The 143,043-nt window shown below is 40.9% G+C and overlaps 4 protein-coding genes across 12 annotated transcripts in view; all 4 read left to right on the plus strand.

The window, feature by feature from the left end:
• The first annotated feature begins 6,952 nt into the window (after positions 1-6,952).
• PHLDB2 (pleckstrin homology like domain family B member 2) lies at positions 6,953-87,944 on the plus strand. 9 transcript variants are annotated; one of them, XM_027901245.1, is made up of 21 exons: positions 21,474-21,520; positions 30,181-30,290; positions 33,585-34,220; positions 34,710-34,933; positions 43,898-44,281; positions 46,704-46,847; positions 47,714-47,851; positions 58,133-58,261; positions 62,503-62,658; positions 63,125-63,235; positions 64,001-64,090; positions 67,281-67,424; positions 68,263-68,436; positions 69,115-69,255; positions 69,773-69,872; positions 76,585-76,792; positions 78,656-78,746; positions 79,168-79,314; positions 81,782-82,001; positions 85,124-85,209; positions 85,978-87,944. In XM_027901245.1, exons 2-21 carry the CDS (start codon positions 30,242-30,244, stop codon positions 86,116-86,118), a joined length of 3,513 nt encoding a protein of 1,170 aa, XP_027757046.1. In that variant the 5' UTR covers positions 21,474-21,520; positions 30,181-30,241; the 3' UTR covers positions 86,119-87,944. The 9 variants fall into 9 exon arrangements, with proteins under 9 accessions (XP_027757041.1, XP_027757046.1, XP_027757040.1 ...); XM_027901240.1 differs by lacking the exon at positions 21,474-21,520 and adding an exon at positions 6,953-7,014 and having other exon boundaries at positions 33,585-34,933; XM_027901239.1 differs by having other exon boundaries at positions 33,585-34,933.
• A 1,725-nt stretch (positions 87,945-89,669) lies between these two features.
• Positions 89,670-96,528, plus strand: ABHD10 (abhydrolase domain containing 10). The gene is made up of 5 exons (XM_027901258.1): positions 89,670-89,773; positions 92,258-92,441; positions 93,197-93,308; positions 94,243-94,380; positions 95,457-96,528. The coding sequence occupies exons 1-5, from the start codon at positions 89,677-89,679 to the stop codon at positions 95,796-95,798; spliced, it is 873 nt and encodes a 290-aa protein (XP_027757059.1). The 5' UTR covers positions 89,670-89,676; the 3' UTR covers positions 95,799-96,528.
• Positions 96,529-104,905: 8,377 nt separating this feature from the next.
• Positions 104,906-115,977, plus strand: TAGLN3 (transgelin 3). The gene is made up of 5 exons (XM_027901248.1): positions 104,906-105,291; positions 105,718-105,899; positions 106,750-106,924; positions 111,430-111,532; positions 115,392-115,977. The coding sequence occupies exons 2-5, from the start codon at positions 105,720-105,722 to the stop codon at positions 115,531-115,533; spliced, it is 600 nt and encodes a 199-aa protein (XP_027757049.1). The 5' UTR covers positions 104,906-105,291; positions 105,718-105,719; the 3' UTR covers positions 115,534-115,977.
• A 17,765-nt stretch (positions 115,978-133,742) lies between these two features.
• TMPRSS7 (transmembrane serine protease 7) overlaps positions 133,743-143,043 on the plus strand; it is a 29,525-nt gene continuing 20,224 nt past the window's right edge. The window contains 7 exon segments of the mRNA XM_027901249.1: positions 133,743-133,844; positions 133,846-133,953; positions 136,204-136,396; positions 137,123-137,253; positions 138,815-138,882; positions 139,967-140,160; positions 141,034-141,072. Coding sequence (XP_027757050.1) covers positions 133,743-133,844; positions 133,846-133,953; positions 136,204-136,396; positions 137,123-137,253; positions 138,815-138,882; positions 139,967-140,160; positions 141,034-141,072 — 835 coding nt within the window.

Raw genomic sequence — 143,043 nt, forward strand, 5'->3', positions numbered from 1 at the left:
TTTCCATGGTTTGCTTTTCTTTCAAGTAGCATCCATTCAAAGTCCATCCAGAGGAGCACACAAGCATTTTGTTGGTTCTTGTGCCCCTTTGTATTTGCTCTGAAATGGTTTACCAAATTTGATCTGAATTTTTACTTCTAGTTCAAATAAGTTTGTCACTGCATTATGTTAATACTTATTTCTCTTGCTAATACTGAGTAAGAAAAGAATTTTATTTGTGCATCAAACTTCATGAAGCAGGAGCATAGAGCTTGCTCTGGGATTAAATCATTAAATGTAGTGTATAATACAAGTGACAGAATTAGCAGAGTAAAGCAGCTTATGTATGGTATTTATTGTATATTAAACAAGATAAATACTTCAGTCATTATTAATACAGCAGAGAATAAAATCAGGAATCAGAGAAAAAAGGGACACAAGACTAGTTTTTTTAAATGTTAGTTTAAGTTAATGATTAAAAAAACTCCAAATATCTGTGGAATAGGTCATGATGGGAAAAGAAATGACGTAATGACAAGTCAGTGGCTGGTGTACTCTTAATATGACCTATGGCTCCTTGGGCCCCAAAACTCATCTTTGGAAGGGACAAGCAAAGCTTTCCAGTGAATTTGTGCTGGTTTGACAGGGTCCTACTGGCCTGAGAGCTTCTGGAAATGTTTCCTGTCTTGGTGCCATTTGGGTGCCTGTTACTCATGATTAGGTTTACAGACCACTTTGGTGTTTTGGAGAAATCTGAGGATAAAAAACAACTATCTCATATTTTGGTTTTTTCACTTGAAATGTTTGAAAAGAGCCTGCTTTTCAGTTTTAGTTATGGAAGAAGATGGACTTTTCTGAGGGACAAAATTGGATGGCGTGAGAAATGGCATGTTTTAGTACTTGTGTGTTTTACACCAGATGAAGATTGCAGATATCACTCTTTTCACTTAGAAGCCTCCTTCAGTTAGAGCCACCCTTTTTTCAGTGTGGCCTTTACCTATATGGAGCAAGTTACTGTGTGAAATTAATTAATTTAAAACATACTGTTTACATTAAGGCCACACATAACAGGTTTTAATCTAAATCTTCAAAAAGTCTTTGACCTGAGCAATCGGTCTCTTTCTTGTCCTTCATATTCAATCCAGTTTTCATTCCATTCACCTCACTGCCTCATGCAGATACTAAACACACACTAATCTTGTTTACCTTTGGCTGCAATTTCTGTATCTCTGTGGGGTTTTTCCCCCCACCCAGCCAGGAAACAAAAGCAGGGTGTGCTTTTAAAGGCAGGAAAGTAGCTTTAAATATCCTGTTGGAAGAACTATGACATTTTTTTTGCTTTGCTTTAAAAAAGGCATCATTTTCTTGAAGACTCTCAAAATTTGTGGCTTTGTGAGATATTTATTTTAGAGTCTCTTCCTGAGTCGAGCAGTGAAGCTTCTTCTAACCACATAAGTAGGACTTCCTTTTCTCCTCTCATCCCCCTGCCTTCCTGGGGCCTTACAAATAGCATTTTTCCTGTAGAATAAATAACTTCACCGAAATAGATGTATAAACCCACGGTAAAACTCAGTCTGTTTATAGTTGAAATGCAACTGTTATTCTGCAGCTGGTCTCTGTAGTTCATGTTTATGCTCACAGAAGGTTGTTAACTTCTCTGAGATCTTTGTTTGACACATTAGTTCCTTTTAAAGGAGAAATCGACCTTGTTCCTGACCTTTCTTAATGATAATTTCTACAAGCAATAGGTACAGGAAGGCTCAATAAAAATAACTGGGGGATTGTGAATATTTACAAACTGTTCAGCACATAGACTTTCCAAATGGGGAAGTTGCACCAGAGGCAGGAGCTGGTGTCAGGGCTGGATGCAGCTCTGGCAGTCACCGAGGCAAGGAGAGGAAGGCGATGTGACCGTGTGCTGAGATAATACAGACCAAGAAAAAGCTCCACGTAATTACCATTATTCCTGCTCTACTAAACTATGATGCTTTGCTTTTTCAGTTTTTGAGGTAGGGGAAGAGAGACAGAGAAAAGGTTTATGAATTAATCTGCCTTGTGTGGGTGAGTTCAGGAGAGAGCTTCATTTTGTAATAAACTGTAACTTCTAAGCCATAGGTCATGGTCATAAAAGGTTCATGATCCCGGGGGTGATGTTATGTGCCTAGAAGCACGAATAAGAAATGTATTTACAAAGCAAAAATTTTGGGAAGCAGCCCTCTCTTTTTGTCAGAGCTACTTTTAGGTTCTGACCACAAGAAAGCAAAGTGTGGAGACAACTGGAAAATTATGTTGCTGTTCCAGTTCAGGTGGTGGTGTCAGAATATGCAAGACCTAACAAGATTAGAGCAGTTTTGCCCTTTAATTTGAACAGATGCAAGTTGAAGTCACTAGTAGATTTACATCATAACTCTGGTTCAACCCTGAGTCATGGGTTTATTTCATTCTGCTATACTCATTCTCGATGAACCACTTTACTCCTTTTTTTTTTTTTTTTTTGTGAGGGTGGGTTAAACAAATGCTAATTCCTCAGAGAAAAATTTCTCCCTTGTTGAAACTTGAATAGGGATATTTTACAGAGTGCAAGATCAGAAACCACCCTTCACGCAATAGCTGTGCCAGAAATGGTTTACCAAGAAAGCAGATTGCCGAGGGGTGAGTAACATTAATGAAATGGACAAGGCCGGGGGGGGAAGCTTTTTAAGGAGTACTTTTATTTTGATGTTTTTCTTGTCTTGTGACATTAATCTAATTTTTTTTTTTTTTTTTTTACTGAAGCAAGTTGGATGTCACACATTTCTTTTATCTGAGTTGTTAAAATTCCCAGCTCTTGCTCAAGCACAGTCATTTCTGCTTTTCATTAAGGTTGCTTGACTATTTCGTGCCGTAGAAAAAGAGGTTATTCAGATCACAGCTTTGCTAGCTGTGAGCACCAGATGGGACCATATCTACTTGACTGCTACAGCAAGTCCAGCACCAGGTAGTGACTCTGGATTTGGATAGGAACCCACATGTTCAGCTGCTGACAAGGGGAAATGGGCAGGAGTGCAGAACCATAGGATCTACCTCACCCCAGCTGAAGAGGAGGCCCAGGCCATTCGCAAAGGGTGGGTCACCTCTGCAGCTCCAAATTGCAGCATCATAGGGAAGCACTAAACTGGAGCTTAAAAAGAATGTGAAAGGGCAAACTCAGTGTAGAAAGAAACTGCAGGCTAGCTGAAGGATGCAGAGAAGATTTTAAGAGAGACCTGTAATATTTTCTTGTAATTCTTACCCTATAATGAATAGAAGCATTTGTCCCAGGATGGAGAATAAGATAGAGCTGTGTATATAGTCAGACTACACTTGAACTGTGGATTTTATCTTTCAAGGCACTCTACACCAGAGTTTAAAGTATTAAGAAAAGAGATCATTAGTGCCCAATACTGATTTTTCCCTGTGCATTTTACCTATGTTTAAATCTGTCGTGCTTTATCTCCTAGAAATTAAATACTCCCCAAAGCAGACTATGTAGCTATAGGAGCAAGACTGCACTGCTCTTGGAAAATTCTGCATGCCTTCGTGCTTACATTTCCTTGCTTTTGCGTCTGAGCTGAGCCCCTGACAACTGAAAATATTTAAAGAAGAAAAACTAAAACCTAATGAATGTGAAAGGCATCTGCACAAAAGCACAAGCCTTCTTCCCTCTGTCTCCACTGAAATACCCTAAAAGGCTTGTATAGGCTATACAAATAAACACAGCTACTCATTCCCTCTGTGCTCTTGTGTGCCAGTTGCTCTGTCCTTTTTCTTTACCCTAATAAAGATCCCTAAGTAAAATTTCTGCCTGTGTAAAAGCTCAGCAGCTACGTGGTCACATCTTTTCCGTATCATTTTTCCTGTGAACTTTCCGTTCCTTCTTCTTTACTTGGAATAAAATCAAGCACTCTGTTAATGGCCAGAAGCCTGCAGCGGGAGGGCCACACCACAGCTCTTCTGGGCCTGTGGATGCAATAGGTGAAATGCTATCAGTCTACTGGAACGGTGATTAGTATCTTTAAAGTCACTTTCCTATAATAGAAACTTAGTTTAAGAACACAAAAAGCACGGGGCTGCTCCACGACTTCTCAAGACCTGCTTTCACCATGTAAAGTCAATTGGCTGTAAGTTGTGGGCCCAGCTTGGCTTCCCAGTGCGCCTGGCTCTTCATTCACAAACTAAATGCTCTAGAGAGCTGCCAAATTGGGGAGATTATTCCGTCTCATTTTCTGGCAAGCTGCGACTGCGTGTACCACTTAATTTATATGCTAATTGAGGCCAAGCCTCCAAATACACTCCATACAATATCAGTGTGACTTGGCTTTGACTCTATGGTTATTCTGCCTTCCAGCAGCCTCGGTGTGTGTGCTCCGAGCCCGACAGGGTTTAGTATGTCTTCATCAATGAAGTCCTGTGTCCTGACCCCGGCTTTTGGAAAGCAACAACTGAACCTGAGGAGTGCGGGTCATTCACACTGAGGATCTGCTCTGTCGCTGTGAAGGTAAGCTCGTGCCATTTCTCGACTGGGGCTCTACACATGTCAGGTCTGAGGAAATGCTGGTGTTTCTTAGGTCAGCTGGCCTAATAAGAGGTTGCAGAGGGCACAGCTAATTATGGGGACAGCGTGTTGCCAAGCCAGCTAAGTCGAACAGCTGGTTTTGTTACCTCTTCTCCTCTGCCAGCTCATGCATGACTGAATGGCAAAAGCTCACTCTCTCTTAGACTGACCACTTTAAAAGTGTAGCATAGTAAGGATCGATGCTTTGTCAGCCATTCCCTAAGGAGCACTGTATTGTTACAAAAAGAGCAGATACGAATATATGCGTTCAGGGCTACTTTACAAATATACTCATTAAGGGTTCTATTTGACAGTTTAGGATGCTGTGAATTCCAAAAGTCAAGGATGAACTATCCAGTAAATGGACACATGCCTCATGCTGAATATAGAAAGTTTCACCAAAGGCTTCTTAAACTCAGGTTGGGAAATGTCACCTTTTCAGAGAGGTGTATTAGTACCTCATGCTTTAAGGCAGGTATGTGACATTGGCTCTCTCGTGTACTTTACCATTAACCTCACAGATCAGAGTTTCTATGTGATATTATTTCCACGCTTTTTTAAACTTTCTTTTAGAAACAAGGTGTGTTTTTAAATCTTGTTGAAAGATAACTGCTTGAAAGTTAGAAAACTCCCAGCTGTCAGTCACCTTGTGGATCTTTTGTGGGTCTGTATGGCAGTAGCACATGTCATTTTGGACAACAGCAGCATGGTAACGTAGATTTGCAACATGCCTAACTTTTAAAAAGCAAGGGCTCACACTGCGATTCCAAGTCCTGGTCCAAGGGTTCAAAATGGGGCTTACTAGCCATTGCATATGAGAGAGAGAGCAAAAAGCCATGGAAAGGGTTTTGACAGGAACAAAAACGTGCCAAAAAATTCCTGTGCTCTCCCAAGCTGAATGTATGCTTACAGGTTTGGAACCAGGATTCATGGTTTGAGCTCAGGCACCTGTATTGTGTCTTTATATATGGGGGATTTGCTGTTTTCTTCTGAGTTGTGTCAGTGCCCACCTCTTGGCCCAGAAGCAGGGATATCAGTTCAGCATGAGTCCTTTCCTGAGGTAGCACAAATTTACACCTCCTGTGAGGGATAATTGGCTTATCCAGTTAAAGAATTGACACAAGAGGCTCTCCACCTCACACGTGGATGTGAAGTGATGAACTGGTCAGAAAAGGAAGGAAAGACTCATCAAGCCACAGAGTAAAAAGCAAGAGGCAGCATGACTGCTCTGCCTAGTGATGAGGCAATTTCCTGGGATGGAGCAGTTATGGGATTTGGTACTTCCCAGAAGTATTTAAGCATTTTTGCAATCTGCTCGTCATTCATCAGGTAGAAGTTTCGTGGGATTTCCAAAGCCTGCCCGTGCATTCAGTTTCCTTTGTTCCTGTGAACAGCTTGTGCCTGTTCTCAGCAGCGTGTTGCCTCTGGGTAATGACCTGTTGGTTGGCAAAAACAGGTGCCAGGTGAGGTACCTGCCAGGGCATGACCGCCAGGCTGAAGAATCCCCAGGAAGTGGCTCATTTATTTCCATGACACTGTGCTCCTTTGTGTGCTTTGTGCGGCAGGGCTTGGCAAGCGGCACTGAAGCAAGTCTCTCTGTTTAAAGTGGAAAAGCTCCAAAGCTGATAAATTTCCTCTGTCAAGTGGGTCAGAGAAAGGACATCCCTGTTCCAGGCAAGGCTGGTGTCATTAGGTAAACAGGGATTGTTCCTCAGCCTTGGAGCTGGCCCAGCCTAGAGCTGAGCATTCAGAAGCTGTGCTAAAGGAGGTGATTGCAAAGGGCAGGATCAGGGTGGGGGATCAGCTGCACCACAGGGAGGAGAGCTTGCTGCTGTGCTCAGAGCACCATCCTGTGCTTTGTGAAGCTCTGCAAGGGGCAGTAGTCCTTGTTCCATTACACATCAGCTTTTGCCTAGGAAGCAAAGGAAGTGAAAAAACTGAACAAGCTGTGGAGTGCCAAGGGGGCTCCTAGGAGACTCGTATCTGAAGAACCACTCAAAAGTCTGAAAAAACCCTGTGAACAGTGGAACCTTAAAGGTGTCTGCCCAAACTCCATTGCTGCTAGTGCTGTGGTTCTGTTACTGCTGGTGTGCGATGTTTGGTCCTTAGCAGTGTCAGAGGCTTGAAGTTTATTTATTCCCTGATGGAGTGAAAGGAGAACTGCTTGAAATGTCCCTCTTTTTTACATATATATTTCTCCTGTTAACTCAGTTTGTTAATGTTTGCTTTTTGATGCTAGTGGATGCTTTAATTCATGAACGTTTTCTTTTGTGGTATCAGGCACTGACCTGACACAGGAACCCACTTAAAAGTTCTGCTCAAGTTGGAGCAGAGGTTTTTACTCCACACCTGCTCAGATGAATATAGCAGGAATTTGAATGTGGGTGTCTCATTGTCAAGAGCTTTCCAGAGTATGAAACAAGCTTCTACTCATTGCCAAAAATGCCAGCTTTGACTAAAAGGTAAAAATGTCTTTATTCCCCAAGATACTCTGGCTACTCTGTCTTACCACATTAAGGCTAGCTGACAGTATGGGTTAATTTTGAAATGTGTAGAGTTGTGTTTCACAAAGGTATGAATCTATGGTTAAGGCAAAATCCAGATTTTTCAGCAAATAGAACAGCCTGTTGGCATATTTAACTGGAAAATGGAATTTGCTGGGGAGAGGAGAATGATTTAAAGAGCAGGATGAAGAGTGGAACTGGCTATTTTCCTGTAGTATTCAGATTCTACCTTTGTCAAGGAAAAGGGAGCTGCTGCATTTAAATACAGAGCTTCTTTAATTTCGGAATATAGGGGAAGATGGTCTGGAGCTCTAGAAGTTTCATGGGAAGCGATCTGTGTGTCTGAGAAAACTTACCAGTCAGTAGTTGGTGTCCTGTCAAGCAGTTCTGAGGCACATAAACAAAATGGCTTGCCTGGGTACTAAAAATGCACATCTTGTGACGCTGGCAGTTGCTGATGGTAGTGGGTGTAACAACCACCTTTCATTTAAGTCAACTGCAAAGTGCAATTAGGCCTTAGGGAATAGATAGCTGAAACAATAGGAGCCACCACCCCAAAAATGAGGGTATGTACAAAGCTGTTTAAGAACGTGTTGTGTAGGTGGAGGGTTTGATCACAGGCCGAGTTAACGTGCAGGTGGCTGAATATTGTTCATGTGTAAGAGAAACCAGAAAGGCATCAGTGCAGCATGCAGAGAAGGCATCAGGAAAGTCACCGCCAAATAAATACTTTCTGCCTGACTGAATAAAAGCTGAGTTTTCAGAAGTCAGGCACCTGGAGCTCCAAGCAACCAAGGTGTTATCTGCTCTGAATTGTACTGATTTGAGACCTTGTGTTCAAGGAGTTGCTCTGAAATCAGAAGGCTTTGTATCAGAAAAATGCAGTATCAGTTTCCAACATCTCTCTATCTGCAAGAGAGAAATGATACAAAAGTACTGAACAGCCAGAACGTGGCAATGCGCTAATGGATCTCCTCATTATTGCAGTGGCAAAGAAGGAGGGATCTCTGCTTCTAACTGTAGTTAAGCAAGTTTATCCTATGTAGAATGAAACTTCAGATTTCAGTGTGGAAAATATAAATGAACATCAATTAGAAGGGATAGGCCAGATCAGAATAAAACTCCAACTAGGCCCACCTGGCCTAAGTCAATTCTACTGGAGCATTCTACATAGGAATATTTACTTGCTGCAGAGTTGAACTTGTCAAAGTGAGACTGACACTTGGCTTTGGAGGTTTGCTTATTCTCCCTATTATACAGACAGTTTGCTCACAGTTCACCTTTAATTTTTGATTCTTACAACGTCCCACATGCTCTCTCCACTGAATGAGCTTTACTTGGTTGTTCACCTATCTTATTGCTTAGAAGACATCAGGTTTTTAGCACAATATTTGCTTTGCTGACTACATTTAGCATGTAAACAGGTTGTCTGGCTGCAACAGAAACGTTGTCCCTTATGTCTTTATTTAAAAAAAAACCAAACAAACTTTTGACAGTCTGTTTATAAGCTTGACCTTAAGGGATTTCTAACATTATGAGTTTGGGCTGCAACTGAGACAAAGTTCAAGACCATCCAGACTGTCCCTTGCACAGATATATGCCCTGGTTTGAAAGTGTCTACAGGCTCCACATAATTACCCATGCAACTGAGTACTGAGTCTGACTTTTATTAAAGCACTGTCTGCATCTGACTTTCATTAGTTCCACAGATGATCACTAAGTGTAGATTTAGATTCTTCTTATACTTACATTGCAGAAAATGAAAAGCAAATGGGTTCAAGGCAAAACTGAAGCAAGGCTGTACGTAATTCTGCTGCATTCTTCTGAACCCCAGCTAGCTATCTGGTGATGCACTGGCCAGACTACTGGCTTTTCTGAGCTTTCCAAAATGCATTACCTAGAGTTCAACCTCCAGACATTCTTTCATTTTATTAAAGAAGTTTTTTGTCAACTTTCAAAGTGGGTATATAATCAGTGCAACAATTTATTTCTCATAAAATAGGGAGCAGTGTGAGGTATCACACAGTCTTCATGGAATAAGCCATCAAGGTCATCCAATCCAGTGCCTCCCAAGAGCAGAGGTAATAGTTGGTTAGACCCAAAAGGTCTACACATCACCCATTCTGCATACACCACAAGCCACAAAACACTCCCCAGTGCTCTATAAGAGCTTTAAGAGGTACAGTACAACCCATTCGAAGCCACAGGCTGTTGTTTGCCACAGTCAGGCTGTCACAATCATGGCAATCTAGCATTTCTTATCACATACCACAAGAGGATAGCAAAGAAATCCAAGGCATTTTCAACACCCTGAGCACCAAACACCTTGAGGGCCTCTAAATGAGAATGCACAAAGCAATTATCCCACCCCACTCTATAGACAGACTTCAGCACCCTGCTAGTGTTACATACCCTCAGTACAGGATGCACACCTTGCACCTGCACATGCATGCACATGAACACAGTACCTGCTGAGGTTTCAGAAACTGCTTTTCTGCCCTCATGGCACCTTTCTGTTGTGTCTTCTAACATCTCCAGAGCCAGAGAAGAGAGGTGGCACCTTTGTCCTTCCCAAGCACTTCCAAAACCTGTCAGTAAAGCAACCTGAAGGTTCAGCAGCCTTGGCCATGACCCAGTCCAGAGGCTCAAGGTTTATTGGTCTCTTCGGTCACCGGAAAAAGACAAAAAGTTCTGCTCTGTGTTTGAGGGGAAGCAAGTTTTGGGTCCCAACCGTCTGAGCAGACACACATCCTGGGACTTTCACTGCTCAGATGCAGAGCTTTTTTTCCTCCCATGTCCTGCTGGTGACTTTTATTTCCACGAATAATTAGGTGTGAATTGCCAGGGATATTTCTCCTCTCATGCAAAACCACCTTCTGTAATTTCAGAAACAGCTGTGTGTGTTAAATATCACCATATCTGGATGCTTCTAGCAGAGTTGCTGTGCCCTGCTGTCTGTACATGTGCAGAAGAGATATGGACTATTTTAATATGCTTTTCTCCCCCTCTCAGAGCAAAATATCAAATACAGTAATCAAAAAAATATGTGCTCTGCAGGACCCTATAGAAAGTAGGTGTGCTTTCAAAAAGATGTTTGGTTTTAATTTTGAGATTTAGTCCAGTTTAGGTCTTCACTTGCCCAAAACAGCTGAATCCATCCTAATTTAATAAATGAAAATAGCAGCTCTACTAGGGACCTAAAGGTAGTTCCAAATGAAATCTGAGGAAAAAAAAAAAGGGAAGAAAATCTGAGAGCAGTACCATTCTGATAGCAGGTAGATGAGAGCTTTGCTTTAGATGGAAGATAGGCTTGGACTATTGGCATCCAGGCAGAGCAGCAATGTGACATTTGTTTCTCACGGGAAAATCCTTTCCCTAGGGTAGAGACAGGATATCCAAAATGAGAGGAGGTAAATACCAAAGGACCACTGAGGAAAGGGGAGGAGAAAGAGCAGAAAGCACCGTGTTCACTTGTGTCCACTAAGGAAAGGCTCAGGAAAGAAAACTGCATGAGAAATAAGTGCTTATTTTGATATTATATGAAGTGCTGTGATTGCAGGATGAACCACTTCTGTGCTGTGAAGCTGTAGTGCAGATTGTTGTGCCACTCAGTGAAGTCCTTATTTACTGTGTTCTTTATTTCCTAAAAAAAAATCATTGAATTCCTTTTGGGGGAAAAAAAAAAATCAAAATTCACCTTATTCAACTAATGCATGAAACCCTTTAGTTTGTTCAGAGCAGTTGTTTTTCTGACTGCTGACCGCTGTTAAATAGTAGCTTCTGTGAAGTCCTTGACTCTTTTGTGTTAGAAATTTTGGGGCAAACCCCATGATCCAGCAGCGGGTGAGGATTACAGCGGCAAATGTATTTAACTGGGGGCCTTTTGCCGACCGTATCTCTTCTGGGATAGCACAGCCTTCTCAGGCTGCTTTCCTCTGAGCACAGGATGCTACGCTTCAGATGTGATGAGGGGTGGGAGGGACAGGAGCCACCCCACTGAGCCTTGCAATGGCTCCTTGAACCCACTGATGGGAGCTTCGTTTGGGACGGATGCTGTCACATCAGCCTCCTCCAGAGCTCAGCACACCAATGTCGGGCAGACACAGGTGGGTAACAAGAGCTAATTACTTCAGCGTGAAGGAACAAGGTAAGGATAATTCACCTTGTAAGGAAGGGCCACGCAAGGCTCTGCTGTGTGGTGCTGTTGAGGTGTTCCGTGACAGGGAGACTGTGAAACAGGGACTCTGAAAAGGACATTCTTCACACTGCGTTTGCTGACTTGAGGTTTTTGTCAGCTGGATCTTTGGGCTTCTTGCCAGCCCAGAAAAAGCTAACAAAGGCCGTTTCTACTGTTGCATATGATCAGGGAAGAAGTAAAGGAGGAAGAAAAGAAATGAGGGACTGTAATACTTTTAAAAGAGAAATGGTTTTTTTTCCGGAGAAGTAAAAATGTCTTCTTTATATAGACACTCAGCCTTTGGTTACTGTGAGCCTCAGCATAATTCTTAAATCTTTGCAAAGTGGCACAGACCATACTGCGTTAACATTCTTCATATGCCATTTGGTACTATGTGGAAAGTTAGGACAGCCTGGAAACTGGAGCTACAATCCTACTGGGGTCAAAAATTAAAAAAGATACAACATTAAGACTCAGAGGGAATTGTTTAAACTGCATTTGTTAATTAAAGGCAAATTTATTTTAAGTGTTATTTTCACTTCTCACTCAACTTTTTTTCACTCCGTTTCATATGTTCTTTGGAGTGTTTGTGCTGCCTTAAGACAATGTTTACCACGGTGGTGTGATTTCTGTGCTTTCCACTAAAAAATTAGATAGGGTACTCACATATCCCTGTTTTTCAAAGCTCCCATTTCAGTTTTTCAGCCATTTAAAAGTTGTCCAACTGAGCTCAGTGATTTCATGGTGCTCATAGCCCCTGGCCATGGCATATTTGATGAAAGTTGAGCTCTTAGATAGCATTTCCCGGACAAATTCCAGTACAGCTACATTTTGACATTCTCTTCCTGAGCTGCGACCAGATACAAGTGGCACCATTTCATTGCCAAATTCTAAAAAAAAAAAAAAAAAAAAAAAAAAAAAAAAAAAAAAAAAAAAGAGGGGTGAAAACAACATTTTTAATAGTGAAGTATAACAAACTGTTGCTGTCCCTTCTCTGTATAAACTGTTATCAAGACTTTGAAGTTCTGCCAGCTTGTTTCCATTACAAGGAAAACCTGATACCAGCTGGAATTTTTGGAGTACAGAGGGTGCAATGGCAATGGTCCTGCTGACTTAAAAACTGTGCTTAGTGTCCTGAGGTTTAGGAACACTGGAAACAATTTTCTTTTTAGAGGTCTTTGCTTTTGCAAGACCCCTAAGAAGCTTCATCAGTTAAAACTTCTTCCTAATGTGATATCAATAGGAACTCTTCTCATTCTCTCACTTGTTTTCAAGGCTGTCATTTCTTGTCTCTCCTGCCCATAAGTACTTCAGGCTATCAAATATTCCAGCCCTGTGCTTATCTGCCCCACGAGAAGCTTGCCGGCTCACACAGCGTAGCTTCTACTTCATGTTTTGGGTGTTAGCTTCTGGGATTTTTCAGACATCACTACCCCCTGAGCGTCTTCCAGTTTGCTTAATACAAGCCTGGGACCGATGAAAAGGGTGATTAACACTTTCAGTCTAACAGCTGGCTGCAGCTAGTGACATAAAAACCAGCTGCCGTGTTCTGTTGATTGCACGCATCAGCGGGCAGGTAAAGCTTTACAATCGAGATAATCTGCGGTAAGGGTGCTTCCTTGGATACTCAGTATGCACAAATAAGCTACAGCCCTGCTTCATCTCCAAAACAGTGTTCAGTTTCAGCATGTGTACCGTAGTAAGCTTTCTTTGCATCAATGTAAAAAAAAATCTTCTGCAATATGTCGTGATTTGAGCCATATGGTGTGTGAGAAACAGGTGGAGCAAAGGCTGAGCAACAAGCTTAGAAAGAAAAAACCAACTATTATTTTACTAGTCAAGATGAAGGACTATATTTGTGGCCATCACCCTCCAAACAATTATTATCAGAATAAATAGTAAAGGCCTTCCTAATAAAGAGCTTATCTAGGGAATGGAGGATAAGAGGTTATCCACTGGTGTGCTGCGTGGCTGAGAGAGGTGCTGCTGACAGTTCTGTGGTTTATGTTGTCTGTGGTTGTAAACTGCTATAGGACTGCTGTCTCTGACTTATATTTTGAGTGTTCACAATATGCTCCTTTTGTTATGATTTTTTTTTCATCTCCATCAAGGAGATTTATTTCAATGTCCCAATTGTGCGATTCTCAAACCCACTAATACTCTTTTCAAAGTGGTCACTGGAGCACTTCCCAAGTAAATATTTGTTGAACTGCTTATTAGCAAGATGATTTCCTTGCATATTTTTGTTTCCATAAACATTCTTATTAGAAATGCTAACAGAAATGAGAGGTAATTTGCAAAATTTGTTGATATTTCTAGCATAGTTGAATAGGATGGTTTAATCAGGGTATTTACAATTGCAAGCCTCCGTATTATTTTGCCTTTTGCTTGACATCTGTTTTCTTTTTATAACAAAAAAATAGTACGCAGTTGTATGTTCCTATGGCGAGTAAAAGCCAAAGCAGTCATCCAGCTGCTAAAATTAGTGTTAAATCTGAATTTTCTATGGATTTCCCACTGCACGGCAGGAAATCAGCTTTCATTGCTGCTTCCCCCTCCTCCCCATCCAGCCTCCTATTAGATTAATACCAGAAGCATGAAGTAACGTTTAACAGAAAGTTGTTGCTTTTAGCTCTGGGAAAACTTGGCAGCCTCTCCAGAAATGAAGGGGGAGGGGGAACCTGAAACCTCCGTTAACTAAAGACGAGATCCGAAGCAGAAAGAAACATTTATCTTCCGTTAAAATTCTGAGGTTTAAAAAAAACATGCTAACGACAAACTGTTCCTAAGTCTAATGAAGATCTGCTGTCAGCCCTTCTCTCTCTCTATGCACTAATCTCCTGGCTCCTACGGGCTACTTCTGTGTCCCTATTTCAAGTTGCTCAGTAATTTATGTTCTGTTAGCAAAGTGTATCACTGAGTGCATTTCTCTTCTTGGTTAGAATGAGATTCTAGTTTACAGGATGGCTTGGCGAGCCTGTAACCAAAATGAAGGTTGTTGCTCACCAGCACTAGGATGCCTCCCCCTGAGTGCTGTGAGGTTTCAGTAGTACAAAGAAAAAAAAAAAAAAAAAACAAACAAAAGCAACGTGCAAACAAGGCATTATGAAAAAGAAGCCAGACTACCCCCAGCTTCCTATCTCAGATTTCACAGTGGTCTTTAAACTACAGTACCAAATTATAATTTATTAAAACAATATGTTAAATATTGTCATATGTTAATTTCCTGTGATACTGTGGGATCAGCAAGCATATTTTATTGCTTCCTGTGGGCCTAATCCTACATCAGTCAGTGGAAATTTCATGGGAAGCGTGTGGTGTCATGGCCACACCAGTGCAGGCCCAGAGCAAAGAGCACATATAGGGCTTTGTGGCAAACAGGCTACCCAGGGTGCCAGGAGCAGCACTGCGGGGTGGGGACAGATGCTCTCCGCTGAGCAGCGTAGGCAAGGACATGTGCATAAGTCAGCAGACTTCTCATGGTCCAGCTCCTGTAAAATAGCATTTCCAAACTACTCTTCTTCCAAAAATCTCTGTGTTTATTTGCTTCTCAGTTTACCTTGTACTGTTACCTGGGTGCTGCCCTGTAAATCTTTAGCTTCTGGTTAAAGTGCAGGATTCCCAGCCACCTCAGGCTGGGCAGGTGGAGAGGTGCGGAGCTTTGAATCTTAAGTACCCAAGTGCTTTACTTTCTGGACACGAAGATCATGGTGCTAAAAGCTCTTCCAGCAGTTTGCAGCCTGCACAGAGGCTGAGGTCATCTGGAGCCCTCCCAGTTTCATCCCCTGCCCTGCCTGCCGGAGCCCAATCCTGTTACTAGCATGACGACAGACTCTGCAAGGAAGGTGGCACATCCAAGAGCAGGCAAAGAGTGTTACCAGTAGGATGGTGGGACATGGTCCCCCATTAGTCCCCAGGGTAACCCAAAGTGGGGCTGACAGATGGAGGAAAGGGAAGGACAGGTTAGGGATTAGTCTACCACAGGGCATATATGAAGGGTATGTGCCATATCCTGTCTTACAGTGCCTTGCACACCAACAAGCTCTCTGGTACAGAAGCCGTCCTGCAGAAAGATTTCTACAGCACCCGTCAGTTAAAAATCTGTGGGGAGATGCTGGACTACTTTCCCCTGCGTATTCTGAAGGGAGATTTGCTCTTCCTTTATGCTGACTGCCCAGCCCAGAGTATGACTGTATTCCATTCTGTGACATTCTCTACTACCCTGTTATACTTTTAGGATTTTGTGTAAGGGGGTGCAAGTGCAGTGAGGAAGCTAGATGATGGGTTGTCACTCGATTTCTCTTTTGGTTTAGGTTGATTTTGCCTTGGGTATTAGTGCATCTTCAGGATGTCTATAGTTGGGTTTAGTACATTTTGTCTAAGCATTTAAGGCAATTTTAAGTAGAGGCTTTGTAGGGAGAGAATGGTTATAATTTACATTTTTCAGATGCTTTTAATCCTTCCTCTATTAGGAGGAAAAAGAAACAGAAATCTGAGGCTAAAATATATCTCTGCATCTTACTCTGACTGCCCCTACTAGTGTGAGAAAGTAGTAGTAATACTATGTCATCCTTTGTGCTGTTAATGGGACATAATTCCACATTTGGGGGCCATCTGCTGAGAAGAAAATCTCTACAACCCTTCTCAATGCACATATAAAAACTTGCCAGCAAAGGCAGCTTCATGAATCAGTTGTGAGAATATATTTTATCTCAACTTTGTTAGGCAAAGCTTTTTACTTTACAAAAGACCAAATGACTCTTAACAGAATGACGTAAGTTTTGACAACCATCTTTCCTTTTGGTACAAATACACTGTTTTACCTCTTTTGACTGTACTAATTAATTTAATTCCACTTGAAGGTGAGGAACACTTTTTGCAGGAGGAAGAAACCAAATGAGAATTTATTTCAACACAGAGAGATCTATCTTTACAAAGATTAATTGTGAAATTAAAGCAGTAAGGCTGGTTCTTTTGTTCCACACTTTGCCCCCACTGAGATTTTTCGTGTAACCTTGGGCAGGCAAACGGCTTAAATTCTTTTAGATTTCTTCTCACTTCCTACTGACTTGACCCACAATATTGTTATATATGCATGCAAATTTGATAAACAGAGACCAAAGGAGAACAGGAAACTTCCCTGGCTTGGCATCAAAAGCAAATAATAAGGCCCCACACAAAGGTACATGTAGGAACTTTTGTCCTGTGCAAGGGTTAAGATTTGGACTCAATGACCCTTGAGGGTCCCTTCCTCAGGATATTCTGTGATTCTATGAGTAACCTTACTGCTTGCTGGAAAAAAGACTAGAGGGGACAATTGTAAAGTGAAGGTACCCATGTTTCCAACCACTCAGTACAAAATGATTAGCTGCCCTAATCTGTGACTATAATTGTAAGCCAGTGTAGCTACAGAATTTGCACTATGTCTTCTGCCAACTGTTTTCCTACTGTTTTGGCATCTATGAGGAGCACTGACCAAGGTTTTGCCTGTAGACCTAGTGCTTGCAGTTTTCAATATGTTTTCTCACAGATCATATATCAAAAATGTGCTTGTGTACAGGAAAAAACACTTTAGTACCACTGTAGAGATCTTAGCTGCTGTAGCAGCTAATGAAGCCCTAAGCCACCCCCACTCACCAACACACCCTAATTCTAGGAAAGGGAAGCAATTAATCAGCTGTGAAGACAGAGAGCCATACACAAGCTAACAGGGGGAATGCTCCTGTGAGTTGAAGCAATGTCTGTCCTGTGCTAGCAAAAGTTCTTTTGATCGCTAAAATGCTCTATTTAAAGAAGAAGTAGCCTGATCTTTTCTTGCACTAAATGGTGTAGTTGCTTAACGAAAATGCTTACCTCTCCAACAAATCTTGTCTTGTTTATATCTTTAGGCCATTATGGCTACAACACTGCTGCTACTTAAATGAGTCATTATGAGTTGTGCAATTATTGACAGAGAGATTTTTTTAAGGTAACTACTTGTTATTAACAGAAAATTAACTGCCTAAATTAGTCTCACTTTAATGGCAGTTCTGCAACACAGTCATACTCTGGGTTAGGCAGTCAGCACAAAGGAAGAGCAAATCTCACAACTGCACTGCAACTAGGCAAAGCCTCACAGAACTGCAACAAAACCCACCTACCAGACCTGCCCCTCAAGCTCTGAATTCAGCTGCAAAAGCAGCCAGTGCCCGATGATTCAGAGAAATGCAAGACCTAACTGCTTTCTTGCCTTGCAATTACAATCTAGTTAATTGTGTACAACTGTGCAAAGGAAGAGAGTGAGGAAATTCCTTTCTTGACCCTTCCAGCAATTGACTTGCGCCCTGGAGCATGAGATTTGATTACTCATGTAACTTATTTTCCCCGGGCAGTTTCTTCTTGATAGCTCTTGTGTGACAACTTAGGTTTCAGGCCGAGTCATAAGAACACTCCACTGGTTGAACACCAACTTTCATTATTATATTATTGTTTGATATACATCCCCTACTGTGTGCTGCATTTACAGATTTTTAGATTTTTAACTAGAATGACCCGTGTAACTATTTGTTTAGTGTAATTTTTTAAAAACTGGAATGGTACTGATGAATGCAGTCACGCTTCATGTTGCCTTTTCATTTTGCAGAGATCCCCAACGAGCCATAAAAATCAAGTTTCTTTCAATACCTACCATCCACTCTTCTACATTGCCTCAAAATGTCTTTGAGGAAGTTACAGCGGAAGAATCGCTGCTTGCTTTGAAGTTTCACCAGAAGTCCTGGTTCTGACAATTGTTATTATTTTCAAGCTATAAACAATTGTGTATTTTTATTCTGCAATGGCGAACAACAGCTGGTTTTTTTCACAGTGGTTCAAAATGCTCTGGTTAAATGATGGAAAGCGCTGAACCTTATGATTTCATTTGTTGTGACATGTTTGTTCAAAAAGGGTGCAATTTGATAATCTTTTAGTGTGTTGGTGATGCCAGTTCAAGAAGCAGAGGTTTGGTCTCAAGCACAGTGGCTCAGATCTATTAGTTTCTCTTCTCATCAATCACCCTAATGCAAGTACTATTTGGAAATTTGTCGGAAGGGGTGAAGGTGCAGGGAAGGAAGAGGTTTCCCCTGGATTATTTTCTTGGTCTGGTTTTCACAAACAACTGCATCAACCCTCCAAGGAAGGTCACAAACCATAATTCAGGAACGCAAACTAATAGTTAAGGCAGGAAAGGGAAGAAACCAGACCAGTTTTGCCACCAAAGAAAAGACTGGGTGTAACAGCACCCAGTCATCAATGGGTAGCTTTATCTCAACCAATTTTGTCAGGCTCTCCTCCTGCAGGTAACACAAAGCCTGAACCAGCTCTGCCTCATTTGACAGAAATGCAGTCATGTCCACACCTGATGTGGATAAAATCTGTAAAGGTAAGGGACCAGGTTGTAATTGTAGGTGCCTGCTCAGAGGTGACTTCAGTTCTGAAGCAGCTGATCTCTCCTTCCCTCTTACAGGAACATGACATTGAAATATGGTAATAAAATGGTATTTTATTACCATTTTCAATGCTCCTGATTAAAGCATGATTTTTGCAAACATTCCAACATTTGATTTCTACTTATATGAATTACCATGGAAACTAAACTTTTATTGGGCGTGCTTGCATGCTGAGGGGTGGAGAATTTTAAAAGCTCTATAATATGCAGCACAGTTGTTGTAGCTGTGCAATTGCCATGAAAACAGTTTATACTAGCTAGGTGGATTGTTGAACCTATCTATGGCTTGTAGCTCCTGCGCCAGTTTCCATACACTTTTTCCTGACTTTCTTTAATAGTAACATTATTGCTTTTATTTAAGCAAGAATTTTCAGCTCTTTAGTTTTTGGAGTTTCACTTGTTTGTTAATTTTTAAGTCTTTCCCACTCATAAAAATTCCAAGACAGGGTTTTTTTTGTTGTTGTTTTAAATTGTCAGAGTCTTGCCTGTTAGACATTACAACCTACCAAGTTATTTTAGGGGCTCAGCTATGGCTGCTTTTAAGTACCTCTTATTGTCTAGAGAGAAGTCCTATTCCTTACTTTTATTTCCTTTGCTGCCAAGAAACAGATGACACTTATTGAGATAGAATTGTCCCATCATACAGGTGTCAGGGGAAGCACATGGTCTGCTTTCTCCAGGTGTTGATAGGAACTCATGTGTTGAGTAGGAACTAACTGAAGGTGTGTTTCAGCTGGCATATCGAAAGTCCTTCAGAGTAACAGTTTAACAGCAAGAGCAAAGTTACAGTTTTTATTAGGCTTCGTTTTCGCTAGGGAGATTTTTTCAGGCTGTTATCTAGAGTTTTCCCACTTAAAAGGAAAAGGAAGATTATGTGAGATGAAGGGATGGCTGGCTGCTTTTGGTTCTGGCTGTGGCAGGGTTACGAGTCATTCTCACCTCTACCAGCTGTGAGCATGTTCTTAACTCTGCATTAATTACATGCCTCTGCCTTTATTTTTCTTAACTGTGTGTACTCCTTCTTTCCTGTTCAGTGAACAAAACAGAAAAGCCAGGTTCAGTGCTAGTGATAAATGAAGCATTTGGTATGTTTGTGGAGGCATCACAGAAGAGCCCATCCAGGTTCTGGCCTATTAGAGTAAGTGGTCTCAAAGTGTGGGTTTTTATATGTAAACTGCAGGAGACATCAGAATAGCCAAGGGTGTTGTTTTTTGGTTTTGTTTTTTTTGGTGGGGTTTTGTTTGTTTTTGTTTTGTTTTCTGTTTGGTTTTATATATATATATATATATATATATATATTCTCCGGTATTTTGGGTGTTACTATACAGATTCCAGTTACTACAACATTTATATTGTGATAAAGTAACTGTTCTAGCCAAGTAAAATATCCTCTGGAATATGCTAGGCGGGAACTGGATCACAAGGGCCCCCATTTCCTCGTGGCACATGGGAACAGTCAGCAATCACGGCAATGGTTTACCTGGCCGAGGGACGTGTGAGCTTTGACTCATCCCACAGGACCCCTGCACGGCAGGTATGTGCAGCAATGCCCGAATTTCCTCTTTGAGAAACAAACGGGAAAAGGTAGAGTGACGAGGCCACACAGCACAAAACAAGATCGCTATGCAGGGTACTCTGGCTCACTGCCCTGAGCACAGCCCTCCGGGCTGGCTCGCATCTCTCATCGCCGGGCTTTGCCATAGCAAGCTGAGCGCTTGGAAAGCCAGGGTTGCTTATACGCCCTGGGCTCCCAGCACCCAGCGAACCCAGGGATGGCATGACACATCTCTGGAGGCTTTGCCCTCTTTCCCTTGCAACAGCTGCAACCCAGCAGTCAGCCTCGCTGCCTCTGTCACTGAGCAGCCTCCTGAGCCAGGAACCCTGAAGGGTCCAGACTGGCATCCCCAGGCACTTGCCAAACACGGGATGGGTGAGATGTGCTGATCTGGCAGACATGCTTTGCCGAGCCGATGCTGGTTCGTAGGCTTGCTTTGGTGTGAAAACCCTTCCAGCAAGGGCCAGACGGGTTCACCGGCCCATTGCCCACTTTGGGACAGCGAAATGCTGGTGGTGGCAGCTGCCACCTGCGTGCATCCTTCGCTGATGCATGGGGCCTGGATGGGGGTCCTTTGGGACCCCCGTGTGTGTTTACACACACGTGTGTCTGTGTGCGCTAACATACATTCACAGGTGTATTTTTCTCAGGTAAGACTGAATCGGGGGACGCCTCTGGCAGGTGGCAGCAGGGTGTGACCCCGGGCTGGGTGAGCGGCAGGGACACCCCAACCAGGGCAAGGAGGCAACCCCGCTCCGCTCCGGAGTCAGGAGGGCGGAGGGCAGCCCCTTCTGTAAAACTGCTTCACCGGAGACGATGAAGAGAGGAAGATGAGGCGGCGGGCGAGCGCAGGTAAACGCAGCCACAGCCCTGGGCACGGAAAATCGGGCCCGCGCCCTGCCAGCGCCGCCCTGTTTGCTCAGCTAATCTCGCGGGCAGGAAATTGCCTGGCGACTCATATTTATGGATCGTGAAGAGCCCGCGGTGGCCCCTCCGGGGACATCCCTGTGCTGGCTTTTTCCCCCTTTTCACCCGTCTAACCCCTCCCCGAGCACACCCCCACCCCGGCTGCCCTTCGGCCGCCCCGCTCCCGCGACCCCGGCCTGAGGGGAGCGAACCATTCCGCCCGCGGGGGTGCCCCGGCCGCGCCGGGGGGCGGGCGCTGCGGCGGGGGGCGGCTCCCGGGGGCGGCGGCGGCGGCGCTCCCAGAGCCGGGCGGGCAGCGGGGACCGGGATGCGCGGGGAGCGGCGGCGGCCGGAGCCGGCGGTGAGTGCGGGGGAAGCGCCGTCCCGCGGGGTGGATGAAGCCCACCCGGGCAGCGGCGGCGCCGCTCGTGGCGGAGCCCCGCGGGCGTGGGGAGAGGGTCCCTCCCGCGCGCGCGGAGCCCGGGCTGACGCCGGCTCAGCCACTCGCAGTCGTCCCCTGTTTTTGGCTACTTTTAGGGGAGTTTGTGCCACCTCCTCGCCTCCGGCCCCCTCGCACGTCTGACGGGTGGGGGCGGCGGGGTCCCCCGCTTGCCGCCCGTCTCGGCAGGGACCCCGCAGCTAAAAGAGACGGGGCTCCCCCCGTTGTCCCATTCGTCGCCGGACGCTTCTCCCTCCCTCTTCGTCCGGGTGTTCCCCCCGGTTCTGTCGCGTCCCCGCCGATGAACAAAGCCTCTGACCCGGGCGGTGGCGGGGGCATCTGTCCCCGCGCGTCCGTGGTCCGAGAAGGCAAGGGAGGAACAGCAGGGCTGGCTTGGCTTGGCTTGGTTTGGTTTGGTTTTCCATCGTCGGTGGTCTACCTGATAGAAGGGAAGACGTGGGACAGGGCTCTTTGTCCGCTCTCCTTTGTTCGGCGGGTGGCTTTTAAAGGCTCCTGCGGCTGTGCGAGGGCTGCCGTGCCCGGCGGGGATGGGTTCCCGGGGCTGAGCCGGGGATGGATGCAGTCTCGGCATCAGTGGAGTTTAGCAACAGGAACCCGGCGCTACGGCTGATCGCTTTGCGAACGGAAATCGAGGGGTTTGGGCTCGGTCTCCCCTGACAGATTTAGAGCTCGTAAGTCCCCCCTCGTGTAGCCCTGTCAGCAGCCAGGGTGGGATTCCGTGGCGCTGGGAGCCGGGCGCTCGGCGGTGAATTCAGCTTGGAGATCCGAGCTTTCTCGGAAAGATACCTGCTGCCCACCAGCAAAAGGAGGAACGGGATGAAAACTACAGCCCCCACTCCTTCTCCTCCTGCTCCGAAGCTGCCTGAGGAATTTCCCCCTGTGCAGAAGTGTAAATAGACTGACTGTGCTTACATAGAGGCTCAAGAGATGGGCTTTCTGCTCCTGCCACAGTGCTTGCGTGATCTCGAACACATGGCTTTTGTCACCAGTTCCTTTTCCCCCAAATGCTCATCTTGTCAGCCTGTCATCTTGTCTCTGAGCCTTGACTCCGCACGTGTCCGAATTCTCTGTGCCTGCATCTCCAGGGCATCTGCGTGAACATTTTGCCAGTCAGAACATGGTGAATATTTCATCTTTGTGCCACATATTCCCCCTCTTTTGGGGGAAGAGGGACGCAGGAGTGGCCCTTTGTGCAAGTTTTCATGTTGATGAACTTCTCAGTTTTTTTCTTTCGCTATAGTCTCATGGATAATGTCACCAAAGATAAGGTATTAACATGGGAGGAGGTAAGGCATGATAGTACCAACTGGAATTTCGAAGGATGAGGATGGGATTGCTTTCCCACAGCAGAAGGAAGGAATGTAGGAATGACAGAAGATGAAGTAATCAGAAGATGGGAGAGTGCCTACCTTTGCTGTCATGGGGAGGGGTCGTCTGAACTGAGAGGATAAAAGAGAAAGAGATTCTTTTTGGGCTGTCAAATAGTTATACTCTGTCATTTCTAGATAGTTCATTTTACACACTTCCTTTTGCAAACCAGCAATTTGTCTCCCTTCCATTTTGACAAATGCTAAATGGACTCACTTGTGTGTCAAGGTTTTTACTGAGGGAATGGAAATATTTGCCAGCAAGCAGGAGGGGAAGAGTAGCAATTTTTTTCCGTATCAGTTATTGTCTACGCTTATCAGATGCAGTTATCAACCAGCTCCTTGAAAGTAGGCAAAGGCACCAGTAGACCATTGTTGGGAAGGAACAAAGCCCATCGTGAAAAATTTGAAGTATTTTGTTTGTAGATAGGAAGCTGAGAATGGGTGAGGTAAAGATTGCAGAACCATCTTGAGGCTGGAGTTGGATCAGAGGGACTAAAGGGGTTTGGATAGAAAGATTTTTTTTGTCTTTTTCACTTGAAGATCCAGAGAAAAGCTGAAATAAGCAAAGTGGGTGGGGAGAGTGCTGGTGACTTAATGCTGTGTTCACTGCACATGGAGTGTATTCTTTCCGTTTTAATTTGTTAAAACAGTTGATTCTGATGTGTAGCAGCTGTCAGGGTAGGAAGCAATGTTTCCCATTGAATTAAATGACTACCTATAAGATGATGCCCTGCTCTGGCTGTTCAGAGCAGGTGCTGTTCATTTAGGTTTTGTTTGAGACCGGTAGAGCACATCTAAGATGCCACAGAAATCCAAGGGGAGTTTTCTCCTGTTCAAAGGAGGTCTTCCAGAGACTGTTTTGTAGAGTGAACTCCATAAGTGTGACCAAGCTTGGTTTTTCTTTACTTAGACTCATGCAGATGGGGTCAGTTTTTAAGTGAACCATTTTATTTAACTTCCTTAGTTATAGTAAATGATGTAACTGCAGGTGTAGTACCCATATTCTTTGCTCAAGGGAACACAGCCCTGGGACTTGCTGGTAAATGCTGTCTTGTGTGCAAGAAGACCCATGGCTTGGTAGCACAGCAGCCACAGCGGGTGTCACTTGAGCTATCACTGTCATGATGGGGTTTGCCAAGCAAGTGTGATGAGAAGTATTTATTCTGGGGGCATGCTTGCTGCCCTGAGAGTGCTGGAAAATGAAGAAGCCTTAAAGAGCTGGAGGGGACGTTTGGAAATATGGGGCAAGCATTTTGGAAAGGAGACAAATTGAGGAGAAATGGAAGAATGAAGCGAGAGACAGAAACTGTCAGAATAAGTGGGCACTGGAGAGAACTGATTATCGAAAGGAAGTGACAGGCACAAAGTGGCAGTGAAAGAAATCAGCACAGAGGAAAGCAGATCGTGGGGAAAATTTGCCCAAAAGAGTGGGAAAATGCAATAGATGGGGCAAAATGGTAAGGACATCCAAGAAAGAAGGAAAAAAGAGTAGATGATCCTTGAAGCTGTTCTAATTAGTTTTTCTAACTGCTTAAATTTTCTAGGCCTTATTTACCTGCTTACCTTAATTACCTATAGCAAGCTCTCATTAAATTTGTTAGGGGTGTTCCAGAGTCAAGTTGATCCTGTCAAGTAGGATGGGAAAAAGGAGGAACTTTTCTTTAAGGTCTTCATGCTCTTGTACAGTGACAATTTCTGTTCCTTTATGGTGTGAATTTGGGTACGTAATTATTTCGCACTCCATCCCCTTCATGAAATTTTAGATGTAGAAAGTCTGTATTTCTTGGGCTTCAGGAGTGAGGATTATATTGATCGAGATATTACTACACCAGCTATGTTGTTTGGTTTGTTAGTGGTGGTTTTGTTTGTTAGTCTGCACAATGAGATGTCAGCAGTCACAGCCCACCAGCCACCAGCAGAGCTTTCTATTTGCCACTCTGTGTGAAATTTTAGTCTCAGCTTGGAAATCTTTTGAGCATGCCCACCATTTCAGTAGGAAAGGAGTTAATGAAATAGCACGAGAATGATACCAGGGAGCTTGTCATTACTGTCATGAGATGAACCAGTCATTGGTCAGACTCTTTAGCTTAACTACCAGAAGGGTACCAAGATGGAAAAGAGGCATATGACTGGCGTTAGGCTTGTCCTCTGCCAACCCTGTTTTTCTGTGTGAAGAAAGGAGTTAATTGTTTTAACAGAGATCTCTTGTAGTATGTTTCTGCCTGTTGGTAGCTTTTGTTTGGGCAGAAAAGAATTAACTCTCCTTCTTCCTTTAACTTCTCTTGATGAACTAGTCCTGATGAAACAGTGGTTTGTGTGACTGTAAGATGAGGAGGCAGTGATGTCTACTAAAATAATATGGTATGAGTAGGTGGTCTAGTCTCTTGTCCTACCAAATGCATAGGAATGAGGTTAAATTCATTGAAATGTGTACTTCCACAATTTCAGTTTCAGGTAAGAGTACCTATTATGGACCAAAAGTTATAAAGCTTCAACTTTTCCCCTGTCAGTTTTATTTGGACACACTCAGCAGTTGGTGTCTCTTATACCAATGGCTGAAATCTCAATTTGTAGTCACCAAACCATAACATTTACATGGTAATGAATGTTTTCATTTTCGATGTGCATTTAAAATTGTCAGCTGTCGTGACCTGATTAAAATGATTACATCTGTCTACTGGAAAGAGCAATTGATGTGACAATGCCTACAACATCAATCCTTATCAGAGAGAACCATGCTTTAACAGTAAGACAGAATGGTTAAAAATGTCATATTTAGGTGCAGGTTTTGGAGTTGCTGGTGTGGTTATTTCACGAAAATAGATGCGGTTTATGAGGGGAGTAAAGATATCTAGGGTGTTTTCTGTTGTATTGTTTTATTTCTGCTCCTTCTCCAATATCCAACACGATAATTTCTCAGAGGAAGAGGTAAGCCATAAGAGCGACTTCCTGTGCCACTCCCTTTTCCACATCGGAAACCTGCAGGATTGCAAGAGAGTGACTTAGTCAAATCTGATTCACAGATACTTGATTTTTAACTTATTTAGTGTTGCTGAAGGTGCCAAACTGAGTTTTAGGAACTAAAACACCCTTTGCCTGTAACCAGACCTTGTGCTCACTTGCATGAAGGAACCTGTGTGTTGCAGGGCTTACATTGTGAAAAGTCAGGGACCGAGCAGATTTCAGGGCTCTGCTGGCAGGAAACTAGCTGTGGTTTTTGGGGTTTAATGTACTGTGTTGTGGGGGAGGTGGAAATGAAGAAGGATATTTAAGGTGACCCTTAGATAACAGCTTTGCTGAGTTGTTCAGTTTTTGGCAGGGATGGCTTTGCTCTCTCTTAAGGATGTGTCCATTCAGTAGTTCGTGGGTACAGAATCTCACCAAATTATGCAGATGCCCTTCTGTGAATATATTGTTTTAGTTTGACAGGGGGCTTCAAGGGGTTGGGGAAAGATGGATTTACACCTAAGTGTTTTGGAGGTAAACAGTAGATCCCAGTGGGTTTTAGTTTGCCATCAGATTGAGCCTATCAAGACTTTTGTTTGTAAATAAGCAAAGTAAATCATGAGGGGGGAAACAGACTTGATTTAATCAGGAGCAAGTACATTGTCCTCAAATTATGCAGGAAAAAGGTAAATCAGCTTGGTAATGGAACAGTCTGTTCATGCACGGAGGTGTGCTATACTGTAGGAAAACAAAATCTCTGGATACTGAATTTTGTTGAAGGTATGAAAAATCTATGGACTAACTGCTGTGTAAGAGCTGTACCTGTAGCTTGGTTGAGCTGCAGCTTTAGGCTCCTAAGCCACAGTGTCCTGATTTTGGCTGGTATTTCTTCCTAGTAGCTGTTACAGCATTGTGTTTTGGGTTTAGTATGAGAATAATGTTGATAACACACCAATGTTTTTAGTTTTTGCTAAGCAGTGTTTCTTTTAAGTCAAGGACTTTTCAATTTCTTATGCCACGCCAGTGAGAAGGCTGGGGGGCACAAGAAGTTTGGAGGGAATGCAGCTCTGACAGGCTTACCCAAGGGATATCCCACATCACATGGCATCGTGCTCAGCATATAAAGCTGGGGAAAGAATGAAAAAGGGGGTGCAGCATTCAGAATGATGGTGTTTGTGTTCCCAAGTCACTGTTACGTGTGATGGAACCCTACTTTCCTGGGGATTTAATTCCTTAGTTTGCTTTGCCTTTTGTGTCACTTTTGTTTTACCCATTAAACAGTCTTTAACTCAATCCACGAATTGTCTTTCTATTGCTCTTCCGATTCTTTCCCCTATCCTGAGAGTCAGCCACTGGTGGGGCTGAGTTGCCAGCTGGGGTTAAACCACTGCACAAGGGAAAGGAGATTTTACTGTAGAGCCACCTGGTGTTATAATGTCTTAAAATTGGAATCCTTTGTTAGACTTGCTGCCTGTTTGAGTCGTGAATCACTGTTTCTTCTGGTCGTTAGTGGAACAAAACTTAATTTGGCCTGGGCTCTGTAGAGATGAAACATGATTGGTAATGCTGTATACATTCACTTCAGATGACTTTATAAATCCCAGATGAAATAATTTTGCTTTGTTCCAGACAAGGCAGAGTGTGGCATGTGCTCTGTAATGAGAGACAGCCTTGCTGGAGGCCTTGTTGGAGGCTCTGTATAACCTCATCTGAAAGCATATGATTTCATGAGAGCAGATATACTGTGGATTTTGAGCTGTTTGTTATCTTAGTTCATTAATTCATTAATTGTTTCTTTTTTTGCTAGCAGTGGAGAGTTTTTAGAAAGTTCTCCCCTCCCCCCCCAATTCAATTATTACTAGGTGATGACTTCTCTGATCTCTCATCTCTTAGAAAAGAGATGTGTAATGAGTTCTCAAACTCAAACTGAAACCATATAAATATTTAACCTTAAAAAAGACATTTTTCCTTTTAGTTATTAGCAAACCCAGGTGTTCACCAAACTGAATTGAAGATTGAATTTTCAGTTGCATAGAAACCCTTCCCTTCCAGCTGTGCTCTTCTTAATGTTTGTCACATTGATTAAGTGATAGTTGTCATCTCACGAGATAAATTTGGTGATCTGAATATAAAGCAGCAATGTTAGAGATTCAGGAAATGCAATTATATCTTCCCTTCTTTTTGACTGACCCTTTCTTCTGTCTTTTTATTCCAAGTTGCCCATATTTTGTTTTTTCCTGTTCAGTGACACAGTGACACTTTCTTTTGCAGAACAGGGTGAAATGTTGAGAGTCACTAGTTCTCTGCGTCAACTTGAACGGGTTCTAGAAAAGTTAAAATTCTGATTGTTTTCTGGGGAGCTCTGGGCTTGAAGTGCAATATTTTTAATAGAGATTACCCAAGCAATATGCCAAGATGGCAATGAATTGGCAGTATTAACTGGATTTGCATCCCAGTGCTTCACGTTTGGAAGGCAGATGAAATGCAGAGGCAAGTGGGAGAACCTCTGTTACCTCTTGCTGGGGTCAGCTGCCTGTTGCCACAGCCCTGCCAGGGGTCCCTGGGCAGTCTCCCAGACCTGCTCTAGCAAAGTTAGGCTCCTGGAATGCTAGCCAAGTTTTGAGTTTGGAGGAGCTGAGGCGAACTGGGATGAATTAGAGGAGTCTGTCTGTGGGGTAGAAGACCCAGTGAGGTAAAAAGGATGGTAGATGTTTCATGTTAATAAAATAACCTGTTGAATATGAAACTTGGGATGAAAAGCTCTCTGCTGTCCAGGTTCTTTTCCCCCATCTGCTTTGGAAAAATTTCAACTCTGTGATAGTGGAGAGAGTGGACATGGTTGGTGAGTCCCCTCAGGAAGTGTGGTGCTCCAGGGATCTCTTTTCTTATTCTGGTTCCTTGAAGAGCAGTGCTGTTTTTGGGGAATGGTCGATTGGGTGATCTTGGAGGAAGGCCACTTCTCACTGTGAGGGGGAGGAGGTGCCTGGTGGGGTGCAGACTCCCCTTAGGACTAAGAAGTGACCTCTGCACAGAAAGAAAAAGCACTGCAAAATGAGACCAGCACAGAGGGATTCCTGGGAGAAGAGAGCAAAAGGACAGGGACTGGCTTCCCTTTGGGAGAGCAGCTTGTGAGGAGCAGATGAGGGAAAAGCCAGAGGTCACAATAAAGGAGCCTCCCTCTGCAAGGATCAGCAGTCAGCTCCCTTCTCCCAGGGCTGTCATCCCAGGAGACTAATATGAAAAAGCATGGCACAGAAAGTCTGTGCACCAGAAACCTGGAACCTTGGGGCTGTGATGACTGCGGTTAATTAAATAGGTGGCTTGTCTCTAGACAACCCCAGACATCTGTCTCCATTCTTCACTTGTTTTACTGATGCATTTCTATTTGCTTGTCCAGAGTTAAAGCCCAGAGGACCTACAGATGGTCACCATTAATTTTGTCACTTGATGCAATTTAAATGGTTTTTTGCCGACCATTTAAAAACAGATGTGTGTATAAAAAAAAAATCTTTTAATAGATCAACTCACTAGAGATCTTCTATTTGGATTTAGATTTAATTTTAGTCTTTAGTGGCTGGAATTTAATTTTTTGGCATTTCTTTTAAGCCAAGTTTCTCCTGTAGCCATATAATTTTTGTTGTTGTTGTTGTTTGAAGTTTTTTTAAACAAACTTTAAAGAATCTCTTTGCATTCCCAGTCTGACTTCTTTGGAAACTCAGAAATCATTTTATGCCAAAACATTTTCTGTGTTTTGGATCACACACCTGGTTCTGCATAGGTTTGTTCATGATTGCAGGATGCTGGCGTTGCATCGGCTGAAACTAGGCCATGGGCTTTCAAAAATAAAGTCTTCAGAAACAAAGTCCAACCTTGTTAATGATTTCTTAAGGAAGCCACAGGATCAGAGACAAAACTCGGGAGCTGTGACTAGTAACTGCCTGTAGAGAGTGAGGATCATAGATAATAGCTGATTATCAAATCAAATTATATGTACTTTTAAACTGATAAACCAGTTGCAGACAGGTGTTTGTTTTGGTGTTTTTTTTTTCCCCACAATCTCCACATTAAGCACAAAGAGTCCCTTCCAAATATCTTTTTAACTCTTTTTTTTTTTTTTGAGTTGTCTTATGAAATTTCACCTTAAGAAAAGCCAATTGTTGTCTATATTATATGCTTCAAAAATGTTCTCAGAATGCACTTAACACAATGTTTGTTTGTTTGTTTTCTTTTGTTACTTATTTGCAGATCATAATTTATCTGGTTCACTCTAATTAGTGTTGTTTTAACCGTCCTGTAGAAGACGAATATGATGCCGAACAGAAGTAACCTCTCCTCCTTTCAGAATGCTGGATCAGGTAATAAATTAAAATGAAGTTTGTTTGTAAATGTACTGAGATCTTCCAGCCTTTCTGATTGATTTTGGTCCTTTAATTCTCCTGACACATGGATAAGATCAGCGCTCTGTTCTTGTTCCATGCCTAACTCCATTTACCAGGCACAACAAGGCCACAGCTGGATACGCTGCAGACAGCCAACCCTCCCCCCTCAGTTTTAATGCCTGGCTGGAGTAGATATCAGTGACCCCCAGCTAAACCACTCGGGAGAGGAAGAAAAGGAATGACGGGGGGGGTGGGGTGGGAAAGAGAATATAAAAAACTGGAAGGATTTCCTTCTGTAGCTCCAGGCAGCAAATACTTTGCTGAACAGAGGACCCTTGTGCTGTGTGCGAACACTGGGGCTGACCTGGATGCAGGATGGGTTCAGGGCACGTCGTGTCCCAGTGCTCCCGGCCTCAGTCTCTATAGCTGCATGTGAAGACAGCATCAGCCAGGATGTGTAATGCATCCTGGCATATTCATGAAGTCTCTACCCAAACATTGTCCTAAAAATAAACAAAACAAACAAGATCTGGTTTGTGGGAAGCAGCTACGTTTCATCTAAACATGTGCTGTCATCCGGTTGGGATTTAACCATATGATTGCGGGCACTGTGGTGCTGGAACCAATAAATGCAGAGGAACTGGTAAAAGGTATAGTAGAGAAAAGCTGAAATTGAGTGGCTACATGAAGGTATCATCACACTTTTCTTACTGTAGTTGTTTGGATTTCAAGTACAATGAACCCTTCACTGCTGTGGTGAACAGGCATGCAAGTTTCCATGAACTAACTTGTTTTTTGGCAAACACATCCAGTCTTTGTAGGATTAAATGTGCCCTAGTGGTGTAGTAATAGAGTAATGAACAATTATTAATGTCCTATTAACGTGTCTGCTAAGCTATTTATATAGGAGCCAGTGGAATTTATGCAAAAATATTTGAACTTCAGCTGTGTTCAAGTCAAGGTTTGGACAGTACAATTTTGATATGAGATTAGATTTCAAATTTAAGAGAGATTTGGAAGAGAGGAGGAGAAAGAAAGGTGAAGGTGGAAGTTAGGTTCAGTTCCACAATGGAAGGCTAAGTATAGAAGGCATATATATTGTGCTTTATATCCATGCTCTTAGATAACTTCTACATCTTATTCTTCTTCCTTAAAACACCACTAATATGATGAATGCTTGATTTTCCGGATGATGTTGTCTTGTCCCGACAAGAGTTCTTTTGAGTGTGGGTCATACTCCTCTTCTTCATTTGAACTTCGCTATTGCTGTTATCAAAATTTATGAAAGTAGTTAAAATGTACCAAGTAAAATGTCTTATTATAATAAACTGCAGTTTCGCTGCTCAAAGTGTGAGGAGGACTCTCTGAACTCCCTGGTTCAAAGGCAACTTAGATAGCTGGATCATTATAACAGATGTGTTAAAATTAGAAATATAGTATAAATCACATAATCACACCCAGTACAAAAATACTAAATTCTGTGTAGTAGTAAACTTGAGGCTTAGTTTTGAAGGTGCAAGTTAATGTTTTTGGCCACTACCAGAGCTTGTAATTAACAGCTGCTTAGCCAGGTCCCCTGTGCTCAAGAAGGTGTTTGATTTAATTTTGGGGTTTGTGTGTGTGTGCTGTAATGCTGGTTCCTTTTATCTTCTGCCTATGCAGTTCTATTATTAGTGATGGTTACCTTTGTTCTTAAAGAATTTAGGAGACTGTGTGTTATGTACTTGGACTTAGCGCTGTTTGCACAGAGGAAGCCTCTGCAAAAGAGGTTTGTTTATGCTTTGGACTGTAATGAATTCCAGAGGGTTTTGCCTAATTAGCAAGAAAGGTCCCAGAAACAAGGACTTGGGTGAAGAATTCATTGCCACTTTCCACTAGATATCTGAACCTAGTGATCATCAGTGAAATCAGGTTATATGAACTCTGGTGGGGGGCAGGAATGCCAAGTTTTGTTTCTAGGTTCTTATAATTGCCCAAAGTGGCTCTTGGAAGAGGACTAAAATATTGCCTCCAAGGATTTTAGGGGCACTTCGCACATTAGGTGTCCCTGCTGAGTGACAAGCTGAAATTAGGTTTCTCATGAGGTGTCTGAAGTCACAGGTGAAATGTGACTGAGCCAAGAGTAAATCCCAGAGTTGACCCTTATTTTCAGAATCAACACTCACTGGCACTGCAGGAACTGACACTTGAGTCCTTTATTAGTTCGAAGCACAGCCTAGCACATCCCAGGAGCTGCTGTAAATGTTAAATAATGTCACATCTACATCAGCTGAGGTCTAAGTGTAAGCCTGCTGGGGGTCCTGTTTATCTCCTGCAGTGACTGGCACTGTCAGGAGCTGAATTCCTTTCTTTGCTTTTGGCAAAGTGGAGCTTAGAACTGTAGGCTAGAGCTTGACACGTCATTGAACAATAACATCCACCACAGTAAAGGCTTTTTTGGCCTCCTCCCTTCCAGAATATAAATTGTGGTTCTGAACGTGAAGCATTAGGACCTGTAACCTTAACCCCCATCAGTGCTTTTAACAGTCATGTGGTTCTGTTGTTTTGAATGAAGTCATGGAGCCTAGCATTATACTTCCTTAAGGTTATCTTTTAACCAGAGTGCTCTTTGCAGATGTAGTTACAGCTTTGTGTTTTAAGAGCAATGAGCTGAAACACCTTGAAAAATGTGCCTTGATTTTGTACTTTCCCATTAGGCCTTGCAGGATAATGCACAAGGTAAGCAAAAGGGTGACAAACTCTTACTGAGCTTTGAGTTGAGCTCATTAGTATGTTGGGCTCAGATGCACTAGCTGCACAGGTTAAAAGAAGAGGTGATCCAGAGCAATATCTTATGTCCTTGGCCCTGGGAAACCTGAATTTGGTGCTTCACTCTGCCGTCTGCTTTGCATCTTCTCCCTTAGCCTCAGTTCGACAGCTGTAATACATCAGGACAGTAAATGCTTCCTTACATCGTGGACATCCTAAGGGGCTCAGAATTATAAAGGCTAACCCACAGACTCCTCCAATGGATAGAACAGCACAGAAAGAGTATAGCATCTTCCCAAGTGTGTTGCTGGTTTGTGGTATGAATTTGGTGATGTCCCTCTACCTTTTTCAGTCTCATCTTTTGAAAAAACAGAGATGGGCAAATTGTGCATTCCCACCTTTTATTACAAACACAGTAATTACTCCAAGAAGTGTTCTTTTTCAGTTAATGTGAAGGCATGCACATGCAGGAGGCTACTTACTTGCTAAAAACTTTTTCTTCTTGTTTTGTCTTCTTTACAGATTCCAGTAAGATTATGGCAGAGTATAGCCACGCACAAAAACAGATGGAATTACAAAATGCTAGTTTGGGAAAGGGTTCTGTGGCAAATTCCCTTGAAAATGGTCTCCAGGATCTTATGGAAAACCTCAATACGAAGAAATATTCATCAACTCTCAAATTTAAAACCAACGGGGACTATGCTGGCTCTTATTTAACCCTTTCACAACCTATGCCAGTTAAACCTAATTCTTCCTCCAGTGTTAAGAATACACACTCTATTAACAAAATTCAAGGAGGCAAGCAGTTCCCCTGTGAAAGCCCATATCTTCCAGATAAAAGCATCTCTGCAAAGCATTTGGGTTCCATATCAGGTGCGTCACCATCCCTCAGCGGGTACAATGTAGGAAGGACAGACTTTGATATTCATGCCAGCAGAGAAAATGAGAAATCCCTTGGACACATGGATAAGTTTCACTACTCAAAGTACAGTCAGAAAAATAAATCTTATGACAACATCTACTTCCCAGGAATGCTGGAGACAAAGAAGATCTCAGGCTCTCTTCTGACTATGTGGAATGGAAGCTCGGGGAACGAGCTGGTGCTTTCACCTGCGAGCAATTCGGGGGCAGCCAGCATGCCTTCCAGTCCAAAGCAAGGTAGGAGGATGAATGTTGAAAACAGCCTGGCCCTTCACATAAAGCCAGTTAAGTACAAGGATGTGATGATGGAAACTCTGGGTTCACGGCCCAGGAAATACTCTGGTGGATCTCTAAGTCATATGGGAGCATACAGTCGTTCCCTACCCAGACTTTATAAATCAACAGAAAACCAGCTGGTGCCATTAAGTTTGCCCCCCAGAAGCTCTCTGGGTAATAGTAAAAGGAAAAAACTTGGAGAAAAAGATCTACCTCAGAATGCTTTAGATGCTGATAATTACCTGAATTTTTCTTCTTGCAGCTCAGGGGTTTCACCACATGCAAACTCTGTCTCTGGGAGTAATCCCTATGTGAGTTCAACTCTTAGTGTTCCTCCAAGCCCTCGAATTGCTAAAAAAATGCTTTTAGCACCTTCTTCCCCATATTTGCCTGATGATTTTGATAGACTTGGGCTCTCAGGAACAAGTCCCAGTAGTTCTTTCTCCCCAGTGGATTTTGACAGGTCGTTCTCTGTCCGAAGAAACCTTTCCACCAGTTCCATGGAACTTGATGACCCAGATCTGGAAAGTTACAGACAGATGCCAAATTCTCTGCAAACGTCCATGCGGGAGCGGAAGAACAGCATTAGCTCAATTTCAGGAAGAGAAGACCTCATGGACTACCACAGGAGGCAGAGGGAAGAGCGACTTCGGGAGCAGGAGATGGAACGCCTGGTAATATTTTTTTTTTCCTCCTGGTTTGTCGTGACGTTTAGCCCTTGCAAAATGCCCATCCCAGGTACCTTTCTGATGGCTAGACAGCAAAGCATAGGCTGCTCTGTTCTGGAATTCAAACGTTGACCGCTTCAGATGCGTCATTTGTTATCGCACTACATGAAACCAATGCTTAAATAGGTTGCTGCAGTGTAACAGCTTGGACAGACAGTGCTATTCAGCCATCCTGAAAAAATGTTGGAACCCATGTAAATTGCATTCAGTTATCCTGCGGGCTCTGTTAAAATGTCTGCATACATAAAACCCGTAAATTACACTGCGGGGATCCAGGACTTTTAATTTTAGATGATGGCACTGTTTTGTGGTAAGTGGGGGAAAAAAAAAGGATTCCCCTCTAAACTGCTGAGCCGTGTGGGCTGTGGAGTTAGGTATGCATTGGTGTGGGCTCAGCATCCATCAGCAGGGCTTCTTCTGCTTGATTTTTACTTTTCCTCCTGAGTATTTTCATTAAAATACAGGCCTCCTTGCTTCTCCCCCACCCAAAAGGGCAAGTAGCCGAGGGGGCCTGGGTCTCTTTCTTTGCCTCTAGTCAATGCAAAGCAGTGCATGCTGCTTCAGCTTGGGATTAAACTTGGTAGTAGAATGTAATTTATGTATTACAGAAACAGCTTTTGAATAGGAAAAGTAAAAAGGTCTTCAAAGCAAACAAAGGTGTTTGAAACAGCTTCTTATTGAAACTCTCTCTGGAGGAATATTTAATAGTTCTTCATAAAGGTTTCCTAAGTGGCCTCAGGAGTCCCTGACCCTGAATCATGCATTGATATTTCCTGGTTTTATTATCCACATAGAAGCAGAGGTCATTAGATGGGCCGGTTGGTATTCCTGAGTCTTAGGTTTGAGACATTAACTTTACATTTTTGTGCTTTAATTCAAATCTTCATGAATGTGAGCAAAATGGTGATGGGATATTCTTAAACCTGTCTAGTCGGCATACAGGCAGTAAGGCTGCAGGAGAGTTCACTTCCCAGGCAGGCTGGGGGTGAAAAGCCATGAGGAGGCAGAATGCAGTAGTAGTGGGAATGTGGGAGCAGGGGCTGCCTGTAGAGGGTCACTAGCAATGACCCAGTGCCTGTGCAGGGCCACTGTTCCCATCTTGAATCGCAGGTTCAGCCCTCGACTGAGCAGGTTCAGCTAAAGAATTGTAACCCATTCAGATATCTCCCCTGCCCTGTCTCACTTATGCCCTTGATGCAAGCTGGTGAGGAACCTGTTACGCAGACAGGAGCCTTCCTTTTTATTCCTAATCCACTCACTGCTGTAGTTTATAAGATACAAACTATTGTTTGCAAGATGTGAAAATGTTCATCTTTGCCTGCTCAAAGCCAGGGTTGTGGAGTTGAGGCACAGGTGTGAGAGGGTGGCAGGCACTGCCCCTTTCACGCTCTGTGAGTGTCAAGATGTGTGCACCCCTGCCTTGCTTTGCCCCCCCAAAACCTCTGCTGGCTCCCCTTGAAGCTGTGGCTTCTTGGGAGCAGGAACTGGGACCCCCAGGGTGAGAGGGACTGACTGTGAGTGGAAATGGCTGGATGGCTTAGGAAAGGTTGTGGGAAGCATCAGCAGAAATGCTGGTGGGTTGTTTCTCTCTCTTGCTGCCTTTGTCCTGCTGCCTGTCCTCTGCTCCTTTCAGAAATCTCCTTCCTTCTCCCTAGTCCTGGCGTTTTGTGTATACAAAGCGGTGACTACTTCTTTGCTTCTTATCAGAAGGTTTTCCAGACAGTCATGCTGTAAAACCTGAGATAATCAGTCATAAAAGCAACGTATTTGTATTTCAAAGAGAACAGCTTTTTTTTTTTTTTTTTTTTTTTTTTTTTTTTTTTTTTTTTTTTTTTTTTTTTTTTTTTTTTTTTTTTTTTTTTTTTTTTTTTTTTTTTTTTTTATTTATTTTTATTTGTGGTGAGGGATGAAAGATACAGGGTTGTTTCTCTATTCAAGAAGGCTAAAACTGTTCTGATTTTGTATTTGGAGGTAATGGCTACATCCTCTCCCACCCCCCCAATATTTCTTCTCTTGCTGAATAAGTACTTCCTTCAAGTCTGATTTCTTTAAAAAGAGAATTTGCATACTGTTCTTCCAAACGTAGAAAAAAAAATGATGTTTTGTGTGTTGCATATAATTTGAACATGAAGGAGCCTCCTCCTGCTTGAGTTCATCTTATACTCAAGATCTTCCTCAATACCTTTTTTTCCCCCTTGTTTGAGCTATCTGGTAGAAGAGGGGAATATCTGGAGAATACCCCTTTCCAGTGGTTTGAGAGTCTAAAAAACACCATGAACAGCTTTGTAGATCTCTGAGAAGTAGAAATATATACTAAAAAATATTCCACATGTTAGCTTTTTGTGCATTAGGGCCTGTCCTGCTTTCCTGTTTTGGTTTTGTTTTATTTTTGTCCTTCTGTGTGAATCCCTGTCCAAACAGAGACTTGATATACTCAGCCTGAGCTTCCGAAGAAGAGTTTTGTTTGCCCTTGCCTGCACAGGGACAAAGGTTAGACAAAGGTTAGAGATCCATATCTGTTCGGGTCTCTCTTTTTTGAGCGGTGGGGGAAGGTGTGAATAAAAAACCCCAACTAAACAAGCACTCGTGAGTATCAAAACTGTGTGCTCTGAGCTTTCAGTGCTGTGTAAAAGTTCAGGTTGAGTAGCTGGTAGGTAAATGGCAGGGGAAATGTAGTCCCTCTGTGCACAAGTGTCAGACTCTTCCATACTGGGTTTTTGAAGCAAGGTAGGCAGAAGAACAATGTAGGACTATTCAGACAACTCCATCAGAAACATAAATCTTTTTAGAGGACTGGTCTGCTCTATGGCTCAGATGTGAAGTGGAGAGTATCTTTCTTTGCACCAGCACTGCCCCTGTAGTTATCCTGCTGGCACAACGAGGTTTGGGAGTGTTGTGTTTGGTAGCTGCTATTTACTTTCGGATTTTTTTGGGGTAGTAAAATCTATGCACTTATCGTAATCTGACCTAGTATCTACCCTTGAGCTCTGCTGTTTACTTTAACTTGTTTTCCTTTTCTTTTCTGAATAAATTATTCTATGAGTTTTACTCGTGCTTAGTTTGCTTTTTAAGTGACAGAGGCTCCTCTGGAAGTTTGCATTTTGAGCTGCTGCTACAACCTGCGTATGATACCAAACTGCTGTCATTGCCCAAGGAAATAGGGAATAAATAATAATAAACAAAAGTATAAATAGTGAAAATATGCAAGTTTTTTTTTAAAAAAACCCACATATTTTAAAAGTGTGAGTTGCAATTTGTTTCTGTGCACCAAACATGAAAGACATGTATATACTTGGGTTGGATTTGGTGTTTTTCCCTATCATTTTCCCTAGATTTGCTTTCTGTGCCTGGGTTCACTCAAACTAGCTGAATACTGATGCCCTTTCTGTTTTGCCATTCTGTTCCTCTGTGACTTGAAGAGCGGGAGGAACTGGAATTCTTGTGGCTGCCATCCCTCTGGCATTACTCGGGGCTGATGGGCTATGGGAGCAGGTGGGACAGCATGGGGTTGCTCCTGGAGCTGGCACAGGCAGCAGGCTGGTGGGTCATGATCTGCTTCTGCTTCCTCTCCAGCACAGCTGACCGGACATTGCATCTTGGTGTAGGGATGTTTATACAAGCTGTATACAAGTAGAAGTCAGAGCAGCTATTGCTGATGATAGCCCAGGAGCCTTATAAACAAGGAAAAAAATTATCACTGTGTTCTAATAATATTCAATGCGATTCAATTAGCTATTGATTTTTTTAATTTTTTTTCCCCTTTTATTTAGAGAGGAAATCTCAGTCTTTTTTTCCTATCTGAGATGAAAGCGCAATTGTGGTTGCTGCTGGAACTAAAAGGCGGTCTTTCTCTTAGGCCCATGGGGAGGTCAGGGGTGGAACAGCACAGGCAACAATGCTGGGTAGATATTAAGGGCCATCTGTTTTCTTTGATAGCCGCTCATTTGAATAGCATTGAAGCTGAGTTTTCTACCGCTGGTTTTTAGGCAGTACAACATATTTCCCCTAGATGGTGGTAGGTACTTAAAAGTTACATGTGCAGTAACTGTGTGATGCCTTCCTAGGCCAGTTGTCTGTACGGATCTGTAAACATATGGTTGTTAATGAGGCTTTACTGGATGCAGGAGATGTACTGGAAGAGGTTTCAGTTTATCAGTGCCTGAACAAGTAGTAATAAAATTTGTGATGCTTATTCCATAGTCCACTTTTTCCCAGTCAGAATTATTTAGAAGTAGGGAATAATACACAATATCCCTGTGCCTGGTTTGCATTGGCAGATTACAATTTAGTAAGATGTGCTCATTGTGAAGGGTAAATGAAATGAAAATATTTCTGAGTTTTCAACATGGTACAGCTTTAAAATCATGGTTAATAGAGCTTATATAAATCTTCCCCTACAGCTTGTGGAAAACATCATATACGTGTTTTATAAATGAATACTGGTACTGTGTCTTTAAGCATAAAGTACCCAAGCTGGATCTAAAATTGTAAGTGATTAGCTCTTACAGGAACCCCAGCCAAGCAGACAAAGGCTACCTTCAAGGTAATTTTTCACAGCACTAGTATTTGACAGTCTCTATAGTGTTACAGAATAGCTACTTAACATCAGTTTAGTTTTGTAATGGAAAAAGTGCTGTGTAATAAGATAATGCCCCACTGCAGAATATAACTAATATTGATGAGTTTTTAACTTTTCAGGAACATTCAGTTTCAATTGCCTTGTAAAACATTTCTGTGGGATCTTTACTAAGCCAAAGTGTAGATGACACATGCTTAATTTTTGCAGCTATATTTTATGCAAAGTAACAGTATAGGCCAGGAAGAAACCAATTTCAGGAGACCTGTAATCATTTACAGAACTTAAATACTGCAATGTAGCTCTAGTCTTCAGACTCTTGCCTTCGGTGTGATTTGAAAAGGAACATCTGCATAGGTACTATAGGGACAAAAGTTCTGTGCTGAACAACACTGTTATTTTGGAAGCTGATGGCATTCCCTCAGGAGCCAAATACATGGCTGCAGATATAGGAGCTAATTTTGCAGAAAGTCATCTGCTCAGCTCCTCCCTGGAAGCTGTCTCTACTCTGTGCCACTGATTTCTTCTGCTTCTACCAGTCTGTTTTCTTCTGTGCCTGTGCTGGGAAGGTAAGGACGAGGCACACCCAGCCCTCTGCTGTGATCTGGGCTGGTCTTTCCACAGCTCTCTGTGCAGGTGCCCCTGCTGTCAAAGGCTGCCTGTGAGAGACAGACACGCAATACAGGCACTTCTTCCAAATTTTCTGCTGCTAGTGGTAACCTCAGAGCCAAAACACTAACTAGAGCAAAACAAGGACTGAAAATGAGAAAATAAACGAGGCTTTAGTGAGAAACTGGTGCAAACTGGAGGAAAGGGGAAGAACAGTTGGTGAACTGTTCTCAGTCCCAGGTAAAGTTTAGCTTTGAAATGAGCTCCTGAGAAATGCAGGAAGGAAAGAGGAAGCTCCTCATGCCTCTTGTCTCTGGGGCACTGAATGGATTTGTAAGAAAGTAAGTTCGGGGAGTTTCTGCAGTTCTCTTCCCCAGTCTCTCTGCCTCTTTCCCCACCATCCTTTTTGATTAGCTGCTGCTCCAGGCTTTTGCTGAGAAGGTGTTTGTTTGTCTGCATGAGCAACAGTAGAAAAGTGCTGTTCTTTAGTAGCTGAAAAGAGTAACAGCCACTTCTTCAGGCAAAGGAAACCTGGCTGCACGGACTAGCTGTATTTCGTGTTAGTGTTAGTCACAAGGGATAATAGACTGCACATGTATTTTTAATGGAATGTGAAGTTATTCGGTTGCTAATGGCACTTACCTAAAAAGCTTCCTGCTTGCCACAGCTGATTAACTAAGTCTTGCCTTGATGTCTAGATATAGCACCCCCTCTACACATTTGTAAAATTCATAAACGTGAATGCAGCAGATGAACAAATCCAGGAATCACCACTTGGTTACTGTTAAAAAAGTGGGATATTTATCTCTGCTGTTTTGGAAATTTCTTTTACAGTGTGCCAGTGATGTCTCTTAATGTCAGTGTTAATCAGTAGCAGAAGGGAGTTATAATCTCCTTATCCCACTCTTCTCCTTCAGCACCTAAATTTGCAGCCAACCATAGGTGATGTGTAGCTTTCTCAAAGCCAGGAGTAGTGAAACTGCTCAGGCAGGAAGCACACAAGACCTGTTACCTCTTTTTGTGGCAGGGAAGAGAACCACAGAAAATACACAGAGGTGTTTTAGTCTGTTAGAAAGAACATTTTATGGGGAAGCACACTGGCAGACTTATAAGGCTTGAATTCAACACTACTTCCTCCTGCCAGAGGAAATTTTAAACCCATTCCGGCTTTTGACATACCTTTTTTTCTTCCCCTCTGCTGTGTTCAGCCTCACAAATAACTTGTGTGGTATTTCTTGTAAAATTGTTGACTGGATTTTCCATGGGCTACTCCTTTTGCACTTTTCTTTGCAGGGGTACTTTTCTGGCTTGCTGCTTCACTGAGAAATTTATGCTGGAAACAGTTAAATGCAGGTGTGCTGGAACTGGAATGAGTTGGCTGAAAAGAAATGATGAGAATAGAGCGTATAAAATAACCACAGAGCTTCCTGTCCATAAGCTTCTCAGCACATGTCAAAATAGAAGTGAGAGATATCAGTATTTCTGTAATGTGTCTGAAAGCTCATCAGGAATTTTTTGAGGACTGGCAGAGGTTTTCCTGCAACTTTTAAGCTTTTTCTGAGCATCTGAGACTTGTGGGGAAAAAAGGAATCCCTTTTTTTCCAGACTGCTCAGCAAAGGGCAGGTTTGCAGTGAGAGCCCCTCACCTGAGCACTTCATCTGGGATGAGCAGTGGCCCCGCTTTGAAATTTGCCATTTCCTATTATTCATTACCAAGGGGATGGAGGCTTAACATGGAGTAACCTGATACAGCCTGTTGTTGCAGGGAAGGATGGGACCTCATGTCCTGATGCCATGTTTCCTGTCTATAACCATTATGAGAGGCCCGGTGCCGTCACAACAGGGAGAACTGCAGAATTACTGGCAGTCCCAGCCAGCACTTGCTCAGCGCTTTAGGAATTGGGCTGCTTGGCCAAGCGACTTAGTAAGAGGCAGGATAGCGGTGTTGGAGGGGTAAGGGAAGAGTCTTAGGGTCTGGCAGCAGTTGCCTGGAGGGAACAAGGCTTTTGAGAGTTATAATTATGTCAGTCATTTGGGGTTGAAGGATGTCTGCAGAATCTGCTGGACCATTTTGTGGAAAATAGAAGCTTGCAGTTGCTGCCCCAGGCTCTGTTATTTCAGCGGCTCGTCTCTGCTGGTGCTTCAGGAGGCTTCAGAGGAAACCTGCAGTGGGAACCTGGAAATAAGCTACCCCAAAGGCAAAATTTCTCTCTCACAGCGCTCTCTTCTTTCGGTAGTGCTTGGAAATGGGTGGGTTCAGATGGGTTCTCCAGCTCAGAACCAGAGCTCTTAACTGCGGGTGATGTGGGGTGATGTGAACGTGTGGTGCATACAGGAGTCTCTTGGTAGTTGTATAAAAAGCTGGGTGCTTGCAAACCAGTGTTAAATTTTCATGCAGTCCAGTGGCTTGCTGCGGGGAAAAGGCAGGCAATGCGTTGCCCCAACTGCTTTGCTTGATCCTTGTAATCACTTGCTGTTGGGCATAGGTAGTGTTAGGGCTGTCAGAAGCAGCTGCTTTGCAAATCCTGTTTTGCAAATCTAATGCCAGGTAGAAGTTGGAAAGCAGGCATGTCTGTAGTGGTTCCCGGGGAAGGAGGCTGAGGATGTTGGGTTTTTGGCTTTCTTTTTAAATACTGCTAAAAGTAAGAAGGATTTCCTAGAAATCAGAAATGAGATCATTAGTGCAGGTATCAATGCCAAGCTTGGAACTCTCACAGTGGTCTTTTTTCCAGCAAAATTTTCCAATAGGCTTATGGTAAGCAATTTTTTTACTTACTTCTTGTTTAGCGAAGGTTACATGAAATTACATAAAATCATTACCTCTTAAAAATGAAAAGGTAAAAAAATTTCATCTAAAATACAAGTTATAGGAAACTATGCATACAGTGATATAAAACAAATATAACTTTTCTGATAGTTTATAAACAGTATCATAGAGATCTAGAAATCCTGTAGGAATTAAATGTTCATAGCAACTTGAAGCACGTCAAGTTAAACTGACACAGCTATTCAGAGTCTCATGTTTGAAATGTTGGTATCAATCCATAGGGAATTTGAATTAACTGTTAAATAAAGATTTCCCCCATTCTGTGCATTTGACAGCTGTTGTATTATAGACGTGATGCCTCATTTTTCTCTTAATGCTCCTAAAACTGTGTGTTTCAAAATGTGGACTAATTCTCTCAAAAAAAGGTAATTACAGTTAAGAAAATGGAAAAAAATCCAAAGAAGTCAGGAATGAGTGACTTCATGGAAAATCTGTGCTAGATTTTGCAGCTTGGTAGGAATATAACGTAAGTGTGAAGTGGAACTCTTAGTGATTTACACAGTGAGATCACTGGACATGTGTATGTATAAATGGGGTGTGGAGAAAACAACCTGAATAAAAAAGTACATTTCACAGAAATTAATAGCTAGTTAAATATGTCCTAATAGTTATCTTTCCAATGTAGAACATTTTAATGTTTTTTAATTATTCTTCCATGTTAACTTTGATTTGTCACTTGCGCTGTAATTTATTTATGTATCTATGTTTATTAGCACTAAGTGGTATACACAGACTTTACTGTGGACTTCAATCCTTCACTCTAAAAAAGATCCCAACCCAAAATAAATGAACAAAATACAACCCCAACAAAACAAAAAAAACCCATCAAACTTTTTGTTTTCCCCTTCATCTTTAGCTCACATGTGACACTCAGTGCTATTATCTCTTTTTAAACTAGGAACGACAGCGGCTCGAGACAATCCTCAATCTGTGTGCAGAATACTCCAAATCTGACAGCAACCCTGCTGCAGCTACCACAGTTGCTGATGTTCAAAAAATTAACAAAGAACTCGAAAAACTTCAGCTTTCTGATGAGGATTCCGTGTTCGAAGACTCCCAGATGAATCTGGAAACGAGGTTCAGAAGCCACTTGAAATCATCTGCAAGCGATTCAGACTTCTCAGAGCTGAGCAGCCACAGCCGCAGCACTGCTGCTTACCTTCCCTCCAGAGGGCTGAGAGCTGATGAGCACTTCAGTGAAAGTGGGAAGCCTCCACCTTATCCCGCTCCCAGCTTCCTGAAGGATGCCACTGAGTCATCCTACCTAAGCATCACACCAAAGGTAAAACTCTGTAGAAGCAGAGAGTATAAACCAGGCTTTGCTGTTTGAAATCCTCCTCTAGGCTGTCCTGGCAGGGGCCATGGTTAGGCGGCCGTAGGTATGCGAATTAATCTCTGAACTCATACAGTTTTATAAGGCAGCAAATGTAGAAAATATAGCCAGCAAAATGTAGCAGCCAGTACGTGAGCATTTTGTATTTCGTGGAAGCTAATGGTACTGGAAGTTTGGGTGTTTTTCAGAGGGATATACAGTTCAGGAGGAGTTTTAAGATTTTTCCAAGAGAGAAGGATTTGCTTGAGCAATTATAGCTACTTGAATAAGGAAGGTTTTGGGAGCCCTGCTTATGGCATGATCCTGGGATGTAGGAGGGAAGGGAAGCTCTGCTGTTTTCTTCCAACCTGAGGCTCCTGTCTCCTGTAAGAGAAGCATGTTTTCTCACTGTCAAACCAGAACAGTCACATGGAAAGCTGTTGCCTGAGCTGAATTTACTGTCCTGTCTCCTTTCCCAGGGTTGGACTTGAGCCATTTGTTGGATCAGCTGCTGTCTCTCGGGGCACATGGCAGCAACCAGCCTCCTGCCCCTCTAACCCAGCTCCTGCATTTAATAAGCTGCACCTCCCTTCCTGTAGACTTCACACTGCTGTTTTCATTTCTGAAGAGAAACTGTCCTTTAAAAATGAGCTAACAGCATTCCTAACTATTTGCTTGCTTGAGCAGCAGGAGCCTTCTCTGGGCTGGGATAAGAGCCTTCTCCTTTCCTCGGGTCAGTTCCTAGGCTCTGCTGTGCCAGAGCAGCAGCACAGCAAGTCCCAGAGACATTATTAAGTTAAGTAACTGTATTCAAGAGTTAGAATCAAGAGCATAATAAGATCAACCAAAGCCATAAAAGCAAATTTCTGTTTAACAAATTCACGCCTTCAAAATACTTTGTTTCTGTTCTCTTTGCTGTTATTTAAACACTGTGTGATCTTCAGCATGCTTACACGTGGATTGTATGTAACTTAACTGCTTAACTTAGAACTTAATAGAAGTATGTGTATGTAGAAGAAAGAGGTGTGACAAAGAAACATTTTTCTATTCTAAAAGATTATCTCTCTGGAAATCTGTCCGCAGAGTCTTCTGATGTGAAATTGTGTTGAACAGAAAAGCTCAACACAATATAGAAATAGAATAGAAAGCTATTATGGCTTTACTTGGTCTTTCCATGCTGAAAAGGTAGAACATTTCAAGTTGCTGTGGTCTTGCATTTCTTTCCCATTTGTTGCTTTCTTCATGCAAGACAGAGATCCTATTTTAAATCCTTATTAGGAAACTGAAATCAAAGATGTTTTGTCAGCATTATCCAAACAGGAGACCGGACAAAAAGAGGCTTTCCTGCTAGGATTACTATTGCTAAATCAAGGAATACCACTCATTCATTCATTGTAAAGGGTGTTCTGCTAAGCCCTTTAGAAAAGCAGTAGCAAGCAAGAACTGTGTTAATGAAACACAGTTCATTGTTTTAAAATATTGAGCTCAGATTTGTTCAGGATAAAACTGCTCTCAGAATAGTCATTCAGTAGCTAAGCTGAGCCTCTTTTGAGCAAGGTTGTGTGGTCCAGTGGTTGCTGTGAAGCCTCGCTGTCCCAGGTTGGACTTGGCTCCCAGCCAAGTGCCTGGACCCCGGGGACAAAACCTTCCCCCTCCCTTTCACTTTCTCCCAGCCGACCGAAAAAAAAACCAAAAGAACCCAAACCTCTAACACAGCCCACCTCTAATTCTGATGGGGACAATGAGCCTTAACAGACTAATGGGATCACAAACCCCTGGGGTCGGGCGAACATGAAGAATGCGTGATCTGCTTGATCTAGCATTTGCTACTGTAAGATCTGCAGGTATTTTATTCATAAAGTTGTTTAATTCTTGGCACAGTTATTGGTAAGTAAGTGGCAATGAAAAGAAGAACATTAAGGGTACTACTTCCTCTGTGATACCTCCTTATTTTATGTAACCTGCCCATCTTAATGACTGGTTACAAAAATGTCCTATCCCACCTCCTAGCCGCTGTTATATGAACAGCTGACACAAAAAGCATTTTCATCTATCTATGTTATTTTTATAAGGGAAAAATTAGATGTTTACAATCTAAATAGCACAGCATTTAAAGTATTTTCAAAGGTTAAGTTTTAGTAATTCCTTTAGAATGAATAGTATTTATTGTTAAGTATAGTATTTAATTCCAATGCCTGGAAGTAAAGTATCATGTTTGTTTCTCTTGTACACCTCCTAAATATAGAAATAGCAGTACAGTAGATGGGAAATATGCAATGGGTTCAAAACCAGCGGTGCTGTACTTGTCTAAAATGAAAACTGTATGAAAAGGGGAAGAAAAGACAGTGTTTAACTCCTTTTCTAATGAACCTCTCGTGACGTGCAACTGCAGATACCAGAATGCACCAGTGATGAGCAGAGAAGGCAGGAGCTTGTTCGGCTGGAGGAGGAGCGCATAGTAATACTTAACAACTTGGAAGAACTTGAGCAGAAGATCAAAGATTTAAATGACCAGATGGATGAATCCTCAAGGGAGGTATGAAATATGTTTTGGTTTTAAATGTCCTCCTTGTTACGTATGACTACATAGCACAAGTCTGATGGGTTCAGTAAGTACACAGGGAACTCACTGATGTATGAAGCCTTCATATTCTGTGATTTTCACCAGGATTAGGCACCAAATCACAGACCTGGCTGTCTCCTGTTATGAAGGTTATTTTTCCCCAGCGGGGAGATGGATATGATGCTCGGGTTAGCATTTCCCAGCTGTAACCATTACACTCCTAAGTGGAATTGGAACAATCCTGCTTGTTTAATGGCCGCTCAGTTGATCCAAATACCTTGTGTCGCTTGGCAGTTTTATGGTGTTATCTCCTGTGGCTGTTTAAAGAGAAAGGAAGTGAGACAACTTCCTTTCAAACCTCCTTGGCTTTATGGTTGCAAGGGTGTGTTGATATCCCCTGGAGTTCTGGAATCTCTCAATTGCAAACTAAGCTGGCCAGGCATTTGGGTTTTGCTTGCTTCAGTTATCAGCGACAGGAAAGGAACAGCTGTTCCAGAAGGGTTTCCTGACTGAGCCAGGCACAGAGACAGTACAGTATCATAACAGGAGGGAGCACAGAGAAGAGAGAGAAAATAAGTAGTTTGGGAAAAAAAGGATCCTCAAACTAAAGTTGGTTTGGACTTTATTTTGCAGTATTTTGATTTGCAATTTTACTTCTTCTGAGATTTGTGATTTCTTTTTAAGTTCTGTGGCAGCAAAACATTTTTCCCCCCTCCCCTCTTTTTAAAATACTTCTCTTGTGAACAGTCACCAACTCATTCCCCTTCCCCCAGAAAATAATGTGTATCAAGATTTCTTCTGAATCTGGACTTCTTCTGAAAGATGTTTTGTGTTCCTAGTTGGATATGGAATGTGCCCTTTTGGATGGGGAACAGAAATCTGAAACAACAGAGCTGCTGAAAGAGAAGGAAATATTGGATCATCTAAACAGAAAAATAGCTGAACTGGAGAGAAATGTTATTGGTGAAAAGACAAAGGTAATTCAGTTATCTTAGCTGTGTGCTCTGTTCCCCTTGATCTTATATTGAAATATATTTATCTGATTAACATTGATGGAGGTTGTTTTATGAAGTACTGTCTATAAGTAAATTTACTTGATAAATATGGAAGAAAAAAATAGTTGCTTCACCATCATTTCCCTTTAACAGTATGTTAATGATGTTAATGTGTTCCAAGGTATGCTTGACAAGCAAAATATAGTATGCTTAAGTAAAAAAACCTGATCTACCATAAAGAAACTTTTATTAATAAAAAAAATATATATAGGGCTTGTACTTGGGCTATCTGTTGTACAAATTGAGCTGTTCCACTGCCTTCCATTGTAGGTTATATAATTTGGAGAAAAAAAAAAACAAAAACAAAAAGAATCCTTTCTCAGCAAAGAAACAGAATGAAAGAAGACTGCAGGTTTTTTCTGTTATTGTATAGAATGATGTATAAGACATCTGTCAATTATGTAATTTTAAAGCAATTATTTTTTTGTTTACTGACTGACAATTTTAGTACTGCAGGATATTCTCTCTGTGATTAAGTCCCAGGAATTAATCAGTTTTCCTATACAGTCAGGTACTTAATTTCTCTCAACTATGTAGCAAAACATGTTCCAAAATAGAATAGCACTATAATAAGATTTTAAGTGCAGAAATGGAAAGGGCCTGCAAGATGAAGTTGTCCCCCTCAAGCCATGGGATGCCAGTTCCCTCTGCCAGGCTCTTCACTGGCCTCTCCAGGCATGCAGTTCCCTTCTCCACAGGGGATGTGCCATGGCCAATAATACTTCAAGGTCAGGAAGTTTTTCCAGGAATTTCAGCCAGTGTTGTTTCCTTTTTAAATTTCATCCTCTACCTCATAATTTAGACCTGTCACTTGTGGAAATGCTCTAGCTAGTCTCTTCTCTTTTTTAAGTTTCCTAGAAATATCTGGAAGTGTTCTGCGTTTTTCTTAGACAAGCTGCACATCTTTAGCACTTTTGCAGTTCCCATTTAATTCACACCTTACAGCTTGCATTGTTTTACTCTGAGCTTTTTGTCTTTGATTTCTGCTTGCCCTGTCATGAGCCTGACTGCTATTTTGTGGCTGTGCTCGTCAAGCCTGTGTTTGAGAAGAATGTTGTTCCCACTTCTCTGCTCTAAGGGGAGACAATGCACATCCAGTTTAAGTTTGAACTTCCCTGGACTTCCCTGCCTGCACTTTTCCTTGTTCTTGTGTGCTCCTCACAGATCCTTCAGCTTTCAGTGTTACTGTGGTCTTGTTTTGTTGCCTGTGGGACGTTTCCTTCTTGCTTTTTAGTATAAAGATGAGTTTAAAGTGGGCAGATAGGGTCGTGCGAGCAGGTGCCCTCCAAAAGGATGCTGCTAGAAGTTTTGGTTGGTAAGTGGTAACAAATAACATGTCCAGAAATTCAAGAGATCTTTTGCCTTTTATACTGCTTCTCTAGTACCCTCACAGTTAAATTAAGCTAATGGAAATTACTGTAAAATCTGTGGATCATTTAAATTTCTTTGCAGTCATATGATGGAACATTAGTGCGTAGCAGTCAGAAAATAAAAATGCTGGGTCTAGTTTAGATTTTCAGTTGAACTGAAACATGGAAAGCAGCCTAGAAAAAGCAAGTTTGTTATTTAAAAGGCAAGTTCACTCAGAACATTTTTTTCAGTATGAAGCATGGTGCTAGTCAGATCAGTTACAAAATATTAGTTGCCTTTTCTTTTGTGTTCCTTTTTGGTTTAAACAAGCAAACAAAAAACCCCACCCCAGCTGTGAGTGTGTCCTCTAAACTTAAAACCACGGCTCAGTTAATACTGAAATATTCTTTGTAGGAATAAAACATTGCATAAAAGTGAAAGTTTAAAATAGAAATGGGACATGAGCCTTTGTGAGCGGGCAAAATATAAAGTGACAGCTGAAGGGTTCTGGAGAAAGTAGTGTCAGCCAGCAGAACAGATGGCACTGATCATGTCAACAAATAAAAGTCTGGGCTGGCTTGAAACAGTGGCATTTTTTTAAAGCTTGATTTGTGTGTCTAAGTTCAGGTTGCAGCCCTGCAGATCTGATGCAGGACAGGCAACATCTTGGCTCTGTAGTAGCACAGGATCAACCCTCCACCCCCCAAAAGGGGCTCAGGTGGAGGTAAGTGGTCCTTTTTGCTAAAATAAATCAAAACTTAGAACTTCTTCAACAGAATTAAGGCTCGGGTTTTGGCCAAGAGTTGCCCCTCTGCTGATGGTTCTTTTTGTGTTATTTCTTGCAAGAATGAGTGTCCAAGTGTCCACAGGGTGGTCACAATTTCTCTTAGTTGTCTGAATATTTCATGCCTACTGATACCTGAGGTCTTGGTTTTGGTGGAGCTTCAAGGCAAGAAGCTCTTGGGGTCCCATATTTCAAACAGTGGTTATGTTTCTGTCAGGGTAAGGGAGTGATACCTTCATACACCACATGGTGTTGGTTGTCTGGAGTGAGAGGGAGAGTTCATTTGACTTATGAAATGATGGTGGGGCATTAGTCTCATACATGATGGCACTTGTCCCTGAAGAGACTTGGGCATCTCATGGAATTTGCCACTGATCTTGGCACCTGTTTGACAGGAAACCCCTGCCTGGTTGTGTCTCATCCTTACCCATGCACCTGTTTGAAAAACTTGTGAAATTCTTGAAAGGAGGGATCACAAACTACAGCCTAATTATTGGGCCAGGTTATGTACATGAAATGGACTGCAGGTGGAAGCTCTTCTACTGCCTCCTACCTGATTATTTGATTTTTTTTCTTTTTAATGCCTCATGCACAATTCATTTAGGTGAGGACACAAAGTTTTGACAACTTTTGCACAATTTTAAAGCCTCGGTTTCTAGTCCTGGTGAGGTAAAAGAATTGACTGGAAAACATACTTGAAGGCAGATGGCAGGAGAGTTGTGAGTTGAGTTTCAGGCTGTGTCAGCGTGCTCTTTGCTCTGGTACAATGTCTCTGTGTCCCAGCACCTCGCTTGTACATCAGGAATGTATTTTGTGAGCAGGTTTGTACGTTATATGTTAAGCTGCATCCTGATCTCGTTCAAGTCCTGTGCCCAACCCTACTGAACACATGGCAGGACTAAGGGTGAGGAAGAATGAATGAATTGGTGGAAAAGGTGATGTAGCACACACCCTGGGGTGAGTTGGGAGTGCTTCCCTTGCCTTCGTGACTGTGCCACCACTCATATTGCAAGGAGCGAAGAAATTAGTGTTGATTTACTTACATTTTAGAAATAAGAGCTAGGAGTGGTTGTTGTTTTGAAAAGATGGCAGAACTTTTTAGCACTGTTGCAGGAATTGGTGTAGTTCTTTCTCTGTCAGATACAAGTGCTGTCAGGATTCAGTTGTCATGGCTGGGGTAGCTACTTCCAGAGTTGCTTGTGCTTTCAGCTATACTGGAAATCATGCCAGGGTAATAGAAGAAGGTACCACTTTGCTTCCATGGCTGTGCTGCTTGAGCACAGCTTACAATCTTTCATTCTTTTTTTCTTAATTTTCTAACTACCTTGCACTACATGTTTGGTTTTATCCACAGAAGAAGGTGACCAACTACATCAGGGAATCACAGAATATGCTGAGTTGGAAGGGACCTACAAGGATCATCGAGTCCAACTCTTAGCCCAGCACAGGACATCCCCAAGAGTCACACCATGTGCCTGAGAGCATTGTCGAAATGCTTCCTGAGCTCTGTCAGGCTTGGTGCTGTGACCACTTCCCTGGGCAGCCTGTTCTAGTGCCCAATATGGACATATGGGAATATCAACATTTAAACTATTAATCACAAGCTCCACTTATGCAGGGACAGCCCTGATAAGTGCCACTACTTACACAGTGTGACAGATACAGCTTGAAGTTCTGAGCAAAAGAGCTGTGCTCCAGATATTGAGAAAACTGCCTTGAGCGCAGCCTGTTCTGGGGAGAGCTGAGCTGGACTGACCCAGAAATCAGCAAGCAGGTGAACCAAGGTTCCTTTTCCCTGCCATCCAGGCCCAGCTCCCTGTAGTTACACAGCAGTCATTCATGGTGCTGTACTGTCGGTGTACAATAATGATGGTATTGTTTGCAGTGGAACAGCACCTCTGGCCCATGGTGGAATTTACATTTACAGCTTCCTCCTGGTGAATCTTCACTCTTGAGACTTTGTTTGGGATTGAACTTAGCTCAGTCCAGCATATGTGGAGAAGGATGCCTAATGATTCCCCATGTCTGATGTCTCCGAGTTAAAGAAGGAGGCTGAAAGTAACGGTATAGCCAGGGAAAGAAACAAAAGATCAATGAGCATGAATATACTGGAGTAACTGGAAATTAGTAATGAATTCAGCAGAAGTGCTATGGGAGGCAATCATAGCTAAGTGGGACTTTTGGCATAGAGTTTCAAAACAATTATTTATGCAAAAGTTGAGACTCTTTTTTAGAGAGAGGGACATTATTCCTGTTCTTCTGGAGGACCTTTGCCTTATGTCATGGTGGCTTTGGAACTCTTTTGTCACCCAGGGTTTCCTGTCCCTCTTCAACAGCAGAAATCAGGAGCAGCTGGCAGCAGAGAGCTCATCTTTTTTTTGGAATACACTGAGTTTGGTCCACAGTCTTTTGTGGAAATACTTTTCAGTCATGAACATAATATCCCAGACATGCCAAAACATTTAAAACTCAACCTCTTTGTTGAATTAGTACTGCAAAGACTTTGAAGAATAGAGTTAAGGAAAGAACACGTTAAATATACTGGTGGTCTCTCCTCAGTCCTTTCCCCTCTTCATGTAGAATTCCTGCTGCTGTTATCCTGATGAATCTGACAAATTTATGTCTCATGAAGCCTTTTAAATATATCCTGATCAGATTCCAGTTCAGCAATACATAAGCAAGTGTTTCATATGGATGAGTTATCATGTCCATAACATTATCTATCTCCTTAAGACACAATACAGAAGATTAAGGGTTTGGAGGCATGCTTGCATCCACTGGATGTAACCACATAAGGATATCTTGTAGAACACTGATGAAGAAACAGATGATTACAAAGACCAAAGGAGTAAAATCTGAATTTGCAAGCTTTCTTTTAAAACAGTCATGAGAGAAATAGCAGAATGGGTTATACTGCTAATGGGAATCCTCCTATTATCATCTAGATTTTAAAGACTATACAGAATTTGAATTTTCTAGCTTGAATTTTTTTTTCTTCAGGTTAGATGATTATTTTCTCTTCTACACTCATGAAAGAACAGTGCACTAGAATCAGGGTTTTCTTTTGCCTCCCCATCTGTTCAGTAGGACAAGACATTGCAATGGTCAGAGGATGAGGTTAGAAATTGCAAAAACCTTGAGTTGTCTTAGTAGGAAGTTCATGCATGCACCTTAATGTGATTTTTTTTTTGGTTTTTTTGTTTTTTTTTACTTAATGCAGAGGGATTGCTTACTCTGGTTTAAAATGCTTTTAACAGTAGCTTTATGCATGCATCTGAAGCAAAAATATTGAGATCTCTTCTATAGATGCCATCACTGATTACAATCAGTTATATGATAAATTAGTTACCACTCATACAGAAAAAAAGAACTATTGTAAAATAACTTATTGTCTTATTATGCTCCTCTTAATATGCCTGGCATACTCTTTCTTTTTTCTTTTGATGGCTTCTGTCATGAAACCCACAGGGATTTAATGACGAACAGTTAAATTGTTACAAGTTTTATGCTTCTGTCCTGAAAGAGACCAAGGAATACAAGACAGAATAGTCTGAAAATACAGAAGATGAGCACATAAAGTTTCAAAAGGAGGCTGTCTTTTATTTCAACAGTTTTGTGAGTTTTTTTAATCAGTTTTATGTGGTGTGATTTGTATCAGCCACAGTATTGTAAATACTTTTAATTTGCCAGAGTGCTGGACAAGTTGGTAGACCTCAGCTTTAACACTTTCCCCAAATGTACCACTTGCCCTCTTCCTTCAGTGGATAACCACTGAAGAGCAGATGACTTTTTTTTTTTTTCTGATTATCTTTGTATCTGCTTTTTTTGTTATAGATTTATTTTCTTACAAATTCATGGTAAGGGGTTAAGCCAATTTCATCAGTGTTCAAGTCAGATTTTCTTGCTTTTCCACTTATTTGCCATTACTACTGAACAGACAAACCCTGTAGCACCACACCATTTCCAAGTAGAAAGGAGTAATTTCTGTAGACTCCTCTTCCACTTTTGCAGTAGGTTATTTTGGAAAAGGGGAGAATGTTCTTTTGCAGTGTAAAGAGAAAGGTTTGACTAGAGGTGAAAGCATGAAGAGGAGGTGGAGAAGCTTTTTGAAGAACTGCGTATGCTTCTTATTTCTCAGAAACCTGTGAGTGTTGTGAGATTGATTTTGTGATGAGAGACGGAGCATGCATATCTGAAGATTAGCGTGGATTACAAATGTTGTTACCTTAAAAGATGATTTATAGGTGGGTTGGACTGAGAAAGATTGTGGAGTACTTCAGACTGCAGCATTGAAAGTTAAGAGCCTATTAGATGGGAATACATTCAGGTTTGGTTTTTTTTCTTCTTCTTCTTTTTGTCTTGTAGGTTTATTTGCCATTTCTGTCTGAAAATGACACATACCTTGATTTTTTTGAAGTTTTTTTGTTCATGTGGTTTTTTTGTGGAGTGATTTGGAAGGTTGTACAGTGAACCAAATTCACCTAGCCATACAATCCACTTCAGAGTGACCTGGTAAAACTGATAGGGTTCTTATTTTTGGGGTTTGGTTGTTTGGGTTTTTTCCCATTTTTTATCTGGGTTTTTTGAGCTTTATGTGTTTCATCAAATTTACTCTTGTTTTTGCAGAATTTCTACCCATTTATGCAAGAAGGTTGGTTCGGAGGGCACATGTGCATGCAGCCACATTGCTCTACAGTTTTAACCAGTCTGCCTGCAGTAGCAGATTGTGATGAATGACAGACTGAAAAGCAGAAGTTCTGTGCAGAAGTGGTGTGGGGATCCACTAGGGCTTTAAAACTAGCAACACTGATTAGGCATAGGGCATCTTTAACCACCGGAGACAACACTGAGGCAATTTATTTCACTTTCCTTCTGTTGTTCCCATTCATCTAAGGGGCTATGTTTGTCTTTAAAACCATCCTTTTATCTCCTCTGTGTCCTCATCATCTCTGAGATATGTTGGGTATATATTCTTTTTTTTTTTTCTCTTTCTTTGCCCTTAAATAATTTCTGCCAGGTCTAAAGACTGATTTCCTTTTGTGACCCATATTATCAGTTACGGTCTGTGTTCTTACCACATGTGCTTTGCTAACGTTCCATGTCTGTGCTCTTGGGGGAGAGTGTCACATGTCAATTCTTTCTACTGCTATCCTTCACAATTTTCAGAAATCCTCCAAAAGTGATCCAAGCTGTGCCCCAGTATCATCAAACCCCAAATCAATCCTGCTCTGTATCCTGGCTGACCCCAAGTTTGTTTAACACGCATCTAAGAGGCAGACCATAGGACAAGTTGGGCAGTAGGCTAAAGCCAGATGTTGTACTTCTTTTCCCTGGAAACAGGACTCAACCAGACTGTAGTTAATGTCTTTCTGGCATCAGCGCTGGGGCTGGGAAGTAGTTGTCTGCAGAGAAATATTTAACAAGTACAAGCTTATGTGGTTAAATGAGGATGAGCAGCAGGAGCACGTGGATTCTGTTCACAACTCTGCTGCTGGCTGCTCTTGGGCAAACAGCTTGTGGAGTCAGCCACAGACCTGCCTCAGCTGCATCTTGCACTTGGCCTGCAGACTTATGAATCCTTTCCCTTCTAGAAGAACTTGCCTGGATTCATTTGTAGAAAAGACTGTATGAAAAAATTATGATTATTGATTTATCTATCAGATTACTTTATGTGAATTAAATGGGCTTTAGCAATGCACAGCCTGAAACGTCAGCAAACTTAACTCCACAGCTGCAAAACATATAATGCATCTCGTTGCTGAAAGTGATATTTCCTGTTAAGACTGCACATTTTGAAGGGAGCCAGTTTGGTGGGATGTTAGCACTTCCGACACTATGAATAGACCAGATGAGTATCGCTTTCAATCTCAAAGGAATACATGTCTAATTTCTTAAGGGATGTAACAGTATCTCTGGCAGGATTCTCAGGGAGTTTTATACTTGCTGATGGTGTCTCCTCACGCTCGAGATTTGACTTGCTCGTTAATGAAGGAGCACACTTGTTGCAGGACACAGACATTTAGAGAGCTATTAATGGCTTCAGAGGCACGATACTGCAGCTAAGGCCAGAGAAGTCCTTGCTGCTTTGGATGCTAAGGTGGGTAGAAAAAAGAAGTGTGAAATAATGTGGCAGACCGTAGGTTGCATGTTAAATGGACAACAAGGTTTGTGAGGAGAGGAACTACCAGTTCTTCCATAGGTTTCTTTCTGTGTTGGAAGTAAGGGTGATTCAGCAAATGGGGCTTCTTGGGGACAAAGGTCTAGAACTGACCTCTCAGGAGCTGCATGATTCTGCCTCATTGTACAGCTTGCACGTGCTACATCCTCTGTATTTCTGCTCCCTGCTGCTGCTGTTGTAAGACAGAAGCTGGTACAGCAAGTCCAAGTAATAGAATATTCGGGCTCAGTTGCTCATTTTCATAAGCTTAAAAAATATATATATTTGTGTTCAGCATTTTGTTCATCTGCTTGCATGAACTGAGAAGCTGCATGTGTAAGTGAACATAATGGGGCTGGGAATCTGGGTGACATTGGACTTGAATAAATTGCTTCCTGCTGTTGTTTTTAAGTACTGGGAAAATTAAATCCCAGCCCCTTGATCCCACTCAGATTTAGAGGTAAAATCATAAAGACAGCAGGCAGCTAATACATGTTACTATGCCTCTGCCATGCCTAAGGGTTTGAGAACCTTGTCAGGCATAGCAGAGAGTAGGTTTGGGGAAATGCCTTCTCACAGTTTGAAATGGCAAGTACTGTACAGTAAAAGATGTTCCTTCTCTATGGCATGTGCCGTAAGAGTGATGCAGAGTATCTAATCATATAGCACCTGTTATGCCACACATTTGATTTTAAACATCAGTCGGGACTTGAAAGAGGAGGTATGAGTAGATGCTGCGACAGAATTCAACTGTTCTTGGAGTAGCCCAAAGATGCTGAAATTTTGGGGCTGATACTGTTGATTTTTGAGTGTTAAAGGGCAGTTAGAGACCATCAGAGAGGAAATGCATTACTATAGAACAAGTAGGAAAAGAGAACAATACCAGTGTTATTCTACAAGGTGTCAGAGAGCCAGGCTTCAGGGACTTAGTGGATTATTTATGCCTGGCGTATCAGGTATATTGTTGTTTCCAGTTACTAATTGCTTATTTGAAGAAAATGCATCTGTTGTGTTGACCAGTGTAGATGCAAGTGAAAGGTGCTAAAAGAATTCTCTGTGCTCTGATTTACTGTTTCCCAAACTTTGTTCCCCAGATAAATAATAGTCTGCAGGGTAGCTGTAAGTGATCTGCAGCAAGTCTTCAGCGCAGTGCTGCACAGTAAATCATGTAGTATTTGATTACAAAGATTAAAAGGCCAAAGGCTTTGGAGGGTGAGAAGCAGTGTGCTGAGTGCTGCTGCTTGAGCGGAACGAGAGGAAAGCTGAACTAGTTGGTGGAGACCTGGAAGGTGAAGCTGTCACCTTTGATCCCCATGAACAGGTTCCTGTCTCCTGAAGCAAATTTGCTGGATCACTTAGTGTTTCTGCTGCAACAGGACTTCCTGGCCCAGAGTTTTTCTTCATAAAACTCTGTCTCATTCTGGTTTTTCACTGCTTGCTAAATGTACTTGTCTGTACAGAGCCACGCAGGCATGTAATTCATTCTCTTGGGAAGATCCACTTCTCCCTCACTGCCAGACTACAGTCATATTCCATCCATTTTGCTTTCTAAAAGCTACTCTTTCTCTCTCAACTTCACCAGTTACCTCACTAACATGGCTACCATTTCCTTATTTTATTTAATTTTTTCATTAGGTGAGACAGATGTTTGGGCAGTGGGCTTTAAAAGCATCATCTAGGCATGGGTACAAAACACAATGACAACAGAGAGAATTAATCACCCCACTAAAATGATTTATGTTTTGGTTTTGATCATTTTGCATCCCACTGTTGCATTTCAACTAACAAGAGGTTTCTGTCTTTGACCAACGTGCTTCAACTGTTCATTAAGGTTTTGCCACGCACTGTCATAATCACTAACAACTGCTTGGGTTTGAAGGTAATTGTGTTTATTTTCTGGTTCATGCTTCAGGAAAAATTAAAACTTGATGCTGAGAGGGAAAAACTAGAGAGGCTTCAGGAGCTTTACTCGGAGCAGAAGACGCAGCTTGATAATTGCCCTGAGTCCATGAGGGAACAGTTACAGCAGCAGCTGAAGAGGGTTAGTAGCAAGTTTCAAGATTGCACTTTTTTATTTTGTTGATTTTTAATTTTTTTCTTCTTTTTTTTTTTTTTTTTAGTTGAGTGTAACATATTCTCTTTCAAGTATCCAGTGTCTGAACATATTTGCAACTTAGAATATTTAATAGTCATAAAGGTGGGTTTTTTTGTGGAATGGTTGTAATAGACGATGTGCATGACGGCAGACAAGTAGAGTGCAAATGGGTGGATTAGAAATCATTTTGTGTTGAATGGTTTTTAAGTTTTGGGCTACTTCCCTGTAGTTAGCCCCTTAGGCCTGCTGAATGACCTGGAAGCTGTTGTTATGTTTAGATGAATGGTGGAGCCAGGAATCGGCCAGTAAATATCTGTCTCAGTGAAGCCATGGGTAACTTCTTTTTTTTAATATACTACATAGCTGTTAGCCTGAACTGTATTTGAAAAGTTAATTTTGAAGATTTTGCTGCTAAGTAAAATAGCTGTTTTGTCCTACATATTCATTTTCAACAGTTACACATTGATATAAATAAATTTTTCATACTGTCTAATTGCAGCATGATTTTAGTTTGTATTATTTGTAATAAAAAAAAAAAAGCTGCAATACTGTCTGTGAAGGTACCATTAGTTTCTGTGGAAAATCATATTATTCATTAACGTGAAGTGGATTATACAGCACATGTAGTTAACTTTAGTGGGGGAGGATATAATTTTCAAAGCATCAGTATGGCAAGCTCAAGAGGCCATATGAAAGTCAAATCTTTTTTTCTGTCTTGATTGTATCAGGAATAAGGGCTGTAATAGCACCGATAAAAAAAAAAAAAGGCTTTTCACCTTTATAGGAAATACTCTTTACATATTGTTTAATTTGCAGAATTCATTGTTGGGGGGTTTTTTGGTTTTGGTTTTGTTTCTTGTTTCAGAGAATAAAAAGTGAAGAAGTCCAGCTTTGGAAATAACAATGTTAAATTCTCAGTTAGTACAGAAGGAATTTGCTAGTTTTGAGACACTTAAAGATTTTTGTGTGCTACCTTTAAAAAAAAAAAAAAACCACAGGGTTATATAATGTCTCATAAATATTAAAAGGAAAGCAAGCCTTTCCTCTGCAGTCACATACTTGAAGATACTAATTCATGAGAAGCTGCAGTCTTGTTGCTATGGGAGGGTAGTAAATCCTTTTGTTTTTGTTTGTTTCTTCTGAGTTGTTTTAATAACAATTTTGGATTTAAAAGTGGGACAAAACTTGAAATGTGGTGTGTAGTTAAGTGTCCAGTTAGTCCTACTGCATATTATTCCAGGCCAGTTGTAGTGGAAGTCAGCAGTGGCTGCTGTGATCTACTGAATGCAGTAGAAGTTACCACTGAATTAGGGCACAGTAGCTCTCAAATGGATATCAGGTGTGAGAGCAATCATGAAATGACTCTAAATATTGTACCCAAAATAGAGAATAGAGAATCTTCTTCCTCCAAAATGAGCCCAGCTCTGGGGCTCCCAACAGAAGAAAGACATGGACCTGTTTGAGTCCAGAGAAGGCCACAAAGATTATCAGATGTCCTGTGTCTCCTATGAAGACAGGCTGAGATCTGGGATTGTTGAGCCTGGAGAAGAGCAGGCTCCAGAGAGACCTTATAGCAGCATCCCTTGTAGCAGCTGGGCTACAAGAGAGCTGGACAGGGATCTTTTAGTGATAGGACAAGGAGTAATGGCTTTTAACTGAAAGAGGGCAGGTTTATTTTAGATATTAGGAAGAAATTCTTTACTCAGAGGGTGGTGAGGCACTGGAACAGGTGGGCCAGAGAAGCTGTGGACTCCCTATCCCTGGATGTGTTCAAGGCCGGGTTGGATGGGGCTTTGAACAACTTGCTCTCGTGGAAGGTGTCCCTGCCCACAGTAGGCAGGTTGGAACCAGATGATCTTTAAGGTCACTTTCAACCCAAACCATTCTATGAAATACCCGAGTCTGCAGCAGCTTAGTTGTGCTGCTCTACTGCCAACAAGGAAGGTGTGAAGATTAATTCCCTTATTGCTTCATCTCTGGGGCTTCAGTAACTTAATCATTTGTGCCTGGGGGAGTGGGCAGCCAATTTCACTGTAGCAGCTGGCTGCAGAGTGGGTCTGGAGTTTGGATTGGGGTGGGCAGCTGGCAAACTCTTGGCCTCCCTGTGTCCGAAATGCATATATACTCTCCCTGTTGGGTAGGAAGTGTATTTTAAATGCTCTCAATTGTCTTTGGCTATTGGTTGCCTTCCCTGAAGTCTGTTCTTCTGCCTCAGTAGCAAATAATGTGGTATGCAATAGGCTGAATTTATTGACTTTCATGGCCAAGCAAAGCCCTTCTGTTTATTTTAGATGCTGAAGGTGTCTGACCAGTTTGAACAAAGCATTTCTCTATTGTAGGTAGCTATACTTTCTTGTAATTTTTAGCCCACATTTCTGCTTTTGATCATTGTCTCCTGCAAGTGAAGGGCAAATCTTTGGAGAGTAATGGGAAGATGCTGGTATTTCATATAGTAACTTGGATTCTTCAGCTTCTGCATCCTGTGTCTTTCCATGGTACACTGGAAGCTGGTTTTGGATGACTTTTATAGGGACCTATCTGCTTATCTCACTCACCGACCTTTGCCCTGGGTTGAAATTAGAAAAGTAGTAAGTTTGCATTTCTCTAAAATGATAAATTGCTTCCAGGATCTAGGTTTTCTTGTGTAACAAGCTAGGCACAACATGCTTATTTTAGAGAGCCTTAGCACGTACTAATGCTGTGATTATTAAAAAAAAAAACTTTTTCTTCAGAACTCTGAAACTTGTAAGCAGGAATTCATATTATGAATGCACAGATGTTTCAGGAGAAAGATTAGCATTCAGTTCTTGTGCTGAAAAGCACCATGAGTTTTATCTCATCATCCCTAAGTGGTGTGTTCTTATTTCACAGAATCACAGAATCAACCGGGTTGGAAAAGGCCTCTGAGGTCATCAAGTCCAACCCTTGATCCAACACTGCCATGATTACCATGGCGCTGAGTGTCACATCCAGTCTCAGCTTAAACACCTCCAGGGACGGTGAATCCATCCCCCTGGGCAGCCCATTCCAGTGTCTGATCACTCTCTCCATAAAAAATTTCTTCCTGGTATCCAACCTAAACCTCCCCTGGCAGAGCTTAAACCTCTTGTCCTAGAGCTGGTTGCCTGGGAGAAGAGACTAACATCCACCTGGCTACAATCTCCTGTCAGGAAGTTGTAGAGAATGATGAGGTCTCCCCTGAGCCTCCTCTTCTCCAGACTAAACAGCCCCAGCTCCCTCAGCCTCTCCTCATAGGACTTGTGCTCGAGCCCCTTCACCAGGCTCATTGCTCTTCTCTGGACTCTTTTCTTAGATCTTTTTTGCTGCAATCAACTTCTTTTTTTTTTTTTTTTTTTTTTTTTTCTTTCCCTGATGTTGCTTCAGGGAAATGCATAAAAGTTGGTTGATACCTTTTCTGGAGTAATACACCTACTGGCTGGGGTGTGTAACTAGAGTCCTTCATTGCACAGAGAGCCATTGTCAGCTCCAGTTCAGTGTCCACGACCAGACTCTGGCTGAGAAATTCACGTGGTTGGACATCACTGCTGAGGTGCTGGCAGTGTGCTGAAGGCACATGGCTCCACATATCTTTTGTCTTATCTGACTGTGTCTGTTAATAAAATCAGTGCTGGTACTTGGGATAGACCTGAAGAAATTCTAACTGCAGTCCATACTCCTTTTTTTTTAGTGTGATTTTCCATAATTAATTAACTCTGTGTGAAGTTCTCTGGTGTTACTGGCATGATCCTTTCTGTCCTTTTGGGTTGATAAGCACATGCTCTCCCAGTTTGGCATGTGACAACCTCACTGGATGGGTTCAGGCTTTGTTGGTGTCCCAGTTAGGCTACAGCAGAGAGGTCTGCCCAGCCAGTTTGAGAGGCTTCAACTTGCTCTGAACTTGGCAAAACAGCTCCCTCACTCTGAAGGTGCTTCTTAGCAAGAGGCACAGTAGGAGTGATGGAGAAAGCAACATCAAAATAATAATTAGCCCTATTTTCTCTCTTATTATGACAGTAGGTCACTAAAAGCATTGAGCTCCTTGGTGGAACGCGTTGTATGAGATAGGTAAATATAATTTTAGGTTGATTTTTTTGGTTTTTTATAAATACTTCCGGTGTCAGTGAAAGCACAATTACTTTTTTATATATATTACCTTTTGTTTGCTTGTTTGTTTTTTCCCCCTTAAGGATGCTGATCTTCTGGACATAGAAAGCAAACACTTTGAAGATTTGGAATTTCAGCAGCTTGAACATGAAAGCAGGTTAGATGAAGAGAAAGAAAATCTGACCCAACAACTCCTGCATGAAGTAGCTGAATATCAGCGCAGCATTGTCAGTAGAAAGGTAAAAGCACTAACAGTCTTTGTTGTTGAGTATAAAGGTAATGAAATGACTCTACAACCTGCCCATCTGCGAGAAATAATGCAAAGTGTTCCTCTTCGGAAAAGTTTTTGAAGCAGAGCAAAGACAAAAACACAGTAACATCCCACACAGATCAAATAACTCACTTTTCCAAAAAGAAATAAATCAACATTTCCTACCCTGTTTGTGTATTTACTTATAAAAATCAAACCCTTTAATTTGCTACAAAAAAGCACCAAAGCATATTTTTTTCTTTAAGAAAGGAAATTTGTACACTCTGGACAAAACTACAGTTATTTTAGGATTGTTATTGTCGTTGATGTTAAATGATTTGTTAAAATAATAATAGAACACCAACGGTGAACACTCATGAATAGGATCCTTGATGCAGGTTGTTTTGTACTTTGAAAATGAAACTTAAACTGTGATTATTTTCTTTTTATATTAGGAAAAGATTTCTGCTCTCAAAAAACAAGCCAATCATATTGTCCAACAAGCACAAAGAGAACAGGATCATTTTGTAAAAGAGAAAAACAACTTAATAATGATGCTGCAAAGGGTAAGTATTTATTGTCTTTCAAACATTTTTAGCAGGCAATAAAAGAGCATTTCATAGAATAAAAGAATGTAGAGCACAAGAAAAGCATCAGTTCTGCAGAAGCTAACAGAAGTTGGTGTAATGTGACAGACAAGGTTTGCATCCATTCACCTTTAAAAAAAAAAGAAATCTTTTGCAATTAATCAGCAGACTTCTTATGAGAAAATGCTAATGGCATTTGGTAATTAAAAGGGATTTAGAGGTGCTTCGTTTTCAGAGGGCTCAACCTGAGGACCCAACTTTGCCTGGATGCTGAAGCTAGAAGCTTGTGCTCCCTATGTGGCTGTTGGAACTGTGCACAAGGAGCTCAGATTTTTGGCTTCTAATAGCCCAGACCAGGTCACAAGATGAGCTCCTTAACATCAGCTAACAGCTGCTTAATAAGAAGCTGGTGTGAACCCTTCATGTCCATTTTATGTTTTGCTTTTAATTATGAGAAAAATCACATTTAGTTCACTGAGCAGAATCATAATTTCCAAAATGTTGAAGGAACACTTATTTGGTTTGGCTGGGCTGTGGTTATTAAATAAAATCCTGCTCTAACTTTTTGTTCTGCATCTCCATTTTTTGTTCAGTTCTGCTGTAATTGGATGAAACTAAAACTCTGCTGTGCAGTTTCAGCCTTCCATCCCAGTGTGTTTCTTCATACAGTTAAGAAAACGACTAGCATTTATTTTTTACTTACAAAACTGTTGGCATTTAACATGAAATGTCTGGTTTTAACAGGAAAAAGAAAATCTCTGTAATCTGGAAAAGAAATATTCCACACTTTCCGGAGGAAAGGGATTTCCTGTCAGTCCCAATAGTCTAAAAGAGGTAAAGAGTTTCAATGCCTTTGACTTTACCATAAGGAACTTTTAATAACACTTCATACAAAAGCACTTTAGTATTTAGTGAAGTCCTAATCATCACATCTTTCCGAAGTAATTTCATACAATTTCAGTTTTTTTAAGTTATTGATGGAAGTCCAGATGCATGAGTGAGCAAAAATAGCTTCTCTTGACAGTCTTCCAGATATGACTGGTATCGCCTCAATCTCTCGCTTTGGAAAATTGACTGGTGTGTGGAGTGTGTGTGTGTATGTCTAATTTTCTCAAAATAGACAATTAAACCTCATTGAAATGAAGAAGAATGAGTCCAGGAATAACTCTGTTCAAGTACAAATAAAGTTCAGTCTTATTTTTGCACTGTAAATTTATCATTGCATCCCCTCCCTTTTTCTAAGGCTCTACATTAAAGTATGACAAGTGTACATTCTGTTCTTTTCAAAAAGCACTAAATTGAAGGCTTCAAGCTATTGTTGTTGTAAGATACCTATTGAGCTATTTATTTATATCTTCTTAATAGCTAGAGTAACTGGAAAATTTAGCATTTAAAATGCACTGGCGGGTATTTATGGCTGCTTCATTAACTTCTGCTAAAGAGGACTGACTGGACTTGCTGGATCTGCTCGTATCAAAGCCCTGAACAAGGTCTGCCACATCTAATGATGTAGGTGTCACTGTGGGAAGTTGGGCTCTTGAAGTCTAAACCAACCATGTGTCCTTTCAGCACCTGGGAATTGGGATCTTGCTTATGTGGTTTCCAGGTTCCTGGTGTGCAGTTTCACGTGCCAGTGGGGTGGAGCACTCCTCCCTGCTGCAAGCCACGTTGCAGATGCTTAGACTTTCAGTGCCCTAGGATGTGTTCTGACCTGGGCATCTGAACTCCCACCAGGACATCTGCCAAGTCTAAGCTTCATTTTTTTTTTCTTTTAGAGATGGATCTGTTCATTTTCTCACTAGAGTGGGTGCTATCTCTGAGATTTTTTTTCTTCATATCCACATAATGGCTTGTTTAATCACATTTTTCAAAATGCAACTACATTAAGTGAGCCTACACTCTTTAATGAAATGGAATATTCAGTGGTGTCATTTTGTTCACCGCCGTGAAATCATTTAGGATTTACTCCAAGGCATATAAGAGAAGGAACAGTAGAAGTTATGTTTCATCCTCAGTGTTCCGATAGGTTCTGTGTTATGAAAGAAATGCCTTTCTTTGCCAGATGTTACGTTTATCTCAGTCCAATTTAACTTTTCTCTCACTGTTCTGGCACCTTTAAAAATCAGGCACCACATGGCACACAGGCTTAAACAGACTGCTGGCACACAGCAGTTAATCTCACCATGCAGTTGCTCACTCATCAGTCAAGTCTGTGGTCCAACTTTTTTTCCCAGGCCCTCTTCAGCAAGGCACACAATTTGTAACTCTCCTTCATCCATTGTGAAGTTTACTCCCTTCCTGCAAAGCAAGAAAGTAGCATGCCCTCACATACGAAGGCAGGATGCTTATCCTAGTACTTAAATAAGCACGGGAAATCAATGCTGTTTAAAAGTTCAACATTGACAAAATTACTTGGATGACTAATCTGACCTGAAACCATTTATTTAATCTAATGTCATAGGGCCCTGAGCTAATGAACAGCACAGCCATTTGTTCTTTACTTTGTTTTTTATTCCCATGATGAGTCCTCACTGTCACTGTGAGTCAGAAGTGAATGTTTTTCATACAATGGTGACAGTGCTTTTTTCTTTAAAAATGAACACGTTATTGTATCCGTAGACTTGCTGAGTTTTGGTGATTGATAAACTGCTACTACAAGATGATTAAGCAAGTTTTATGTTAATTCATACTGGACTCTATTTTACTGTAGTCACATGTTTTGAGAGATAAACTTTAATATCTTTCCCAGTTTTCTCATTTAGTAGATTGTGGAATAATATCAGAGTTAAGATTTACCTCCTATTTGTACAGCGCTGTGTTCACTGTATGATACCTTATCTTCCAGAATTGTCTTATCTGCTTGAGATAACTGATAACATACATTGAAAATTATGCCAATAGATAGTAATGCTGGTGTTTTTTTCAACTTGCCTTCTACAATCATTGGTAAATCCAAGCATTTTCAAAAAGAAGAAATACTAAATTAGTCTGTGACTTCTCTTACTGAATTGCTGAAGTAAACATACTGGTATGTCGCTGTGCTGGCATAGTAATAGAAACATAGTCCCTTCAACACATTTTCAATATGAAAGCACCTTACCATCTTGATTTAAAAACTAAGCATATTTCTATCTCATCTTCATGACATTGCTTCAACAGTAATTTATCCTTCCTTTTGCATAGCCTTGTTGGATAAGAAATTAGGACATCTGACTTTGTTCAGCCTGGAATCCTATACACAATGGATTAGAATCCATATTTTATTTTCTAAATAACATTTGTTCAGTTAACACCAAAACACGACCATTAATTGTATTTTACCAAAATCTGCCTGCACTCTGCAAGCAGCAGTGCACTCTGATGTTCCTGCCATCCCCCAGTCCATCACATCCTGTACTGACTGTTCAATTAAATAAATAAAAAAAAAGGAATTGTAATGGCTGCGGGGCTGACACTAACAACATCTTAACTGAGTCTTCTGGTAAGATATAAAAGTCAGAAGCATCTTCTAGAGAATGCAACTGAAAGAGGATATGTTAGCATAATTTAAGGGATGGCTTGTCCTTATGTATGTTCCTCCCAGTTTCATTAATCATTTGATTTACACAAATTAGCTTAGTAGATAAGCAAGAAACAAATCAGGCCATTTTATTTAAACATGGACAAAAAAATTAGGATATAAAAATAAGATTTGTTCTGCCTTTTTCCCCAATTTGCTTTCCTGAGAAAGAGCTACATAATTTCTAAAGGGTATTTACATTTTAGTAAAATCTTTTGGACACTTAAAGTAGATGTGGGTTTTATTTACACAAATATTTTTGAAAATAAATTAAGAGCAATTTTCAGAATCCAAGTATTTAACGCTTTAAAAGCTTGATGCTAATTTTATTTGTGATTGTAATTTAATTGATAACAAATATTTGGCTGTATCACTCTAAACTAACTTTCATTGTACTGGATACATTAATACTCTTGCACGTCTTTTGGCTTTTGCTCCTTTTAACTTCTGAATTCCTCCTTTTAGGGCTATATCAGTGTAAGTGAAATTAGTGAGCTGTATGGCAGTTCCACGAATATATCCCCTTCCACTCAGACCCCCACAGATGCTGAAGCAGTTGCCACTGAGCCTTCCACGGCTGTGCTGACGAGCCAGCCACAAAATAAAGAGGTTTGTTTGAGAGACATTTCCCTTTGTTTGCATTGTTCTTTCATGAGTGCCTTTTTATTTTCTGTATTTTTCATTTTTTGATAATTCAACATGTAACAAATTGACCCAAAGGCAAACTGCTGTGTGGCAGTTACCAGGTCAGGTAACAGACTTAATAGTAAAGTTGAAGGGCTGTTCGAGTTGTAAAGTGTCTTTGATGAGGTAGATGGGACTGAAGGCCAAAAAAGCTTAATCCTTATGGCTCAAGCAGCACTAAATGGCAGTCTTTGCCTATCAAACACAGTAATGTAAGGCATCTTTGAGGAACTATTTTTGGACAAGCTTAATGATGACTGGATCAGTGATGCTCAGGTGTTCATTTGGTATGTTTTGTAGCTGCTTCTTGTTTCGTTTTGTTTTGTTTTCCCTGTGAGGTGGTAGAAGTATATCTCAAATATCTGTGGGAGATGGGTAGCTTCTACCTATTTTAGCTATTCCACGGAGTCTGTCCAGTCTGTCTTCTAGCTTACTCTCTTCTCCTCAGTCTTTGTGATGTTTTTGCCTTTGTAATGACCTTAGCGAATTTTTAATGAATCCCCTTTTAAAGGAATGAAGTAACCATATAATTGAAAAGCCACCTACCTTTATGTTGCAATAAGGCAGCAACTGGTTTAGAATTTGGCATTTCTGTGCTGCTTCTCGTAGCTCAGTATGCCTTGAGAGTTGCAATACAACACATGTCCTTTCCTGCTAAACACTGCAACAAACACAGTGCTAGAACTGCAGCTTGTATGTGCCGTATCTTTTGAGAAATTCCAGAAAGAAAACTCTGTGTGTAATTTCTCTTTTTCCTATAAAGCTAAGATCACCTCTCTGTTCTGGATTTGTGTTTCCTCACTCTCTTTCTCCTCGCTCTATTGCTCAACTTCCATCAGTCCATTGGCCTGAGGTCATGGCTACTCATGTAGATCCTATTCCTTTATCTGATACACCTCCACCTCTGCCAGCTAAGAAACACCGCAGGCAACAACAGGTAACCGATTCAAAGCTGGTAACCTGGGATTCTTTTGTTTTGTTTGCTTTTCTTATGGTGGCCATGAAGTTGATTTACATGTGAGGTTTTTAGAGTCATATGATTGATCATGAGTTGATCATGCTTGCAGAGTGTTGCACTCAAAGCAGTCATTTAAAAATCAGCACAGTGTACTATAAAATATTACTGAACAAAATTTCTCCTTATATGAACAATGCAGAGGCCAATACTATTACTTAAGAGCCACTGTTACTGTCAGAGGACTTGCAACAATAAAGTTCATGTGCCTATATTTGAAATTCTAAATTAATTTTTCATATACTTTTGGACAATGCCTTTCAAAAACTGTATTGGTTTTAAGCCACCAGTTCATTAGAATAACTTCTAAATAAAACTTTTTAATTGAGTTCTGCTTGTATACTGGACTTGAATTTTTAAAACAAAAGGTACAGGGACGTGTATACAAAATGTGCAAATGAATTTAATGCATTTTTTTAATCAGTATGGTTTTAATGTGATATTTGTAAAACTCCTGGAAAGTACTGTGAAGCAGGATGTACTCTGTATTTTAGATTTTTGTTCTTTCCAGACTAATGCCTTCAGTATTTTCCCTATAGAGCATAACTGAGCAAGCCCGTCAATTCATTTTGTCAAAACTGTAACAAATTGCGTTTGAAGCATTTCAGAAACCTGGAAGAGCGCAAGAAGCAGCACAGGGAATGCACGTACATGAGCGATAGTTTACCTCGCAAGAAAACCACCCCGTCCGTGTCACCGCACTTCAATAGCGCCACGCTGGGACGGAACACCACATCCAAAGTACGTGGCTGCTGTTCACAACCTTCCAGTATCCCTGTAAAACCTGTATCATCTCACAGGTTAGGTGGGGGCGCACTGTATGCATTAGGTAATCCCTCCAAATTCGCATCTGAAACAGACTTTGAAAGAACTTCAGGCTTATTAACATATGGGACTATGTACGAAGCCTGCCGTACTTCCAGCCATTATTCAGGCCTGTGGAAATGCCATGCTGGAGTACATTAATCACAAATGTATGATTTCTGTCTCAAGGATTGTATTTTCAGGCTAGTTTAAATTGATTCTAGGGACACAACATGTTATTTTCTTTCCCACCTAAGGCCTCTAAATGGTAAAGATAAGGGTATGTCTAAAGTGAAAGTACTCTTCATTTGTGCCATAGTAAATGAACAAACAGCTGGAAGGTGGAGACACTACTTTGAATATATGTTGATGCCCATGACAAAGCAAGTTGCTGATACAAAAAAAAAAATCTTGTAATGTATTTTTAAGCATGTTTTTACAATATTTCCTGCAGGGACATTTACCATTAGGACAAAGCAACAGCTGTGGCAGCGTACTTCCCCACTGCCTGGCAACCATGACCAAAGAGTCAGAGTCAAGAAGGATGCACAAAGGTAAGACCTTTTTATTTGATTAATTTCTGTTTAAAGTCAGTGTTCAGTTTTTCAGGAAATAAGCCTGAAACTGTTGTTGTTATAGTCAACAGATCTGTAAAATAAATTTACTTCTTGGTGAAAAAAGCAATTTCTAAATGTAATTATTTTTTTTTTATTATAGGCAAAATAAGATATTTATATTATGACACAGGTGCACATGTAGTTTTGAAGTACATGGTAACCAAATATAATCCAGTAAAGAAGAAAAGTATATTGAAAAATAACGCATTGTGTTAATTGGGTAATTTCTGTGAATGATTTTGGGGCAATATAATACATGTTGCTTCCTTTTTTTTTTCTTTTTAATGTTCTGATCTTAAAAATTGTTTTTCAGGGGCACATATTTTTGCCTGCATAAATTCCTCAGACAGGGAATTGAGAAGCTGTGACTATGGTGCTATAAGTGGTCTTAAATGTTTGGGCCACAAAATAGGAAGGGAGGGATATGTTCCATTGTGGATAGATGGCTGAGTTTTGTAATAGGGACACAGCAATTCCGGATCTAAAAGCAAGTTACATCTCTGAAACATGATCTTGTAGGGTATGGGATTCTGTGTCTGTTGTTTGTCGACTCGAGTCAATACACTTAAGTTTCTGCTTTAACGAAATGGATTATTCATAAGTGTCCCGTCTCCAAATGGAGTTGTTCCTTGGTGCCATCTGTCCATTTATTTTCTTTCCAGCTGCATTGCTGTTATTAGCATTAGTGCAAGGGGTCCTTATGTAGAATTGCACTGACTAAGGCTGAGCTAAGATAGGATCCATCCTGTTGTTACAGGCCTTGTCAGAGCTAGCAGCTCTTAAAGGTCAAAGCAGATGACTGATGTTAGTCACAAGCACCAAGATGACTCGATACAGGGATGGAGCAAGCATGCTGAGAAAGGATCATGACTTAATGCATAGAGCTGATACAGTTGTATTTTTTTGGTTTTGAGCTTTAGTTGTGCAGCAAGCCTTCTACAAACCTACTGTGTTGTAGCTAACTTACCTTGAGGTATTTCAGATGCAATACAAAAAGAGCTTCATGCTCAGCTTGGAAATCTTCAAAGTAATCTGTGTGCAGGGGTGGAATATCTTGCAAGTACATTCAGACTCATCGTTGGGATGTTTTTTCAGTTTGAAAATCAATAAGGAAATACTTCTGTAAAATGATTGCAAAAGCCCATTAGTGTGTGACCTAAAACATAATCACAAATTGTTACCAAACCTAACACAGGTGAGGAGTTTTAAAAATAAATCAGTTTTAATTTTTAAATTTTTGTCACTGTGCAACTAAGATAATGTAAGCATAGGGTCAGGTTTATTGTCACGAGAGTGAGAGAGAGAGAAACCTCACGAATCAAAACTGAATATGATCTGACACAGAAGAGAAGCAGGGGAGAATGAGTGAGATGTATTCATTAAGGCGCTTGGCACAGCGCTTTTCATATGCGATTGAGGAATCATGTGCTATACTGCTTCTCATACTGGGTGACTGTTATTTTTTGAAAGATCCAACAGTTTGAATGGAAGTAGTAAATTATGAAGAGAGCCTTAAGAGATTTAATTTGTTACTGGGAAAGAGGGCAGTTCGAGATGTCCCCTTCTGAAACATCAGCTTTGCCAAAGGGAAATAATGCTGCTGACAGGTGCTTTATTTGAACTGTCACAGGATTTGCAAAGTAAGAGAGTTGTAACAGGAAGGATATAGGAACACAAGGACTGTTTGTGTCTTCTCTTAGTAGTTAGTGAAGGATTTATTTCATTTATGTTCAACATAGAGCTGAATTTATTGCTGTTGGAGGAACTTGAAGACTGTAACTGCTTTTGCACTGAAGTGACATGTTTGTAGGTTGGGGAAAGCTCCTTAGATGGGGTAACACACCACAGAAGTGTTTGCAGGGCCCTTTATGCCTTGCAGGACAGAACTTGGCAAGGACAGAGATGTCCAAGTCAGGTGGCTGGAGTCAGATTTCTATCCAGTATTTCTCTCCAGCTATAGAGAAGGGCCAGACAGTCTTCAGGCACCTTTCATTCAGCATTATGGGCACAGCCTTAATATCATGATTTGAGCAGGGAAGGGACTGCGTTTCCCCTAGTACTTCATACCTGTGCTTAGCACACAGAGGGAAAGTAAACTTTCTTCAAGGTCACAAGTCAAGAAAGTCCATTTCTGTGGAACAGTGAGGTTTGGGTAGTATTCAGAACATGATGTGCTATTTCAACACACCACACAGTAGAACTGAAATGGAATACCATTTCAGACAGTGTGAATATTTTTAAGGAATAAGATTTGCTAACAAATCAGTGGAACTCTGCAAATGTATAGAGACTGATTATACTGATAAATATGAGCTCGCTTCTCTTCCTCCTTCAGAAATTACTTGTTCACTTAAAAAAGGTGATGAATAGATAAAGTGTTCTCTACCTGTCATGTACTGAACTAGTGCTTGCTTTTCTTCGGTCTCTTTTCCCACTTGACAGGTTTTTCACTCCGTCAGTTTTCTGTGTTCAAGGTGATCTATTGCAAACGACACAGGAATCTCGGCTTCCTGATACCTTGAGCATAGAGCTCATCCAGTGCCTTGGATCTGGGGGTACTTGGCTTAGTGGAGAGCCAGGGTCTCATGTGTTAAATGCCACTTCACCCTTGCAGCCTAGAGCCCTGGATATCATGCAGTGCCCCACAAACTGCTATCCAAAGAGGGTGGTGTGCTCCTGAAGTGGTATCAGTAGCTTCCTGTGTTCCTTAGAGCAAACTTCTAGACCAGATGTTTTAAGGCGTGTGTATAGATCTGAACACAAGTATAATCAATGCTGGCAGGAGGAAGTAGCAGCTCAGCTAGTTTAAGATATTTTCTGAGTGTTATAAACTAGTCATGGTTTAAAATAAGTCTCCTCTAATATGTTTTCTCTAGTTTTTCTTATTTCAGTCCAAGAAGGTAAATGTAAAACTCTGAGATGAAAAAATGAAAATTAAAAGTGAAGTCAGGAAATGAAGAACAACCTCTTGAGTTTGAACATGAATTTCAATCTCATTTTCTTTATTTTTCTCTATGAATAAATTTTAGGCTGAATGTGATAGGAAAAAATGTAATAGATTTTTTTAGTACCAAATAGTTCTTTATTCCAAATTACCAAAACTGTGTTTAGTCAGTCATGTGAGTTCAAGAATTGTTATTGAAAGAAAAGGTCACTGTCAGTAATCATAGCCTGAGTTAAGAGCAGCTTATAAAATGTTTCAGAGGATGCATATTGGTTTTAAATCTTTAGTGGAAAAGCCGTTTCTTAGCGCCTTTCATGAGGTACTTTTGAAGAACTGTAGTTATAAATTCACCTCCTGTGTTACATGCCTTTGTATCCAAACCATATGCCAAAAAAGGGGATATTTGTATAAAGTAAGTATAAGTTTTTCAAAGCAGTTTGCCTTTTTTTGTTGTTGTTGTTGTTTGTCTGTTTTTCACTCTTTTTCTTACCAAACTCAGGAAAAGCCAGAAAAGGTATGAAACAACCCTTTACCTGGCTTTATCTACCGTGTCGTGTTTTTGCAAAAGTACCAATTGCATCAGCACTGTCAAGTAGTTCCCAAAATATTGCAAAACTTTAAAATAATTGTTAAGTAATGATAGCACTTCAAAAATTCTTTTCTTTGTGCTGTCAAAACCCTGTCACAACAAAACTTCTGATTTATGCTAATATCTGCAGAGCTATGGCTTTGCATAGGCTTAACTTTTTGCTTCTTTGCTCATAGCCACACAAGTAGAGCAGAAAATTTAGAAATCTTTGCAGCTCTATGGGTGATAAATGACAAGGTAGACAGACTTGGGCTTCCTGCTTTGGCATGTTTCCATACAACAAATGTATCTTGACATGTTAATGTCAATCTTTAAAAAGAAAAAAAAAAGAAAAGGGATAAAGAAGGAAGAATAGGAAGAAAAGAAAATGTAATGGGATCTTTTTCATGAAAAAGAAACTGGTGGGTTTTTTACATACTTGACAGTGCCACTTTCAATAATAGCTTTCACCTTTAGTTCTACCCTCACAAGAATTTTGTGGTGGTATACCTGTTTTTTTGTGATTCTGCAATAACTCCTTTGGAATATTTTTCTTTAATGATATGGCTTTATGGATATTTGCAATATTTTGCTCAACAGTATGTCTCTTAACACAATTAAGTTTACTGTTTTACTACAGAGCAATGGATCTCTGTAGTAAAGCCAATGCAGCAAGAAACATTTTAGCTTTTTGTACCAGATTAAGCTTCACTGGTACAAATCTTGCCTTGTGGGAAAATTTTAGTTAAGTGCTGGATCTTACAAGGAGTCCAGTATTTTTAAGTGCATGTTGTGTGAATAGGCACCTGAGCAGGTAGTAATTCCTGAAACAACAGATTGTGCCTGCCCGCTGTGTAAGTGTGGCTGTAATAGAGGCAGGCTGGTTGTGGAGGTTCTTGGTGTCGGTGCTCAGCTCATCCTGAGCTTTGAGCTGCCTGTTGCTTCCAGCATGGAGATAAAAGGAAAACACTGAGTTATGCATTTATTTCTGTGAATGAGCCTCATTTTTTGCAGCCTAACAAATGTGTGTTTCTTGCAGTGTTCAGTTACATTTGCATGATTACCTAAATGTAAGTGGTAAATGTTTGACTTAAAAATGAGTTCTTTATCTTAATAGAAAGTTGACTCCTTTAGAAGAGTGTTTGTAGAACTGCTATGCTTCTCTATGCCTTTTAGATGGATTTGTTTTTCAGTGGAATAATAATAAGATGTGGGATTAAGATTTCTGAGTAGGCAAGGTTTTGCAGAGAGCTCAACAGAAAAAACGTGCATTTGAATAAAGTTCTCTCAGTAATTAATTTTTTTTTCTCTTTCCCTGATGAATAATTGATAATGATTTCACAGGAGCAATTAGTCATTCCAAAGGTTTGCGTATGAAAGGTAATTGCTTATCTGCAATAACAGCAGCATCTGCCAAAATAATGGGGGGAAAAACCAAACTGCACATGTGAATCAGTAACACCTGTGTTGTGTGACGCTGGTATTTATGGCTGCTGAGGTGTATTTGTGTCCCCTTTGTCTCTTTTACTAATCGATGGGACTGAACTTTTTATTGAAATTTGGTGTTCTTTTAAATGGCAAGTCCCATTAGCTCCTTAGAAATCAGCTTTAACTGTTTGCCAGAAACCTTTGTACCACACAAAGGGAAGTGAAGAGCAAACAATCTGCCTTGAAAATGCTTGTAGGGCACAATTTCTTTAATAACATGCTTTAATTATTCAGCTGCAGACACACTTTCCAGATACTACAGCTGTTGTCTCCCCAAAATGGGACTCTCCCCAGTGTGGCATGGCAAAAAGTACCAGGGAGTAACCTTGTATGTGCAGATAGAGAAAAAAGGCGGGAAAATATTCCCACTTTAGCATATTTTCCTAACATCAGTGTCTCAGTGATGTCTAGCAAACATTTTTATCTGGACCTTGCTGCATTTGTACATTTGTCTGCATTTTTCCTATGTCTGTTTATCTTAAATATGTGGAATGTCAAGGACTGCCTTCCTGTACAAATGGGAGATTTTCATGTAGTCTGTCAGTCCTTTCTAATCTCCAGCTCTGCCAGCAGCTCAGAATTTGGGTCAGGAATGTGCAGAAAGTATTACAAACCTGACTGAGTATCAGAACTGTGAGAAAGCCTCATTTCTTGCATTCACTGAAGGAAAAGACGAGCAGTACAGTTGCATTTGTAATCACATATATTAAACAGCCCTTAAAAGGGCACTATAAAATACTTCAACAGTTAAATTGACAAGTATCATTATAGTCTCCTCTTCATCAGGCAAGCTCAACAACCTCTCTGTAAGTCTGTATAAATACTGCTGCAGTATATTACAAGAGCAATGGAGACATGAGATAAAAATCAATTTGAAGAAACATCTTCAAAGGACACATAGCCAAATAAAATTCCCTGTGTTCAAGAAGGATGGCTTTTCAGAAAAAACGATTTTGTGGAAAAATCATGATTTTTGTGGATAAAGAACGTAAATGTTGCATAAACCTTATTTTTCTTTACAGTCATTGAGCTATAAGGATCTGCTTCAGTCATGTAGGGTGAACTGCAGTTTCAAAACTCCAGGAAAGTACCTCTACACTAGTAACTACAATGATGTGGCAAATAGCCTGTATTATCCTGAAACTAAAACTTCAGTTTGCAGTTACCAGAAGGCAAAGTTGCCCAAACAGACAAAAACTAACCCACATTCAATAAAATCAATCAGACAAGTACTCAAGACTATAGAATAATAGGGCTTTTTTTTTTTTTTTTTTTTTTCTAATTTGATCAGTGTCAGCTCTCCTAGATCCCTGAATTTAACTGCATTACTTTCCAGATTAGGCCTAATTTTCATTTTAAAATGGAAATTTCATTCAAATTAGGTTTTCATAATATACATACAAGAATATTTATTGAAAAGTCAGTTATGTACTAATCTGCATATATTTGCATACATCATAGATTAAAACAGTTATTTAAAGCTTTTATTTCAGTTATGATTAACTTGTGAAATTAACTGTAATACTGTAGCACCTTGGTTACAGTGCAGTTAAGACTGAGGTGATGTTCAAAATGCTTGTGCTGCTAACAAGTTACGTTCCAGTCACAAAAGTTTTGTGTAAAACAAAGGTTTTCTCTGTCCTTTATAGGGTATAACCATCAGCGCATCTGTGAAAACCAAAGGCAGAAGTCTCCTGAATTCTACAGCAGAACAGCATCCGAATCCAATGTGTATTTGAATAGTTTCCATTACCCAGATCGGAGTTACAAGGACCATGCCTTCGACACATTAAGCTTAGACAGTTCCGACAGTATGGAGACAAGCATATCAGCGTGCTCACCAGATAACATTTCCAGGTAAATCATCTTTCTTTCTGATCTTCTAATGTCTCAGGGTCATAATGAAAAAAGAGAATATGCACATGTTGATACTATGGTAGTCTGAATGTTGCTAACTGGTTAAGAAAATAGAAGATAATTAGGCATAATATTTATGTAGCACCTCGTGATCAGGTTAAACTACATCTCACCTGTTTATTTGAAGACGAAAAATAAAAATGTGGAAAAGTTAAGTGATAAAGTCGAAGCTTACAGAGATATCAGTGCTTCCTCCCCTGGTCACTGTAGGGAAGGAATTTCCTCTGATAGGAAATGTCTCAAAGACATAGGCTGTCAATGATGTACACTTGTTCTGTAAGTCCAACATGTTAACTTACTAGATGCTTAAGCTGAAACACTTAGGGCTTCTCCAGCAGTCTTTTTTGCCCTTTCCTTTCCCCCTTCCCTTTTCTGGGTCAGTAAAAACAAAGAGATGACACTGAAAGGCTTAGAGCCCTTGGCTGCTTTTCTCATCCTCAGACGCCACTCCTCAGGTTAAAGGAACATCCACAATCCGTGTTAAAAGTCCAGCTGAGTCTCAAAACCGTGTGCAAACAATTTTCTTCTGACAGTCTGGTTTTCGTTTCTGACAGTACGGTAGCGCTTTCATTCCTCCTCACAGTCCTGCCCCAGCAGTTTCACAAGCATAAGTGGAGGCTGATAATTAAGTACAGCCTTGTCAGAGCATTACGAATCTCTTGTGAACACAAGGACAGGGTTTTTTTGGCTAGCATGTTGTGTTTCGTACAGCATCTGTTTCCTGTGACAGGGAAGCCCCCTTATTTCCCCTTGTAGTCTTTATCACTGCAATGTTAAGTGCTTTAGAAAATACCAGTGGCATTCATTCTGATGGCTTGTTTGTTTGGGCTTTTTTGGTTTGGTTGGTGTTGGTTTTTTTAAAGTAAAAACATTAGGACTCAAGTTTTGAGCATTTCTGTTATACATAAATACAGTTGGCCAGTTTCTGATAAGTGGAGATAGGCTGGGAATTAACTCTATCTGTGCAGTGATCTGACATGGCAATGGTATGAAATCTGTGTGTCTGACCTACATCAGGACCATCTTGTACATGCAATCTCCTGCCCAGGATGGGAGAGCCCCGATGGCTGTTGAATTTCACTGACGCTGTTTGTCCCTCTACCTCACTCTGGTTCTTTGTAATCTCTCAGCCACTGCTGGAAGAAACCAAACCAATAAACAAAACCAATTCAAAAATCAGAAGAGGACCTACTGTAACAGATCTTTCAGTTTCTCACAGGGAAGACTTTGGTGAGGGAAGAAAAGAGTGAGGGCTGATTTTGTTGATAAAATTTGGAAGATAGGCAGATCATTTTCCTTGACAAAACTTCCCTTAAACAAAATTAATTCAGATTGGTTAAGATGGTGGTTGACAATATTTTCTAGCCACATCAGACTGTAAGGGAAGACAATTTCTGATGCTTTGTTCTGACATATTTAAAATATGTAAGTTATATTTTACCACGTTTAAGGTGAGAGAGCCATTTTTTCCTGGAAAAGCGTAAGACTTGTCACTGCTCAAGGTACAGAAGAAACAGAACTGGAGTCATTCATCAATGTGCCAAATAGTAGTACATCTTTTTGTTTGTTTGGTTGGTTTTTGTTTGGTTTTTTGTTAGTTTGTTTGTTTTTTGGTTTTGGGTTTTTTTTTTTGTTAGTGGCTATTGCACTGAATTGGACCAGAAACTATCAACTCCATTCTTAAACTGGAACACATCCAACTGATGTTGGACTGAAAAATATTTCTTTAAATACCAAGTATTCCTTTAAATAACTCTGGGCTTCTTGTTTGTTTGTTTGTTTGTCTGGGGTTTTTTTGTGCAGTGCTAGCACTTCAAACGTTGCAAGAATAGAAGAGATGGAGAGACTTCTGAAACAAGCACATGCTGAAAAGACCAGGCTGCTTGAGACCAGGGTAAGCATAACCTTGAGTGAAACTAAGACTAGTTAGTTGAGACCATGTCCTCCTAAATGCAACACTGAACCCTGAATAATTTACACCTAATAAACACATAAAAATTACCTCTCCCTTCCTGTTTCTACCCTCAGACTATACCTTTGAGCCCATATGCAATATCTGCTGTCTCAGTGGGCAGTTGATGGCAAAACCCCATGAGAAGCTAAGTCAGCATTGTTCCAACACCTGCTAGGAGAGCTGCTTGAGGAGAATCTTCATTTCTGTTTGCAGTTCTTATTCCAAATTTCAGTCCACTTTGCTGGATATATATTTCTGCCTACTTAAGAGGCAAAAAGGGATTTAGCCCTACCTTAGAAATTGCAGTACCAACTGTAAGTTTCACATAGAACTGAAGTTCTGTGTGTGCTGTGGTATTTAGGAACGGGAGATGGAAGCCAAGAAACGAGCTCTGGAAGAAGAAAAACGCCGCAGAGAGCAACTGGAGAAAAGACTGGAGGAAGAAACTAGCCAGAGGCAAAAATTAATTGAAAAGGAAGTCAAAATACGTGAGAAACAAAGAGCACAGGTGAGATATGTTGATGTGAAATAGTTTTGAAGTGCAAGACTTCCCCTTCTTACACAGAAAGAACTAAGTGTATTTGTGCCAATGGTAAACAGAACAGCTTTCAGCTGAACAGATGGATGCAGTATTTCAGAGGTGCAACTGTTTTGCTAAAAGTATGTTTGGGCTTTTGGAGCCTTAGATGCCCAAGTATTCATTTAAAGTTAAATAATAGCATAGATATCTATTTAGCATCTTACATATAAAGTATAGATATTAATCCTATAAGGTTTGTTATTGAATATGGGAAGAGCAGATTTTTTTTTTTTTTTTTTAGCCAGAACAAGAGAAATTTGTGAGTTTGTCAATTTTGTAAACCGTTGGTGTGGGGCTTGTGGGGTTTGTTTTGGTTTGGTTTGTTTTTTCTTTAAATACATGAAATAACTTAGATTGTGAATCGTTACTTCCAAATAGTTAACAAAACCCCAAAACAAACAACAAACAAACAAAACTAAAAATAAAAACACAAAAAACCCGAAGAAAACCATAAAGAATCTTTTCCAGCTCCATATCTATTGTAGAGAGGAAATAGTAGTTTTTCTAAAGTTACTGGAACTATACAACATGAGAAACACTACTGAATTTAAAAAGTGTCACCTCCTATACATTCTTGCTTATCTTTAGGATTTAGAGGCATTTTGAGCTTTCTTTAGGCTTAGAGGTCTTACCTCTTTATTTATTCTGCCAAAACTAATAATATCTATAAGATGCAGCAAATATAATAGGCAGTCATTGTTAGTATACTAGAGCAAGAAAATGTCTTCACCATAATAGATGTATTTGAGTGCAGAAGATTCCATATCATTTTGAACATCTTTCTGGTTTTATCTGTGCTACATTTGCTGGTGTTTAACCAGCTTTTTCTAGTTAAATATATACATTCCTTTGTTTTAATATAAAATGTAATTACAAATACTAAATTTTACTTACTTGATGGCCTTTTTTTCGAAGAAATTTTGATGACAACTCAAGTATGGCATAAACAACAATGGAATGCTGATATCTTTATCCCCAATTACAGTGTGCATGTGTTGTAAATAGAATGCCCTGTTAGTTACTGCTGATTAGCAGATTTGGCAGAGAGGCTGAAGACTGAGTTGGCAGGAAGACAAAACATATCTGTCAGAAATTACTACAATTTTTTTGCTAACTTTTTTCTTTCCTTTGTAGAGTGAAACCCAATGGGGTTTTTTCCAGCAGTTTTTGACGCTTAGAAACATAAGCTAGAGGAAGGAACTCCACCTTTGCACTTGCCAAAGCTGGTGCCAGCTTGTATCATACAGGGTTGCATAATTTTAGAAGGGTGCTAAGAGTTCTTGCGGGCAACACAGCTCCCATTTCGTCAAGAGGTTCTCAGGAATGCAACGAGGGAAAGTCCCTTCAATCTGAGAGTCACAGTGGGATTTAACAGGCTAACTTCAGGAATGAAGCAGGGGCAGATTAGTTTCTCCAGGTCACTGACTTCTCTGGAATCCAGGGGAAGAGAGAGAGGAAGATGCTCCTTTCACAGATCATTCAAAGGGCCTAAAATCAGCTTCTGTTCCAACATAGCCTCCCTCTGCCTTGACTGCAGCAGAAGCCTTGGGAGACTTGTCATTACGTTTAAAATGATCAGGGGTGGTTATGCGTACACCCTCCAGACAGAGGAAACAAGCATATTCCCTCAGCTGGCAGAGATCCCAAATTACTATCTCCTCCTGCTTGTTCTCCCAGCTGACACTATCCAGGCTTGATGTGCAGTCTTGAACTGCAGTCAGAAATGAGGCACCATCTCCTGCACTGTGTTGCTGACTCTTGCAGAGGGACGCATGTCATCTCTCTATACCATATTGCTGATTGTGAACTAGATATCACATTTCATTCATTCAGAAGAAAATAATTCCACTTTGTTCACTGCAGTCTCTGAAACTAACTAGTGATTACAGTTCACTCTCATTGTTAATTTTTCCTGTAATATCAAGTTCTTATTATTTGTATTATACTTTGCATGAAAATACCTGTAGCAGTGAAATATTAAAGAGTGAGATATGTGCAATGAGTATTTAGCCTAGAGAAATAAAGGGTTTGCTTAACATCATAGAAATGAAGTTCTTGGACTTCATCTAAAGCAGCTACACACCTTTACATTTAATTACCATCTTAATTCTAAAACAGCGTTTCTATGCTGTGTATTACCAGCTTATCAGCTGATGATTTCAAGAAACTCCCATGCTCTGTCTGGCTTTTATAAAGTTATACGACACTGTAAAGTTCGAAGTTTAAAGGCTTTTTCTTTTAAAAAAATTAGGGCTGCAGCAAAAAACTCTTTATTTTTCTTCCATTCATTCTTAGAATCTATGAGCAGTTTGCAGTTATGTCCTCGCAGCAGAAGAAGTGAAGGAGAAGTTAAGACTTCTCTAAAAAATAATATGACTTCTTTTCTTTCCTGTAGGCCCGTCCCTTGACTCGCTATTTGCCCGTTAGAAAGGAAGACTTTGACCTGCGTAGTCACATCGAAACAGCTGGGCACAACATCGAGACCTGTTACCACATCTCCCTCACAGAGAAGACCTGCCGAGGCTTTCTGATTAAAATGGGAGGGAAAATTAAAACGTGGAAGAAACGATGGTTTGTTTTTGACAGAAACAAGAGAACTTTTACTTACTACGCAGGTAGGTTGCAGGATCACTGCTAGGGTACATCTGTGTCTGTGTTTTCCTGTCAACCTCAGGAACGTAGTGAGTCCAGATAAAATGTTTCCATTTCATCTGGTGTTTTACACTTAGAGCTCATGCGATCCCTTCCCTACAGTGTTCAATCCTAATGTCAGGTAAGGCAGAACTGAGCATGCAGAACAAAGGAAGACATGCAGATAGGCCAGAAAAAAATGGAAGATGGTCAGGTTCCAAGTACACAGAATAACGCCTCCACAAAATTTATTTTTAAATATTACATACTTCCCCCAATGACAGAATGATTTCTTGCACCCTTCAGGCAAGAATATAATTTATTATACTTACATGAGATTTGAATGGAAATGCTTCCGTAGTCCTATTGCTTGATGTGCCGAAAAAAGACTTTCAGGAAATTAAATATACAGAGGTAGCCTTTGAGTTTGCCTTATTTTGAGAGTCTAAGAAATTTCAGATGAAGAACATGCAATACTCTGAAGAGGTCTCTGTACATTAAGTTGTGCTATGCAATATCTGGAGACATTATAAGCAGTACATTGCTTTGTTATTTTGGGGTAAACCCAGAAATTTGGATTGTAGGAACATACATGTTTGTCCACTTGCTGTGCACATGGTTTGACTTTGAAGTTTCAGAGGAAGCCAGAAAAACGACATTATGTTCTGAATATTTATTGTTAGGAGAGGCCAGACAGGGGCATATGTAGGATGGTCGTTGCTAAAACGCAACGAAAAAACATCGAGTACAAAAACCACCCAAACAGTTTTATTTACTTCTATGACATTACTGCTTTCCAGCAGCTCATAAGGAACTTAAAACTGATGGTAGGGTTATGCATTGCTCTCTGTCTGTCTCATTTAAAACATATATTTGAATCCATTATATTAATTCATTACATTTCCACTGAATATTTCTTACTAGTTTGCCGTAGTACTATGAAGAATGTGACAAACATTTTTTATTTTGTTCCTAACATCTGGTTTTTATTGTTTAGCAAGGCCTGTAACATAAAGTAGTGTTTCCATTGCTACTGATCTCTTTTTTTTTTCTTTTTTTTAGTAATGTTAACAGTTGACAGGATCAGTTTTGCCTGCTGTACTGCAGTTGCCATAATTTATTTTCAATTGCAAAAGAAAACTTTTCATAAACTCTCAAGGACTTCAGGCCACAAGAATAGTTTTATGAGAATTCTGTACCAGCTGCACTAAAATGCCACTGCTTGTATGAGTGAGGATTTGTCTAGATCTTTAAATACATAGTAGACTTACAAAATAAATACAGGTGCTGTAAACTCAGAGTATTTCAACTCTAAGTGAATATACTGGTACATTGCTTTAGTTCTGCAAGTGCTCTGGACAGAGTGCACTAAAGTCTGACAATTTAGTGCGGCAACTGCAGGATCTGCACTTTCTGGCCTGAAGAATGCAGGGAACTCTGGACTGTTGCGATGGGAGCTTGTGGGTACCTGAAATACTCTTGTAACCAAGTTCCCAGGTGGGGCTTGAAAGGAGAGTGGATCCAGTGTTTCCTTGTAGTGCACAGACAGTATACCTTGTGTAGTATTGCGTTTAGTTTAGTATAATCTGTGCTATAAACTTCTAATCTGATACCTCAGTACTTCTGCTGGTCCTCTGGGGGCTGCAGAGAGATTCCCAGCACTGGATTGTTTGCTCCCTGGGATTTCATTTTGCCATCATACAAAGATTTCAAAACTGCCTGGAGCTACTGATAGGATGTAAGCTGAGTTCTCTGAGTGTTCAGAATGACAGCAGGATCTCTCAAGAGACTGATAAAGATGTTCTGCATGACTGTCCAGTGTTAAGGTGATACTATAACTTGGGGTCAGAAAGCATTATACTCCCCTAATACTGGGAGTGGAAGGAAGTTTGCCCTTCACTGTCACGTGCAGTTGTGATGCTGCTTAACAATTTCTCAACCCACTGCAGGAAAATGCAGGGTAGATACTGATCTGTCTCGCTCCTTTTTCTTGTGAAACGTTTTAGTTGAGACTGGTAAGATGTTAAGTTCCCAGTCTGTACCCTCCCTGCCCTAATGGTTCACTAGGTAATGCTGGGACAAAAGGCAGTATGAGATGATGTCTGGAATAGTTTAGAATTGACCCTCTGCAAGTGTCTGCTTCTTTCCATTGTCTTTAAAGGGAGATTAAGTCAATTGTGTCTCCGTTGTAAGTATCAAAACTCGAGTGAAAAAACTCCCAGTCTGTATTTCAGCTTTGCTGCACTGGGATATTGGTACATAGTACCACTGGATAACAACTTACTCCTTGTTAGCTGCCTCCCTGGAAAACTGTGCATTCAGGCATTCCTATTTCAGACACCCTGAAGCAAATGGGGAGTTTGCTGTTGTAATAGGAACAAACTGTGTGTAATTAATTTGGCTTTTACCTTGGGTGTCAAAGTAGGAGGGTGCAAACAGATAATTATGATGCTGGAGCTGCTGCCCCAGAACTTTCAGCCTCCTGTGTAAACTTTTCCATGTGTCAGAACCTATAGAAACCTGCCTACAACCTGCTAACCCTTGATTTGAATAATAAATTTTAGATTGAGACCGAAGGAGATTATTATAAATGTGAAGAAGCCTTTTTTTAAAAGGTACAAGCACAAAGGATATTCTAATGTAAAGGTTTTGCTATCAGATTGTATTGAAAATTTGTTTATTATAACACTTCTCCTTTGAAGGCAAACTGGAGGTCTTAACCTGCAAACTGTGTGAAGTCTGGCTGGCTTTCATGCAGTTAGAAGATTGGATGTACCTGAGAGACATCTGTCCTTCTGTGGGCTTATACCAACCGTAATGTTTAAACACGTCAGTGAAGGGAGTTACTTGCAAATAGAGGAGCAAATGGCAGAATCTTTTTTTTCCTTTTAAGCCAGGTGGAAAAGAAAACATTGTAAAATCAAAAATGCATCAGAAAAAAACTGACAAACTAATAACAAAGGTTGAAAGTTTCTGTGGGATTTTAAAAGCAGGACTATTGAGCCATTTACTTACCAGCTGAACGTATATGGAAATGAAATGAAGATTTTGCTTCTTAAAGTACTGTTCATTTCAGTTCTCAAGTATGTTCTCTTTTCCATTTTAGACAAACACGAAACTAAATTAAAAGGTGTAATATATTTTCAAGCTATTGAAGAAGTCTATTATGATCATCTAAAGAATGCATATAAGGTAAAGTTTGTTATTGCTGTTTTAACCATATATCATAGAGCAATACCCAGAGGATGGTAGCTGCTGTGAAGTCAAAGGGAGAGTTGACGTTATTATTAGGGGAGGAAAAAACCTACCAACAGAAAACCAAAACAAACATTAAAAACCCAAACAAAACAAACAAAAACTGCAGTGGAGGAAAAGGATGAGGAAGTTAATCAGTGATTAACACTGTGTGTTTCTTTTTAATACTGATGAAAGCAGAGATACGAGTGTCTTAACTGGAAAGTGGGATTTGCTGCAAGGAGTTCCTTAGTCCAGTGGCGAGACCACTGAAACCAGTGGCTTTGGCAAATCAAGGGATGTCTCTGTCCCAAGGAGGGAGTTAACTTGCACCCCTGCCTCTCATCTGTAATTTAAAGGAGTTGTGAACAAGCTAAATATATACTTGGCTCAATGGATTTGTGAAAGCCAGTGAAAGCTGGAAATGGATCCAGTGAAAGCCACTGGATGGTGAGGGTGAGTTTAGTTATTTGGGCATGAAACAACAATTTAGAGCCCTGTATTGCTGTGTAAAACTCTAGTGGAAACATGCTGTAAAAACTGTTTATGGTGGATGCCAACACTTTAAACACATCTGCTGCACTGTAAGATGCAGTGGTGCAGCATTTCGCATTTTATCGTATTGTTAACCCTATTTATTTAACCCCATAAGCGATTTCACTTCTGGTACCCATAAATGGCTTTGGTTTCCTTCTTTTTGAAATCCCTCTTTCTCTTGCGTTTCAGAGTCCCAACCCGTTGCTCACCTTCAGCGTCAAGACCCATGACCGCATATACTACATGGTTGCCCCTTCGCCAGAAGCCATGAGGATATGGATGGATGTCATCGTCACGGGCGCTGAAGGCTACACCCACTTCATGCTGTAGGAAAAGGGGAGCAGTAGGGCATATTGCAATAACCTAACCAATGAAGTTAGCCATATGTAGTGAAAGCTGAAGAGCCAGTGAGTACCCTGCAATGTCCTCCTTATGATGTGCACCCGAAACCTCAGACTGAGGGGGGTTTACAAATGCACTGAAAAGGGGGGGGCTGTGACCTGTTTTAGTTGATATTTATAGGAACGGAAGAGCTAAAGCTGTTGAGAGAATCGTAGTGCTCCAAAAACGGATAATCGGGCAGTTTTCATTACAGCATCTGGATTCAGTGACAAGTTTCTACAAATTCTCTTACATAGAGAATTGCCTTCGTAAACTCATACTGAACAGTTTACAAATCTGTGTGTTGTCATCAGTATGCAAAAATTCTAGTACTGGAACAAAAAAGGTGTAATAAGCATATATTTTAATATGCAGCATTTGACATTTCTAGATGATTAGGTGATTTTTTAAAAAAACTTTTAATCAAGTGTTTTGTAAAAATACAAACAAAAAAAAGCAACCCTAAGGTACACACAATTCTTGCCTTAGTAGTTAAGTGTCACAACAGAGCCAAAGAGTTATAAGATTCCAGTATCATAATGTCTTCATATTGTTAGTTCTACTTAACTTTCTGTAAGGGGACAGTGCCAAATTCCTTCATGACTTTTAATGTAATTAAATTGTTAGGATATTCTGCGTGTTCAGGCACTCAGAGGCACTAACTGTATGTTTAAATTCTGCATCTATGGAGCTTGACAAAAAAAGAGAAGGATAGCCTTATAAAGATGCAGTTTTTTTCCACAAGGATGTTAAATGAAACACGTGTATTAACTTCCTCGTAAGGAAGGGTTTTTTTAATCTTCACTGTTGAATAGGACGAGCTGATTCTGGACCCTACAGCAATTTTCTTTTATGTAGTAAGGTCCCAGTGTGGTTCTAATCTTACTCTGTGCCAAGTGAACCCTCTACTGCAATCTCTCAAACACTGCCCACCTTGAAGCCAGGACCACAATCTCTACCTGTCTAAATTCTTTGGAGCCAGGTTCTCAGCCCCAGAGAGTAGGTTTGTTGTTTTTGTTTAATGTATATCTGCACATAATAATGCTGTCAAATAGAATAGAAAGAGAGAGGCAAGTCCTAAGAGTTTACACTAAGCAGTATATGAATAAAAACCCTGAAAATTGTAAGTAGCAGGGATTGAGATTCCTAAAACAACAAAAACACTGAGGATGCAGTGGTCTCCCACTTTAAAATCGCTTCCAAGTCCTTGACTAATATTGCAAAATTGTAAATTATTTAATTGCACTGAACTTCAAGAAAGTCTTTTGTATTATGACTTTAAAGAGGTTCAGTTTCTGTAATCAAAACTTACGTGCTCTGTGGTTTGTGTACTAGAAGAAAGCACATTAGCCTTCTTTTTTTCTTGATGAAAAGTTAATGGCTTTTGGTGGAACAAACTGAAAGCAGAATAGAAGTATGCTGGCAGAATATTTTTTTTTATATTTTTTAAACCCTATATCTAATGACAGGGTTGAATTTTTTCTGGTATACACAGGTGATGTGGTTGCTCTAGCATGACAAACATCAGTTTTGACTTGACTCATGAAAGAAGGGACTGTTATCACAAGCTAATTGTTATCATGTTGCAGATCACAGCCTGTAATCCATGATTTAAAAACACTATCAGAAATAAATTGGTTTTGTTTATACAGTTATTATTTTTCCCTGATGTATCTTGATTTTACTCCTTAGTATCGTTATAAAGGTTTTCTAATAATAATTTTTGTATCCTGCATGATGAAATGAAGGCATTTCAATAAACATTTTTAAAAATACACTTGTTTCAAATATTTTCTTGCTGCTTTATCTTGAGACGTTTCTGGTTGTCTGTTAAATAGTCATATACAGTTGTGCAAGCAATAATGTGTTTCATAGTAATGCTTAATTGAGCTTTTCCCTGTGTTTCCCCATCAAAGAGCTATGGAAAACAATCTTTCAGATGGCAGTGAAATTAGGAGTGTGGTCTGTTTACTGCATGTATATAGTATATTACCTTTTTCATTTTTTTTATGAGTCTGTTTGAAAAATTTATCACCAGATTTGGATATAGACAATCTTTTTTGTTTTATCTGCAAACTAGAAACTGCTGAAGTTTGAGGATTTCCCAGTTTTCACAGTATTTGACTTAGACATGACTTGAATTGCAGGAATTATTAGCTTGTTGTGGAAGTCCATGCAGTTTATTATTTATTCCTTTTTTATTTCTGATTTATTTCATTTCTGTTCGCAGTCATCTTCGTGAAGTGTGATGGACTTTGTAGTGGTGGACATCAGGACACTGTAAGCAAAGAAGGGTGGTAGGCACCATGTTTTATGATCAGTCTTCCAGCTCTCCAAGCTTAACTCCCATGGGAGTCAAGCCCCCGCTTACCCTGAAAGATCTTGGGTAATTGCAAACCATGTAGGCTGCATTTTAAAAACCTCAGCTGCTGTATCCCATGACCTACAGGTGCTGGCCTGGCTGGTTGGACTCGATCTTGGAGATCTTTTCCAACCTGAATGATTCAGCAGTCCTGTGATTACTTTCTTCCTTTCTGGGTGTCTGCCAAGGCCTGTATCTAAAAGGGTACGGTGAAGAAGGACCTTGTTTTGGCTACTGTGCCCATACAGCTAAGGCTGAGGAGAGCAGGTGAGGCGGTGTGAGCCTGTTCGGGCACCCAGCAGGCTGACAAACAGCCATGCAGCGATGCCGCTGGAGAGATGACTGAGGGAGGTAAGATGATGTTGCAAATGTCCTTTCTGGCTGACTGTAAGGGGCAGGTAATTAGTGCAATACTTTTTATATATATATATATTACAAAATGTATCCTAACAGATACAGAGCCCTACATACAGAGAGGCAACCTGAGGTACAGGTGCATCCAGCCTTGCCTGGTACAGAGGCGCTCGAGGAGGGTGCCCTCTCCAGAACACAGAGTCACAGAATGGGTGATGTTGGAAGGAACCACAGTGGACCAGCTGGTCCAGCCTTCCTGCTCAAGCAGGGTCATCCCAGAGCGCATGGCATAGGATTGCGTCCAGACAGTTCTTGCATGTCTCCAGTCAGGGAGACGCCTCACCTTCTCTGGACAATCCGTTCCAGTGTGTGGTCACCGGCACAGAAAAGTTCTTCCCCATGTTCAAGTGGAACTCCTGCGCATCAGTTTCTGCCTGTTGCCTCTCATCCTAGTGCTTGGCATCACCGAGAAGAGCCTGGCTTCATCCTCCTAGCATCTCCTCCTCAGGTATTTATGCCCATTAATGAGGTCCCCTCTCGTCCGCTTCTCCTCGAGGCTGCACAGGCCCAGCTCCCTCGGCTTCTCCTTGTAACAAAGATGCTGCAGCCCCTCAATCACGTTTTGTTGCCCTCCGCTAGACCTGCTCCAGGAGCTCCGTGTTTCTCTCTCCTCAGGAGCCCGGCGCTGTCCGCGAACCTGCAGGTACCGCCTCACCGGGCACCTCCCGGCTCCCCGCCCGCCTCACGGCCGGGGCGGGGCGGCGCCTGCGCGGGCGGCGGCCATGGCGGCCATGGCGGGAGCGCTGTGGGCGCTGGTGCGGGGCGGCCGCGCTGCCTCGGCCGTGGCGGTGCCGCTGTCGCCGCCGAGCGCGGCCCGGGGGCTCCCGGGTAAGGGCAGGGCCCCGGGGAGCTCGGAGGAGAAGGGGTATCAGCCGCAGGGCAGCGGATGTGGGCCGGTGCCGGCTGTGCTGGCCGCGGGGCGGTGCTCGGGAGCAAACACCCCTTCAGCGCCGTGTCTATCGGGGACGGCCCGGGCGCGTCCTCCGGGGTTGGGGTGGGATTGTTAAAATTCGCTCTCCTCCGAGGGACGGCGCTCCTGACGGGTTTCTCTTCCCCTCGCCCGCCCTGCCCGGGGGCGGGTCGGTGTCTGTGCACAGGGTAGGGCAGGGCAGCTGCTTTCCCGCGTTTGTTCTGCGGGCTCTGAGCAACTTCTGCCCCTGCTGCGTTTTGGAGAGCTGGGAATCGGTGTGCCAGTTCGTCTGCTTGGGTGTGAAACGTGCCTGCGGGCAAAGCTTCCCCAAGCACCTGAAAAACTCTGCTGGCATCCACTCCTGAGTGGGACGGTCCCCTGCCAGAACACGTAGTGCCCCCCGCGCCTTTTTGCTCTTCCAGATTCTGTGCTTGTCTGACTTGTTGAGTTTATTCATTGCCTTAAATTTGACAGAAAAGGTGATGAACCTCATCTGAGGCTGCTCAGTGAGTAAAATTTACTTGCCGCTAAGGGTGCGCATTTTGTAGCTGCACTAAAATAACTACAGTGGGATTTTGCTGCTGTTTTTTCTCCCTTTCTGTGGGATTATAACGATAACATGAGCAGAGCGTCTGATTGATTGAGTGTGTCATCAGTTACACATCCACATTTATTCACACACATGAAAAGTTTAACAACAACCAGAGCCCCCCAGACCCCTTGAATGCAGTGTCTCTGATTGTGACAAAACAGAACTCAGGGCTGCACTGCGATGCTCTCGGGGTCTAGTGTTGCAGTATTTATCCTGTTACTGGGATTTATCCTGTTACACCAGGAAGCCCTGCAGCATTATATCGGGTTGCGTAGTTTCTGTACCCCGCTGCTGAAGAACTCGTCTTCTAATCTACAAATTAAGAGTATCAAAGTCTTAGGAGACTTGACCAAGCTTTTAATTTAACAAATTACCTTGCTGAGTGGGATAATAGAGTGGATTAAGTCTCCATAACACCTCTCTGTGAATTACTTGTTCCTCACCCGCAGCAGATGTACAGTTGCCTGCTAAAGTTAGATTAAATACTGTAGCAGCTGTTGAGATCAGCATAGTTATTAATTAGTTAACATTTCCTTTGTTAATCCTATTTTCTTGTTTGAAATTCACTTATAGGGTGGTGGTTGATGTTTATAATGTGAATAACGGAGTCCAACCTAGTGTTTGTTTTCTAAATGTGTCTCATTTGTTATTTTGAAGTAAAGCAGAACAAAATAATTTTAAGTTTATACCAATAGGAAAGCTTCTCACTCTTGTAAGTGTTGCAGATTTCTTTGACAGAATTTGCACAAAATTATTTTTAATTATTTAAATATTTGCAAACTGCTTAGGGTTGCAAAGTGCTTTTTTTCATTCTGAATAAACAGAACATTCTAAGTACTGGAATAACGTAACCTTTCCAGTGAGAATACACCAAACCATGCAATGGGATATCTTTTGGAAAAGCATAAGAAAATCACAGCTCTACAGAGGTCAATTGTGTTTCTTCTTATGGGATGTCTTTAATGTGTTACTCTGTGTTTACAGAATGTGGAGCTGTGCTTCATATCTGAGAAAACAGCTGATGTTATGATAGCAAAGTGTTAAAATTACTCTTTTTTTTCAGTGTTCCTGGCAATATTCTTTAACTTAAGCAGAACAGCTGTTGACGATATCATGAAAAGGGCTAGATGTTACTTATTTCATTTGGTTTTAAGTAGTGCTAATGTTGTGTTTTGTTCCCTTAACTTTAAAAAGTTAGTCACAACATTCTTTCCCAATTCTTGATTTTGAACTTTCCCACCGTACCTCTCCATATATATGGTGTGGGTCCAGGATTTTGATACAGCTGCAGTTTTGCCCTTCAGTTTTAATTTTCATGAAAATTTGTCAGCTCATGTACTTGCAAACTTAACATTGCACGGCATACTCGTCCCAAAATTATACTTTTTTGAAATCCAGAAAAAAAAACAAAAAAGCTGAAATAAAAAGTTAAAAGAAGCAGATAAAAAAATCTTACAATTTCTTGTGAAGAGAGTAAATGCCTTCAAGGTAGTATAAAACATGAGGACAAGATGAAGTCTAGGAAATCTTAGCATTTGTCTTCAGTCAACCACTGTGCTAATTGCTGAGTGAACTCCGTGTATGGTTGGCATTTAATAAGTTGAGAATGAATCAGAGTTGGCTTTCCCTCTCAGGTTCATCAGTACTTGTCAGTCATTAAAAAGTACAGGAGGTGGTTTTTTTTTTCTTCTTGAGCCAAAATATCGTTTTCACATAATGTGCCCATATTTCCTGAACCCTAGGGTTGTAAAATACTAATATTTCTGCCAAGGTTATCATGATGTTTCTACTAAATAGCTCTTTTTATTAGTTTGCAGGCTGAAGTCATCAGTCAGCTTTCTTACTCGACCTGATCGACCAAATCTTGCTTATCACAAACTAAAAGGCAGGAATCCAGGGGTTATTTTCCTCCCAGGCTTTAATTCAAATATGAATGGCGAGAAAGCAACTGCCCTTGAAGACTTCTGCAAATCACTAGGTCATTCCTTCATCAGGTACATGTGGAGTGTTGTTCTTCAGAAATGTAAACTCTGGCATTCGGATTGGAATGCATCCAGTGCTGTAGATAAGCTAAGAAGTCTTTCTTCTGTTTCCAAACTTAGGATTTCTGTCTGTCGGGAGACTGAGGTAAATCGAGAGAATGTATTCTGAAAGTAATTCAGAAAACTCTCTAATAGATTTCTGTAGTCTAGCCAGTGCTACATGTTACAATCAGGGTACAGGCACAGCAATGAAAAAGGAAGGACCTGGAGTTCTCTTTTTTTTCAAGTTACCACTGTCAGCATGGTCCTTACCTACTGAGTCTGACTAATTTACCCCGTGTCTTCTGTGGTTTTGGAAGAACATGCTGGTGGTCGAAGATGCCATCCTCTGATAGACTAGGCTGAATGCTGACTGTGCTAAATCTTCCTGTTTGGGTACAGTGTTTGAAAGAGAGTTTGTACATTTTAAAAATACCTTTAAAATTGAAGTATTTGGGATTTTTTTTTATCTGTAAGAAAAATTGTCTATTCTTGTAAGTTATGATGATATCAAATTATAAGAGAACACTGCATCACTTAGTTGCATATGCTGTATTTAAACCTCTTTCTGTGCGATTTCTGGTGCAAGTAATAAGCGGGACCAAGTAAGAAAATATTTAATGTGGTGTCTTGTCCGCTGCTTAATTTGATTAAACAGTAGTGTTAAGCTAGTGTCTGTGTTGCTCTGGACAGTACCGTGACTTTCATTTTGATGGTTACTTTTACAGATTTGATTATACGGGATGTGGAAGTTCAGATGGTAACTTTGAGGAGTGTACAGTTGGGAAGTGGAGAAAAGATGTTCTGTCTATACTGGATGAACTTACAGATGGACCACAGGTAATATTTTATTTTAAATCCTTTTTTTTTCCCCTCGAGGTAGAACATTTATCAAAGGTATGCCATAACAGCTCTGGTCGACAGTAGCTTCTGCTGAACAACTGACACTTGCTCACTTTCAAGCTGAATCATTTGAGAGGTCGTATTTGCAGAACCTTTTTTGCAAGCAGGTAGATTATAAAATCACAGAAGCATGGGTTGGCAGGACCTCCCAGAGGCTGTTTATTAGAACCTCCTGCTCAGAGCAAGGCTGTCATCCCAGAGAGTCTGAGAAAGCCTCATGATGGAGGTGCCACCTGACAGGGGACTGGGAACTGTTCCAGTGCAGTGCAGCCCTCTTAAGAAAAAGTGTGTCACTGTCCCATGCTGGCACATTAATTAAAGGATTTGCAGGAAGGTTACAAGCTATGTAAATAGCTATGATTAAATAGCTTTAAAAAGATGTCAAGCAGAAGCAGTATTTGACTTCTTCACTTACTTTAGAAATTACTGTGAGAAACTTGGAATCTCCTTCAGTCTGGAAATACCTAGTGTTTTGTTTAAAACAATTTTGTATTACGAATTACATTTGTTTACTTCTTTTGCTGCACTGAGCCTTTCCCATGTGCATTTATTTTAAGAAGGAAACGTAAAGTATGCATGTGATACTGAATTGTTTCAACTCTCATTTTGTTTTCAGTGTTTCAGTCTCAGACAGCAATAACCAGCCATGCCAAACAGAATAATAAATACCAGATCTTGTGGTGCTTACTCAGGCAAAATTTCCACTGGAGGTGACAGCAGTTCTGCCTGGGTAAGGACAGCAGGATTATGCCCAAGGTTTCAGTAGTTAAACAAAGTGAAAACTGATACTTTGTAAAAGGAAAAAAAATTTATCAGCCCCTTTCCCTGTAAAACATTATATTTTCTTCTCCTTTTTAAATTTTTTTTTCAGATTCTGGTGGGCTCCAGTATGGGTGGGTGGCTGATGCTCCATGCTGCAATAGCACGCCCAGATAAAGTAGCTGCTCTGGTTGGAGTAGCTGTAGCAGCAGACCACCTTGTAACAAGTTTCAAGAGGCTTCCGATTGAGGTAAGTGTAGATGGTTGGCTTTTGTGCAGTCTAAAAATCCATCAGCTGTTTAAGAAACCCTGTTGTTCAAACTGTGCCTTTCCTGCAGATTTGCAGTTAAGTTTTCTGTGTAGTGGAAGTAAGCTAAAAATTTACATTAATCTAAAAGTCTGCAAAATGCTGTTTATTGTAGTATGAGACTGATGTGAGCACTACCCAGAATGTGTTTATATTGCTGTGCCGTATGGGAGGTGAAGTCAGACCCCTGCTGTTAGCAGTCCATTACATTTCAGCCCTGAATATCTTATATTTACATTGAAATTGAATCCTTGTGCTTTCAAGGATGGAGAAGTAGCTACTAATGTATTTGACATGAGGTTGGATGAGAAGAGTATGACATAGGTTGTGGGTGTAGTAAGGAAATAATTCACATCAGTGTGTTTGTAAAGACTGTAAGGTTTAGGAGTGGGAACTGCCTTTCTGTGTTTCTTCTCTGATGATAATGTCCAATCTTTAGGAAATTAAATCAGGCGTTATATGGCAATAAATAAGTTGTGCATTAGAATAATTAAAATATTTTCCTTCTTTTTTTTGGTTTTTCTCTAATGCACTTTGTAGTGTCAGCATTACTACTTAGGACTAAGGTTAAAAATCTGGAAGTACAAAATTTAGATACAGCAATTGTGCCAATTACTGAAAAGACTGATAAATGGAAAATTCCATTTCCTAGGATTCTCCTTGATTGAGGTTCTGGGAACTGATTGAATCCAAGGAGACTTACTGTTCACAGTGTTTATGCATTTTTTTTTTCTGATAGATTCTGGCTGAGAAACTTAATTTCATTGATGAATTTTACCTAGATTAATTTGCAGCAGAGATGTGCAGAGCATCTTTTGTGACATGGTAGGGGGTTTGTCTTCTCAGGTGCTGTGAGGAGAACAGGAATACACCTTTGCTAATGAAAACAAACAAGGTGAAATCTAGTGATTCAAAGACTATTAGCACTTTTAGAACAGAAATAACTTGAGGCACTCTAAAATACTCCTAACATCTGTCTTGTCTATTCCTTGTCTATTCCTTGCTCTCTTTTTTTATAGGCACAAAAGGAAATAGAAGAAAAAGGCGAATGGAAGTTTCCAACAAAACATAACCAGGAAGGATATTACTCCTTGACGTATGACTTTATCAAAGAAGCAGAAAATCACTGTGTGCTGAATAGTCCCATCCCTATAACTTGTCCCTTACGACTTATTCATGGCATGAAGGATGGTGATGTCCCTTGGCAGATCTCTATGCAAGTTGCTGATCGTGTGCTGAGCAAAGATGTGGATGTTATCCTGCGCAAAATTGGCCAGCATCGGATGAGCGAGAAGGAGGATACCAAACTCCTTGTGAATACTGTTGATGATTTAATTGACAAGCTCTCAACACTAGCATAAGCTGCAGAGTAGCATTAGTGCATGAACTCTATGCCTGACTCTTTTCCTTGAGTAGCAGAAGCCCTGTTCTTAACCAGATGATGGCAGGCCTGTGACTATCACAGTAGGAACTGAGCTTTATCTGCTGTTTTCTTACCTCTGTAATGTAAATACAGGTATTGTATTATTGCTGCATTTGCACACAGTCCAAAGTGTAAAGGAGTGCTGCTCTTGTGTTCAGAATCTCTCTTTCAGCACTTAAACCCTTTTTTTTTTCCACAAATTTCCTACAATTTTGTACTGAAAGCTTGATTAATTTTTGTTACTATTGGCTTGTACAGTAAAACTTTATTTTCACATCTTTGACACCTTTTAATATTCTCCTTTTGCTGTAACGGTATTGTATCTTATGTCTGAAACCATCTGTGCAAGGCAAAATACAACTTGTTTACTGAGGTTAATTATTAGAAATAGTGAATACCATGAAGCACAATAAACAGATTTCAGATAAGTCATTATTTTGTTCTCAAGTACTGTTAAAATTAAAAAGTGGAAGGCACACTCTGATGCTGTGCTTGGGGTACTCTTTAAGAAAGAATTTAACTTCTAAGAATGCAGAGCCTCAAAATTTTGAGACTTGTCTTTGGTTATCAGGAGGGTACATGTTGTCTTCTCCAGGCTGCCTGTTTGTAATAGTTAATTGTGGGCCTCCTGTTAAAGGAACAAAATATAATCTTGGTGTGAACTGAAACTGGATCCATATGGTGACTTTTATAGTAACTTCTTTAAAGTGGGGGTACAGTGCCTAGGGCACCGCTGCCTCTTTCCCATGCCTTGAGAGCTGTAGATTACAGGGAACAGTGTCTTCTGAGTTAGGAATTTGAGCTGCCCAAGTGCAACCCTGAAAAGCTGTAAATGCGATTGGATAGTTCGATGAATCTCGTAATGTGAATCCATAGAATTTAATAGTAAATGGATTTAATTGCAAACATGACTATTGCCTGTTTTTTGTCCAAGAGTACAGTGTCATTCATACACTTGAGAGAGAGGAACTTAGGTGAGAGGATGAAATGATTCGGGCTGGCCCTAATGTGAAAAATCAGTCAAAATTATATAGTTGTTTTTCTGGTTTTATTATTTTAAGTAGTAAATGGCATCACTGTTGTTGCTTTAAAAGATTAAATCTCCTGGGGATATGGTATTTCTAGAGGGTTTTTTTTTTTCAGTTTTAGTTGTGCCACTATTAGTGTGCTCTATGGGCTCTGTTGAGGTAGCAGGTTTTAATTTAAAAAACAAGTAGCTAAAGCAAAAACAAATCCACAGCAAGAACAACCCCCCCATCCCTACATTTCAGATGAGTTTCTGTGAAGTACATTTTTATTTAGGCTTCAGTACTGCAAAAAACAAGAAGCTGTCATGTAAAACATTTAAATTTTGGTATGAGAGTAAAAGATGGCTCTTGCTTAGAAGCAGACTTTCTAATTCAAGCATACCAATTCCCTGACTCAGTCATAGAATCATAGAATGGTTTGGGTTGGAAGGGACCTTGAAGATCATCTGTTTCTATCTCCCCTGCCATGGGCAGGATCACCTTCCACTAGTCCAGATTGCTCAAAGCCCCATCCAGCCTGGCCTTGGACACTTCCAGGGTTGGGGCAGCCACTACTTCTCTTTGCAACCTGAGGTGGGCCTTATGCAGGCAGACCTTTTTCTCGAACTTAACCCTGATAATTTCACTGGTATTTATCTTTGCAAGCATTTTCCTTGTCTTCATGCTGGAAATTACCGGAGTTTTGATTGTTTTCAACTTGGCATGTTCAGATGCCTGAAAGAAAGGGTAGTGATAACCAGGGAGATTTACATCCTACCTCTCACTAGCTCTTGACCTGTCAGGAAGTTCTGACAATCTGGAATAATGTAATATTCACATAGTGTGGTGTCATTCAAAGTTGTTACTGTTATGTCCCCTGATTTAATGCCTGGGGCATTGTTTTTGTCTTTGCCAGTAGATGCCTACATAGTAAGTTATTTTCAGTATTAGTCATGTTTAAAAACAAGTATTTCTTTCCTCTGTAGAAATACTGTATTAAACTAGGGTGTTGTACATTTGGGAAGCTCTGCATGGTGCAAACTTTTTAAGTTCTTTGCAATGAATTCTTATGTTCTGTTTTGGTTTTTTTTATTAACAGCTGATTTGTTGCCAAATACAAAGTATATTTTGTGAATATATAATATACATTTCCTCAGCAATAAGCTTGATTCTCATTAAATAATCAGTGTCTTATGCTTTCAGAGTTTTACCAACTCTGTCTTGTAATGCCTGGGGTGGGGATTGGCTTTCTCCAAATACCCTAATCTATGCCTAATTATTTTCAGTAGTGCACTTAGCTGAATTTGTTAGTATTCTCATTGTGTTTTGCTTTTGGCAGGTCTGAAAAATTACTTTTGGGCTCATCTGTCATTGAGTGTAGTGCGGACATGTCAGGGCTGACACTGCTGTCACAGTACAATGGAACTCTGGACACTAATCAAGCAACTCATCTGCTTGTGTTGTTGATTTTGATCAAACAGTACCACTTGAATAAGCACCTCGAGGTATTTGTCTTCTACATAAAGCTTAAATTACATAATATTAACTTTTGCCGAGGAGTTATAATCGTTCACATTTCACGAGTAAATAACAACAAGCTGTTGTAGCTATGCAGGATGTTTGATTAGCATATCAGAGGAGCAGTAGTTTTCATGTTAAAGAACCACAAGCATTACCAGCTGGCCTTGACTGTCCCTGGTCCTTATCAACATCTTCTTTCCCAATCTGTTGCAAAATCAAACTGCTTGAGATTTAACTGCTAAAACAAACTCTTCTGCCTTCTAAAAAAGAAAAAAAAAAAGGTTGAGGCATGCTTTCCTGTGTTTGGGATTGAACTCTGCAGTGAACCAGTATGTGCTGAAAGTTTCCAAAGGTTATTCAACTTGTCTCCTAATAAACAAGTGCTCTTATTCTGCTTATATTGAGCTGTACTTAGGCAGTTTTAGATACATGTATTTTTATCTTGTTAAATATTCTACTTGTTTTGTCTCTTCTGTTGTTTGGCTTTGTTTATTTTTTTACTTAATTGGTATTAAGTATTTCATGTCGTTTCAGTTCAGTTAACCTATTTTCTCTTGCATCAACACTAAAAGCAAACAAATCAGTGTTCAAAAAAAAAACCCTAGCTGCATAGGCCTCAGAACTAACTCCTGCTGTTTCATTTTTATGTTAATTTTGATTATGTGCTCTCTTGAACATGCTGTTATTCAGTGGGACTAAAAGATTTATGGTACCATACTTTTCATATCAAATTAAAACACGCTTAGAGAGAGACTTTGAACCAGTGATTTGTCTGCAGCTGCTCAAGTATTTTTAATGCTCTGGTCGTGCTGCAATACAGGGTTACAACATTTTCTGAACCACTGCCTCAGTCAGTTTCTACATCAGGTTTATTCTTGTCATTTCTCCTTGGCCCTCATTCTCTCCTCTGTGGCAGGAAAAAAAAAAGCTACAAGTGGAAGGGAAAATCATGTCCTGGGGAGATAGTGAGATTTCCACTTCCTTGGTTTTTAAATTACTTTGTTGTGCTGTTATAAAGAGGCCTACCTTGCGCCATAAGATTTTTTGTTTAAAGTCATGAAAAGTTAAGTTAAACCTGAAGGCTTCCCTGGAAATAGGAGAGGATTATGTGTCTCTGAGATCAGCAGTCTCTGCTTTGAGCTGATGAACAAATTAATTAAGATGTGTGTGAAAGTAAAATTTCACTAAGGCTTGGTGAATATTCATCAGCTGTACAAGGAAGGCATACAGAATTGCACAGATCTCACCCTTCTACCTTTGTTCTCCAGCCCAGCAGGGACAGGAAAGGCAGAGGGAACTCAGCCCTTATGTTAAATAGCAGGCAGCTTGCTAAGTATGCCTCTGTTCTGTAGTGTTTTGCTCCTGGCAAGTGTTTTCTAGGGGAAGAGGTTACTGTTGGGAAAGAGATGCAGAAACAAAGGACAAAAATACACTGCTTATAGATTTACTGTTCAGTTTCTGTAGCTCAGACTGACTGACTGCAGGACCTCATCTCTCTTCAATATGTATTTGCCTAGAACACAATAATGTTACTTACAGCCCTGGCCTTGTAATGGATAAATCTGAATTACAGGACTTACTGCAGTCTGGTTGACCTTGTATTTCTCTTTCAAGTCCTGCATATGATGTTATATGGTCCAATGCTCCTATTCCATTAAAGAGAAAGGGGCGTCCTCCATATGACACAGTAATTGTAGCTTGTGATCTGCTCATGGGTGAGCAAAAGACACGTTCTCAGCCTGCTACAGTCACTTGATTTGTGTTTGGCAAGGGGCTTCAGGCAGCTCTGCATTCAGATTTGGAAGGAAAAGCAAATGGCAGCTCCTAAAACTTCCTGTCCTTTGGTCCCGAAATTAAAATACATATTTAAAATGTTTTCAGGCTAGCACGTGAAAGGTTGTGTTCTTTTTGGGCCTTCTGATCTGCACCACATTGTCCACTGGCCTCCCACGTGGCAACATGAGAAGGTCACTGCTGCCTGTCGGGGTGGAAGCAGGTGCTCATATCTGTGGCAAAGGTATGCTGAACAGTAGCACACTTAGAGTCTGGAGTGATGCAAATGGCCTGCCCAGACTTTAGTCTGGGAAAAGCAGTCCCTGCAGGCTGCCTAGGATCGGGTCTGGTCCTTAGAAGAAGCCTCGCTTTTGAGTTTTAATTGAATATGGTTTGCTGGCAGAAAATGTGCCAGTGTGTGCTAGTCCTTAGAACAGTGACTCTTGAAAAAGTTCCTAACAGCAAAGTTAAATCCCTAACCATAAGAAGCAGCCTTTATTTAGTGAGGGGATTTGATCTTGCTTGTTTGTTTATTTGTAAATCCTGCTGTCTGTTTTGACCTATGTTTCAGAGAAACAAAGATGATACTTCTTTTTTGTCCTACTGGTAAATGTGGTATTGCAGAGTATAATTTTCAAACCAAAGTAGTTCTCAGGAGGTACTGTTTTTGTTGGGGACGAATAAACACTTGGTACAATGAAACTTATTGGTTTTCTTTCAAAGGAGCCTGTCAATCCAGCACAACAGTTAAGAGACTGTGAGAACTAAAATGCACAATTCACCTTCTAGATGACCTTGAATCGTGGGAATGCTGACAATTATTATCCACAGGAATTGCTTTCCAGTGCTAAGTGGTAAGCTGCTAAGCTGCATGGAAGGTGGTCAGTGACTTACCGATTCTAGAAATGCTTCTGGTCATGGTAATCTTGGGAGCTGCCTTGCTCTGTAGGTTGCAGCGTTGGTGCATTCTGTTCTGTCATGCAAATAGGAAGGTCCTTCCTTCCTGAATGACTTTTCTTTTAATCACAAATTCGAGGTGTTCAAACTATGTACTTGCTTGGGGATTAATATCTTCAGAGCTGGCAAAGGAACCTTTTTGCAGGTGAAAGGGAAGATACTTGCTAAAGTTAATGCTTTTATTCTTTTAAGTTCTCTAGATTGTAGATTTCAAAGTAATGGGGAAGTTGGAATTTTTAAAATTAATATTGTCTCCTGGTTCTGATATCTCTGCCACTTGTTTTTGCACAGTTAAGTAGATGGTAATATTCCAGTAGCTACTTTTTTTTTCTATTCTGATTAGTTCTCTTGTGTAGAACATCTCCAGATATCTTACAACAAAGCAAGGCCATGAATAAAACCAAGGATCTGCAGAGCACTTTCCTGCCTTACAACTCCGTGGAAAAGGCTCTGTACTTTCACTGAGCTTGTATTGGACCTGAGCATCCTCTGCAACTCTAGAAAATACGACATCACACATAGAAGTTCATGTCTATTCTCAGGGAGGATCTTTGAGCAGAAACTTCTTCAGAAGTTTTTCTTGTGAAGGGAGGTTCTCTAACCTTTAAAGCTTTGGAAAACTTCCTGGTTTGGTTTGGTTTGTTTGCTTTTTTGTTTTTTTAGCTTAGTTATAAAAGGTCCATTATTGTACAGTGGCACGCCAGGGAAATGGAGCCTGGACTTCCCAGGTATTCTAATTGCTGGATAGCTTTGTGTGATGGGGATTGGCCCAGCATACCTTGTAAGATAGTGCTTTGGAATGGTTGAAATACCAGGCTGTTTCTGAGGAGTAAATCTAGCAAAGGTTAGGGTAAGCTCTGTGTAAGGGTAAGCATAACTTTTCCCTCTGTGTTCCAGTTGGAAGACACTGAAAGCTATTGGGTTACCCTGGATCTAAACATGGGTAGTGAGCTAGTTAATGCCAGTTTTGTTGTTGATGGCATGGATTGTTTATAGATTTAAAAAGATTTTTAATTTTATAGGGTAATATTGTGATTATCTGAAAGCATAAGGTGAGCCACAGTGCTTACAGGCATGAAATGCTGCTTCAGTTATTCAAGCTTCAACTCCATTTTTAGTCATAAATTCCAGTCTTGTGTTGCCAAGAAAAGTGAGAGGACAACATCCATCAGAAGCAATAGGTGAAGTGTTCTAATGGTAGTACCTTTGCAGATGAAAACCTTCCCCTTTCTTCCATAACCCATTTCTAACCATCAGGCTTTAGTATACCTGTGTCTGGCAGGTATATTGTAGGCACATGTACTTGCCATTTCTTAACTTCTGGTTTTGGTGAGCTAAGCAGATAATCTCTCTGAAGCAATTACTGTAAAGGCTCTAATTTTCAATCCTTTGATTACTGGAATAATTACTTCAATGTACCTCACTCTTCCAACACTTTTTTTGGAGAGTGATTGTCAGAACTGAATAAAATATTCCCATTGCTGTTGCTGCACCTCCTGTCCTTTATTCAGCCAAACCCCTCAACCACAGTGTCTTACCCAGCATCTGTGCCCATCTGCTTATCTTCATCACCCTTTGCATTTTTTTTAGCATCTGTTTTGTCGTAGGACAGGGTTCTGCACTCTGAAAGGCACGTTTGTCATGATGGCTGACTTCAACTACAATGAGACATGTTTTTGCCTGCTTCCAGGCAGACTGCCTTCAGGGAGGTTTCTTTATCTTTTTTGTTTTGTTCATCACAGCTCACACGAGCTGGGATCTTCTTAGGAGCTTGGATATTTTTGGTGACTTCTGATAACATATTAAGTAGTTCAGGCCTGGGAACGTATGCTTGTACAAACTGAATAAAATATACACCAGACTGCATCATTACTGATTTTTCAGTTATAGTAATATTACAGTACCTATTAGTTACCAGGTTTATTCTCTAATGTGTCTTGTTGTTTCAGAATCAGCTTAGTTCGCTAATTAGTATGTCATGCCACCTCTAATGTATTACTGAGCTTTTAGTAAATTGCATCAACACTATCATTAAAAAAAAAAAATTATTTCATTGTTTCTCACAGGTTGATGGCATAGAAGCAGGCCAGATGATTTGTTTTGCGGTGCTCTGGAAATATCAGTGAGGGGCTGGTGTTTTTCCAATCCTCTGGAGTTTTCCAGATTTTCAAAGCCTTGTTAAAAATTGATACTGATGGACGAGCTTGCTTTTCAGCTTTCATAGTACAGAATAGTCCCTCGAGAACAGGTTGCATAGCCAACAGCTGTGAAGGGGGAGACCTCTGCTCTGCACCTTCAGGGAGTTAAATTACTCATCCCTGCCCCCAAGTCAGGAAACAGAGTCAGAGACTGATGCAAAGGTAAGTGACTTTCATGAAATCTTAGTGCCAGTGAGCCTGAACACCCCAGTGTGACCAGAAGCAGCGAAGCAACCTCAGTAGTTCCCTTCTAAACAGAAGACCACAAAAAGATCCAAAAATGCAAAATATTATTCTTGGTGGGACTGGCCAAAGAGTGTGAAGCCCAGCCTTTAACAGTTGCTGGAAGGGAAAGGATGTCAAATTCATGTTCTGCCTCTTAGTGTTGCAGCTGCAGCTTGATCCTTCTCTGATCTCCAGACTGGGTTTGAAGCCTTGGTTCCTGCGTATTTGCTGTGCCTTCAACAGCGTGTTCACTGAGGTGGAAAGTGCTCAAGTGGTGGCCCTGTCACGTAGCACTCTCTGAGTTATGTAACCAAGTGTTTCATAGGGGTTTAAAACTACCAGTGCAGAGAAGAGAAAGCACTAAAATGAAATGCCTGTGGAGGACAACAATGAATTCGGTCATCTATTAAATTTTTCATCTCTTGAGTCTGTCAAGCGCAGTAGCATCTGAAGCAGTATAAGTCTGATGATTTCAGGTCTTAAAATGAGAAAGTAATGGATGAAGAGACCATTATGAAACAGATATACAAGAAACTGTATTCCTTTTTCACCTCCTCTTTTTTTTTTTCCATTTCCAAATGCAGCAGGAGGACTTTTCTTGGCAAAACTGATTGTGAATCTACCTCAGGTTTATCAACGTCCTTGCATATCAAGCTGAACATGAATCATTTGCCAAAAAGGAACTATTTTGTACCAGAGTGGATAATACAGCATGAATGAAAGACATTTGACAAAGTCTTATGTAATTCAGAAAGAAGCAAAGTTATTTTATTTAATATAGGATTAAAACTGTATAAATCAGATCACAAGAAAAGTCTCTTGTCTTAAGGTTCCTTCTCTCCCCTTCTACATTGTACTACTGCAGTGGTATGATCAAAATTAAAACTACTGTACATGGGCATAGCTCCTTTGCTGTCATGGGAGTTTAGCTGACTCATAGCAGCAGAAAGTAAAATCCTTGTGCTTTATAGTACATTTGCTACTTTTCAGTGATTTCCCCTTGTTTTTAGTGATTTTGATTGTTTTCTCAGTACACTATTGCACTATTCGATAGTCTAATATATACTAATGATAGAGTGATAACATTCTGCTACCTGCCTTCTCTTCCTTGACTTTTAATCCTGTTGTCCCCTTGTTGAAAGTTTTTATCAGCACTTGAGCAGGGAAGAAGAGAAATTATTTTTCACATTCTAAACCTGTTAGCATGAGGACGCAGAACAGGGAGGAAGAGAGTTTGCTTTGTGGTTAAAATTAGATTATATTTGCGGTAATTTCTGTTTACCTTCATCTAACAGAATGTCTGTATTTTTATTTGTAGCTATCTGTCAGTGGGATGCATGCTGCAGTTTGGGTTGATGCAGACTAGGTGGAGTAAATCTGAGCCTGTGGGGTGAGCAGCGCAAGGCTGAGGAAAGATGCATGAAAACAGACTGCAGATGGGTGAGATAAACAGGATCCCCGGGCTGCGACTGAGTAGGCAGGCCTCTTTAATGGCTCTTAGCAACGCCCCTGCTCTGACCCTCCTCATATGTGAGGGAAATCAAATCAATACACTGCTCTTCAAACCACGATGCTGCTGCAGCAGCAGGGCATTGTGGCAGCCTTCGTCTCTTAAATTCGTCAACGCTTCTCAGTCTGCTGATCTCTGGATATCCACCCTTGCATCTCTGCTGAGGAAGACTCTGACTGCATCTTTAATCGGATTGCTTGAGCTCCCATGTACCACCTTCTTCTTCTTAGCAAGTATTAGGTAGGCAATTTTAAACTGCTTTTGGATTTGCAGACAGCTTTGACATTGATCTGAGAACCCTGCTGTATGCTCTGTAAACATAGCAGAAGCCTCTCTTTAAACCTACTCTGTTTTAAATTTTGATTTTCTTCTGTTTTTTGTGGTTGGGCAGGGGCCACTGCTGTTTTTCCCTTCCTTTAGAAAAAAAAAAATGTTGTAGCTGATTTGTGCTTTTGGAAAAGGATATTCCCTTGCTGATCCCTCCCCTGTTCTGTGGAACAGCTATAACCGGTGCCATACAGTTACTTTCCACGTTCATGAACATCTGTTCAGCTGTCTAACATTGAGGGCAGGCTGCTCACTCTTTTATTCTTTAATTTTCCGGTGCATACTTCAAAGCTGTAGAGCAGGACTCTGCCCACTAAATAAGTTCTCTCTTGTTTGCAGAGATGGCTAACAGAGGACCAAGCTATGGCTTAAGTCGAGAAGTTCAGGAGAAGATTGAACAGAAATATGACCCGGAATTAGAGTCTAGGTTGGTGAACTGGATTATTGTCCAGTGTGGAGAACACATAGAGCACCCTCCTCCTGGAAGGCAACATTTTCAGACCTGGCTGATGGATGGAACGGTAAGTGTTTTGTCCAATTATACACTTTCGTATGTTTATATGCACAGTGTCCTTATGTTCTGTCTTCATCTAGCTAAATTCATCTGAGCTCATGGTTGGTGCAGAAATATATATCTTAGGATCTGATTTATTTCCTTTCAGCCAAGAGTCTTAATCTCAAAAGATAAATTATTCTACTAGTGCACTGGGATCAGTACAATATTTATGATTCTTATGAGTCATGCATGTTATATATGAGTATGACTCATTCCTTCAGCATCTTTTCTCATACAGTTAAATGTGATCCATTTTAAATTCAGATGTGTACTTTTCTCTTTAAGAAATAATCAGTTTGACAAAGAAAGGCGAAGAAACAGCAAATTTCAAGGATTGAATTGTGTCATAACTGTCTTCTTGGGAATAATTCTGTAGCTAAAACATTGCATTCCATTTGTTTATTGAACAACAGGCAGATTCTGCTGTTTGCAGTGGGCTGTAAGACTATGCTAATCACTGAATCTCTGCCAAAGTGACTTTAACAATATTTCAATTGACATTGCTTATTTTTTGGCTCGGGCGTGAGGTTTCTTCTCTGTCAGTTGTTATATAACCTCTACCAGTGATTGCTTTGTTGTTTCTATCAGATTAGGATTTATATGGTCAGGCTATTGCCTCAGTTAATGAAAGCTTTTATACTTTTCTAATATACTGTGATTATTATCAATTCACTTCTTTGTTTTTATCTGAAGAAATTATGTCCCTGACAAAAAGTTGACAGGTTGAAAACATTTTGCAGCATCATTTCATGTGCAGAAATTGCCTTCTAGTTTGGTGACTGTTTCCTAATTTTGTTTCTGTCTTTATCTCTCAGCTGTTATGCAAGTTAATAAACAGTTTACATCCAAAGGGAAATGAGCCCATCACAAAGATCTCTGAATCAAAAATGGCTTTCAAGCAGATGGAACAAATATCTCAGTTCTTAAAAGCTGCTGAAATCTACGGAGTAAGAACAACAGATATTTTTCAGACAGTGGATTTATGGGAAGGTAAAAATAATAAACTGGAAGTTAGTTTGCAGTCTTCATTTTACTTTGATGTGCATTTTGTCTAAGACATATTCTCTAACATAATTATCTTTTGTTTCTGTTTGCCTTACCTCATTACCATGTTCTTCCAGTGCTGCATTATCTCCTCTGAGGGATTTATATTACCCTGAGGGCATAACGGAACCTTTCCAAGCTCATGTGTTATCCAAAAGCCCATCCTGCTGATAGAAATCCACAGACCTGATGAAACAACTGTTCTCTATGTTAATCATTTCAAAGTAAATAGCTTCTAATAACAAATATGGAAATCCCTGATTTTCTGATGACAAGATTTTATCGCAGTTTTCAAATTATAAGCAAAGCTTTAATTGGAGCTATAAAATGCATTCCCAGGAGCATGTATGCCTCTGTGAAGCTTATGAGGCCTCATTTATAATTAGTGAGAAGCAAAACTCACTGCTTAACATCATGTTAGCTGAGCTTCTCTCTCTAAGGAGGGAGTCTTTTAAGAGAGGTCACTATGGCAACAGCAAAAAAATTCAGGGTGCTCCTGTGATTTTGCAGTAAGCCAGGTGAAGGCTGTCTCCATCCCATCTTCAAAACAGAAACTGCTTGTTCTAGTTGCTGAAGAGCTGAGTCATTTGCACGTTCGTGTTGCTGGCTTTGCCCACTTCTGTGGGCATCCCTTGGTGGTGCCTTAACCAAACACGCTGCATATCCTGCAGCTCTCTGGGCAAGGTGATGCAATGCTTTGGATGAGAGCTCAGAGCAAGGACAGCTGCAGGGTAGTGAAAGGCACATTTGAAAGGGTCAAAAATCTGCCTTGAGAATGAAACACTGGAAAGAGAAAAACAATCCACTGGGAAAGCTGGTCAGCATAGTCTGTGTAGGAGCACACATCGAGAGAAAAAAGTGGGGTTTGTTTTCACAGGCAGTCGGGATATGTGGAAGAGATCAGTCCTATGAAGGACAGCTGGAGGAATGAAATACTAGGGAGCTCTTTGTGAATGGGTTAGAGGGAAAGGATATATTGACAGCTGGAGTTACTGGAATATGTAATGGTCTCAGAGTGCCAAGTTTGCTTGACAAAACCATACATTTGGGGGCCAAGGGCAGGATTGTTTCTTCCAGTTCAGTCTTTACTGTTTCATCCAATCTATCTTTAAATGTCTGAAATGAAAGGATTTTCACTTCCCTAATGTAGCACCCTCCGACCCCTCAGCCTAGCAGGCTGTTGAGAGAGAAGTTCCATCTATCTTGTAAGGGATGGTAATGGCTTGTTTCAGATAATGTTCTTTGCAGTCTTTTGCAACTTACAATGGCTTCACACCATGCAAATGAAAATATAGTACTATATATCCTTACTAGGAAAAGGACTTGCTTGGAAGACAAAAAGTTCCTAATGATGGTGGCTGTCTCTTAATCTCTTCCTTTCACTCATCAGCTTTTCTCAATAGATGTAAGGAAAAAAGGTAGTAACTTCCAGAGTACAGGAAGTCAAAACACAACTTGCAACCTAGGAAGGAGAAATACAAGACTTTTCTTCACTGTTATTTTAAGACTTCCCAAAGCTAATCTGTCTCCTCACTTTCCCACTCCCTTTTCATCCTTCCTGCTGCTCATTTCAGTGCTGAGAGGAAGCAGTATGTCTCTCCAGCAGTGAGTCACTGCAAGCTTTTTGTGTCTGACTGTAACTCTGACCTGTAGCGTCTGTGCTGCTTCAGGGCTGAATGATCTGAACCTGGATGCATTAGCTGGACAGAAAGGACAGTCTCTTTTTTGCTATTTCATGATTGCAGCATTCCTCCTCTTCACACCATAACCTCTTTAGAAAGAGAGATGTCAATGTTTATAGTGAAAGAAAAGCGTGTGAGTGAAAAACAGCTTTTCCCTGGCACTAATTGTTTTCTGGGAGCTTTTGCTGTGAAATTCTTAGCAATGATTAATGAAAATGTTTTAGGATATGATTTGCTGTTGGCTGTTTCAAACTCACTGAGTCCATCTGGTGCATTTTTCTTCATCTCTGAGACTTCTTGGTCCAGGGGAAGTATAACCTCTCTTTTGGCCCTTTCTTACATAAATGTATTGTGCAGATACCTCCTTGGTATATTTCCAGGCAGGCAAGAGGCAGCTGCACCTCTGGGTATTTGTTCAACCTTTATAAAAAAGCATTTCAGGAATACTAGGCAGAGCAGTTCTCCATCTTTGTGTTTGAACCTTCTCCTTTCTGGACTCAGAGAAGAGGGCCTTCCAGGCAGGTTTCCACCAAAGAGAAAGGCATAAGATGTGAGCTGAGCACTGGCAGTGCCAAGTTCCTCTTTGAGGCTGTGCTATTCCAAGCACACTGCAGAGGACACTGAAGATGCAGGCGTGCCATCGGTGCGGGTCCCTGCAGCACGATCCAGGGAGCTGAAGCTGAGGGCCAGGTGGGCAGCCCGCTGCCAATAAACAAGTACTGGAGGTGAGGGAAGGAACTAACTACGATTTGCTGCAATGTCAGAGTCAAGTCTGCCTTCAGAGAATGTGTGTGATGCTTTCTGTCAAGTGGCTGCAGCATTAGGTGACTTTCTCACTGGAAATTTAAAATCTTTCAGTGTTTTTGTTTTTTTTAAGCTGACCATCGAGCCCCTTGTAACCTTTGCTAGAAGAGGTCAAGTGACACAAGACCATTTGGATTTTGAGCCTTTCCTCGCTCACAGCACCCCTCATATGCAGCAAGGAGTCTCTGCAGAGCAGAGCCGTGGTCGTAGCTTTGTTTTGTCACGTGTTGTTCAGCTCCCACTCACTCTTTTTCCCCCTGCAGCATCTCCAACTCGTCACTGACAAATAAAGCAGAGCTGAGCACGGAGCGTGGGGCGGGGGGTGCTGCCAGATGGCTCCGCGAGGCTGATCATCATGTTTCACTGCCTGTCTTTTGTTTCTTTTTCTTTTCTCTTCGCTTGCTGTCACTATTCAGCTGATTCACTTTTAAATCTTTCTCCACATCCCTTTTTCATCCCAGTCAGTCACTGCGCTCCTTGTTATTATGGGAGGCATCCCAAGGACGTTGTATGTGGCATCTGTTGCAGCATATGGTACATCTGCTGCTGCGGGGAGCTCTGAGTGTTTCTGCCTCGCTCCCCTCAGTGTGCGCCTGTGTACGTGCGCGTGGGGGATGTCGGCTCTTCAGCTGCCCTCCTTGCACAAGGACTCATCTGATGCAGTTTGCATCAACAAATACAGTAAAAGGAGGATTCTGGGTGACTGACAATTTATTTCCTGAGCAAATAGTCCCCTGCAGATAGGATTCTGAGAGGCTGTTGCAGTCTTCCACGATTGGAAGCTGATAGGTGTTTTCAGCCTTGAGGTGTCTTCCTCAGCTCAGCCAGAGTGTTAGGCATTTAGGTTTGTATTAACCAAAGCCTCGGCCTGGATCTGCCTGTAATCAATCAGGGTGATGCACAGCATAAACACAGTGAGTGCAGTGCTCACTTCCCTCTCCACTCCAACTGGGGTGCAGTGATATTCCTTGATACTGGGCCACTGGAAGTATTCCTGAGATCTATTATCATCATCTCTCTGGTATCTCATGTTTTTATGAATTACTTGCTCTCACACATGAAGAACCATAATCAGATCTGTTAACTAGATACATTACTTTAGGAAAGAGGGAGAACTAGAATGGAAAGAAGGGGAGAGGAGTCATAGAAACACTTAGGAAGGATTTCAGAAAAAAGGAGAAGCAGAAGGCGGATTTCCAACAACATACCACCTCACACAATTGGAAATACCTGCTGCAAACTCATTTTTGCTAGAAAGTTTTCCAAAAGTTAGCATATCTGGATTGAGTAATGAGTTACATAATTTTTATTTGGTTAAAGATGAGACGAGCTGTGGTTTTTTGAACTGGGGAGTGAAGTAAGATAGCACAGGGAGAAAGTGGAAAAATAGTGGACTGGATGGCAGAAACTGAAGGTATGAAACTACATAGAACTGAAGCCAGTAGGAAGGTGATTTGATGGTCAAATTGGAAAGAACTGATAGAAGTTATCTGCACAGGAGCTCACCAGGACTGCTGTGGGCTTTGTTAGCACAGGGATCAACTTTGAACAAACTGAGCACTGTTATTTGACACACTGTTCTCCTTCAGACATGTTTTACTGAGTATATTACCATTATTTGTATACCAAAGTAATCTCTTCTTAGGAGAAAATTTTACCAAAAGGATTATATAGACTTAAAATGGTACGGCAGAAGGCATTAAAATAACCAAAGTCCTAGAAACCTTGAAGTGTCTGAATAATTAAGTTTCACTTTAACACTATCCCTTTGTTGACATTTTAATAAGCTCTTGCATGCCAGCACCTCCACTTTAGCAATAGTAAAATAGCATTTATAATGCTAATAATGCACTTCTTCAGGGGAGCTGAGGGAGTTAGTTAATACATTGGAAAAAACTATTTATCGGTGTGCCAAGCTATTTGCTGTGCAAGGACATATATTAACTTCACTGTCTGGCTTTCTAGGGAAGGACATGGCAGCAGTGCAGAGAACCTTAATGGCTCTAGGCAGTTTGGCAGTCACCAAGGATGACGGCTGCTACAAAGGAGATCCATCCTGGTTTCACAGGTAAAGTCCAGAGCTGCTCAGAGCTGTCTTCCCTGGGAAACTGGTAATATTGTCTGCCTTTAGAATGAAAGGAAATTTATTGGGAAAGGAAAGGATGAGTCTTTCCAAAGTTTCCTTGTAATGGAGAGATTTTTCTCTCTGGATTCTAGAGAAGGGAATCAAAGGCCCAGGCAGCAATATTCTCTACCCTTCACTGGCTCCCTAGCTTTCTAGCTGTATGTCCTACCATATCTTGTTGGCCTAAAGTTACCCCAGGACTGCTTGGGGAGGAGCCCCATGGGAGCTGTGTGCTGCAGCTTTTTCTCTTTGTAGCATGGCCATCTCACTGCTTGAGGTGCCTGCACTGATCACTGGAGAAGATGCATAATTTTCTTGTTCACAGACTTTATCTTTAGTTCTCGTTCCCTAGAAGGAAAGCAACGACACTTAGGAAATTTAGTCACCAGTTTTGATGGCATTCATCTATTCAGAAGCTTCAACTAATCCTCAATATCCATTTATGAATCAAAAGGAATGAAAATGGCAGCAGCCATGCAGATATGTGTGTCCCAAGAGTAGCTGGCAGCAAAAGTGTACTTTTGCCTCACATCAGATAGCAGACAGAAAGACTAATGAAGACAAGGCTTTTATGGATGTCTGGAAGCCCCCATATAGTGAGCACTTTACCAAGCAGAGAGAAGGTATGAAGCTTTTTCCCTTTCTTCATCAAACCAAAAATCATTTCTTAGTCTTCTTTTCTCTTGGAGAGTACCACTTATCTGTGAAGAATTCTCTCTCTTGGAAAAGCTGTTTATTTGTTCTGAAACTCCTTTTGTTTTGGCTAGGGAAACTGAGAAGCAGGGACAGGAAAAAAAGGAAATCCTCCCACAGTTAGCCCTCCTGCCCCATAAGCATATTGACATGAGATTCTGCCATCCAAGAGTATTTCTTACATGGAAATGTCTGAGGCATGTTAGTAAAAAGAGTGCTGAATGCTTTTCTTTTCTTTCCTTGAATTTTCTGATGTCTAGGAGAGGCTCAGGAAAAATAAAGCAAACTTCACTTTGTTTGTCTTCAACCTTGAACTGGTTAAACTGAATCCAAGTGAGACTTGAATTTTAGGCAAATAAATGCAAACTCCTATGCATTGTTTATATGAAATCAGGTTACATTAACTTAATGCAGCACACAAATAGATTTATATTTATGGAATATAATTGGGTTTAAAATTGATTTCAAATCCAGTTACATGCTTTAATATAAACCAGACGTGAAATCACTATGACCCAGACAGGCTTATTTGTTTTATGTAACTAAAACAAAGTCCTTCATGGAAAAATTAATTTTCATCTGGACTCTTAATTGTGGGTAGGAGCAGTTTTCATTGGCACAGATGAGGAGGTGATTACCTCCCTTCTCTTCTAGCTGGCTGCCCAGCCTGTACTGCTTGGATAGCCAACCCATATCTATTGCAGCCCCTGAAATACCCTTTTATAGCCACTACCTTGAGGAAAGGTGGTGTTACAGCGTGTTGCAGATCAGAAGCTGTTTTCTGAGTAGCTTGCCCATCCCTTCAGGCAGACCAAGCCCCCTCACTGCCACCAAGTGTTATTCATAATTCAGGGCTTTCAGGCTGATTCTTAAGCGCCCTTAATTAAATAGAGAGACCAATATTAAATGGTGTAAGAGTACCCGTGCAGGGATCTACAGTGATTAGGATAATGCCACACTTGAGCTAAGCCATTTAACTTTCCATTGCCAGTGTCTCACATCCCTGGTCCCACCGGGCCTGATTCCCCTTTCCTTGTGTGTCCCACCAAGGTTCATGGACCCATGGCTGTGGTTTGGCAACCACAAGCACTGGTGTGAAGTTGGCACAAAAGCTTAACAGATCAGTTTGAGGTAAGAGTGATGCCAGGTGACGGCAGACAAGCCAAGTAGAACTTGACATAGTGTGAGACATGGAGTGGGAGTAAACTTGCCCTCACCCCTTTTTCTACAGTCTCAGTTAAGGCCATTTCCACCCACCTAAAAACAAATTGTGTACATGTAGCTATCTTTAAGACCTTCATATACTAAATGAGACGCTTATGATGGTAAAAATAACTCTATATAATCCGAACTGTATATATAATCAACTTTTATTAGCATATTGAGGCTTCCTGCTAGTCTCTTTTTTTAATTCTTTTTTGCAGTTCTCATTTTTTTCTTCTTTGGTTGCTTTTAGACTTTCTGTGGAAGCACTCATCAACACAGCTGAAAATCCTAGGGGGAAAGAAAAAAAAATAATAGAATGCTTTCCTGGTTTTTTAATTAATGTAAAGGCAGACACAGTGAACCCGAGATTCAATTAGGTAACAGGAGTAGTTCTAAAAACATCCTCTTGTGGAGATCCTGGCAGTAGTTCCATGCCAGTGCAAGTATTCTGGAAAAGACATTAAGCAGCTGTGAGAGGGGCTGCTTTCTGAGGCACCCATGGTTCTGTGTGCCTCCCTCCAAAACAGCCTGTGATTTCTGGCAGGAGGTGTGGAATCTGAGAGCCTGTGCTGGGCTCTGTAAACCCTCTTACTAGTCTATACATTACCACTGAAAACCCATTCTGAAAAACGACTGGTCAGTGCTGGTTTCCTGTGGATCTTTTCCACCTTTCTGCTTTGCTGGGCTTTCATGTGGATGTGGTGGGTTCTTCTCCTGCAATGTCCTGAGCACCCTGAGCCTAGCAAAGAGTGTAAGTGCTTTTTTGGACTCGAGCCAGGGTTCTTAGCATAGTACAGGATCCCACCCTCACAGAGAGGATCATGTTGATGGTTTTCAATCACAGCAGGTACCTAATCTAGCATTCTCATCTAGTGGTGGGGTGGGCAGAAAAGGGGAACTGTAACTCGATACCGTATTGAATCGTAATCTGATCCCAGGGCAAACAGACACAGCAGGGGAAAAGATTGTACCTGGGTGGGAGTAGGGTCTGGTAGATGGAAAGCCTCCCTCATTCTGCAGCTCTGCCGATTCATATGGCTCATTTGATAGGAAGAGACTGGTCCTTCTCTCCTGTAAACTGCCTGCTTTCTCCACTTTGTTAAAATGAAGGATTAATCCAAGTCATACAATTTCTTGCGGGGCAACAGAGTGCAAACTTCTTCTTCTTTACCACTATGGCCCTCAGAGCTATTTTCAGGGAGAGAAAGGCTCCTTTTACATTGCAACAAAGGTTCTTTTTTGAGACCTGGGATACTGAACAGAAGTGGTCGGTATGTTTTGACAGAATTTACAGGACTGTCATACAGTTAAGACCCAGGTGCAAAGGGAAAAGTCTGTTCTGTAGAGGTGAGAGATCTGGAAATGGAAACAGAGCAGTTGTTCTGTCCTGTGGGCAACCATCATCTACTCTGCAAAAATGAGCAAGTCCCTTCACCAACCCATTGTTGCTCTGGGGACATGCAGATCTTATTTACTCCACTGAGTTAAATTATGCCAATTTGTTCTGTTCCTCTACATGGGTATCAACTTGTAGTGCAGCACAGGTAAGTGTCTCATTGATCAGATCCCGTGGACTACAGCTGTTAAGAGCTATAGGGTTTAACACAAATTAACTCTATTTTGTGTGTTATATACAGCACTACATAAATATTTTACCTGTCATAGCTGCTGGGGAAGTCCCTTGGGGTTCTGGAATAAGTGGTACGGTGAAAGTCTGAGGCTTGACTAGAGCATTATTTCTAACTGCAGCAATTAGCCTTGCCAATATTGTCCAGCACGTGGGATGGTGCAAACAACATTACAAGATACATGAGCCTATTTCAGATTGCTTTTCACGATCCTCTGAGCACATGGAGAATGATGGCATGTGTGTATGTTGCTTTTTTTGTGTGTATCTGGACAGGAAAGCACAGCAGAATCGACGAGGATTTTCAGAAGAGCAGCTTCGTCAGGGACAGAACGTAATAGGCCTTCAGATGGGCAGCAACAAAGGAGCATCACAGTCGGGTATGACAGGCTATGGAATGCCAAGGCAGATTATCTGAAAACATCTCTGTCTGTGGAGAAAACACTCTTTCTGCAGCATGGTCTGTTAAGAAAAAAAAAAAACAAAACCACACAAAACAAAACAAAAACAAAAAAAACCAACAAAAAAATCTCATTAGTTCCCTTTCTGCCTGTTTTTTAATAGTTAGTGCTCTCTGAGATTTGGGGTATTTTTGGTTTGGTTTGTTTTCTTTGCAGCTGCAAGAGTTCATCTATGAACTTGGGTTTTTGTGGTGGTGTGTATCAGTTCACAGCACGTGCGCACTGCTGCCTCCTACTTTTCACTTCTGAACTATGCAAAGACAATTATTCTGTATTAATTTATTTGCAAAGTGTTATCTTCCATATTTGTCTCACACTGCACTTGTATTTCAACCAGTAACCTCGTTCTTCAATTCAGTGATGATATTGTTTGACGTAAGAATAAAGACAAATTAAAGACACCTCTTAGACTCATTATTTAGAGGTAAAAGCAAGTAAAACCAATGGCCACCTGGTACAGTGCAGAGAATTTAAGTATTTTCAATGATCAGTCTATCCCATCTCTAACCCACAGCCCTGTTTGAGTGACTCCTTGCTGTAGTGTTTTACAGTCTTGTTACAGGTTCAATTTCGTGTTTCTCTAAAGGCACATCCAATGAACTTTCCTAAAATGAAGAAAAGATTTGTTATCCATTGAGTCTGATTCATGTAGTCCCACTCAATTTAACTAGCGTGCTGGGTCAACTGCAGCTCACAAACTTGTGGATCAAGCTAAAATCCGTTTAATAGGGAAAGGAAAAGCTGCATGTGAAAACAAAGAAAAATAAGGAATTAATTCACTATTTCCCATTGGCAGACAGATGTTTAGCCACTTCTGGAAAGCATGGCCTCAGTATGCATGATGGTTACTTGTTACTACAGTTGTCCCCTTCCTCCTCCTTTTCCCTGGGCTTTTGTTGCTGACCCTGACACAGTATGTATGAAATAAAATTCTAGAATTCATAGAATTCTATGATTCTATGAATATCCCTTTGGCCAGTTGGGGTCAGCTGTCCCAGCTGTGTCCCCCCCCCAGCTTCTTGCCCAACTCAAGCTGTGGGGGCAGAATTAAAAAGAGAGAAGACCTTGGCACTGTTCAGGCAATGTTTAGCAGCAGCTACCACACTGTGTGTTATTACCTTCTTTAGTCACCAGTCCAAAGCACAGCACTCTACAGGCTCCATCCCAGCCAGCTTCAGCACAGCTGGCAGCAGGTGAGTCTTGAAACTTGGGGAATTCTTCGCTGTGAAAGAACAGTCTGTCAGACAGAGGTGAGAATAGGCTTCATCTTCTCATAGTTGATACTATATCAAACAAAACACAAAACAAGGTGTGCCTTAAATGCGATGGAAGAAATAGAACAAAAGTACCAGAACAATTCTGACCTAAAAAATGCCCAGAGTTCAAACTCAAATAATCTATAAATGTGGCCAGTGGTTCGTTCGGGGGCAGTTTGCTGGAGTGTCAATAGAACTCGCAGCCAGAGTCATCTGACCTCAGGAGCAGGAGCTAACTCTGCATACTTGATTTGCTGGTCAGCACAGGTTGCCTCGGGGCTGTGTGGCACATACACTTGAGGGGTTCATGGAATTTTCTCTGCAGGGTTTTCTTGCTCTTAACTATTTCTGCTGCCTTCACTCACAAAACCAAATCACTTTTTCCCCACAAGCAAGTGGGCAAGTCAGGAGGGAAACGTGATAATAGAACTCTTTTTTTTTTCTTCTTCCTTTTTTTTTTTTCCCTTCTTAATTCATGACAGGCTTCCAAGAAGGCCTGAAAATGTAATATCTAGTCAGGTAACAAATGAAGAGTTATTTCTTCTGACAGCTCTCTGAGTGCCTACATACATAGGTAGGGGTGACTTCTGCCTGGCTTTAAATCCAATGACACGTGGTGGCAGCTAGTTGTTTACTAACTAGCCCTGGGGCCAGTGACACACATGTTGGTGTAGCTTCCAAAGTTTCTGCCAGTGAGTAAACTGAACCCCAGCTCGTATGAAGCTCTATCATCCCTGTCAGGAGGAAGGACTAACATCTCCCCACTTCAGCCAGGTGCTGCAGAGCAGAGCAAGCAAGAAGGGATGTGAAGGTCACGTTACATGGTTGGAGCTTAGAGGATCTCTAGTAGCTGCCACTGAAAAAGTCCTGTCCACACTAGTACCTCCTCTTATACTTGCCAGAGCATCTTAGCTCCTCCACTGTGCTACAGTCAAATACATTTTTTGGTGTTTACTACCTGCTCGGTAATATTTTTCTGTTACTTAGGTGTATTAGCAGAGGAACAGATGACTGCCCCAGACAGTCCATCTCAGGTAGGAGCTCACCTTTCAGTTGTGGTGGGGCATTAGCTCAGTGCAAAGGGCAGTAAGTGACTTCCCCACAGACATGACATCAGATGTAACGTGAAGAGAATAGCAGTTTTTCCTACTAAAGGCAAATAAGATGACTGAGGAAGTCTGGACTGATGGCAAGACAAATGTCTGCCACTAGAAATTTCACCTTGATGAATGTGAACAGCAGCCACCTTCCTCTAACACAAAGTCACAGCCACAGCAGGCAAAATAACTCGATGGGAAGAGCTGGAAGAACTGTCTTGAAGGTAGGTAAGAGGTCTAAGAGGTCACAACCCCACACCTGCCCCACACCACCCCTACAGGGGACACAGGATCTATCCTGAACTCAGTGACCTGGGTCTTCCCTCTCTGGCTGCAGAATTTCCATTCTGTATGTTCTTCTCTCCAAAACCACCACTTTTAAGTGCTGCTTGCCAGTTGAGTTCCTGGGGTATGTTGCTTTCTGTATCCCTGATGCCATGCTGTGGCACCACCTGCTCCCCTGTCAGATTTTCTCCTGACCTTGCAGGAAGTGGAGGGGACCCAGGCAAATTCAGGTCCAAGTCATTAGCAAGGCTGACTCAGAAGAGCAGATGGATCTACTGGTCAGAGCAGCAGTTTGTCTAGCCCAGCACTCTGCCTCTGGCAGTGACAAAAAAAGAGGCTACAATCCATCAAACTGTTCTAGCTGTTATATCTGGCTTTCAATGCTGCAAAGTATACTTTATTCTGTGGGCTAACCTTGTCCTTCCATATCCCCATATGATAGATATAGAAATATTAATATTAATGCTGTTGTTAATTAAATGCTAATGCACTCTGGCCTAGAAATCTATTAAGATATCCTTATTAGTAAGTTTACAAACATCTGAAGGTAAGAAGTCAATTGATGTAATACCCTGCTAGTTGTAACCAAGTTAGCAGGAAGCATTATCGCTTCTCTTATATTAACAAAAAACCATTGTAAGTTTGCTTCTACTGCATCAAAAGCACTTACACAGGTCTCCCAAAAGGCTAATTAATTTCTGTAAGAACCTTCTGCATTGTTAGTACTTAAAAGCCTTGATGTACATTAGAATAAAGAAATGCAAGAGCTTTGAACACTGCGGGCTATAGTACATTTTTGGAAGAAGGGGGTTCGTGTTTACTCCCCTAGCTCTACTGCTTAGGGGAGGGTTTCCTCTGCAGATGATGAATAGCATCTCACTGAAGGCTGTGGACTCAGTTTGACAGCAAGGATGAGCTAAGACCCCTCACACACACACTGCCTATAATCCTATTTGGAGCTTGACTATAACAAAATCAGCTATCCCAATAGAATGTACTAGACTAGACTAGACTAGACTAGACTAGACTAGAATATTTTTGTGAGAAAATGCTTTAAATATCCTCCCCCTTCAATAGCTGTGCCACAGAGAGACCCATCATAGCAGGCTGGACCAGATCCACCTTAAATGTTGCTGCCCTTGAGCTTCAGTTTGCCATACCTGTACACAAGTAAATGACATTTATCTGCCTAAATAAAGGTTCTGAGACCATGACCTCATTATGGATAATTGCTTAGTAACTTCTTTTTACTGTTAAGGTGGCATCTAATGGTCTTCCAAAAGGATGCTCAACACGTGTGAGGGAGGAAGAACCAAATACATGAGTGTGGGATCCAAGTTTATCCTCATATATAAGGAGAGGAGAAAGAAAATGGCAATGAACAAACAGTCAGTATTAAGTCCAGCCAGTTCAATTAAGCAGGAGCTTGAGGACTGTCAGGCTGACATAACATGGTGTGTTTTAAATGAAAACTAATGAGGGTGAACGGCATGAAGAGGCTTTCTCCTCAGTAAATTAGCCTGCAGCATCCCTTTCTAAGATGCCTCTGCTAAGCAGCACCCCCCACACTCAGCAGGGATGAGAAGAGAAGGAAGGTGCTGCTGGCAGCAGACACCAACAGCCCTGTCCCTTTCAGCTGGGAGCTGCCTGTGTGGACTGTTCACACACTGACCACAATGTATTCAGACCAAGCTGTCTTGTAGGCCAAAACAGAGCCACCAAGGAGCAAGGTTAAGGACTCAGGACATCTGAGTTTCCTTTTTATGTCTGTAATTGACTGCCTTTGGCTCTGCCTGCATTGTTTGGATTTGCTACCTCCATTCCTCTAACGGGAGGGCTAATACTAATAGTGATGATTTGAACAGCTCAGACATTAGCAGCATTATATATGGTAATGTCTCCTAACTTGAAATAAGCTTTAAATATGTTGAGAAGGAAAGTGAGCACCTTTGGAAGAAAGAAGTTCAGCCATTTACTCTGAGCTTGTTTGGTGACTGCCATGGTAGGTCCTGAGCCAGGGAGTGAGGAGTTACCAAGGCTACAGATAATCCTGTGTACACAGACCTTCCTCCAGCTATTTTGTGTATTCTATAAACTTAAAAAGAAGCATAGAAGCTGATATTTTTAATGCACACATAGGCTACCAAGGCAAAACAATCTGCAACACCCTAAATTTAAGACTGGCACCAGACAGGCAGAGGAACAGACAATTTTGTCAGCATGAGTTTTACATACAGTATGCTTTTGACTGGAAACAAACTCTTTTCTCCTTTGTGGGGCTTGCTGTCCTGCAGAAATGGCAAGTGGCCGGGGCAAGAAGACAACACAAGTGACTGCTAGGAAAACATGCAGAGGCAGCCAGTACTCCCCATCCTAAAAAATCAATGTACTTATTTAAACTTCGCTGAGGTTGTTCTTCCCACATGAATTTCCAAAATAAAACCACCATAGGTCTGTGACTAAGCTCAAGCAGTAGAAAACCATGAGATAAAATGGCAGAGGGGGTGAGAAAAAAGGTATATTAACTATTACCGTAGGGAGAAAATCACAGCCTTGGATGGGAGGAAATTTTTCTGCTCTCATCTTGCAGTGTTTACACAACAGCAGAGTGCATTATGCTGTGACATTCAAGTGAAGTTCTGATGCCATTCCTCAGATGTAGAAATAGATTTGCCAGTAGTTCTATAGGATTTATGGGGGAAATTAGAGAGGTGACCTTTCTCCCTAATGAAATTTCTGTTAAATGGTTCAGTTTGGTAGAAATGCTACAGGAGTAAATCCTATGCTCCAATGAGTCAGCGCTCTGCAGACCACATGGCAGCTCCAATCCTTTTGTCCAGGCTCAGAAGTGATGTCCAGGAATGCAGATGTCTCTGCTCTGCTCTGAGATCTGCAGGGCCCAGCTTGCCTGGCAAAGGGGAGAGGCAGTGCTAGGGGGAAGGAGCAGGCACCCCCAGGCACATGTCTTGCGGGGGCTTGAAGCAGCACGTGTCTGAGACAGACTGACAACTGCTGGGTATTTCCAAACTGAGTTTTAAGAAAAGGTACGCACTGTCATCTCGTCGATAAAGATGTGAAGGTGGATGAAAGCTTTTTTGTTTGCACAGAAATCAACTAAATGTTCTGTTTCCCTCATTTCTTGTCAAGGCATGGAAAGCACAACAAAAATGAACAGGGCTTGCTTTTAGGAGCAGGTTTTGCATTAGTGTTGTTATGAGTCAACACTTCATTCTAAGTTTCTTTGTATTAGCTCCCACACATAATGTAAATGTAAGGATGACTCTGCTGCTTCCAGCTCCTTCCAGCTCACAACCAAAGAGTTGTTTTGACCAGGTTCTCAAAGATACTGGAGGAGTGCTTCCCTCCATGGATGTGCCCTAACACCCCCAGAGCTGCTGAGCACTGGACCTGGGCTTTATGGCTTTGGCTCTTGGTAAAAGGGGACAAAACCCCTTCCTCATCTCTCAGGAAAAGGGTCACATAAATTCAGGTCTGACTTTAAGGTGCTAGGATACCATGGCAACATTGGTTTTCCAAGTGAATAGAAAAAACTTCTGATTCAAGGAGGAAAAATCAGTAAATCAGATAGCAAGTTTGGAAGGTGCACATGGAATATCAAGGGAATCTGTGCATGTGCCAGGTGCATTCATCGTCCCTTGACATCCTTAAGGAGACCTTATCTCATGATTTGCCACAACAGTTCAGATGCATTAAGCACTGCGCCAAAGTTCTGCCAGTGGTGCTAAATTAAAGCAGTATTTCTTATATTCCCTTAGAAGCGTATTTTGGAATATGGGTAATGGTTGGAGTCAATGAGAGGTCTTAATAAGGTTCTTTTTCAACCTAAATGATTCTATGGCTCTATGAAGATGAGCTACAGCTGGGTGCCCACATGAGTAGCAGCTGGAGAAAGTTTTGCTACTGAAAAGCAAGAGCTTGTCCTGTAGCCAGGTGGATTGGGTGTTAGATTGCACGAGGGAACTGCAGTGAACAGTTCAGGCCTTGCTCGAGGAGAGAGAAGGTGAGGAAAAGAAATCTCATGCTCATAAGCTAAAGTGCGCTTTGCTATCCTGTTGTGGGAGATTTTGCTCTGGGGCAGTGTCCCTAAAGTGGCTCAGAACTATCAGGTGCTGCTGGTGCTGTGGCAAAGCAGCTATTAATTCTTCTTGGCTGTTTATCACGAAGTGTGTTGCTGGGTGTTGCTGGAGCTGTTGTTAGCCAGGGGCAGCATGGCCACAGCTGAAAGTGGACTGTGTGGGCGTGCAGCTACATGAAGGTGCCTGTCTCTGGAGTGCAGGACAGTGGGATCACTTGGGAGAGCCTCACAGCTCAGATGTGTTGTCTACCACCACGAAGGTCAATGTAGTGAGTTTTAAGGAACACTCCTGCAGTTTCTAAGTACTGGAAATTGCTTTGCAGACTCCTGTGTGTTCAGTTTTGTTTTCTACCATTTGTCTTGGAGATTTTCTCTTTAGGATTTCTTAGTGCAATTAAAAGGCACTATGTGAAATCATAGTGTGTTTTGTAAGAGATTTACTTGTCCCTTGAGATGTTGCTTAAAAATGGAAGTCTTCTTTTTGTGCTGTGACACATATAATTATGTGAATCCTTTCCCCAGAAGCATTACCATCTTACAAGCTGTTTTGTGGGGTGCCAAAACAACAGCTAGAACAGAGATGATTTTTTGGGGGTACATGTGTTAATAAGTCAAGCTTTACCATAACCTTCCCAGAGGGAATGCAAAGGGAAGTGTTGTGTGAAAGTAAGTGTTGTGGTAGGTTTCTATGTTTTCTTGGTGTGAGACACCTGTAATGCATTAAGTCAAAATAAGTAGAAAAAAGAGTAGTGCATTCTACAGTAATAAACTTTTTTTTTTCTGATTCACTTTTCCTGTCTTTTCTACTTTCTTCCTATACACTTGGTATAGATAAGGTTCAAAAGCAAAATTGCTGTTTACAGCCAGATTCAGCAGTCTCTGTATTGTGTAAAATGAATCCATGAATGATTAAACAGTTTTTGTTCTGCTTGATTTTTTAGTGGGAGTTGTGAAATGAAAGCGAGCCACAGTACTGTCATGTCAGTGAAGCAGGCTGCATGGGTGAAGCTCACTTTGGCAGAATATGTTTTGTATTTAAAGTGCCTGTCTCTGTGTAATGTGATGAGTCCCTTAAGAACTACCTTCTGCATTTGCTCTGTGAATTGCACTCCCACTAGAGGCAAGTACATCCAGGCAAATTGGATTATTAGCTGGAGATAAATGGGCCCAGGGAGCACTTAACTGCAGGAGCAATGATACTCGTGCCCTTCAGCTAAGCATAAATACCAGCTCTTTAAAAAGTGGGAGGTATAGAGGAAGGAGTTTTCAGTCCTGAACATTGTCTACTTTCTTTAGGAGCCTCTCCAATAGATATAATGGAGTGAATCATTAAGTTTGAAGACAATGAATTTCAGAAAATGTTCCGTTCTTTTATAGTGATTTTGAAATAAAAGGAGTGATTTTTCTTTGTGTTTAGGACCATCTCCTTAAAATGATATAGGCATAACATGTGAGATCAGGGCCAGCACAGAACTGTTAGCCCGCTTTAAACTTCAGCACTTTGCAGTGATATTTTTAGAGTATCAGAATATGCAGGATGGAAACAGCTGGATTTATTTGTTTGCTTGCAGTGTCATGGTGGTGAGCTGTGAGCCCCAACTGAGCGCCGTGTGGTCAGCAAAGTCTGTAAGGAACTGAACTGCAGTGGTCGTGGCTGGCCTAAGTGGGAGGTGATGCATATAACACCTTCAAATGAGCGGAAAAAACAAGAGGGTGGGGGATTTTTTTTGTTTGTTTGTTTATTGTGTTTTGGTGTGTTGTTTATTTATTTATTTATTCCTGGACTGCTTGTTTGAATCTGAAAAGGGGAGGGGATACAGTTTGATAGAAAGTAAAAACTGAAAGCAAATATTTCTTACCTGCTGCTAACTTGCATGTTTTATATCAGTGGTGGGTCTTCAGGGGAGGGGGGAAGAAAAAAAAAAGGCAAATTAGAAAGAAAAATTAATTAGAAAAATAGATTGATATAAAGCTGTCTTTCCTGTGAGCAGACTTGAAATAACCCATGAAATACAGGATAAGATGGGAAGAATAAAGTAAGTTCCTGAGCGAAAGAAGACTACAGTCTACACCAGCTGTTCTTATAGAAAAAAGAAGGATTAGCTTCATTTGGGAGAAGAGGGACATGATGACCTCTATAAATGGAAACATAAAACAGTCATACATAATGTCATCAATACCACCCCTTCTGTTATCATAGGGTTGCCGGGGGTATCGAATTTTAGTTGTTCCTTTGGTCAATATTCGTATATTCTCAGTTAATATTTCTGATTTAAATCTGTATATAGCAAGTGAAGCTGAAAGTCCTGTCATCTTGGCTGGGAATGAGGGAAGGAGGATCTTTACTCACATTAGTGGGAAGTTGTTCATAGTGGAGACCAGGAGTGTACATTGCTTAAAGAGAAATGGCATTTGCTTGTTTACTTGGCTGTCTAAAAATAAGACTGAATGAGCAGCAAAATGGACATGCTCTCTCCAGATCCTCACCTCTGTGCAGCAGCAGAGCTGCTGTGCTGGGATAAACTGTTCCTGTGTCTGGCAGAAGCTTCTGAAAGAACAAAGAAACTAAAGACAGTGCTCCTACTGATATGTTTTTACTCCAGGATGGATGAGTGTCTATCCATCAAAAGGCAACCAGGACCTCTAAAAGAACATTTTTTTAAATCTATTTTTTAAAAAAAAACTGCTTTGCTCCTTGGAGCGAGGAAAACTGGCTCCAAAAATAGTTCTTTATAGAACATTAATTATGATCTGGGTGCTTGTAACTACACTTTGTCCTCTGAGGTAAAGGATGTGGCTGTTGCCATTTGCTTGGCGTTTTACAGAATGAATCATATTTCCTCCCTCGGGATTCATTAGAAAGGCAAAGCACTTTTGAGGCTTGTCATTGTGTCTGGGAGTTCTTTAAAATCCTCAGGAGGAGGGCTGCACTGAAAATGCAATGTATTATGAAGAGTCATTGAAAAATACAATTTCTATCACCAATTTAAAACCATAGGAACCATGTACATAGTCACGTGTTATGTCCCAATCTCCCCATGTCGTGACCCACCCCCCTGCACCGCCCTTCCCCAAAGAAATGGGGAAATTGGAGTCTGAATCTATTCTTAAAAATGTTATGAAAGAAAAGTTTGAGAAATGATGAGGCTGAGGCAAGTTCAGAGATTTAATGTCTTGAACAGGATCCCAACAATGTGGTGGGTTCAGTGTAAGGTAGCAGGGACTTTAGAGCGGTCTCCTAGTAATGGCTCTGGAGGAGAAATCGTGACAGCCTTGCATGTCACTTGCAAAATTGAGAGCCAAGACACCATGAGGCTGCGCAAGATCCTAAGCTATGTGAGGAGGGGTCCAGGCTGTCCATGTAGAAGTGTAGGCATTTTTTGTCTTGTTTCTATTTTTATATGGCCATGGCAGTAAAAATGGGTGGCTCTGCCAGCATCCCAGATGATCCTAAATTAGCTTTCCCCTCCTTTTGACTTGAAACACCATGAGGAATCCATCTCGCCTGCTAAAATAAATCCACTACGAGTCTGGACAGGCAAAAGGTAGATAGATGACCAGCCAACATGGAAGTGGATATAGGGAGCTCTCTGTGTCTGAAGGTCAGGACACACAGACATTCAGCAGTACTCTGTTACATGCAGGAAGTGCAGTCTTTGCAGGTTCTGACATTACTGTACACAAAGGATTTAGTTTGGGGATCTTATCCCATGCTTTCCAGACAACAAAGGATACTGAAATTTCACTGCAGTAGGCAAGTGCAGTTTATATGACCAGCTATCCTTACTAGGCACTGCACTTGTACATGTGTGATCAGCTTATGTTTGCTGTGATATCCACCTGTTCATCAAGTACTGCTCCTTAAACAAATCTCAGGTGGCTTTGCCTAGTTTGGCAAATTGCTGACCAGACTGATTTATCTTGATTAGCTCCATATTATCTTTTATGAAGTGACTGGCTCTAACATTGGGAGAGTTGAGCTCCTTGAAAGAAGGGCCTGCTTGTGATAAAGCTTTTGTTCACACAGCTGGCTCAAGTGGCGTTGCTGTGAGATGTTGACTGATGGAGCTGGATACTATGATGGTGCTGAGGAAAGGTTCACAAGTTCTTCAGTTTGAGGCTGTCTGGACACCCAACACTGGAAAGGGAGCTTCTCTCTGCTGAACTTCCTCACTGCAGACACACAAGGTGTCTGTCCTGTTTGGTCAAAAGCTGTAGCTGTAGTAAGAAATTTTTATTTTTTTTTTTTTTTAGCAGTGACACTGTAAAGGAAGTGGACAAGGCTGTACCAATCTCCTGTTAATAGGTCTTTAGTTCTTTATTTCTTGCATTTTCTTCACGGGGCAGTGAATGTATAAAGACACTGCCATGTGCAGATCATGTCCATATCCAACCCTTGAAGTCCTGCTTCTCTAACCAACATACAAACAGCAATTTCTGTCATGCAGAACCTAGAAGCAGGCAGGGGAAAAAATCAGCTTGTGTGGATCACAGTAACGGGTTTTATATTTAGACTTTCATTTGTTTCCATCAGTCCAGATCCTCTTAACTTCTGCCTGTTATTTCCCTGCACTCAGCCCAAGGGCATGAGCAGATATTCAAGCTGGTGATCAACCCCTAATGAAGATTAGTGTCCCTGCAGCTGAGATAGAGTAGTTGCCTGGCAGTACCCAAAGATGTCAAGGTCAGAGGGGATTGCATTGACCTAGCTAGAACATCAAAAGCATCTCTGAAAAAAAAAAGTTTGAACAGGGGAACTGTGCAATTTGGTGAAAAAGAGCCAGTGCAATTCTTGGTCAGTTTTATTCAGGGTTAACATCCCTCACCAGTGGTTCATCTAAACTGGCTTGTCTGCGCTTATATGTGCTTTCTGAACACCAGATTTTCTTTGTAAGTTATCTTTTTGCACTGCTCTGCCTCTGTTGGCACTTAGGATTTTCTTTGTCTTGGTGACGAGCCTGCCAACAAGAGAGGTATGTTATTCAAAGACTAGAAATACTTCTGTTTAAACTTTTCTTTATCAAATTAGATGGATTAACTTCCTGGTGTCCCTCCCTGTCAAGTGTGGTTTTTCAGTTCTTGAATTCATCACTGTAGGTCTTCTGGGTACTCATCAAAATCTTTGGTGGGTGAGAGATGACAACAGCAGTGTCAGTCACTTCTAAAGATGAAATGGTGAGCTGCCCCATAACTCCTAAACAAAGAAACTGAAACCCCCGATTCATCAGACTGAGTAAAGCAACTTAATACTTAAAAGTGCAAATAATCTATTTAACAGTAGATTAGTTGGAGTTACTTGCTTTAAAAATAAAGTGTAAAAAAACTAAACCAAAAAACGAAACAACAACAAAAAAAACCCCAAACCAACCAACCAAAAAAACACAAAACAACAAAATTCTGCTCTGCTCCTTAACAGTTTGAAGTTCTGTGTGCTTGCTGTAGTCTCACTGCCTGGATTATAGCATCGAAAGACTGCAAGTGGAGATAAAAGTATGGCAAGTGGTCTCAATGCTCTGCTGGAATCTTTTAAGAGACAGTAATAAAGCTAGGAAAAGCTCTAGGATTTGGGCTTTGTGTTTTGTTTTGTTTTGTTTTTTACTTGCCAGGATTTCTTGGTCTGTCCTTCTACTTAGACGATGATCAGAGAAATAGAAATGAGGTGAAAGATCAAGACTGAAAGGAGGAGGCATGGGTAGTTTTTGAAAGACAGATAAGAAAAGACAAGAAGGTAAATTTCCAGGGCTGGTTGTTTTTCCGGGGTATTAAAGATATTCTCTGCCTAATTGCAAGGAAAATGCAACACTGGAATGGCAGAACAGGTAGATTATACTAGCATTTTATAGGGGAATTTATTTCTGGCAAACACTGAGGCCAGGCTGGCATACGGCCTCGGGCACTGTGTTTCCTGGGGAGATGATTTAATCCTGCAAGCATGAGTAAGATATCTTTGATCTGCTTGCACTAAACAGTAGCCTCACTTCAGCTGGGCATCCCTAACGGGAATAGATGTGACTGCTAAGAAAGTGAGGGAAGAAGAGATGTTTTCTTCTTTGTGTTCCATGTACACATAGAGCTTGATGATCAAGAACAGGGTATCTATTGACCAGAACAGCGTCTGGAGGTCTTGGCCTCATGGGCCAATGCTTTTGTACAGCACTGCTTATAAGCTGAAGCCATGACCATATAAATCTCATCTCTGTTCACTTTTAATAGGTCAGCAATTAAGGAACAGGTCACCAACGGAGTGTGATTTGCAGGGATGAACACAGACACATTCACCAGTAAAAGTACTTTGAACTTCTCTTGTCAGGCCCTGCTCTGGTCTGACCTATCCAAGTACATGTGATAGATGAGATTTTGCACATCAGCAAATCACCTGAAAAGCTACAGGCATTGTTTTTGCTTGGCTGAAGAGCTGCTCTGACTTGGATTCTGTAGAGAGTGTTTTCTTTAGCTTCAGTGTTAGTGCAACTGGGTCAACTTCATTATTGTAGAAACTCTACCTTTTTTTTTTTTTTTTTTATATAGTATTTATTTTATTAGGAATGCAGTAGGTTTCATACCACTGTCATTGTCCTAAAAAGTCATATTTAATCTAGCAGTATTGTTCTATGTATGCTGTGTCAATATTGCTTGTCTTGCTCCTTGCCCTGCCACACAAAGCAGTCCAGTTTCATACAAGGAAGAGATAAATGGAGAGTAAAGTGGTGACCCCAATGAGCATCAAGTAATGCAAGACCATTAACTGATGGAGTAGCAGGGCTTGCTGTTCTTAAAATGCCACAGACTTATAAAGGGATTTTATGTCCAAAGGATGTGCTTACTTAGCCTTTTAAATTTAATTTAAATTGATGGGGATGCAAATAACCAAGCTGTCCTTAGTCTGAGTCTCAGAGGTGAAAGAGTTCTATTAGCTCTATATTCTGCTTCATTTCAGATGATGTGCTCTTCAATGGCAGATATATTGTTTCTGGATCCTTGAAGACAGCTCTATTGCCTGTAATTTCCAAGGTGATTTTGTCTGGTGGGAAATATTTTGCTACATCAGAGACCTCTAGTGCATGGTCAAGGATTGTCAACAGTCAGAAACTGAGTGAGAGCTCAAGGAGAAGAAAAACAAATACAAACGCTGTGATTCGAAGCTGGATCTCTAGATGAGATCTAGACAAAGATCTTGAAAGTAAGCAGCATGGTATTCATTCAGTGGGAGACAGAAAAAGAGGTTTAAAGTTTATATTGAAACTTGTTAGCAGACAGATATTAATAATTTAGTATTTAGTAATCAATTGCCACCCACTTTCATACTTCGATAAAAGCCTCACCTCAACTTGCTTACCATTTTAGCTTTAAAAAAATTGAAGTAATATCTATTGTGGGCTGGTTCTGTCTTCTGTGGTGGAAGAGATGTATCCAGAATGTCGATGTCTCGCCTGTGTATGCAGGTCTTTGCAGACTTCTAATACCATAGTGGTTACTAGTACATGCTTATTGAAGGCATAGGTATTTGACTTGGCAGATATCCAAAATGAAACTGAATTACAAATTCAGCTGGTTTATTGAGAAGGACTGCCAAAATCTTTCCTCCCTCTGTTAGAAGTAATCTTGGCTGTAATTTGAAGAAATTATTTGGGGTACAGAATATGCAATCACTGTGATTCTGTACCAACAAAAATTGATTGATTAAAGAATGTTTATGAATGCCTTCTGAAATGTCCTTATAAACTGTCACTTAAACTCTTGTTTATTTTTCTGAGACATGCTAAAACGTGTGCTTTACCTGAGTTTTGATTAAAAAAAAAAAAAAAACAAACAGATAAAAGCAATATGCAAGAGAATTCTTATAGGTACTAAACCCAGGTTGTCGTAGAATTCACTTTGCTTTGTGCAGGGACTTTCCTCCAATGATTTTGTGCAGCTTGTTAGACATTGCTGGTTGGCAAAGGGACATCCTGCAATACAAGCAAACTCTGTCACTTTTAATGTTCAGTTTGGAAAAAAATGTCATGCCGAGGTTAGTGGCTCTGTGGAGCACCCTGCTGTGTTAGTGGGCTGATGCTGTCAAGCTGGTTTTAGGCTCCCATCAGTTAAAGGGGCAAGGACAGCCTCAGAACTGATCATGAAGGCATCTCTGGTTGGAAGGGAAAGATTTCTCTTACACAGAGATGATTCTGTAGATGGCAGATTTGATAAGATAATAACCCCTTTCCTATCTGTATTCAGCTGTGAAAGTGTGATTCATCTTTTCTGTTTTGAATGCTTCTCTGTCACCACCGTGCGTAGACTGAGTCTAGAAAACAAACTTGGGTTTACATGCCTAACATCTAGGCAGTCTGAGACGGGTGAGCTGAGCCCTACCTCTCCCCTCCTACAGCACTAGGTTTGTGCAGCGCAAGACTAACTTCTTCTCCCACAAGGCTGAATTGCTGGTATCCCAGCTTGCTCCACGATACATCTGTGTAACACAGGCAGACATCTCTGCTGTGGCTTGAGGCTGTTGTGTAGCTCTGCTGTAACTTGTCACTTAATCAGGGACTCAGTGGGCTGGGGGTTGTAGTAGAGTAGTTGAGGGAAGGCTCTCAGCCAAGTACAAGAAGTAGGACACAATCATAGTGTGGATGATTATGGTTAGATCTATTGCCACTACAGTATATAAATATTACCAATGCAGCATCTAAATAACAAGTTTATGATCCATTACAATGGATTACAGTATCTGAAGGGTTATAATATGAGGAAGTTTGGCTAGAAACGTACAGATTTACAGTCTTCAGTCTTGCAGAATTCACAATTACAAAGCAACAAAGCACTTATGGAGCTAATTCAGATTTTTGGTCTGTATTTATCAGGATCTGAGCACTTTTAGTCATTCATCCAAAAGTGACTGTTCCCTGTCTTCCCTGCTAAGGGAATCCACCCAGAATGTGCTGGCAGCTTTGGGACATCAGTTTGCCCAGATTGCCTGGTCTCCAGCAGCATTTTATACTCTTTTGCAAGCCAATGTGCACCAACATCAACGCAAACATCACGACTCCCCCATCTCTGGAATGCATTCATTATGTGAGCCTCCAGGCAGTTTCTCCTGCAGGCACCCACCTGGTGGTCTTATCTTAGGGTGAACCACATTGCCCAGAAGACTGGGAAGGGAGAGAGGTGTTTGCGTGTGTAGGGAAGGATTCGTCAAAGACCAGACTATCTTTCCTTGACTGTCTTTTGTCACCACCACAGGGGTCACAGATTAGGCTGACAGCTGGCCCTGGTTGTGTGTCTTGTGTGAGATGTGTGACTGAAAGTCAGGCTGCCAAACAGATGTGCATGAGGAAGCTCTGCCCCTAAGAGAGAATGATGTGAGTAAACCCAAGCACCACTATCAGAGTGTGAATAATCTGAGAAGTCTGTGATTTGTGCTAGTGGGTTTTGAGGTAGCAAAGCATGAGGAAGTGCAGCTGGTGTGGAAGCTGTGACAAGGGCAAGAAAACAGGACACTTCTGAAATGGTTATGTTGGTTTGGGTCAGAAAGAGATGTCGTGGTTTTTTTATGCATTGCTTATTTTATTCTTAGTGCCTTCTGTTTCTAAGTAAAGCTGTCTTGAGCAAAACTCAACCCTTACTTTTTAAAAGGAGGAGAAGGGGAAGTAAGTACCATATACTGCAACACAGGTTTGGGTTAGCCACGGCTATCAGCCAAACTCCCACATGGCTGCTCAGGCCCTACCTCCTTTTCTCAGCAGAACTGGGGGAAAAAATGGGAGGAACGGGAATAAGGGAAAAATAGTGGTTTCTGATGAAGACAGGGAGATTATTTGCCAATTACTGTCACTGGCAAAACATACTCAACTTTGGGAAAAATTTTTGAACTTATTGCAAATTTAAATAAAAATGGGAGTATTAATGTGTGGATAGTGGGAAACCAAAAGGCAGACATGGGAAAAAATGTTGTTCCTCCTCCTTCCCCAATCCCATTTCTTCACTTGCCTCTCCTCTACTTACTCACTACCTTCACCATCCAAACCCCAAGTAGTGCAGGAGAAGGGGGCTTATGGTCAGTATTCAATAACTTCTCTCTGCTGCCCCTTCTTTCTCACACTTTTCCTCTGCTTTAGCATCCTCTTTCTGTGGGCCACAGTCCTTCAGGAATATCTACTCCAGCATGATCTCCTCCACAGGCTGAAGTATTTATATGTACAATACTCTTTCAATCTATGGACCAGCTTCTGAAGTACCACTTATATCACAGGATCTCCCTGTGCACAGGATAGCTGGAGGCTTTGGGGATTTAAATGAACCTCCTTAAGAAAGCAGAGTAATCCCCAAAAAATTACTCATAATTAGAAAACTCCCGAAAAGGGAGACTTGGAAACAATTATAAATAGTCATGTGGAATACATTAATAGATTTTTCTATGCTACTAAGTATTAATAAAGCCTAGAGCTTAACGTATCACTTGATATGGCTAAATTACCTTGCAGTTCTAGAACAGACAACAATGAACGAGGACATAATTACTGTGCTTCAGGGCATAAGCCAAAGACTATTCCTAATAAGAAATATTGTAGTTTGCTAGTACTTTATCTAACTCTAGGATTTCTTGCCTTGCAGTTGAAGTAATTTATTGCTGGTTACATAGACAGAGTATAGGTCGTGCCTGGAGCTCACCTGTTATGAGTTCTGACTGCATCTTTTCTATCCTGTGTCTCTACTGTATTGCTAAATTTTTTGATTGATAGGCTAGGGTTTATATCTTCAAAGATAAATTAATAGAAGGGTTATTTTTTTAATAAAAATGGTATTTCTCCAGTGCCATTTCTGCAGCTGATTAAGGGAAGGCATTGAGATTGTTAATCACTTAAAAGTAAAGACAGCTCTATAGTCAGCATCCATTGAGGAAAGTACTGGTTTACATCCTCTATAAATATTTAATTAACAAAGAAAATAGGATGGAACTGTTATAATACAAGTGACTTCCTGCATCTGATTACAAAAAGGATTCTCTATTTGAAGCCCGATCTATTTTAACAATATTGAATAAGTAGGCTGCAGCTGTTTATTTCTCAGTTACAATAAAATAACCAAATTTGAGTGTTCAACAGATACTTTACAAAATTCTAGAAGAGAGTCAAAATGCTCCTCTTGGTTTGCAGTTATCTGCTATTTGCAGTACCCTTACTCAATGTGCTTGTATTTATTTTCCTTCTTTGGGCATGTTTTTGCTTTCATATTTACATTTTCCTTGCTACTTTTCTTGTTCGTGAAACTAATTTTGTGCCATTTTAGTGTAGTATAGATTTTGGCACTGTGATTTTTCTTTCTTAACAAGCTGGAGCCTATTTCAGCCTTGAAAATGCCATGGAAAGCCTATTTTATCCAGTCTGACTTGGAAGCCCAAAGTTACATGATAGCACCCTCCTAGCATGCACAAAGGTGCAATAGGGCAGATGAGATTACAACTGGAAACTCATCAAAGTAAATTGATGCCTCTTTTGGTCCTGGACATTGCTGTTAGCTGTCTTCAGCTTCAGAAGTAGAAGTGGTGCTTGAGGAAAGGTGCAAGGCTCTTTTTCAGCTCAGACAAGGGATAAAATTGATTCTGTTGGAATGGATGGAAAAAATGATCACCCGACAGCTAAACCTGAAGATGAAGGAAGTGTAAGTAGGTGACTTAAGCATTCTTGATTTGATGTGCTTCTTGACACTATTAGATCTCTTGTGATCTGACTATCAAGTATTAAACTTAACATCATGACTAGATTTGGTATAATTTTCTCTTTTATAGCTCAATCTGAAAATGTCAGCAGGTGTTTGCGTATCCTTAGATTGTTAATAATATGTATTTTCAGACAATTTAAATAAAGGACATGACAGTGTGCCAATACAGAAAGCTTATACTGGTGTCATGGCACCAGGCTTTTCAAAAAAGAAGTCAAATTTTAGACAAAAAGGCAACATAAAGGTAGGCAAAGTGTTTTGCTTTTCCCTGACAAAATGCAGCAGGGGATTATTGCTTGAGTGTTAACTCATGACAAAGAAGTAATTAAATAATTTAGTGAATGGTGATAGTCAAATTACAGCTGTAGATGGAAAACAACTCTAGAATACAAGAAGAAAGTCGCCATAGAGAGGAAAGCTGAATTGAGAATTATGGCCCGTACTGAGGGAAGGGAGCAGCTTAGCTTTGCCTTGGTTTTCCTTTCTGTAAGATGTCTGTGGTAGACTAACATTACCTAGGGAAATATTGATGATGTAGCACACAGCACTCAGTAGTCCTATGAATCCTGTGTAACAGACAACTTTGCCATGCAGACCTTGACACATGAAGGGCATTTTTTTTTTTAAAAAAATAAAGTTAGAATTGGAGTAACGGCAATGAAATTGTTGTTTCAAGTTCATACTTATAGTCCAGTTATGTCAGTCTAGCACAGTTTTCAATGGTCCTTGACAGAACCTAATTTTTGAGAAGAAATCTTGACTGGTTAGGTGTATAGCTGCAAAAAGGAGTGAAATGGGAAAACTTAGATACAAAATATTACTGGGGGAATCTTGATCCAAGTGGCCCGAAGCTCAGATGTCAAAACGGAGCACTCATTGAGCTGCCCCGAGCTGTCCTATTGGACACCTGAGTGTTTACAGGAACTTTGCCTGACAGTGAGGAGCTTCAAACAAACAGGCAGTTTGATTTTCATTCTTAAAGAGACGTGTACCTGATGAAGTTTTTAAAAATTACAGAAGATGGGTAAATAGAGTGGAGAACACACAAAACAGGTGCAGTTGATTAGCTAGAAAGAAGACACGAATCTGAAATCTTCCAGTTCTATGTTCTCAGGTTTTGCTTGAGGAAATTGTAAAGGGTATTACTGGGTCTTTTTGTTCTACTTGTTATTACTTATTGACAAACTGTCTTCGAACATCCTCCATTCTGAGGTCAAAGACTGCTATCTGCTGTATGTGACTAGGGGATAACTAGGACATTTCTGGTGATGTTTCTTATGCTCCCTCTGTAAGGATACACAGAACTCTTTTCTTGAAAGCGTTACTAGTGTATAATATCAGAGAAATATTAGAAAAATTTATGTTGATGGGAATTTCTGAATGTTTGTAAATTTTTTTTAAAAAACATCAAAGCCAACAGATTTCTTGGGACGTTAATCCACTAAGTTTCAAATGCCTCTAGGGATGGAGGTTCCCTGAGCATTCTGGGCATGGCTCACACGCATGGCCCTCATGATGAAATACATTCTTCCCCCTCCTCCATTCTAGCTGGAATTTCCCCTGCTGCTGCATGTGACCGTTGTGGCTGTCTCTTCACTGTGCATCAGTGAGAAAAGTGTGTCTCTGTCTTTTCCGTAACCCACTTTAGATAGGGAAATCTATAATTAGATTTACTCACACTGTCTTTGCCTCCTTGTCTCTGACTGAACGACCCCAGGCTCCCAACCTTTTGCTGTACGTCCCTCCAGCCCCTTACTGCTTGGTGACCTTCTCCTGGAATCACCCTGGATTATTTTATACTCACAGGCCAAAAACTGGACACAACTGTGGGCCTTCTACTGTTGGGCAAAAGGAAACAAACACTTTGAAATAACCTACAATGCTACTTTTAAAAATGGCTAGTAGTTATGCTTGTCATCTCCTGTGTGACAAGCTCCATCAACACAAGGGTTTTGTAACCGCTATAATAAACTTGACATCCCACAATGATGTCAACTCAGGAGTGAAACACAAGTGTCTCGAAGGAAGGCCCTTACTTTCTGAGTGGAGTTTTAAACTGCTGCTAAGTTAATTATAGTTGTGTACATACAGTAGCAGACAGATGTATGTGGTGATCTTTTCTAGTTGTTGGTCCATCAGTTGCTGTTAGAAATGTTCCACATTTTTTTGTTGTCTTTCACCTTATTTTAGGTAGCCAACATTTCAGTCCAAATGGTATCTGCAGAAGATAAGTTGGCAAAGAGGATTCTGGCAAGGAAAAAACATGCCAAATTGAAGAAAAAAGATAAGTTGCTGTGGAATTTTCAAAACAAAATAATTCTCTTTACCCTCATTCTATTCATTTTAGGCGTTGTAACCTGGACATTACTGTGGCTCTTCATTGGTGAGTTGATGAAAGCTCAAGCTGATTTCATACATCCCTATCCTCAACAGTACTTTCAGCTGACTTTAGGATCTCACTTGTCCTAAAGGCTGTTTCTAAAAAAAAAACAAACATAATGCTTCTTGTGTGTCTTTGTTAAAGACTTAAGTACTTATAAGAGCAGGCATAGCTGGTGGCTTTAGGGAGTGTGACTTTTTTTTTGAAGTGTTATGCAAAACATTTTTATGTGCACGTTGATTGTGCAGACCTGACAGTTTCTGTGAGATTGATTGCTCAGAAATTTTGCCCTTCACTGTGTTTCTTGGCATTATGAAGTCCAGGTCCTTTATCTTTCATGCAAAATAGAATTAAAGAAATAAAAGGGGAGTAAAAAACACAGGTATCTAATTGGACATTAAAAGCTATATTTTCCTCTTTAGACTCCTTATGCTAATACTGCCTCAGATTCCTCAGAGATGCTCCAGAATTTGGATGTTGATACCTCCTTCATTATGCTGGCTCATTTGTATGGTGGTATCTTAACTTGTGTGGAGGGAACAGGTGCTCAATTAAGCATATTTTGGTACACATTTATAACAGTTTGGCTATAAAAAGTACAGTGTTCTTTTGGTAGCTGTTTCCACTGTAAGGCCAAATAGATTAATTTGGGTTAGAAGTTTAATAAAAAAAACACACCTCATTTTTATTCGGGGGGAAAAAATAGGTTATCTTCTTTGTTTCTTGCAGTTCAGGCAGAAAACAAAGATGCACTGTATTTTGTTGGACTGTTTCGTGTTGCCAACATAGAGTTTCTCCCAGAATATAGGCAGAAGGAGTCAAAGGAATTCCTCTCCATGGCACAGACTGTGCAACATGTGGTAAGATGAGTGTGTTGCTTGGCTAGTAAAGATTAGAGCTGTGAACAAAAGGTGGGACATTCAGGTGCCACCGAGTCTGTTGTGGTGTTCTCCTTCCCACCTTTTCCCCCTCAGAGGATTGTGTACAAAGAGTGGTTATCTGGAGGTATGAAGGAACTGACTGCTTTCAGCTTGTTAATCACAAACTGAGTTTTGAATCAATCTATTTGACTACTACATTTTACTAAAAATTTTATGTATTTCCCCCCATGAATCGGGATCTATGAATAGAACTCTGCAAAAGTCTTTCAAAACTTAATTGCCACTTTAGAGACGTTGAACCGCTGAAATCTTTTGCATTTAAATTGGTATCTTCTGCCAGTCTTCTGCCTTAAAGCATCTATAATTACCCCAGAGCTCTCAAACGTATTTACAGTTACATTTCCTTCTGATGCTACGTATTCTAAAAGCCCTTATTCTTCCCAAACGCCTTGCATCAGTTAATGCAGAAATAGCACTCTGTTGGTAGGCAGTTAAAGCTGCTCCACGGTGGGGAAGAAAGGGATGGGAATCTTAGTTAAAGGGGAATGTGACTTTGAAGACATTTGGTGTAGAGATCAAAAATACATTAATGCAGCAGGAAATGCAGCCCTGTCCACATAAGGATTCAAACAATGGTATGAAAACTGCTAAACAAATAACAAAAAAATGTCAGATACAACCAAGAAATTTTTTTAATAATTGCTAAGTTTCTGTCAGAATATCAACTCATGTTCTCGTTTTCCAGCTCTGTTTGTCCTCCCTCCCCCTAGCTGGTTCTCAAAAGGCTTGAAAGCTGACTGTTTAGGTTTCCCAGTCCTGCATATTAGTGACTGAAGTGCTTTCAGGAGGGGTAGCAGGTAGCCAGTTCAGGGGACATCCTTTCCCTGCACTCCATGGAGCAGCTCTAATCTGATGTAAGCCCTGTGTCTTGTTCTTGTCCCAGTGCATCCTGCCCCTGTCACACAGAGGTGTCAGAAAGAAGGTGTTGAGCTACCAGTGTCACCGCCTTCTGTTTGAATGTAACTTGAAATCTATTTTTTATGTGTAAATTTTGCCCATACTCACCAACGGATTTTGCAAAGCTGAAACTGAGCTTCGTTGACTAAATATTGACTAAATATTGACTAAAATGTGCTGTTCATTGCACTTTAGTAGCAACACAAAAAATGTTATAGGCAGGTGCACACTTCTTGAAGTTTGGCCCTAAGTTTCAGCATCAGCATGGGGAAGCCCCTCTCTGTTTGGGATTTGCTGAGCAAAGAATGTGCACCTGTTTCAAAACTCATCTGTTTGGAAAAAACGTTGCTGTACACTTCAGCTGGCCGTGGGCAGAAGATCTGCTGTTTCCTGGGAACACTGGACTTGCTACGAAGAGCTGGTCTTCTGCTCTGCCTGGCTTGGCTGAATGTATGTCTGGGAACATTTGCATGCTGCATAGTCTTGGTAGAAAATAGGATGCTCTTAGGAAAGGCCAGAAATATACCAGTTCTAGGTAGGAATGACTTTCAGAAATGCTAAACCTTTTTATTTTCTCTTTCAGATGAACTTGGTCTACACAACCTCTTCTTTCTCCAAATTTTATAAGCAGTCCACTGTTTCAGAAGTCAGGTAAAACTGCAGTTAATGTAATTGCCTTTCTGCTGGGTAGTGTATAATGTAATAAACCCCTAAGAGAAGCCTATTTTTGGTGGTTATGATATAGTGTCTTTGCCATGTACTTGTACTGATAGCAAAATACTTTGATGACCTATACTAATTCACTTAACAAAAGTAAGGACGAACTGAAGTCGTATAAGCAGTTCCTTGTCCGCCTGGAGTACAATCTAAGATGAACAAAAATAATGACTTTAAAGAGGATTGGTGATACTTTGGCCAATAGGTCACACAGAATTTTAACCACTTAAACATGATGTTCGAGTACAACTCTGTGTTATTGGCCAAGTCGCACATATTTTGTAAGTAATATATTGATAATTTATTTATATAAAACTATTGTCTACAGACAGAAGGGGAAAATATCTATAGTGCAATAAAGTACCCTTACTCTTATATTATATTTGCAATTAATATTAGAAGTTTAGTTATTCCCATCCTCTTGAATCAAATACAATTTTGATTCAGGTAGAGGAGTTTCTAGGGTACATTTGCTTTAATGATTTTTCTCCCCACCAGAAGGTAAATATTTGGGTGACCATACATGGTTTCTAATGTGTTACCTAAATAGTCTAGAAACTGTTTCTTACATACCTATTTATAAGACACAGTTATATAATATATATATATATGCTTATATATATATATAGACTCTTACCATACAGTACAGGGTGAAATTCACACCAATGCAGAGTTCTGCATTTCTGGAAATGATAATTCTACTATTTCTGGTTTGATTTTTAGGAGATAATTCTGCTCTAATTCAAGTAGATAATATAATTTCCATAGATCTCAAAAGTCAGGAGACCTCAGGAAATCAACATACTGAGGATTCCCAGCTGGATATGAAGAATGTGTTTTGGGCTTCTTTCTACCTCCCCCTTCAAGAGGAAAATATACATTCAATGTGTTAATGTAACTAGGAAAGATGGAAATGAGCTGTACACTTCTAAATTTGTACTTGAGAAGCTCGGACTAAAAGTCTAGTCTTCAGAGAACTTTCAGCACAATGCTAATCTGTAGGACCTCTTTCTTTCAGTAACAACAACAATGGAGGCCTTCTGATTCATTTCTGGATCGTGTTTGTGGTACCACAGGCAAAGGGCCAAGTGCTGTGTGAGGATTGTGTGGCTGCTATTTTAAAGGATTCCATTCAGACGAGTATCATTAACCGGACTTCCGTGGGAAGCCTTCAGGGCCTTGCAGTGGACATGGATTCTATTGTTCTAAGTGGTTGGTATTAGCACATACCCAAATCCTAGAGGAAACACTTCATTAAGCAAACATTTTTACCTTGGAGTAGCAAATTGTGTAAATAAACTAAGATCTTTATCCTACGTTTTTAGCTTCTAACACTAAATTTATTAAAAAAAAAAAAAAAAAGTGAGAAGGAAAATAAACCCCAAGATTTGAGGTCAAAATGTATCCTTGTAAAAAAGTGATTGTAAAACTTCCTATACTTGGAGTGCTTATGTTCATAGTCAGGAGCTAAGACTGACACCTTGTAGGCAGCTGACTCTGTGACTTTTAAGGTATAAAAACACGAAGGGTTAAGGTTTCCACATGGATCAAACTTTAGTCCCTACACTACAGATGAGACTCTTGTCACCTGTTCATTAAAAACTAAAAAACAGATTAAAAACCTGCCCATTTGTTAAACAACTCTTGTGGCATTTCAGTCTGGGGAACAAATTAACAGTGTGAAATTCAAGTATCTGTTTAATGTACTTAGCTACAAAATGGTTTATGATTTTCAGTTCTATGACCGTAGGATGGAACAACTCTGTCCATCTGAAAGCTGACAAAGACTTTGTGGCCAAGGGTGAGGAAATGACCCCCTGGGTACCTCCCTCTTAGTCCTTTAATTAAACATGACTGCTTAATTGACATGCAGTCTCTTCTTGCCTCAAGTGCTGATATGTCTGGGGATATGATACCTTCAAAGCTACTTGCAGAAATAAAGGGTAGCCTTCCCCCCCCCCCTCCAACTGAGATATCTGGTTTGTCATGTGTATTTAGTGTTAGGACTGAAATGTGATTGAATTAAACCCTGAATTCAGAATTTCAGGCAAGCAAGAAGACTCACACAACTCTTTTTCTATGCAGCAGGTCTTCGGTCAGATTATTGGTCGACAACAGGAACAGGTAATTCACCATTTTGGCAGCTTCCTGGCAATGGAGAGGTGGAGAAAAAATGTTGTAGTTCATGACTTAGACTTAAAGACACACTGTTCAGTGTTAATTTAAGAGGGTCAAATTCAGCCTTGGTATTTAAGTCCCTTTATACTTGGTATAAAAATGACCAAGAGTATTACACACAACAAATATAGTAGCTGTCTACCCTTATCTGCCTGGTAAATTTTTCAGATGTACCTGGGGGTATGGTAGGAAATAAACTCAGTCAATTGTTAGCTATTCACTGTGTGTAACAAAGGATTAGCCTTTTCTAAAGTGGACAGTAATTAATTTAATATGCTGAACAATGCTAATGCTTTTGTCCACACTTTATCCTCCTTAATTCCCTTTCCTCCAAGGTTAATGATGAGTTTTTCTTTAGAATTAATTTCCCAACAGTAATTAGTTTGAGCAGTTGAGTTTTGCAAGGGTTGTGGGAGACATAATTTGAATACCTGCTTGGTTTAATATTATAAACCTCCCAGTGGGGTTCTTTGCCCGTGTGCAGAAACTTTACAAGCAGTACAAAAGCACAGCACATCTACCTTCAGTGTTATGTGGAGTTGGTACCTAGAAAACATGCTACTAGGCTAAGCCCTAGTATGCTGATCATCTTTGATGCAGACATCTGCTAAGTTTCTGTTGGGCCAGCAGCTGTCAAGCAGCTCAGTGTGTTGGCCTCCCTTGCTCTTTGACACAGACTGTCTCTTCATCATGAGAAGTTGCACTGTTTCTTTTTTTTTTTTTTAAAGCCTTTATACCTTTCTGTGATTGTATTTTTCTCTTTTGAGACATTAATTTTTTTCGCTTCTATCTGTGATTTCCACCACTTCTGGTATGTTGCAATGTTTTAGCTTGCATACTTTTTTGGAATTCAGTAGCTACTTTTGCCAGTGCAGCCAAGTCAAGGTCTCCTAGTTCTGTGGTCCACAGGGGGACTTTGGGTCACACACGCTGGGCTGTGGTTTGCAATGTTTTGATTGCATTCAGCCCATGATTTCTCAAAAGTCAGGTCAAATTTATGACAACCTTCTCTTGTTCAAAACCTTTCCTGGCTTAAACTGCAAAGCATAGCAATATTGATGCTTATCACATCTCATGACATGCATTTTATTTATATAAAAGAATTTTGCATATTGGTGTTTACTTGCATAGTGATTTCATTTCCCAGTTCAGTGTTCCAGGGCAGAGGAATTGGTACATTCAAAGCCTGTGTTTCAACTTACTCCAAAGTGCAGTTCCTAAGACAGAAGACATTAAGAGGAAGAGTTTAACAAAAGTAGGGATGCTAAGGCTTTTTTAGGACCTCTGTGGTGTCTTTCACACTAAGGGAGAAGGATGTCCTGCCAGATTCTAGTCATCTTTCAGGGACTTGCCTGACACCAGCCACAGGTGTCAACTGGTATCTATGGGAAGCATAGAGCTGGTATGCAGTGAAGTTACTGGGGAACAACAGCATGGATTAGAACAGTAGAGAAAGTTTTACATTTGTGCAATTTCATTTTCTGTGGTCATTTGACTATGTCTGCTTAGGACTATAGAATGTGGTGCAGCAGTGAAGGTGATCACACAGCAGCACACAAGGAATGTGCATTGCCTGATTGTATTTTGAGAGCAATAGAGTTACTTTTGGTATGAAGATACACCTAGTCATTGGTTCAGGCTCAGCATTGGAGGGTAAATTTATTGAAGAATCTTGTTGGACGAGAGCCTTGCAGAGATTCAGCTGATGCAAGTGACTTGCATTGCCATGACATCTTGCTATGCAGGGTTTGCTTGGGTAAACACTTTATCCAGCTTTCTTTTGAAACACTGCACTACTTGTAGTTCTAGAGCTAGCTCTGAAATCTCTTCACCCTGCTCCATACCAGCAGTGAGCTCATCGTTACTTACATAATAGAAATAATAGTAGTCACATAATTCTAGAGATTGTGATCAAAG

Source organism: Empidonax traillii, unplaced genomic scaffold (genome assembly GCF_003031625.1).
Source record: "Empidonax traillii isolate 1590-97213 ecotype Southwest subspecies unplaced genomic scaffold, ASM303162v1 scaffold767:size301186, whole genome shotgun sequence".
Taxonomy (NCBI): domain Eukaryota; kingdom Metazoa; phylum Chordata; class Aves; order Passeriformes; family Tyrannidae; genus Empidonax; species Empidonax traillii.

Excerpts from the sequence above, each read along its gene's own strand:
- PHLDB2 (XM_027901240.1), top strand. The coding sequence starts at position 30,242 with ATGATGCCGAACAGAAGTAACCTCTCCTCCTTTCAGAATGCTGGATCA. Across the intron at positions 46,848-47,713 it reads TGGATGAATCCTCAAGGGAG|TTGGATATGGAATGTGCCCT; the intron begins GTATGAAATATG and ends TTGTGTTCCTAG. Across the intron at positions 82,002-85,123 it reads AACTTTTACTTACTACGCAG|ACAAACACGAAACTAAATTA; the intron begins GTAGGTTGCAGG and ends TTTCCATTTTAG.
- ABHD10 (XM_027901258.1), top strand. The coding sequence starts at position 89,677 with ATGGCGGGAGCGCTGTGGGCGCTGGTGCGGGGCGGCCGCGCTGCCTCG. Across the intron at positions 92,442-93,196 it reads CTAGGTCATTCCTTCATCAG|ATTTGATTATACGGGATGTG; the intron begins GTACATGTGGAG and ends TTACTTTTACAG. Across the intron at positions 93,309-94,242 it reads AACTTACAGATGGACCACAG|ATTCTGGTGGGCTCCAGTAT; the intron begins GTAATATTTTAT and ends TTTTTTTTTCAG.
- TAGLN3 (XM_027901248.1), top strand. The coding sequence starts at position 105,720 with ATGGCTAACAGAGGACCAAGCTATGGCTTAAGTCGAGAAGTTCAGGAG. Across the intron at positions 106,925-111,429 it reads GACAGTGGATTTATGGGAAG|GGAAGGACATGGCAGCAGTG; the intron begins GTAAAAATAATA and ends CTGGCTTTCTAG. Across the intron at positions 111,533-115,391 it reads GATCCATCCTGGTTTCACAG|GAAAGCACAGCAGAATCGAC; the intron begins GTAAAGTCCAGA and ends GTATCTGGACAG.